The sequence below is a fragment of the Amblyraja radiata genome, chromosome 8 (genome assembly GCF_010909765.2).
Source record: "Amblyraja radiata isolate CabotCenter1 chromosome 8, sAmbRad1.1.pri, whole genome shotgun sequence".
Taxonomy (NCBI): domain Eukaryota; kingdom Metazoa; phylum Chordata; class Chondrichthyes; order Rajiformes; family Rajidae; genus Amblyraja; species Amblyraja radiata.
The window spans coordinates 28886861-29031039 of NC_045963.1; positions in this window are offsets into that span (position 1 = coordinate 28886861).

Below are 144179 nucleotides of genomic sequence, written 5' to 3' on the forward strand. Positions count from 1 at the left end.
TGACACATAGGGTCACAGTGCTGGTGACACATAGGGTCACAGTGATGGTGACACATACACTCACAGTGATGGTGACACATACAGTCACAGTGATGGTGACACATAGATTCACGGTCTTGTTGGGCTGGGGTGAGCTGGCCAAATTCTAGCTGCAAGTTTGAGATGTGTTGAGCTGTAAATGGTCGATAACCAGACAGCCAGGTATTCTCTCTGAAACTAAGAGCTGCCTACATGTTTGAACTTTGCCCTTATCAGAGGATCAATGTTTTTTTTAAAGGCTTGTCCTTGCAGAACAAAATATTGATTGAGGAATTTGTGCAGATCAAGTATTGCAGCAATTAGACTGCTGTGGGAGATGATGTGATGTCATTGAGAGTTAGGAAAAGTAATAGAGTAGAGGAAATAAATCATGAGGAACGCTGCAGGTTGTGGAAGATTGGAAACAAGGAACTGCAGGTGCCGGTTTATACCAAAGATAGGCACAAAGTGCTGGTGTAACTCAGCGGGTTCGGCAACATCTCCGCAGAAAATGGGTGGGTGATGGTTCAGGTCGGGATCCTTCCTCAGAAGGCCCTGACCTGAAACATCACCCACCCTTTTACTCCAGAGATGCTGACTAACCCGCTGAGCTACTCCAGCACTTTGTGCCTGAGCTGTGGAAGAGATTGGACAAAGTGAAACAGTGCAAAATCTGGTTAAGTCCCTTCAGTTATAGAACATAGAACAGTACAGCACAGGAATGAGCCTTTTAGCCCACAATGTCCGTGCAGAACAGGATGCCTAGTTTAACTTAATTTCCGTGCCTGCACATGATGGGGGCAGATATACGCTGCTGGCATTTAAGAGGCTTTTAGATACGCACATTGATATACAAGGAATGGAGGGATGTGGATCACAAGAGGGTAGTACAGTTTACCTTAGCATTATGTTTGGCACGGACATTGTGGGCCGAAGGGCCATTTGCTTTGTCGTACTGTTCGATATTCTATGGTCTATGATCCATATTCCCCCCCCCCCCCCCATTCCCTGCATATCCATGTGCCTATCTAAAAGCCTCGTAAACACCGCTATCTTATCTGCCTCTACAATCATCCCCATCTGCATATTCCAGGCATCCACCACCCTCTGTGTAAAAAACATGCCTAGCACATCTCCTCTAAACTTTGCCTCTCTCACCTTAAAGCTACAAAGTTATACGGCAGAAAATTAATTGGGAGAAACTGATGTGAACAAAAAAATACATGATATTAACCCTAACGACTGAGCAAAAATAATGCAGTGAGGTGATTAAGATGATAGTTGGGCCAATGTTCAGCAATGTTATATATACCATCCACAGGCGGCAGGGAACTCACTCATCAATATTTCAATGTTGATTCATGTGAAGAAACTTACAATGCTAATTAGAGTATTTCCACAATTGATATCGAGTGAAGATCAGGAGCTGACTCGAGGGACCCAGGAATGTCAGCATTTAGAGTCATAGAGGCACACAGCAAGGAATGAGGACCTTTGGTCCAACTCGCCTATGCCAAACAAGATGCCACCATCTATGCTAGTCCCATTTTCCTGTGCATGGCTCATGACATTTCCTTTCGTACCTGTCCAAGTGTCTTTTAAATGCTGCCTGACCTGCAGAGTCCCCCCAGCACTATGAGACTTGGAGCCATATAGCACAGAAAAAGTATTTTCAGCCCAACTTGTCCATCCCAACCAAGATGCCCCATCTGTGCCAGCCTCACCTGCCTGCGTTTGGCTCCTATCCATGAACCTGTCCAAGTGTCTTTTAAATGCTGTTACAGTGCTTGTCTCAACCAGCTCCTCTGGCAGCTTATTCTATATACCCACCACCCTGTTTGTGAAAATGTTGCCCCTCAGGTTCCTATTGAAGCTTCCCCCACACTCCTATGCCCTCTAGATTTATTTATTTCCCTTCCCTGGGACAAAGACTGTGGACGGCTCGATTGTAATCATGTATAGTCTTTCCGGTGACTGGTTTGGATGCAAGACAACGCTTTTCTCTCTACCTCGGTACATGTGACAATGAACTAAACTAAACTAAACTAAATTGAAAGTGTGCAATCTATTCACCTTATGATTTTATACACCTTTATAAGATCAGTGTAAAAAGATGTGGGGGAGAGGGTGGGGAAAGAGCTGGTAAGCAATAATATGTTGAAATTGTTTTGTTGTTTTAGATGACGAAGGTCATCTTTATCAGCGGAGTACATGGTCCAGTCATGACAACACGTTGATGTCCTCAATATTGGATTGTCCCATGGTCCTAAGTGGACCGAGATACGGCAATGAGCAGGCCATGAAAATATAATCAGCGCCTCTGAACTACCTTCGCAACTTGAGACATTTTAAATCCTTAATGAGTCCTGGTGAAAAATTGTATCTGAGCTTTTCCTATTATTCCTTTCCTGATCCCGGCACCACGAGTCATTACTGCCATGTGAGCAATCCTCCGCAAAGGTCAGAGCTGACTTGTACAAATCCCTTGGAGAAAGTTATTCATGCTTCCCTGCCACATTACCATGTTTTATCATATAAAATGAGAAGGCTTTCACTTAATATTAGAAACCACTCAGTCAATGAGCGGCAAGGCTGTCTGGAGCCATTCATTTAATACGTCAGTTACATTTTAATAACCTGTCGAATGCAGCCTTCAAACAGATTGCCGATTGGTAGTGTTGAAAGCTGTGAAAGAACTACAAATGCCATTGCATACGCAAAATTCGCACTTCCAAATGGAAATTAATGGTATCCATGGTGTTTAAATTAGTGATTTTGTTTTAAATTCAATCTTTTATGGAGCATTTTACTTACTTTAACAAAGCACCACTTCTTGTGAAACCCCTACTTTGCTTTGTCATAACTGCCTGAAGCTATTTTCTTTAAATTAATAGAATTACAGGACGTGCTAATTGGTTATAGATGGGAGCAGAAGGGATATGTCCTTAAACTAATCCCTTAAAATAATAAATTGCAGCCGGCACCAGGTTCAGATATCTGGGACATTTAATCAAAGCTGGAACTTTTTCTTTCCTCCTGACAAATAATTGCAGTTTAGAGCACTCAATACTTTCCATTCATACTGAGATGATGGCTCTGCTCAAATGAATCCATTTGTAAGCAGCACCGTCAGAAAAGTAAATGGTCTCACAATAACTTTGGCTTTGACGACATCCTTCATTGTAGACTCTCCTTTACCTTACAAAAGCTGAAAGACTTGGATAGAGTGGATGCGAGAGGTCATAGCGTCAGAATTAAAGGACATTCTTTTAGGAAGGAGTTAAGGAGACATTTCTTCAGTCAGAGGGTGGTGAATCTGTGGAATTCTTTGCAACAGAAGGCTGTGGAGGTCAAGTCAGTGGATATTTTTAAGGCATAGATAGATAGATTCTTGGTTAGTACAGGTGTCAGAGGTTATGGGGAGAAGGCAGGAGAATGGGGTTTAGGAGGGTGAGATAGATCAGCCAGGATTGAATCACAAATGTGATTGCGTTTGTTGAAGGTGTGACCTAAAAGGTTGCTGAAGGCAGAGCTCTAGACGTATAGATGGATTTCAGCAAGGCATTTGATAACGTTCCATGTGGTAGGCTGCTCTGGAATGTTTGATCACATGGAATCCAAGGAGAGATAGCTGAATGAATAGAAATTGGCTTGATGGAAGGAAGCAGAGCATGATTGCATGGATAGCATAGCATACGATACAATGGTTTTCCACGCTCTCTCGGTACACGTCACAACAATAAATCAATGTCTTTTTTTCAATTTCCTCCTGCAATAGGTCATGAGTTTTTTGTCAATACAGTATTGAAATATTGTAAATGCAAAGACGAGGGTGTAGATTCTGATAAATGTTCTGAATCATTAATTCAGACATACTTGTGATAAAAATGGTGATTGAGACGATTCTTTCATTTTATAATAATAAAAATAATGGATGGGATTTATATAGCGCCTTTCTAGAATACTCAAGGCGCTTTACATCACATTATTCATACGTTCCTCAGCCACACTCGGTGGTGGTGAGCTACTTCTGTAGCCACAGCTGCCCTGGGGCAGACTGACGGAAGCGTGGCTTCTAATCTGCGCCTACGGCCCCTCCGACCACCACCAATCACTCACACACATTCACACACAGGCAAAGGTGGGTGAAGTGTCTTGCCCAAGGACACAATGACATTATTCAAAGTAGTTATTGGATCTAATCTAACATTTCAACCCCTTGGTAATTAGGAGATCAGGTACTCATCCAGGTACTTTCAATGGTTCAATGGTGCTTTTGTATCACGTGTGCATTGCACAGTGAAATTCTTTTGCATATATCACACATGCTCGAGTGGCCAATTTTTTGCGACATTTACAAAAAGTCCAAAGTGCTCGATGTACTGGAGTGGCTCCCAATCCATGTAAGCCCCAAGCTGCTGCAGAACCACCTCCATCACCCTCAACCAGCTCCGCCCTTGAATCCACGCCACTCTCCTCACCTGATCACCTTTAGTGACTCCTGCAGCCAGTGGCGGAACTCGCTATCAAAATATGGAGGGGACTGGGGGACAGAATTTCCTTGTGGCCGCACGCGCATGCGCACACTCACACACACACACAAGGCTTCGGGGGCTCAACCCAACGCTAAATACAGCTCAACTCTGCCTGTCTCGCCGGGTTAACCTACAGCCCTGCCTGGACTGACGGGACACCAGTCCGGAGCCGTGGAGCTAGTGCTGCTTCTCCGCACTGGCTGTAAGCCTGGGCCACATTTCCCTTAAGTCCAGGCAGGGAGGGACAGAGAGAGTTGAGCTGGGTTTAGCGCTGCTTCTCTGCGCTGGCTGTGGGCACCACTCCCGTCTGATTCCCGACATCTCTTGCCACCCCCGGGCGTGGGGGGGGGGGGTGGCAGTCGGGTGGGGACAGGGATGGTCCAGTGGAGGTTCAGCAGCGATTGCAGCGCCGGAGAGCCGGCCGGGATCGATCCTGGCAGCGGATGAGGCACAGGTCTGTTTCCAGCAAAGATCCTATAGGGTTTCCAGCAAAGATCCAGGGCTGCCGTTGTGATCCTCTGACCTGGGCACGTCTCCCTCCTCCAATTACCGCGCTCTATCCTCAGTCTCACCCCCCTACTTCCGCCTCTGACCGACACCTCCCTCCTCCAATGATCGCACTGAATCATAAAGTCCCGCCCCAATTGCCTGCTGACCGACGTCTCTCTCGTCCAATCCCTCGATCAGCAGTCCCACCCCCAGTCTCGTGGAAAGCGGAGATTTCTCCGGGTTTTAATATCCAGATTACAAAATATTTTGGGGGGGGATGTCCCCCACCTCTCAAAGCATGGGGGGGGACGTGTCCCCCTCTGGCCCCCCCCCCCCCGGGTTTTCCACCACTGCCTGCAGCCGACCTTGAAGGAGCTGGAGGCAATACCTCAGTCCCTCTCCAACCAGCCCACTCCTTGTGTCCATCATCTCCAGCGGCACCCTCCTCCACGGCTCCTTGGAGCCGAGCTCGGTGACTTCCCCCCCCCCCCCCCCCCTGCAGGTCGTGGCCCGCCGGGTCTCCTGGGTGGGTTGTGGCTCCGCAGTGCATCCTGGGATGAGGCGCCAGTCTGCCTTCATCACCCTTTCAGTCTGTCTACCAGACCTCCCTCTGTCCCCAGTGTGTGTAGGATAGTCACAGAATGCTGGAGTAACTCAACGGGGCAGGTAGCATTTCTGGAGAGAAGGAATGGGTGACGTTTCAGGTCAAAACCCTTCTTCTTCAGAAGGGACTCGACACAAAACGTCACCCAATTCTTCTCTCCAGAGATGCTGCCTGTCCTGTTGAGTTACCCCAGCATTTTGTGTCTACCTGCGATTTAAGCCAGCATCTGCAGTTCTTTCCAACACATTGTGTAGGATAGTGTTAGTGTACGGGGATTGCTGGTTGGCGTGGGCCGCAGGGCCCATTTCCGCACTGTATCGCTAAACTAAACTAAATTAATGTGCAGTCTTACCGTTAATTTTCTTGTTATGTCTGATTTATTTCCTTCAATATATACCCTTGCTGCGGTTTCATTGTTGGCTTCTGCTTGCTTTTCATATTATTGAGTGAAATAATCCTGCTTCGTTGTGATTGGCCACTGTTTTATGAACGTGAACATTGTCAGTCAGATGCAAGATACCCGGTCTATTGTTCTGCAATGTAATTTGTGGCAGGTCAGAAAAAAACACGTGTTCACTCGACTTTACTTTTAGACTTTAGAAATACAGTGCGGAAACATGCCCTTTGACCCACCAAGTCCACACCGACCAGCAATTACTCCTTACACTAGCACAATTTAATTTTCAAGCAACTGAACGGTCCTGCCATCAGATAGAGTGCTGCCCTGACCTCCCATCTACCTCATTGGAGACCTTTGAACTATATTTAATCGGACTTTATAAGACTCCAATGTTGAATCTCTGCACTAAATGTTGTGCCCTTTATCCTCTATCTGTGCACTGTGAATGGTTTGATTGTATTCATGTATAGCCTTTTATGTGACCAGATAGCACACAGCAAAAGCATTTTACTATACCTTGGTACACGCGGCAATGATAATCTAAACTAAAATAAACTAAATATAGATTAGATTAGATTAAACTTTATTAATCCCCTTATTCAGGGGAAATTCAGATGTCCTTGCAGCACACTAATAAAAATACAACATAGTATTCAAAAAGAAGTTCAACACAAAAACATCCCCCCACAGTGATTCCCACTGTGGGGGAAGGCACAAAGTCCAGTCCCCATCCTCTTGTCCACCCAAAGTCGGGTCTATTGAGGCCTCCACAGTCGCCGCCACGGCGCCCGATGTTCTCGCCGGGTGATGGTACTCCGGCGTCGGTTGAACCCCAGCGGCTTGGGGTGCCAGGAACGGCCGCCTTCCCACCGGAGACCGCAGCTTCCAAGCCAACAGACCGCGCCGGACAGAGCTCCACACACTGGCAATCTCAACGAGAGATCCCAGGCTCCGAGATGTAACGTTCAGCGTCGCAGCTGGCCGCTCCACAGAATCGCGGCTCCACAATGTTCTTATCGGCGGTCCCAGCATACTGGAGTTCCAGCGCGGCGACCCAGGAAAGGCATCGCCCGCTCCGCAATAGCGCTCCAGCGCTATAGGGACTAGCATTAATTTTTTGGTGTCATAGCGTTCCAATATCTTAGTTTTTTCAAAAGTCATGAGAGCAGAATTAGGGCATTCGGCCCATCGAGTTTACTCCGCCATTCCATCATGGCTGATCTATCTTTCCCTGTCAACCTCATTCTTCTGCCTTCTCCAACCACCTATTTTTTCTCATTTTACAATTTTTGTAAGTTTATTCTTAAAGAACAACAAGTATTTCAAAAATTTGTTTTCTAGAGACTCAACGTTGATTTTGTTACAAGCATTTTAGAAATAGTCTTAAGAAGTAGCGCTAAACACATTAACTAAACCTCAAGCGATCAATATGTATGGATGTACTCCTTTCAGTATGATCATAAACAGTGTTATTCAGTTTAGTTTAGTTTGTCTGAAAAAGGGTCCTGGCCCAAAAAGTCACCCATCCTTTTTCTTCAGAGATGCTGCCTGACCCATTGAGTTACTCCAGCACTTTGTGTCTCTGTTTAGTTTAGTTTAGTATTACGACATGGAAACAGGCCCTTTGGCCCATCGAGTCCACACCGACCATCAATCGCCCATTCACACTAATTCCATGTTATCCCACTTCCCCATTCACTCCCTACACATTATGGGGCAATCTACAGAGGGTGATTAACCTACAAACCCACACATCTTTGGGATGTGAGAGGAAACCAGAGCACCCGGAGGAAACTCACACGGTCACAGGGAGAATGTGCAAACCCCACACAGACAGCGCCCGAGGTCGGGATCGAACCCGCATCTCTGGCATCGTAAGGCAGCAGCTCTACCAGCTGCGCCACTGTGCCACCATTCGTTGAATTATTGAATTGAACTATGTAACTTCCTTTTCCATCATTTGTGCTTAATGTGAAACTCTTTACTGCCCTGACTCCTATTTCACTTATTGCTTATCACTATTGTGTTATAAAAAGGCCTCTAGGAAATAGATTTTTATGTACTGCAGAAGAAATTAGATTTTTAAATGAATTATTAGCAACAGGAAATGAAAACTAAGTGGAAGGTGCATATTTATTTCAAACTCCATTACAAATTACCCCACAGTATAGCAGCACAGTCTCAATATTAATATTGATCAATAAATCATTAAATAATCCAGAACTTTTTAAAGGTGTGACATCAACGCAATATCTTTCTATCTTTCTCTACAGTGCGCATAGTATCACCGAGTCAGCCACTATATTGAAGGTGGAGTGAGGATTGGATGAGAACTTGCAGCAAAAAAGTTTGTTTAGTTTTATTTTTAGGTTTAGGGTTATTACTGTCACGAGTACAGAGGTACAGTGAAAAGCTTTCTCTTTGCATGCGATCCAATCACATCAGAAAATACTAGAATCATAGAGTCAGAAAGTCATACAGTATGCAAGCATGCCCCCACCATACTTTGCACAGCATATATGAAAAGAGCTGGAAAGGGTGCAGAGAGAATTTACGAGGATGTTACCATGACTTGAGGGTCTGAGCTAAAGGGAGAGGTTGAGCAGACTGGGACTCTAATCCTTGGAGTGCAGGAGGATGGATGAGGAATCATGTACAAAATCATGAGAGGAATAGATCGAGTAGACACACAGTCTCGTGCCCAGAGGAGGGAAATCAAGATCCAGATGACATGAGTTTAAGGGGGGGGTGGGGGGGGGGGGGGGGGGGGGAAGATTTAATAGGAACCTGAGGGGTAACTTCCTTTACTCAAAGGGCAGTGATTGTATGGAATGAACTGCTGGAGGAGTTGTTGAAGCAGGTACTATCACAATGTTTAAGAAACATTTAGACAGGTACATGGATAGAATAGATTTAGAGGAATATAGAACAAATGCAGGCGAGGGGGGGCTCGCGTAGATGGGACATGTTGTTCGGAGTGGGTAAGTTGGGCTGAAGGGCTTGCTTCTACATAGTATGACTCCATAACTTGATGACTCTATATAATAAACAGAAGTTCAATCAATAAAAATGACCCAATATCGTGCAAAAAAAAACAAAGCCCAAAGCCCAAAGTCCTCTGTACAACGCAGGCAGTTTGTAATTTGGAGTTTAGTTGTTTTATTTAATTATTTTGAATTATTTAATAGTGTGCTGTTTGTTGGGATGATGCTGTTCCTGAAATAGATGTTACAGTTTACAGGCTCCGATACCTTCTTCCCGATGAGAGGACTGGAATTAGAACGTGGCCAGGGTGGTATGGGTCCTTGATGATGCTGGCTGTCTTTTGTACATCCCTTTGATGATGGGGAGGTCAGTACCCGTCATGGACTGGGCAGTGTTCACCACCTTTTGAAACAATGCCTCCATCAAATGTCATTACTTAGGCTCACACATGGCAGGGAGCAATTCCGTTGATTCCAGTAGATGTGTCATACCCAAATCATGGTATGTTCAAGGGAGTCATAGAGTCTTATAGTGTGGGGACCAGGACAATTCAGCCTAACTTGCCGACCAACATGTCCCATCTACACTAGTTCCACGTGCCTGCATTTGGCCCCTATCCCTCAAAACCTGTCCTATCTATGTAACTGTCTAATTGTTTCTTAAATGTTGCAATAGTCCCTGCCTTAACTACCTCCTCTGGCAGCACGGTCCATACAACTACCACTCTTGTGAAAAAATTACCCCTCAGATTCATATTGAATCTTTCCCCCCTTCACCTTAAACCTATGCCATCTGCCTCTCGCTTCCCTTGGTCAAAGGGCTGAAGTGCTTGTTTCCACGCTGTATGACTCTATGACTCTGTAGTCAATTAGAGTAAGCTGACCAGTACCCTAAAGAGACTCTGTGCATCCACCCAACCCATTCCTCTCATGATTTGATACAGAGGTGGAGCAGGAATGTGAAATTGATATGTACATGATAGTAACAGACTTTTAATGATGCCTGTTCCAAGAAACCAGATTTAGCAACAGTAAGCAACAGTTCCGTAAGATTGTTTTATTTTTTGAATGATTTGCTTTTGGATGGGAATAAATCCGCAAACTACTTTTCGGATTTGCAGCCAGAACAAAACTGTTAAAATGCAATTCCTCACTTTTAATTGGTGTCATAGATTGGTCTGTTGCTGGCACGTCCCGCTGTGTCGTGTGTTATTATTTACTTTGCGCTTTGGCAAAGCTGTGTATTGGCAAAGGGCACAGTTCCAGTTTTAAAGAGCTAGTAGTTATATTGTTGATTCAACCTGACCGTCGAATAAAAATCTTGGCAGCCAGCTGCAGAGGAATTTGTCTTCTTTCATTTCTTTCCCCTTTCCCTCAAGGCAAGCATATTTTATTTTAATGTAACTTTACTTGATATTTGCCTTTAGAAATGTGAATGAATTGGAACAGAAATAGATAATGACTCCTTAAGTGATATGTGAAATCTCTCATGCGATCTCTCTATCTGTCTCTCTTATTTTTTGTCACTTTGCTCTTTGGTAATGTTCTTCCCATAGGCACGCCAACATGCAAGGACTGTTACAATGTTTAAGAAACAATAGACAATAGATAATAGACAATAGACAATAGATGCAGAAGTAATAATTGGCAGGTGCATGGATTGGACAGGTGTAGAGCGAAATGGGCCAAAAGGAGGCAGGTGGGACTAGTGTAGATGGGGCATGTTGGTTAGCATGGGCAAGTTGGGCCGAAGGACCTGTCTCCATACTGTATGACTCAGTGACTCTATAACACAGTCAATTAAAGTAAGCTGACCAGTACTCTAAAATGTTAATGGAAGCACAAAGAACTGCAGATGCTGCACTCTTGAGTAAAACATGGAGTGTTGGAGTAACTCAGTAGGTCAGGCAACATCTGTGGAGACTCAGCCTGAAGAAAGGTACCAATCCTTAGGGTGGCACAGCCGGAGAGTTGCTGCCTTACAGCACCAGAGACTAGGCTTTGATCCTGACTACCGGTATTGTCTGTATGGAGTTTGTACGCTCTTTCCATGACCTGCATGGGTTTTCCCCGAGAGGTCCGGTTTCCTCCCACACTCCACAAAGACATACAGGTTTGTAGTTTAATAGTAAGATTAAACGAGAACTTAGCAGTTTGAAGTTTGATCTTTATTTTATGAGGAGTAACGTTGAGGGATTACGTGAAGACCCCGTCCAGTACGCATGCGAGTCAATGTTCAAAGCAGCGGTGTGAAATCACAGAAAACAGTTGTTGAACTGAACATAGTAAGGTAAGAGAACCATAATACCAGTTGAACTTTATGATAGAGGGCTGGGAGCGGAGGGTATGTAATCCCTCAACGTTACTCCTCATAAAATAAAGATCAAACTTTAAACGGTAAGTTCTCGTTTAATCTTACTATTTTACTTCGGAGTCACGTGAGGACTATGTGAAGATTTTAAAGCTCTGTGATTTCATGCCGTGGAACCGAGTCCAGGCGTCATATACTGCATCAGTAGGCCAATGATGAGTGAACATTAAGAATGCATTCAGACATGACATAGATATAGACATGTTGATGCTATTAATGAATAATAGTGGCAATAGTAACCTCCCTCAACCTGGAGGAAGTATAAACCATACCTAACATAGAGTTGGCAAATACCCCTGATCTGGCAATAGGTTTATTCTGAATATTTGGACAGATCAATAGTTTGACCATCCTGCAACCGCTAGGATGTGATCCATCCCTGCTGCTGAGGTATAGCGGTCCTGGTGGAGTGAAACTCAATGTCAATGTTCACTCCTGTATATGCCAGACCCATATAACCATCTGGAGAAGGTTCGTAGTGATTCCTTCTAACAAGATTTTATGTAACTAATAATATTGCTGTCAGTCTATAAGGTTCTTAGGAACCTTGACATACTGGTGTAAATACGTGATCACATGCAACCCAAGGTCCATGGGATATGCAACATCCAGTTTGGTCTTGTGTCCCTGTATAATCTGCTTGATTAATCATAAACAAAACATGTTATTATAGCCCGCAGATATGATCATCCTATCCAGTGTTGCAATGATTGGACCCATAGCGCTGTACTCAGTGCCATGGCGTAATCACTAGTACGTGAGTATGACCATGGACAGGGATGTTGCTGGTGCCCATCGGTGAAGTGACGTAGTACAATGTTAACAACCCATATCTCTGCGTCCCTAAGCCTGGGAGGTTTTAAGCTGACGATACCTTCATATTCTGGGTATCAGAGGGTGAGACCGGACAGAGTGGTTTATGTACTCCTCAGCCAAATGATGAGGAGGTACTTAAGGCACAGTAATGGAATAGTAACTTAATGTTATAATCCCATAAAACTGAATTTTAATGTGTCAGTCATCCGTGCCGAGTTAAACGTAAGGAAGCATAAACAATGCTTCCCATCTCCTATGCAGATTGCTGCTATTTGGTGCTATCCCTGCAATCTGTTATGAGCACTCTTAACGCTTATGGTTTGACAACCCGAGCCGCAGAAACGATCTCTCAGAGTCTGTAAGTCTATGAATTGATTATATCATGCAGAGGATGGTTTCAACATCACAACTGAACCAGCATCTTTTTATCCGGAATTAACCATGTAAGGTTTTATGTTCATTCTTCGCCTCAGCAGGAGCCATAGGTATATAACCCAGGCAGGCACTATGAAAACCCGGAAGCGGGAATCTTGCTGAATTTTGCAAGACCCGTCTATTGAGGCCAAATGGAGGAAGACATAAAAGAACATTCCTTCCTAGTGTAGCGAGAATGCACCCTTCGTCACTGTATGCCTCGTTCACTGTTGATTGAAACTGGATACAAGCAACTCAATAGTTAGTGTTCTATCAATCCACATTGTCATTAAATACTTTGTGATCACACATTCATTCTGTGTTGTCATTGATTTTGCATAATAATACAACGCGGTTTGGTAAAACTATCACCGGATAATTTGATTTGATTGTACCTTTGTGATTAACATATACCACCACCAAAGTGTATCACCTCGGACTTGTGCATGCCGTATATGCATATCCACACACCCTTTAATGCACAGAATGCACCTGGTGTCCATTGGCAGTTGATACCATGACTGAACACTTGATAACTCATGCTAATCCCATCTGCCTCCGTAACTAGAGATGGTATTAGTAAATTACCTTTGGGCAATAGCATCAGTTTGGAAATGACTGAAGATTTACAGATAAGAGGTTTTAGTGGAGCAAAGCTGTCCATCATTGTGACTTTGATTGTTTCAGTTAAAAATAGCAGAGGTCTAATTTTTTGTCTCAGAGCTGATCCCAGACCAATAAATGGATGATTGTATCCCAATAATCAATAGTTTCAGTTGGTATCAACTTAATTTAAATTTAACTGGACGGGTGAGAACCAATTCCTCAAATATAGCTATGTGGCTGATAAGGCTAATTTAGTGAAATACAGTATGTTCAATATCATCCAGATTGGCCATGCTACTTATTTGTTAGCTCTGTGCAGCCGAAGCACTGATAGTAGTGATTTGGTAAATAATCTGGAAACTGGAGTTAGCCCATTTTGCAACGCTACTGAGTGTATCGTTGCCTCATCCAGTTAAATTTCAAATATCTTCAACCCTGTGAGCGGAAATGATCACATGAAAGTTATTCAGAAAAGTCTATACTACACATGCGGGTTGAGGCTGTTGACAATGATCAGTCCACATCCCATTATTGTGAGCCTTGTCTTGAAAGGCAACTCCAACCATACCTGTGTGCAGTATAAACTAATCTAGTGGTATCCCAAACCAGTGTAAATATTCAAACCAGTTTAATATTACCAACTTGTATCCGTGACAGGAGACAATATCGATGAGGTTCCATACCTTTATCCGAATGGGAGGACTTATGCAACCCGACCCAGGAACTGCCTCAAACATGTGTGCATGATTTTACATCTGCTCCTGGGAGGTAGAGGAGCTCGAGTACGAGGTTGGCGCATCTTCCAGGACGGCCGTTCTGGGCTGTGGCCTAAAAAAGACCTTTGTCCTGGTTGTACGGCCTTCAAGCTTTCACCAGCTTCAGTTCATTGTGGTTTGCTGGTGGGTGCGTAGGGGTGCTGAGGTCTTGCGTGATGATGTGGCCTTCCTGAACCCGACGGCCACTCGTCGAGCTCCTGCTGCTGGTAGTGTTGTTCCTGCGCCCCCTGCACACTTGTGGTTTCTTCAGCCAAACCCCTGTCTTCAGGGTCAGCCCAGAAGTGACTCCTAATGCTCCCCTCTGTCGAGGGAGATGCATTATGCAGCCCTCAATAAGGTGCTGCCATGGGCGTACCAGGACCCCCTGGTGACTAGGCTCCATATACCGGAGCATGTCACATTGGAGCTTCTGCTCCATCAACCGCTCCATGCGGGATATGCGATGACAGTTGCTCCCGCCGGCGGTGAGTCTTCACAGCCCGACTCGTCCGAGTCTTCGGCCTGTCCGACTTCTGCTTGGCTTTCCCACCAGTCTGAGGTGTCGATTCTGACTGTGCAGGTGCCAGGTCGGAGACTGCTGATCAATAGCGATCCAGGTGCAGTCTACAGCTGCTGACTGCCCGCAATTCCGCGGTCCTCCGCAGTCAGTCTGGATGCGATCCATTCCTGTAACATATTCTTACAAAATAGCACATAACGACCTTCGAGTAAGGAATTTACCTGCATGTCCTTTTTAAACCTTCTGCTGCGGGGCAACGCTCCTCCCGAGCCTGGTCTCGTGGTCGTGGTTTGTTACAGCTGGGGTTCCTCTGTGGTCCTTGTAGAAACACTTCCATTGCGGGTTATTTCTCCCCCGAGCTTTTTCTCCGCAGTCCCTTATAACAGGGCTTCTCCACGGTGTTCTCCAGTCGGGGCTTTCTTCCCCCTCCTCCCCCGATCTGGGTATCCCCGCAGTAACTGCAGCCAGGATATCCCCGCGGTCCCTATCAAAGGGATAGCCGCGATTTACAAAGTCGGGGGGGGGGGTATCCTGCTTCGTGGGGGGGGGGGGGTGGTATATGAAGCCGCTGGTCTAACTGCCAGCGGCACAGTAGGTGACTTACTGCCATCCGCTCCTCGCATCCCGCAGTCTACGGAGCGGGTTCTCAGGTACCAATATGAAGCCGCTGGCTCCACCGCCAGCGGCTCGAAGGTGAATCCACCGCCGTCCGCTCCCCGTATAGGGTGATTTCACTAAAGGTCACTGGAGCGTAGATCCGCACCCACGTGACCGAAAATTTTAACTGGAGTACATGCGTCACTTCCGGTACATGTTAGTGAATGGGAAAACACGCACTTTCACACCCGTTAAAAACATCGAAAACGGCCCGGTTTTGAGCTGCAATTAACTGTACCAGTCGGGGTGACCGTGAGGAACAGCTACCTAAATTTACAGTCCAAAAAAAAGATAGAAACTAAGGTACATTCAAGAGGGAGCTGAAGGTGTCAAAACGGCGGAAGTTGTTATCGGACATTTGCCGTGGAGATTTAAAGATCGAAAATATCGGGAATTATCGCGTTTGCTCGCTGCATTTCATCAAAAGTAAGGCATTATTGACTTTTTATCTTTATTCATTTGTTATATGAAAAGTATTAAAAGTTAAAAATCCGTCAGTAAAATTGCAAAATCGCCCATGGTTCTCAGGTGGGTTTTAACATGCAAAATGAAAATGCTTCTGAAGCTTCTGATAAATAAATAAATAAGTAGTTTGGGTGATTGTGCAGGCTTTAACCAAGAAACATTGAGAAATATATTTTGGCAAATAATAAAATGTCCTGCTTTAGTCCAACAGCTGACAATTATCCCATTCCTTAGCTTGCATCTCAGTAAAATTTATTTCAAAACGCATTGATAGTTTACGATTATTTAAATGGTAAATGGAGCTTCAGAAGCATTTTCATTTTGCATGTTAAAACCCACCTGAGAACCATGGGCGATTTTGCAATTTTACTGACGGATTTTTAACTTTTAATACTTTTCATATAACAAATGAATAAAGATAAAAAGTCAATGATGCCTTACTTTTGATGAAATGCAGCGAGCAAACGCGATAATTCCCGATATTTTCGATATTTAAATCTCCACGGCAAATGTCCGATAACAACTTCCGCCGTTTTGACACCTTCAGCTCCCTCTTGAATTTACCTTAGTTTCTATCTTTTTTTTGGACTGTAAATTTAGGTAGCTGTTCTTCACGGTCACCTCGACTGGTACAGTTAATTGCAGCTCAAAAACTGGCCGTTTTCGATGTTTTTAACGGGTGTGAAAGTGCGTGTTTTCCCATTCACTAACATGTACCGGAAGTGACGCATGTACTCCAGTTAAAATTTTCGGTCACGTGGGTGCGGACCTTTAGTGAAATCACCCTATTCCACGGTCTCCGGAGCAGCTGTCCAGGTGCCCCCGGCACCAATATGAAGCCGCTGGCTCCACCGTCAGCGGCTCGAAGGCGAATTCACCGCCGTCCGCTCCCCGCTTCCCGCGGTCTCCCGAGCGGGTTCTCCCCCAATATGAAGCCACTGGCTCCACCACCAGCAGCTCAAAGGTGAATCCACCGTCGCTCGCTACCCGCATTCCGCGGTCTTCCGAGCGCCTAGGTCCGTGGGCGGGATTCCCCGTGACCGAGGTTCCCTGGAAGTTCGAGACTGGGGTTTCCCCTCCGTCCCGACTTTGCCCCGGACTTTTAGCAGGACCTCTAAGTAGAGGTTCCTGCAAGAAGATTTAAACCTGAAAATTAAAAAAAAAACGTACCTCAGGTCTGTTGCTGGCAGGAGAATCACGTTCACCCTGCCAGTCGTCACGCAATGCAATAAACGATATGACACGCATGCGTACTGGACGGGGTCTTCACGTAGTCACACTCACGTGACTCCGAAGTAAAATTGGCTTGGTAAAATGGTAACATTTTGTGTAGGATGGTGTTAGTGTGTGGAGATTGCTGGTCGGCATGGACTCGGTGGGCCGAAGGGCCTGTTTCCGCGCTGTATCTCTGAACTAAACTAAACTAGACCCAAAAGTGAAAAGTGAAAAGCTATCCATAGAAACATAGAAACATAGAAAACTCTCTGAGTGGAAAGGTTTCCCCATTGGGTTCCTGTTAGACCTTGCCTCCTCTCACCTTACATAGAAACATAGAAAATAGGTGCAGGAGTAGGCCATTCGGCCCTTCGAGCCTGCACCGCCATTCAATATGATCATGGCTGATCATCCAATTCAGTATCCTGTACCTGCCTTCTCCTCCATACCCCCGGTCCCTTTAGCCACAAGGGCCACATCTAACTCCCTCTTAAATATAGCCAATGAACTGGCCTCTACTCCCTCTGTGGCAGAGAATTCCAGAGATTCATCACTCTCTGTGTGAAAAATGTTTTTCTCATCTCGGTCCTAAAAGATTTCCCTTTTATGTTTAAACTGTGACCCCTTGTTCTGGACTTCCCCAACATCGGGAACAATCTTCCTGCATCTAGCCTGTCCAACCCCTTAAGAATTTTGTAAGTTTCTATAAGATCCCCCCTCAATCTTCTAAACCTCCAGTCAGAGAAAAGATTATACACGAATACAATTAAGTCGTCCACAATGCACAGATCGAGGATAATGTGTACAACATTTAGTGCAAGCTATAACATTGAAGTCTGATAAAGTCTGATTAAAGATAGTTCAAAGATCTCCAATGTGGTGGATGGGAGGTCAAGACTGCACTCCAGCTGATGAGAGGACTGTTCAGTTGCCTGATAACAGTTGGGAAGAAAGTCACCTGTCCATTCCAGATGCTGCCTGACCCACTGAGTTACTCCAGCCCTTTGTGTTTATGGAGACAGATGCCAGGATTACTCAAGAAAGGGTGGGAGAATATCACTTACAAGTTATGCTCACTGCCCCCCACAAGCTGGCGGTGGGGAATGGTGAGAGTATTGCAGGTTCTGGGACCCTCTAGGACTTCCACAGACCCCCTGCTAATGGTGAATGACACAGTTGCACAGGGGGCAGAGCCACTGCCTCACAGCACCAGAGTCCCAGGTTTGATCCTGACCTCGGGTGCTGCCTGCGTGAACTTTGCACGTTCTCCTTGTGACTCCTTGGGTTTTCTCCGGGTGCAGCGGTTTCCTCCCACATCCCAAAGACATGCGGGTTTGAGGATTAATTGGCCATCTGCAAAATGGATTCGCATAGGGAGTGGAGGCAACAATGGGATAACATAGAACTGGTGTGAATGTGTGATCAATGGTCAGCGCAGACTTGGTGGGCTGAAGGGCTTGTTTCCACGCTGTATTTGGATAGCAGAAAAAAAGCCTTCTCTGCTATCCAATGCCATCCAGAGCTGGCAAAGAGTTAGATTCCTCATCCTTTTGAAAGAGTTTAGTTTGAGTGTAGGGATACAGCATGGAAACAGGCCCTTCAGCCAACTGATCCATGGCGACCATCGATCACCAGCAGTTCCTACCCTATATTATCCCACTTTCTCACCCACTCTCGACAAGCATTAGAGACAGTGTACAGAGGCCAATTAAACGACAAACCCATGCGTCAGAGGACAACGGAGCACAAGAAGAAACCCATGTGGTCACAGGGAGAACGAGCAAACTCCACAAGTTCAGCACCGAGGTCAGGATTGCACCTGGGTCTCTGGCGCTGTGAGGCTGCGGCTCTACCAGCTACGCAACTGTGCTTCCCGAGGATTCCCACCTAAAAATTAGGAAGAAAATGAAAAGTTCATTTTAATTTTACTGTTAGAATTGTTTGAAAACTACAGAATTTGTACTTGTTTTAATGTATTTTTAATAAATTTTCATATATTTATTAAAGTTGGTGGCGCAGCAATAGAGTTGCTGCCTTACAGCGGCAGACACCCGTGTTCAATCCTGACTATGGGTGCTGTCTGTATGGAGTTTGTACCTTCTCCCCGTGACCTGCGTGGGTTTTCTCCGAGTGCTCTGGTCTCCTCCCACACTCCAAAGACATACAGGTTGGTAGGCTGATTGGCTTGGTAAAAATTGTAAATTGTCCGTAGTGTGTGTAGGATAGTGTTAGTGTGCAGTGTCAATGGTCGGTGCGGACACGGTGGGCCGAAGGGCCTGTTTCCGTGATGTATCTCTAAACCAGCGATCACCCCATACACTAGCACTATCCTACACACTAGGGACAATGGAGTCAATTAACCTACAAACCTGCACATCTTTGAAGTGTGGAAGGAACCCGGAGCACCGAGAGAAAACCCACGCGGTCACAGGGAGAATGTAGAAACTCTGTACAGACAGCACCCATAGTCAGGTTCGAACCAGGGTCTCTGGCGCTGCAAAGCAACTACTCTACCACTGCGCCACTGTACCACCCAAGGTCTTCCACCTTAACCTAGTCCACCCAACACTTACTATAGGGACCCTCAGTCACAGGGCAGATAGGGGCTACTTCCCCTCCATACCCTATAAAAAATCTCTGTGTAAGACAGTGTCTCATGCTAATATATTACCATTCACATGAATGGTTTTATGGTGTAATGCATCTGAGACTACAGGTCCATTGTGTCTGAAATGGTTGGTACACAGAGCTTTCATTCGCTTGCAATAATGAAATAAAAAGTGTAAATGCATTCAAGCACGTAAAATAAATCTAAAAGTTGAAAGCATCATTTCAGCGCTGCATTGACGAGGGGAATCCCTGGGTTTGCCCCCAAAGAAACACTTAACTTATTTGAGTAGCATTACTAACTTAAGTACAAGCACACAAAAGTAACATTACATTTGCAGAAATAACTGACCAGTACTGAATGCACACTTTAGTCAAAAAAACCTGCTAAACCCTGTGAATACCTGTGACCCCACTGTAGCTTGATTCTGACTGGAGTTTAGTTTAGATTAGAGATAAAGCACAGAAACAGACAGCACCCGTAGTCGGGATCGAACCCAGAACTCTGGCCCTGCAAGCGCTATAAGGCAGCAACTCTACCGCTGCGCCACAGTGCCGCCCGTGTATACCCTGTATACACCGGGTCTGTATTCCACCCTGCGGATGGAATCATGGCATGATTATTTTGGAAGGCAAGGGCATTTTCAAGGTCCGTGGCTCAGTAAGGTAGTGCAGAGGGCTTGTAATGACATTAGAGTTTTTTTATAAAAATGTATTTATCCAAATGTTGCTGCCAATCTCAGCATTTAGTGCCCATTCCTAATTGCCCTTGAGAATGTGGATGTTAGCCAGAGGCATGAATCACTGAAGTTTTGTTTAATTTAGGAATGCAGCTCGGAAGCAAGCCCTTCATCTCACCGAGTCCATGCCGACCAACAATAACTCCAAACACTAGTTCTATCTTAAACACTAGGGACAATTTTTACAGAAGTCAATTAACCTACAAACCTGAGATAGACACAAAAAGCCTGAGTCACTGTGGGACAGACAGCAATTCTGGAGAGAAGGAATGGGTGACGTTTCGGGTCGAGATCCTTCTTCGGACTGGTTAGGGATAAGGGAAACGAGAGATATAGCCGGTGATGCGGAGAGATAAAGAACAATGATTGACAGATATGCAAAAAAGTAAAGATGATAAAGGAAACAAGCCATTATAAGCTGTTTGTAGGGTGAAAATGAGAGGCTAGTGTGACCTGAGTGGGGGAGGGATTGAGAGAGAGGGAATGCCGGGGCTACTTGAAGTGAGAGAAATCAACATTCATACCACTGGGCTGTAAGCTGCCCAAACGAAATGTGAGATGCTGTTCCTCCAATTTGCATTTAGCCTCATCTGACAATGGAGGGGACCTAGGACAGAAAGGTCTGTGTAGGAATGGGAAGGAAAATTAAAGTGTCCAGCAACCGGGAGTTCAGGTTAGTTCACATGGGCTGAGCGAAGGTGTTCTGCGAAATAATCACCCAGTCTGCGTTTGGACTCGCCGATGCATAAGAGACAACATCTTGAACAACGAATACAGTAGATGAGGTTGGAGGAGGTACAAGTGAACCCTGCCTAACCTGAAAGGACTGATGGGGTCCCTGGACATAGTTGAGAGAGGAGGTATAGGCTGTCTGTGTGGAGTTTACACGTTCTCCCTGTGATGCGTGGGTTTTGTCTGGGTGTTCCGATTTCCGCCCACATCCCAAAGATGTGCAGGTTTGTAGGTTAATTGGCCTCTGTAAAATGGGGGTGGATGAGAAACTGGGATAACAGAGAACTAGTGTGAACAGGCGATCAGTGGTCCGTGTGGACTCATTGGGCCGAAGAGCTTGATTCCATACTGTATCTCAAAACTAAACTAAACTAATTCCCCAAATCATTCGGTATTTAAAAATCCTAAGAGCAATGTAGCTGGTCAAGGTCAAGCAAGCACCGTCAAACATCATCTGAAGATTAAAAGAATAGATGTAGCAATACATATGGCTTGCAACGGCAGAGATCCAGGTTAGAATCTGACCTTGGGTGCTGTCTATGTGGAGTTTGCACGTTTTCCCTGTGTCCACGTGGGTTTTCTCCAAGTATTCTGATTTCTGTCCACATCCCAAACATGTGCAGGTTTTGCAGGTGTACCTACATTGGTCCCACTTGCCCATGTTTGGCCCATATCCCTTTAAATCTTTCCTATCCATGTACCTGTCCAAATGTCATTTTAAATGTTGTTATAGTACCTACCTCAATACCTCCTCCGGCAGCTCGTTTCATATATCCACCACCATCTGTGAATAAGTTGCCCCTCAGTTTCCTGTTAAATCTTGATTCTTCTACCCTGAGTAAAAGACTGTGAAGTTAACCCTATCTCTTTCCCTCATGATCTTATACAACTCCATAAGATCACCCCTCATCCTCCATTTATATCCTTCAACTAGTTAACGTTTTCTAGTTGCAAGTCTCCCATCGGGACTTTTATCAGAACTCTGTTCCTCTTTTCACAGTTGTCAGCTAACCTGATGAATGTTTTTGCATTTTTATAAAATTTATGTTATCCGCGGTATTTTGTTTTACTTCGAAACACGCAATTGACTTGTGGATGATCAGCCATGATCACATTGAATGGCGGTGCTGGCTCGAAGGGCCGAATGGCCTACTCCTGCCTATTGTCAAATACAAAAAAAAAATTTGGGGTGTTATAGAATCCAATTTCTCCTTTAAATGAAAGGTACAGGTCAGGTCTTCGTCCTTTGCATTGGCCTGAAGGAGCTGATTCTTTCACCTTGTGTAAATTCATTGCTATAAATCCAGCTGCTGCGGTTCTGCAGGCCATGTATTGCAATTACACAGACCTGCTCCACTTCTAATAATCTTCAATCAATCTTCTCATGCTTAGCACTCCTCTAATATCTGTATTGCAGCACTAATTATTTATCATGTGGAGCTGCACAGTACTTGCCCCGAACATCTTCATCTGATCAAGTGAAAGCTAATCGCGGCTAGCACATTTTAAGAAGGGACAGCCATCCAGATTAATGGGTAGTTGTCTACTTTGGCAGGTGAAGCAGAGAGGCAGAGCGTTATATATCACAGTCATATAGTGTGGAAAATACCTTTCAGCTCAACTTGCCCACACAACATGCCCCAGCTAGATTATTCCCACCTGCCTGCATTTGGCCCATATCCCTCCAAACCTATCCTATCCATGTGCCTGTCTAAATGTTTCTTAAATGTTTAAATAGTCCCTGCATATACTACCTCCTCCTTCCTATTAAATCTTCCCCCTCACCCCCCACGCTCACAAACCAATGTCCTCTGGTTCTCGATTCCCCTATTCTGGGCAAGAGACTCTGTGCGTCTACCCAATCTATTCCTCTCATGATTTTATACACCTGCCAAAGTATACAGGTCTCTCCAGAGAATAGAGTCCCAGCCTACTCAACCTCTCCCTATAGCTCAGTCACATGAGTCGTGGCAAGATTCTCGTAAAGCTTCCCTGCACCCTTTCTAGCTTGAATTTAAATGGTGATTGATAAAGAAATTTTATATACAAACAGTTGAGGCACTAAAAGCATGTAAGCATGACAAGTGTCTACTGTGGAAAGCTGTAGAGGTCAGTAGTTAGAAAAACAAACTGTGTATTAACTGCAGATGCAGGTTAATACACAAAAGTGCACAAAGTGCTGGAGTAACTCAGCAGGCTAGGCAGCATCTCTGGAGGTCATGGATAGGTTTCAAAGATATCAATGGTCTCAAGGTTTCAAGTTGGGGTTCAGACCCTTCTTCAGACTGATTGTAAGGGGGGGGGGGAGAAAGCTGGGAGAGGGGAGAAGCAGGACACACGTGGCAGGTAATGTGTCGACACAGGCGAGGGGGGGGGTCAGTAGTTGTCTTCATTGAAAACAATAGATTTCTAGATAATATGGGAACAGGGTGAATGGTTACACAGAGACGCAAGGTGCTGGAATCCTGCAGAGAACACAAAATGCTGGAGTAACTCAGCGGGTCAGTCAGCATCCCTGGAGGACATGGATAGCTGATGTTTTGGGTAAGGACTCTTCTTCAGACTCAGATTTGAGGGCAGGGTGGAAGTTAGTGGTAAAACTGATGGAATCGAGTTCTGCACAGTGCAGGAGGCAGCCCCGTGCAGTCGTCGATGTTGTGGAGAGAGAATTGGGGGATTGTGATAGTGTTGTCTGAAACAAGGACTGTTCAACGTAACTGACAATAAGGCCGGCATAGCTGGTGGGGGTGGCTGCGGTTCTCTTGCATGAAGGTGTCTGAGGCAAGTAGGTCTCTTGCATTGGGATGTCTGATACTGCGGGCCACACGCAGCTGCAGTGTATCTAAGGGTTCTAGCACCCAGCGATCCATAGCTCCTCGATAGGTCCCCGCTGCAAACTGCTCGTTCAGTCACGAAGGTCTAGCCGGACTGGCAGCGTAAAGCCATCCAGAGCAATCCAATATAAAATCATGAGAGGAATAAATCGGGTAGATGCACAGAGTCTCTTACCCAGAGGTGGGGAATCGATAACCAGAGGACATAGGTTCAAGGTGAAGAGGAAAAGATTTAATAGGAATCTGAGGGGTAGCTTTTTCACACAAAGGTGGGTGTATGGAACAAGCTGCCAGAGGAGGTAGTTGAGGCTGGGACTATCCCATCGTTTAAGAAAACAGTTAGACAGGTACATAGATAGGGCAGGTTTGGAGGGATATGGACCAAACGCAGGCAGGTGGGACTAGTGTAGCTGGGACATGTTGGCCAGTGTGGGCAAGTTGGACCGAAGGACTTGTTTCCACACTGTATCACCCTATGACTCTATGAGAGCAGAGAACATGAGTGTCCATGGCCACACCTTCAACATGAAGAAAGTGAGAGGAGTCAAGAGAGAAGTTGTTGAGAAGTGAGGCCAAGTTCTGCTAGGGAACGGTTGATTGTGATGGAAATAGCACTGAGGTCGAAAATCAGCCATGATTTGACTTGGAGCACGCCATGCTCAAAGGTCTGCAAGGCTTACTCTGTACCTGTTTATTGTGTTTCTATCTCAGCATAGTAAATCCTCGCTATTGCGGAACTCATTATAACGGATTTTGGTTATAGTGGACTGTCTCTTTAGGAACACAGGCTATTGAAATTGACAAGACATTAGCATTGAAAAGGCATTGATATTGACAAGGCAATCGCTTCAATCGACACTTAACTCTGTTAAACAATGTAACAAACAGCCTTTAGTATTTTTAGCTTACAGTAACAAAAATACATTTTTAGCTGTTAAGAACGCTGTACACTCAGCAGATTGGCAGGTATGTGTCTTTGGAAGGAATGTCCTTTCACCCTGATGAGTAGTTGGTTGTGGGAATCTCACATAAAGAGGGGCAGGGTGGCCTCGCTGCCACACTGCCGGCCCAATTCGCCATTCCTCCCGTTTTGCTCTTGATCTGTGAATATGGGAGTCGGCAGCAGGGGCAGTGATTGCTGCCGTTCCCCAGGTATGCTGGACAAGGTGATGCCGGGCAACCATCTTCGTTCCAGAATTCTGATCCGGCGCGCTGGTAGTGGTGTCAATGGGGGACAAATCCTTACCCGGTTATAGCAGACGATTCCCAATAATGAACACCATCACTCCCTCTTCCCCTCCCCCTCTCCCCACCCCCCCCAATGGTCCATTATAACTTTTATTGTATCCTTAAATGACTAGACTTTAGCGATACAACATGGAAACAGACCCATCAACCAATCGAGTCCGCACCAACCAGTCATCACCCCGTGCACTAGCACTATCTAACACACGAGGGACAAGTTACAATTTACAGTAGCCAATTAAACTACAAACCTGCTCGTTTTTGGAGTGTGGGAGAAAACTGCAGCACCCGGAGAAAACCCACGTGGTCACAGAGAGAACATACAAACTCCGCACAGACAGGATGGAGCCTGGGTCTCTGGTGCTGAGGCAGCAACTCTACCGCTGCGCTTTTGTGCCTTCCCATGAGATCATGGAAGTTGTTGCTTGGACTCTTGCGCCGGCCATTAATGGGCTGTGTTCAAAAACGTTTCAAGAGGTGAGGAACTTCTTGGGCTGAAACCTCCCTCCATGTTCCCCAAGCATCAAGCTCATACGAATGACTATACTGAAGCCAGAAACCCAGGGTATGGAACGTTCGCATAATCTCAAGGAGTCACCATGACTTCTTTGAAATTTCACATCCCTAATTAATGGTTGACATAAATCCAAAACCCATTATTCCACTTGACATGAAATCAGTGATACATCTGAATCAGGTTTATAGCTGAATTTAAGAAATGAGTGCCTACACAGAATTAAAGTTCATCTCTCTAAACTTTCATATCAGACAGTCTCCCAATTCCTTAAGGGTTAGACTCTTAGTATCACACAGCACAGAAACAGGCCCTTCAGCCCAATGAGTCTGTCCCATCAGTCAATTGCACATTTGGGACAATTTACAATGACCAGTTAACTCACCATTAGCCTCTGAGTGGGAGTGGAGATGGGCAATACATTCTGGCTTTCCCAACTTAGAAGGGGGAGGGCTCCAGTGATGGGATGTTTAATAAATCAAGAAGACATTTTTCTTGATTTAAGAAGAATATCAAGAATCTTGCATAATGATGACACTGGATGGTGATGGGAAAATTGACAATCAAGGAGAAAGGAGCAGGAAATACAGAAAATAGTATGCAGCAGAAAGTGAATTTGGGAAAGAAATTACTGTTCAAACTGCTATGCTTAAAGCTCTTTATCTCAATACTTGTCCTATTTGCACCTATGCCTCTATTTCCTTCGAAGGCTTAGGAAGTTAGGCATGTCCCCAACAACCCTCACCAGCTTCTACAGAAGCGCCATAGAAAGCATTTTATTGGGATACATCACAGCATGGTTTAGGAACAGCTCCATACAAGACCATGGGAAATCGCAGAGAATTGTGGACGCAGCCCAGATCATCACACAAATCAACTTCCCTTCCATTGCTTCCATTTACAGTTCATGCTGCCCCGGCAAGGCCACCAGCATAATCAAAGATGAGTCACATCCCATTCACTCCCTCTTCTCCCCTCTCCCATCAGGCAATAGGTATAGAAGTGTGGAAAACACACACCTCCAGATGCTACACGCCTCTAGATGCTACCGCATGAAATGCTACACTTGTCACTTTACCTCCCCTCTTTACTCCATTCAAGGACCCAAGCAGTCTTTTTAGGAGCGGCAGTGGTTCACCTGCACCTCCTCCAACCTCATCTATTGCATCCGCTGCTCTAGATGTCAGCTGCTCTACATCGGTGAGACCAAGCGTAGGCTTGGCGATCGCTTCGCCGAACACCTCCGCTCGTTTCGCAATAACCAACCTGATCTCCCGGTGGATCAGCACTTTAACTCCCCATTCCAAATCCGACCTTTCTGTCCTGGGCCTCCTCTATGGACAGAGTGAGGACCACCGTAAATTGGAGGAGCAGCACCTCATATTTTGCTTGGGCAGTTTACACCCCAGCGGTATGAACATTGACTTCTCTAATTTTAAGTAGTCCTTACTTTCTCCTCCCCTTCTCAGCTCTCCCTCAGCCCACTGGCTCCACCTCTTCCTTTCTTCTTCACGCCCCCCCCCCCCCCCCCCCCACCACCACTCTCACATCAGTCTGAAGAAGGGTTTTGGCCCGAAACATTGCCTATTTCCTTCGCTCCATAGATGCTGCCTCTCCCGCTGAGTTTCTCCAGCATTTTTGTCTACCTTCGATTTTCCAGCATCTGCAGTTCCTTCTTAAACCTCCAGATTCAGGGACAGTTTCTCCCCCGCTGTTATCAGGAAACTGAACCATTCTACCAACAACTAGAGAGCAGTCCTGAGCTACTATCCACCTCATTGGAGACCCTCGGACTATCTTTAATCGGTCTTTAGTCTGATCAAGTGGCTGTAATGGAGACATGGTCGTAGGGTGACTCAGACTGGGCACTCAGTCGTCCAGGTCACACAATGTTCCATAAAACTAAAGGGTGGTATATCAGGTAGTGGATAGTGATGTGAGAGCAGTTTGATTGGAACAGAGGAATGGAGACTTAAATGAGAGTAACCTACAGGCCAAATTTGTGGGATGAAGGACAAATCCAAGCACCTGTAGATGAGTCACAGGGAGAACAGGCAAACACCTCTCAGAATGCTTTAGAGGTTAGGATTCAGAGTTACAACTCGGAAACGCTGGATTGAACACAGATCACACAACAGACAAGAGCACAGGAAAGCAGGACCACCTGGTCCTCCAAGCCTGCCCTCCTATTCAATATAATTATGGCTGATCTATCTCAGACCTCAACACATCCAGTGCAAATTCCCCATGACTCTCAATCCCTGATCTATCAATAATTTACCTATCTCCACTTTATATACTTCCATAACTCCATGGGTGGAGAATTCTGGAGATTCATGCACAAACTCTACACAGTCAGCACACTGTGCAAGAGACCAGGGTACAATCCTGCCCTCGGCTGCCGTCTGTGTGGAGTTTGCAAGTTCTCCTTACGGCTACGTAGGTTTTACTTCGGGTGCTCTAGTTTCCACCCACATCCCATAGACGTGCAGGGTAGCAGATTAACTATCCTCTGTACATTGTCCGCAGTGTGTAGGGAGTGGATGACAAAGTGGGATAAGATAGAACTTGAGGACGGCATGGTGGCGCAGCTGTAGAGTTGCTGCCTTACAGCGCTTGCAGTGCTGGAGACCCGGGTTCGATCCCGACTACGGGTGCTGTCTGTACGGAGTTTGTACATTCTCCCTGTGACCACGTGGGTTTTCTCTGAGATCTTCGGTTTCCTCCCACACTCCAAAGACTTGCAGGTATGTATGTAAATTGGCTTGGTAAATGTAAAAATTGTCCTAAGTGTGTGTAGGATAGTGTTAATGTGCGTAAATCGGCTCGGGCTCGGTGGGCCAAAGGGTTTGTTTCTCTAAACTAAACTAAACCAGACCAAACTAGTGTGAGTGGGTGATCGATGGTCAACATGGACTCGGTGAGCTGAAGGGTTTCTTGCCATGCTGTATCTTTCAAACAATCAATTCAATCACCGGAGGTGATGTTCGAACCCGCGTCTCTGGCGCTGTGAGGCAGCAACTCTACTGCTGCGCCAGTGTGCTGTCCCGATTTGCTGAGCCATTTCTTCATTGTCAGCCACACTGGTGTGAGATTGGACTTGGCACTGGGCCAAAGACTCTCTGGACAACTTGCTTTCATCCAGAAAGAACCGTTGTGAAACAGTTGGGTTTTTAATGACAGTCTGACAGTTTTATGATCGTTTTAAATTTCACCAGCTTTTTAATTTTCAGTTTTTTTTTTTTAAACATATTTCACACCTTCAATCTGGCGTAGCAGGATCTGAAATGATGTTCTCTGAATTACAAGCTCAGTAACATAATCACCACATTACTGTGCTCACATCAATTACAATGTAACTCTGGTCGAGAATTAAAATTTTAGGACCAATGCAAGTTGATCACCTTGCACAAAATAAAGCCTTCGATGGAACTTTATTTTTTTCTTGAAATTGAATGTATAAGTCTGTGATAAAGCGTTCTAATCAAAGACTGTAATTGAAGACAGCAACAGTATGGAGATTTGTGGGACACTTCTCACGGTTACTCTGCACTAATGAATTGATTAAAATCAGTACTAAGGCCGCATAGTGGTGCAGCGGTAGAGTTGCTGCCTCACAGCGCCAGAGACCCGGGTTCGATCCTGACTATGGGGGCTGTCTGCACGGAGTTTGTTCTTTCTCCCTATGGCCTTGTAGGTTTTTTCCGGGTGCTCTGGTTTCCTCCCACACTCCAAAGACGTGCCCAAAACTGAACACAGTATTCTAAATGTGGCCTCGCCAACATACGATAAGATACCATATGATAGAACTTTATTTATCCCAGGAGGGAAATTGATCCGCCAACAGTCATTACAAACACAAAATGCATGAAACATGAAATTAAAGTGATGAGTGGAAAGGATTGGGGATGTGCAAAGATTGGGGGGGGGGGGGGGGGGTTGGTGAGTCTCATTCTCAGTCTTTCCCACGACAGAAGGCGGAAGAGTTGTAAAGTTTGATAGCCACAGGGAAGAAGGATCTTCTGTGGCGTTCTGTACTGCATCTTGGTTGAATCAATCTGTCGCTTAGGTACTTCTGAGGTTGACCAGCGAGCTGTATAGTCCAGGATGCTCCGCAGTTTGAGGATCATCCTCCCCTCCAAGACCACCATATATCTTACTGTATATAACTGCAACATGACCTCCCAACTTCTATACTCAATACTCTGACTGTTGAAGGCCGATGTGCTGAAAGCCTTTTTGACCACCGTATCTACTTGTGGCTTAATGAGGGGCATGGTTCATTGAGTTGGGGGGGGGGGGGTTGGAAAAGGAAAGTGGCATTGTTGGTTAAATAAATAATCACAACAGCGAGAAGGGATAATACGTTAGAAAATCCATCAAATTAGCTTGTACAGATTTAACTAAAGAACAAAAGAAAGAGTCAGTGCACTGTTGGGAGGGTAGTATAGATTTCTGTAAGGCAAATTTGCATACAAATTTCTCGTGGATAAACAGTGGAACAATAATAGTGAGATATTAACCCAAATATTAACTGACATACAGTTTGCATGTAAAGGGCAGAGTTCCTGAACCACAATGGATAGAACTTTGGAGATAAAAGGAACTGCAGATGTTGGAATCTTGCATAGAACACCGAGTGATGGAGTAACTCAATGGGTCAGGCAGCATCTCTGGAAGACCTGTACAGATATTGGTTTGGCATGGGACCCATCTTCTGTACCGACCCATACCGACCCGACATGTTGCTGCACAGTGGCACAATTATATATTTGCTGCCTTCCACTGTCAGAGACCCGGGTTCGATCTGACTATGGGTGCAGTACAGAGGTTATACATTCACCCTGTGACCGCATGGGTATTCTCCGGGTGTTCTGGTTTCCTCTCACACTCCAAAGACGTATAGGCTTGTAGGTTAATTGGATTTGTTATGTTGTAAAATTGTCCCTAGTGTGTGAGGGTTAATGTATGGTGTGATCACTGATCGGCATGGACTCGGTGGACTGAAGGGGCTGTTTCCATGCTTTATCTCTGAAATCTAATCTCTACAGTCTAAAGTTTAAAATGAACTGCTAGTGTATAGAACACAAAGTAACAGAATAACTCCATGGGTCTCGAAGACCCGTGCAGACAGCACTTTGGGATGGAACTCTTCTTCAGGACCGACCCATCTCCATGATAAATGTTGCCTGACCACATCCTCCAGAGAAGTTGTCTGATCTGCTGAATTACTCCAGAACCTTTTGTCTATCTCGAGGAGAGCTGTGTTAGCCAATACGTAACAAGACCAAAAATAAGAGGAGTTCTGCATTTGGTTTTGTAGAACAAGGCTGGGGAGTTGGAAGCAACATCTGTGGGACAGTACTTTAGTGCTGCTGATCGTGATTCAAGTAGACTTGGCATTGTTATGGCAAAGTGCAATGATAAAAGAACATCTACGAATATCTAAATTGTAGGGTTTTATTGAAAGGGAAAATAAGGAGAGCAAAGTGAGGGCATCGAGAATATTGTCATAGTCACTTATGCTGAATTATTTCTCAGCCTCGGCTGAGAAATAATTTACTAGGCTGAGAAATAATTCAGCATAAGTGAACAGAAAGCCGTGACTTGATGGTAAATCAACCACAGAGCAATGGGGGAAGGAGATTCAAGAGGATGATAACAGACACACGTCCACAAACAATAAGTGTGTAACTACCACATCTTGAGGTCCTGGAAGACAATGCCCATTGAGGGTCAAAGGAGGCAAAGAAAGAAGTAGCTTATGTCGGACATCAAGAAGTTCATAGGTTTTAGTTTTAGGTTTATTATTGTCAAGGGTATCAAGGTGCAATGAAAAGCAAGCTATCCAAACAAATCAGATAATACCATACATAAATATGACCAACTCAAACTCAAGTACAATAGGTAAAGTCAAGGCAAAGGTACAGTACCTGAGACCAGAAGATATTTCTCAGCATTGTAGTGCACCAGTTCCATACACAATGTCCAATGTCCACAATGGAGTAGTAGATGTGATTTGGACAGCACCCTAGCTTATGGAAGGATGGTTCAGAAGCCTGATAACAGAGAAAAAGAAGAAGTGGGGAAGAGTTAGTGCTGCTAAAGACTCAAAGAATATATAAAATGTAGGGTTTTATTGAAAGGGATTATAAGGATAACAAGATGACCCATCTAATCTAGTCCCATTTGCCTGCGTTTGGCCCATATTCCGCTAAACATTTCTTATCAATGGATCTGATCAGGTAAAGCGAATGATAAACCAAATACATAAGGAGCAAAGGTTAACCAAGGAATTGGAATCAATTCTGTGGAAATTGAACCTTAATTTAGAAAGAAATCCATCAAGAGAGTTAGCGTGGATCTGTAAAGAGAAGGACTAAATTGACTGAATTATTCTGAGGAGTGAAAAGGAAAATCGATGAGGGCAGTGCAGTTGATGTGGTCTCCATGGAATTTGGCAAAGCATTTGACAAGACCTCATATGCCAGGCTGATCAAAAAGTATTTGTTCATGAGATTCAAGGGAGGGTGCCAAATTAGGTCCTAAAGTGATCAATGGCAGGAAGCAGAAGGCAATGATTGTTTTTGTTCTCTGACTGGAAGGATTTTTCAATGTGGCTCCACAAGACTCTGCACTCAGTCCCATGCAGTTTGTTTATGTATTTGTGTATGTCAATTTAATTACGTATGTATGTATTTGTATATATTGTGTGTATCTATCTATCTATCTATCTATCTATCTATCTATCTATCTATCTATCTATCTATCTATCTATCTATCTATCTATCTATCTATCTATCTATCTATCTTTCTATTTTTCTATCTTTCTATCTTTCTATCTTTCTATCTTTCTATCTATCTTTCTATCTTTCTATCTTTCTATCTTTCTATCTATCTTTCTATCTATCTATAACTCTTATTCACCATTGCCCTGTGCTGTAAATGAAGCAAATTTTGTTCAGATGGATGGTATATTTTAAAAGTTATTCATGTTTAAAAAAAATTAACTTAACACAGCGCCCCTACTCGCGCATGCGCAGTTGGGGGAGAGTTCCCATGTGCATCTTTACTGGCATCACAAAGAGCAAAGATCCTCAGATGTGCCTGCGCAGTTGGGGTTTTTCCAGAATTTTTCTCGCCTTCTTTTTCTTCACGACGGCGAAACAGGTAAGATTTAAAAAACAGCATTTAACTGCTACTCCGCCACCTTGGTGCTGAGACTGAGACTGCGAGAGGCCGGGTGGGGGGAGGCCGCACCGATCCAAGGCCTGGGCGCTGAGCCTTTCTCTGAGGCCGACGGCACTGCTGGCTCCGGGCACGTAAGAGGGAAAGGAGCGGCAGCCTCGGGATCCTGGGGAGGTGAGGAGGGAGTGTGGGGGATTGAGGGAGAGGAGGGGGTAGGGAGGGAGAGGGGGGAAAGTGGGGGAGTTGAGGAGGGAGAGTCGGGCAGGAGGGGGAATAGAGGGAGAGGAGGTGGGAGTGGGGGAGGTAGGGAGTGGGGAATAGAGGGAGAGCAGGGCAGTGGGGGAGGTGAGGAGGGATAGTGGGTGGTGGGGGTAGGGGGAGGTGAGGAGTGGAAGAGGTGGGGGATAGAGGGATAGGAGGAAGATAAGGAGGGGAGAGGAGTTATGGTGGAAGGGAGGGAGGGAGGGAGGGAGTGACTGAGGGTGGGGGAAAGGAGAGGTGAGGAAGTGATTGGGGGTGGGGAGTAGAGGGGAAAGACGAGGAGTGAAGTAGAGCGGGAGGGCGTGCTGGAGGATGAGGGGAAATAAGCCGCGCCTGCGCAGTTGGGGGCTATGTGTGAGTGGTGGAATATTGCTTTGGGGGAACGGGTTGCGTTGTGGTAACGGGTGAGTGGTAGAATATTGCGTTGGGGAACGGGTTGCGTTGGGGGACCAGGCCTCCCGTGTGACAGGGACCCACATATATATGTGTGTGTGTGTGTGTGTGTGTGTGTGTGTGTGTGTGTGTGTGTGTGTGTGTGTGTGTGTGTGTGTGTGTGTGTGTGTGTGTGTGTGTGTGTGTGTGTGTGTATGTACTAGACTAAGTGGGACCCGTTGGGTCCCATGTTCACACGGGAGGGCAAGTCCCCCGACGCAATATTCCACCTCTCCACCAATTTCAATATTGGTGGCCAGTAGGGGGGCTTTCTGGAGTGCTGGTATGGGTTCTTGGGGTGGCAGCTCAGTCCCTCAAGCCTGATCTGCTGGCAGCTCACTCACGGCTGGTGGGCTGGCAGTTGACTCATGACTATTCCTTGAAATTCCTTTTCAAGCAGGGTGCAAGGCCACCAAATTCAAATCCATGTTCCTACCATTTCAAGCAGGGTGCAAGGCCACCAAATTCAAGTGCAATTTCTTACCACTTTGAGCAGGGTGCAAGGTCACCGAATTCAAGTGCAGTTTCCAACCACTTCAAGCAGGGTGCAAGGCCACCGAATTCAAGTGCAGTTTCATACCACTTCAAGCTGGATCCAAGGCCACCAAATTCAAGTGCAGTTTCATACCACTTTCAGCAGGGTGCAAGGCCACCAAATTCAGTGCAGTTTCATACCACTTCAAGCAGGATGCAATGCCGCCTAATTCAAGTGCAGTTTCATTCCACTTCAAGCAGGGTGCAAGGCCACCAAATTCAAGTTCAGTTTTATTCCATTTTTCAAGCAGGCAAGGCCACCAAATTCAAATGCAGCTTCATACCATTTCATGCAGGGTGAAACCACCATAAAACCACACAAAACACCAAACTCACACTTCAGTAGACATTCAGTGTTTTCAGTTGATTCACAGCTTAGACAGAGTCGTGACCTCTCCCTCCCCCATCACGCAGAGACTGAGCCACACCCACACATCTGGGTTTTATAACCCCCCCCCCCCCCCCCCCCCCACCGGAAAAGATGTGGCTTTCATGGAGTGATTGACAGGAGAGAGATTCTCAACATTTAAAAAAAAACTAATAACACTTTAATTTTTCATTGATGGGAAGAATTATCTGCACCTGCTCAGCGGAGGGGGACTGAGTAAGATGGCCAAAAATCACAGCCGTAAGTGGTAGCGTTTTATCTAAAATCAATATATAGTGCAAACAGGAAGTAAGTGCATTTGCAGTAGTGCCTTTTAACTTCAAGCCAAAGCACCCAAGCCGCCATTTGCAGTAAGTAGTGCCTTTCAACTTCATGCCACCATTTGCAGTAAGTAATGCCTTTTAACTTCGCCATTGCATCCAAGCCACCATTTGCAGTAAGTAGTGCCTTTCAACTTCAATCCACACCCAAGCCACACACAAGCCACCATTAGCAGTAAGAGGTGCCTTTCAACTTCAAGTCAAAGCTCCCAAGCCACCATTTGCAGTAAGTAGTGGCTTTCAACTTCAAGCCAAAGCAACCAAGCCACCATTTTCAGTAATAGTGCCTTTCAACTTCATGCTACCATTAGCAGTAAATAGTGCCTTTCAACTTCAAGCCAATGCACCCAAGCCACCATTTGCAGTAAGTAGTGCCTGTCAACCTCATGCCACCATATGCAGTAAGTAGTGCCTTTCAACTTCAAGCCAAAGCACCCAAGCCACCATTTGCAGTAAGTAGTGCATTTTCTACTTCAAGCCACTCCCAATCCACCATTTGCAGTAAGTAGTGCCTTTCAACTTCAAGCCAATGCTCTCAAGCCACCATTTACAGTAAGTAGTGCCTTTCAACTTTAAACCAAATCTCCCAAGCCACCACTTGCAGTAAGTAGTGCCTTTCAACTTCATGCCACCATTTGCAGTGCGTTTCAACTTAATGCCAAAGCACACAAGCTACAATTTGCAGTAAGTAGTGCCTTTCAACTTAAAGCCAAAGCACCCAAACCACCATTTGCAGTAAGTAGTACCTGTCAACCTCATGCCACCATTTGCAGTAAGTAGTGCCTTTCAACTTCAAGCCAAAGCACCCAAGCCACCATTTGCAGTAAGTAGTGCCTTTTCTACTTCAAGCCAAAGCTCCCAAGCCACCATTTGCAATAAGTAGTGCCTTTCAACTTCAAGCAAAGCAACCAAGCCACCATTTGCAGTAAGTAGTGCTTTTCAACTTCAAGCCAAAGCTCCCAAGCCACCATTTGCAGTAAGTAGTGCCTTTCAACTTCAAACCAAAGCTCCCAAGCCACCATTTGCAGTAAGTAGTGCCTTTCAACTTCATGCCACCATTTGCAGTAAGTGGTGTCTTTCAACTTCAAGCCACACTCAAGCCACCATTTGCAGTAAGTGGTGTCTTTCAACTTCAAGCCAATGCACCCATGTCCCCATTTGCAGTAAGTAGTGCCTTTCAACTTCAAGCCAATGCACCCATGTCCCCATTTGCAGTAAGTAATGCCTTTTAACTTCAATCCATTGCACCCAAGCCACCATTTGCAGTAAGTAGTGCCTTTCATCTTCAAGCCACACCCACGCCATCATTTGCAGGAAGTAGTGCCTTTCAACTTCAACTCAAAGCTCCCAAGCCACCATTTGCAGTAAGTAGTGCCTTTCAACTTCAAGCCAAAGCAACCAAGCCACCATTTGCAGTAATAGTGCCTTTCAACTTCAAGCCAAAGCTCCCAAGCCTCCATTTGCAGTAAGTAGTGCCTTTCAACTTCATGCCACCATTTGCAGTAAGTGGTGTCTTTCAACTTCAAGCCACACTCAAGCCACCATTTGCAGTAAGTAGTGCCTTTCAACTTCAAGCCAAAGCAACCAAGCCATCATTTGCAGTAATAGTGCCTTTCAACTTCAAGCCAAAGCTCCCAAGCCACCATTTGCAGTAAGTAGTGCTTTCAACTTCAAGCCAAAGCACCCAAGCCACCATTTGCAGTAAGTAGTGCCTTTCAACTTCAAGCCACCATTTGCAGTAAGTACTGCCTTTCAACTTCAAGCCATTGCACCCAAGCCATCATTTGCAGTAAGTACTGCCTTTCAACTGCAAGCCAAAGCATCCAAGCCACCATTTGCAGTAAGTAGTGCCTTTCAACTTCAAGCCAATGCACCCACGCTCCCATTTGCAGTAAGTAATGCCTTTTAACTTCAAGCCATTGCATCCAAGCCACCATTTGCAGTAAGTGGTACCTTTCAATTTCAAGCCACACCCAAGCCATCATTTGCAGGAAGTAGTGCCTTTCAACTTCGTCAAATCTCCCAAGCCACCATTTGCAGTAAGTAGTGCCTTTCAACTTCATGCCACCATTTGCAGTAAGTGGTGTCTTTCAACTTCAAGCCACACCCAAGCCACACCCAAGCCACCATTTGCAGTAAGTAGTGCCTTTCAACTTCAAGCCAAAGCAACCAAGCCACCATTTGCAGTAATAGTGCCTTTCAACTTCAAGTCAAAGCTCCCAAGCCACCATTTTCAGTAAGTAGTGCCTTTCAACTTCAAGCCAAAGCAACCAAGCCACCATTTGTAGTAATAGTGCCTTTCAACTTCAAGCCAAAGCTCCCAAGCCACCATTTGCAGTAAGTAGTGCCTTTCAACTTCATGCCACCATTTGCAGTAAGTAGTGCCTTTCAATTTCAAGCCACACCCAAGCCACCATTTGCAGTAAGAAGTGCCTTTCAACTTCAAGCCAAAGCTCCCAAGCCACCATTTGCAGTAAGTAGTGCATTTCAATTTCAAGCCATAGCACCCAAGCCACCATTTGTAGTAAGTAATGCCTTTTAACTTCAAGCCAAAGCACCCAAACAACCATTTGCAGGCAGTGCCTTTTTACTTCAAACAAACCATATTTTCATTTTCAAACCACATTAAGGGGACTCACAGTTATGTAGACATTTGTTCAGTGTTATTCAGAGCTCAGAGAGACGTGACCCTTAGCTTCATCCATATTGAAGAGACTGAGTGAGGCACACCACTTCCTGGTTTTATAGTCCCTCCCCCTTCCTCCAGCAGGGGCAGCAGAGAGAATGGTGAATTTTCTTTAAACATTAATATCTCTCTGATTTGTCATCGTTGGGAAAAATCCTCTGCTCCTTTAAGGCGGAGGGGGGCTCTGAGCGAGGTGGCCAAAAATGACGGCCGTAGGTGGCGGCGTTCTGTTGGAAATCGCAGCACAGTGGGCCAAAAGCGGTCAAGATCAGAGTTTTAGTAATATAGATGTATATGATACGATATGATATGATAAAATATTTATCCCAGGAGGGAAATTGATCAGTCATAAAAACACAAAATACATGGAATAATATACAGTATGTGTATTTATATATGTGTGTATATATAACAGATGTGTGTGTGTGTGTGTGTGTGTGTGTGTGTGTGTGTGTGTGTGTGTGTGTGTGTGTGTGTGTGTGTGTGCTTGCGTGCGTGTGTGTGTTGCTGATTTAGATTCAAGTGTTGAGAGACAAATAAAGAAGCTTGCAGATGATACAAAAATTGTCCATATGGTCGACAGAGAGGAGGAAAGCTTTTGACCTAAGGATATAGTTAGTCTTGTCAATTGAGGAAAAAAAGAAGCAAATGAATGTAATTAAAAGAAATGTGAGGTAATTCCATCGGAGAGCCAGATAACAATTAATGGGAGGATATTGAGAAGCGCGGTGCAACAGGCAGTTTGTGCACAGAATATTAAAGTTTGCAGGAGAGGTACCAGTTTAAAAAGCATTAGGGATGCTTTCCTTTATTGTCCGAGGCACCGGACACAAGGGCAAGAAAGATATGGTGGAATAACCTCAGTTTAAGTATCTATATTACTAAAAGTCTGATCTTGACCGCTTTTGGCCCACTGTGGTGCGATTTCCGAGAGAACGCCACCACCTACGGCCGTCATTTTTGGCCACCTCGCTCAATGAATTTTGGTTGTCAGGTGGCTGCTGCACAATTGTTTGCCTCGCCTTTTTTAAAAGGTTTGTGTTCACAAAATGAATTTTGGTTGTCGGGTGGCTGCTGCCCAATTGTTTGCCTCGCCTTTTAAATGTTTATGTTCACAAAATGAATTTTGGTTGTCGGGTGGCTGCAGCCAAATTGTTTGCCTTGGCTTGGCTTTTAAAATCATTGCAACAGTTGGCTGCCAGCCCAAGAATCCATTCGGCCCACAATGTTTATACTAGCCCTCTGGAAACCAGTACCTTCAGCCCGCAACACCCATACTAGGGCAACAGAAAGCCCACCCCCCACTGGCGAGTAATATTGGAATTGGTGGAGAGGTGGAATATTGCGTTGGTGACCAGCCCTCCCGTGTGATACTGGGACCCAATGGGTCCCACTTAGTCTGGTTGTATATATACCTGGTCATCACGTTACATGAAACTGAGAGGATACAGAGGAAAATTGCAAGATTGTGCTCAGAACTTGAAAGAATTAGCTGTGAGGTAAAACTGGATCATGTGGGATCATACAGGGGAGGGTGGAGGAGATGTTATTGAGGAACATATTAGGACTGGATAAATAGGAAAGGCGTATATCCCTCAACCAGTGATTCGGAAAGCGGCAGCTGGACTGAATGTGGATACACGTAACTGGTAGAAGGAGCAGAGGGGAGATGTTTTTCCACTCAGAGGATGGTAGATGTTTGGAACCATCTGGTGGGAGATACAAAAACCCTTGGCCCTTTTACAGTACTGAGATTACCTTGAAATCATCTGCAAATGTAGTAAAAAACAGCATTTAAAAAAAAAGAATTTGCATCTTTTGGCACCAGCTAACACTTATTATTAAGTTTTAATTTGAAGAGCCATGGCCTAGTCTGGATGGTGGGATTTGGCCGGGCAACCTTTAAGTTTAGAGGGACAGCGTGGAAACAGGCCCTTCAGCCTACCGAGTCTACACTGACCATTGATCACCCATGAACTAGTTGTATGTGCTACACATTAGGGGTAATTTACCAAAGCCAATTAATGTACACACCGGCATGTCTTTGGAATGTATGAGGAAACCAGAGTACCCGGGAAAAACTCATGCGGTCAAAGTGAGAATGTACAAACTCCGTACAGACAGCACCCACAGTCAGGATCGAACTCGGGTCTCTGGCGTTGAGAAGGCAGCAGCTCTATCGATGCGTCTCCGTACCACTTTAAGAGTGCAACACTTTAACTTCTGGCACTGCTGTGATGGGGTGAATGATTTCACCTCATCTTTCCTTTGATGCAAAGCCTGATTATAAATCACACTGGCTTTTTGTTTTCAAAGATATATTTCACACAAGTTTTTAAAAGTAGAAAACCCATTCATTATGGGGGGGGGAAAAGAAGAAAATTTGTATTTGATTTTACAATCAACTGTATATCAATTTATTTAATGTGTGAAGTATTTCAGTGAGACTTTGCAGATTGGTTTCCAGTAATTAAAGATCCCAGCAATCCATTCTCTGGCTCTGTTAACTTTCATGTGGTCTACTGAATGTATTTCTTTGAAGTAGCATCGAAAGAGGAAATACTGAAACTACTCAGCAGGTTAGATAGCAGCCGACCAAATTAAGACGGTTCAACTCGAAACGTCAATGCTGTTTGTTTTTCCGCAGATACACCTTGACCTTCCGAATGTTCCTGGCAATTTCTGTTTTTATTTTGGATTTTCAGCATCTGCAGTTATTAGATTCCCGAGTATGGTAGCCTGTAGCCTTTAGAGATACAGTGTGGAAACAGGCCCACTGAGTGTGCCTGGATCTCTGACACTGTAAAGCGGCAACTCAACAGCTGCGCTGCTGTGCCGCACAAGGGAATGGACAGATGATGCTTTGTGCCGGGACCCTTCTTCAGACTGTGAAAAAGGGAGTTCTTATTGGATCTCACTCATGTTGATTGAAGAATAAACAACGCAAATTTCTGCTTGGAAACAGAAATGGAAAAGTATTCCAAAACTTTGTTTTTTTTAGTTCCATCAGGAGTTAATTTGAGTAATAATAATTAGAGTTGGTGATGCTGTAGATTTGACAATCAGAGCGTTTAAGTGTTTAGAGATAGAGTCATGCAGCGTGTAAACAGGCCGCTCGGCCCAACTTGCCCACACTGACCAACATATCCCATCTACACTTGTCCCTCCTGCCTGAGTTTGGCCCATATCCCTCTAAATCTATCCTATCCATGTACATGTCTAAATGTTTCTTCAACATTGAAGTTGTAGTTTTTAAAGTGTAATATGTCCGATTGAAAAAAAAACACTTAGTTTGGTTATATAAGCCATAGGCCAAAGACCAGGCTGCTGAAAGCCAGTTGAAATGGATGTCTTTCCTCATCCTGCATGGATGCAGGGAGCTCTTGGTCCGCTGAGGGCAGTTGCAATTAGGGGCACTTAGTGTGCAGGGAGCTGCACTAACGGAAGTCTTGGTACAAAAGATGACCACGGTGGGTTGGTCACAACCCATGGAGATGGGAGGAATATTCTTGCACTAATATAAAATTAAAATTAAAAATGCCTGCCAGACAGCACCGGTGAAAAGAGAAACCGGAGATAACATTCCGGACCTGGAAAAGAGAGAAAACAGATCAGTTACTGACTTCTGCTGGCTCCATATCAAACATTAAAATGGGAGAGTCTGAAGAAGGGTCCTGACCCGCAACGTCACCCACCCATGTTCTCCAGAAATGCTGCCTGATCTGCTGAGTTCTCCAGCATTTTGTGTCTTTTTTTGTTGGTGTAAAGTAAAAGCTGTTGATGCTCTCCCAAGTTTTCCTTAAAGTGCAATTCTTTTAAGAACAGCTGGTTAGGGTCATGATTAGACAGGAGGTATCAGGAGGATCGGGCCTGGGAGCTTAATATTCAGGGTTATACATCCTGTAGAAAGGACAGGCAGGTGGGCAGAGGAGGGGGGGTAGCTCTGCTGGTGAGGGATGGAATTCAGTCCCTTGCGAGGAAAGATATAGGGACTGACGAGGTAGAGTCACTGTGGATTGAGTTGAGGAATTGTAAAGGCAAGAAGACACTAATTGGTGTTATTTACAGACCCCCAAATAGTAATGCCACTGTGGTGATGGGGGATTTCAATATGCAGGTAGACTGGGAAAATCAGGTTGGTTCAGGACCCCAAGAAAGAGAGTTTGTAGAATGCCTCCGAGATGGATTCTTAGAGCAGCTTGTAATGGAGCCAACCAGAGAAAAGGCAATTCTGGATTTAGTGTTGTCCAATGAACCAGATATGATAAGAGAACTCGAGGTAAAGGAACCGCTTGGAGGTAGTGATCATAATTTGATTAGTTTTAATCTGCAATTTGAGAAGGAGAACGTTAAATTGGAAGTGGCAGTGATGCAATTGAACAAAGGGGACTATGAAGGCATGAGAGGGGAGCTGGCCAAAGTAGACTGGGAAGGGATCCTAGCAGGAATGACGGTGGAACAGCAATGGCAGGAATTTCTGGGCATAATCCAGGAGACGCAGGATCATTTCATTCCAAAAAGGAAGAAAGATTCAAAAGGGAGTAGAAGGCAACCGTGGCTGACAAGAGAAGTTAGGGATAGAATAAAACTAAAAGAAAAGATGTATAACACAGCAAAGAGTAGCTGGAAGCCAGACGATTGGGAAACTTTCATAGGACAACAGAAGGAAACAAAACGGGCAATACGGGCTGAAAAGATGAAGTACGAGGGGAAGCTGGCCAGGAATATAAAGAAGGGCAGTAAAAGCTTATTTAGATATGTTAAGGGAAAAAGAGTAGCAAAGTCAAATGTGGGTCCCTTGAAGGCAGACACGGGTGAAATTATTATGGGCAACAAGGAAATGGCAGAAGTGTTGAATAGGTACTTCGGATCTGTCTTCACTAAGGAAGACACAAACAATCTCCCAGATGTACTGGAGGACAGAGGATCGAAGGGGGTAGAGGAACTGAAAGAAATTTTCATTAAGCGAGAAATAGTATTGGGTAGGCTAATGGGACTGAAGGATGATAAATCCCCTGGGCCTGATGATCTGCATCCCAGGGTCCTTGGGGAGGTGGCTCTAGAAATAGTGGACGCATTGGTGATCATTTTCCAATGTTCAATAGATTCAGGATCAGTTCCTGTGGATTGGAGGATAGCTAATGTTATCCCACTTTTCAAGAAAGGAGCTAGAGAAAAAACGGGGAATTACAGACCAGTTAGCCTGACTTCGGTGATGGGAAAGATGCTAGAGTCAATTATTAAAGAGGTAATAATGGGGCATTTGGATAGCAGTAAAAGGATTAGTCCAAGTCAACATGGATTTATGAAAGGGAAATCATGCTTGACTAATCTTCTGGAATTTTTTGAGGATGTGACAAGTAAAATGGATGAAGGGGTGCCAGTGGATGTAGTGTATCTAGACTTTCAGAAAGCCTTTGATAAGGTCCCGCACGGGAGACCGGTGACTAAAATTAGAGCACATGGTATTGGGGTTAGGGTGTTGACATGGATAGAAAATTGGTTGGCAGACCGGAAGCAAAGAGTAGGAGTGAACGGGTCCTTTTCAGAATGGCAGGCAGTGGCGAATGGAGTGCCGCAAGGCTCGGTGTTGGGGCCGCAACTGTTTACCATATATATTAATGATTTGGAAAAGGGAATTAGGAGCAACACTAGCAAGTTTGCGGATGACACAAAGCTGAGTGCCAGTGTGAACTGTGAAGGGGATGTTAGGAGGTTTGCAGAATGACCTGGACAGGTTGAGTGAGTGGGCAGATGAGTGGCAGATGCAGTATAATATAGATAAATGTGAGGTTATCCACTTTGGTGGCAAAAACAAGGGGGCAGATTATTATCTCAATGGGGTTAGGTTAGGTAAGGGGGAGGTACAGCAAGACCTGGGTGTCCTTGTACACCGGATATTGAAAGTTGGCGTGCAGGTACAGCAGGCAGTGCAGAAAGCTAATGGAATGTTGGCCTTCATAACAAGAGGATTTCAGTATAGGAGTAACAAGGTTCTTCTGCAGTTGTATAGGGCTCTGGTGAGACCACATCTGGAGTATTGTGTACAGTTTTGGTCTCCTAATTTGAGGAAGGACATCCTTGTGATTGAGGCAGTGCAGCGTAGGTTCACGAGATTGATCCCTGGGATGGCGGGAGTTTCATATGAGGAAAGATTGAAAAGACTAGGCTTGTATTCACTGGAGTTTAGAAGGCTGAGGGGATATCTTATAGAAACATGTAAAATTATAAAAGGACTGGACAAGCTTGATGCAGGAAAAATGTTCCCAATGGTGGGCGAGTCCAGAAACAAGGGGCCACAGTCTTAGAATAAAGGGGAGGTCATTTAAGACTGAGGTGAGAAAAAACTTTTTCACCCAGAGAGTTGTGAATTTATGGAATTCCCTGCCACAGAGGGCAGTGGAGGCCAAATCACTGGATGGATTTAAGAGAGTTAGAGCTCTAGGGGCTAGTGGAGTCAAGGGATCTGGGGAGAAGGCAGGCACAGGTTATTGATAGGGGACGATCAGCCATGATCACAACGAATGGCGGTGCTGGCTCGAAGGGCCGAATGGCCTCCTCCTGCACCTATTTTCTATGGTTCTATGTAATGGAGACACAAATATCCATGGTGTAACTCAGCAAGTCAGGCAGCATCCATGGAGGGAATGTATAGGCAACATTTTGGATCAGGACACTTCTTGCACCTCCTTGTACGCTACTTGAAGAAGGATCCCAATTCTAAGCTCGACCTTTCCATTGCCTCCACGGATGTTGTCTGACCCGCTAAATGACTCTAGCAATTTGTGTTTTATTATAGAAAGGGTCAGGCCCTTCAGCCCATAATGCCTCTGCTGTGGACGCAGGATTTGGGGGTAGGTTTCTATTCAGTGAGGGAGGAGGGGGAGTATCATGTAGTGCTCTTCGTTGGCCATTAGTTTTTCTTGCCATGAGGCTCAACCATTTAAGATTGAGTGTGCAGATACAAAAAAACACACGGTGTCTTGTTTTATTCTTATATTGGAAACCTATACCCTTTCAATTGTAGATGTTCATTAAATGTAGGATTGTCGGCAACTTGAGTTACGGACAGTTTAGGAACTCGTGGAGTCAATAAGCAAGTTCTGTATTCTGAAAAACACAAGGAATCATGGGATTTGTCAAAGGTCAATCAAAAAAATAAAAGTGGGGGTGCCAGGTAGCGGGAGAGAGGGGTGTAACGGTGAGAGAGAGGGGACAGATGCGAGTGGAAGTCGGAGAAAGATTGGACCAGCGGAGAGACGGTGAGAGGTGGGGGAGAGAGAAGGGGGGGGGGGTGAAAGACATGCGTGTTTGTATTCTGCTCACAGATATGTTTAGTTTAACATTCCGCGGGGCGTGCCAGGGTTTGCACATTGGTTGCAGAAGCGGGCAATGTCCCCCAGTCCCTCCCTCCAGTCCGGGGCGGGGGGAGGGGGTGGAGGGATTGTCTTAGCGTCGGGCAATTCTTGCAGAGACGGGGAGTCCGGGACCTGCAGTGAAGCCTTGATAGCGAGTTCATCTCACCCCATCTCTCTTCCCATCTGTCTCCCCATCTCTGTCCCCATTCCTCTCCCTATCTGTCCCCATCCGTCTCCCCAACACTCTCCACATTTTTCTCCCCATCTCTCTCCCCATCTCTCTCCCCATCTCTCTCCCAATCCCTCTCCCCATCCGTCCCCCTATTTCTCTCCCCATCTCTCTCCCCGCCGCCTCACCTTTACCCGCGGACAGGCGTCGCTCTGTAGGGGGGAACTGCAGATGCTGGTTTACACCGAAGGTAGACACAACGTGCTGGAGTAACTCAGCAGGACAGGCTGCATCTTTGGTGAAAAGGAATAGGTGACGTTTCGGGTCGAGACTCTTCTCCCGCTGAGGTACTGCAGCATTTTGTGTGTATCCCTGTTGATGACTGATGCTCGGCTTTCACCGGCACCGAGGGGGTTAACCGACAGACACTGGGTAAAGCGCGAGGTGCTGCTGACGGTTCCCGACCCATCGGGGAACGGGTTCCTTGGAAGTTGGAGCAGAGTTGTGCTGGAGTGAGCGCTTCTTCTCCGCGCTGGCTGTAGTGACAGGGACGGTAGTGAGACTCCGCTCACAACTCTGCATCCTGGGGTTATGCAGGAGAGGGCTGCGTGGTTCACCACTGTATAATAACCCTGTATAACCTGGGAGGGCAGCCCGAGTGAGAATGGAACCCATACACCCAGGCTGAGGGGGACTGGACCGTGATTCATTAGATTGTCACTGCTGAGATTTCTGCATGGACCAGTGGAGAAGGGAGAAATAGTGTCGCGAACTCCAGTAGCAATTCAACAGCGCTTGCAGCACCAGAGATCCGGTTCGATCCTGACTACGAATGAAACGCAGGTCTTTATACAAGCAGCAGCTCAGCTGCCGAGAATGTTTATCTCCAGTGATCTATGACCTGGGCATGCGCAGTCAGAATACCGATCTCGATTATAAAAAATGAACAAAATTGGAAAGAAGTAAATTGCACTAATTTTCAACGCTTAGGAATTAACGAAGGGGATTACCAGACATTAATTCAATTTCCTCTTTTAGCCGATGGCTGTTCACCATTCTATTTTCGCTTTTGGTCATGAAGTGAGATTATAGCTTTGCCATATCTATAATACATGCACAATTGCATATATGAAAAGGTTATTTTAATTAACCCGGGCCTCAGAAGTTAATCTGCATTTGCAAACCCTCAACAAGTTCTGTGTTGTTAGAGAACAGGATCATGCATGTCCCATCTATATCTAATTTCCATAAAGCTAATTGTGCTGCATCAAGTTGATGAGATGAAGTTGCTAAGTAAACCATTTAAACATGATAGAAATGAACAGAGTAATGAAGCTATAATCATCTGCGTTATATTTTGATTATTTAGAATATCGCTTTTAAAACCTCTCTTTATATTAAGCAACATTTGAAAAGTGTGTACACAGCATACATTTTACAGGCAAAGATGTTTGAAATATTTGTATATAATGACCATTTTGCAATGAGGAGGTGTTGAGTCAACACTGTGCAGAAACACTGCAATAATGATCGTTCACTGCAGAGATAACAATCCGAATGGAAGGAGATGAATTAAGGTTAACTGAACGAGTGGGAAGGAGCAGTGTTTCTCAGAAGCTGCTGTATATTTCCCAAGGACTAACATCAATGAAGTCATGGGTGAAGGTTGTCCACTAACATTTTTGATTGCTGTATCCACATTCCCATAAGGAACCATTATATTTTGTTTGCAGTGCAATATATTTCCTTAAGAAATATATAGTCTTCAGAGATACAGCGCGGAAACAGGCCCTTCGGCCCACCGAGCCCGCGCCAGCCGACCAACGATAAACCCGTATAGTAACACTATCCTACGCACGAGGGACAATTTACAATTTTACCAAAGCCAATTAACCTACCGTCAAGCCTGTGCAACTTTGGACTGTCGGAGGAAACCAGAGATCCTGGAAGAAAACCCTGCGGTCGCAGAGAGAATGTACAGACTCCGTACAGACAGCGGCAATGGTTAGATGCGAACCCGGGTCTCTGGCACTGTACATACATTACAATCCCCGATTTAGTAATGGAATGCATAGAAATAGCCCAGTGAGACCATATGCAAGAGGCACCAGGTTTTGGCGTCATTTTCAAAGTCCCAGCTGCAGCTGGCCATCAAGGCCCATTGCTGCCGTTGCCTCCATCCAGATCATCCTGTGAACCGTTGTCCCTCTCCTCGCCCGGCCACTGAGAGTCTTCGTGCTCTGGGGGCGCCTCCAGCAGCCGGCCTTGAGGGAGCAAAATGTAAGACCCTCCATCATGAGAGGTACAGGCAGGGGTTTCTGCGGCAACAGGCGGGATTCAAGGATGGTGTATTGCCTCCCTGTTGCCAAGGTCCAGGACATCACGGACCGATTACAGGTCATCTTCAAGGGTGAAGGTGAGCAGCCAGAAGTGGCAACCTGGTGGGAATTCTAGCATGTCATAGCCATACAGTATGGCATAATGGTCTTTCAGCCCAATTAGTCCATGCCAACCAAGATTCCTATTTATGTTAGTCCCAATTTCCCTCATTTGGCCATGGGAATAAGGAGAGATCACTAGAATAATGGGAATGGCCTTTGGGGATAAGACCTAATGAGCTGGATGAGACCATCAGCAAGAGGTTTGAAGGATCCCGTTGAAGATTTGGAAACAAGGAACTGCAGATGCTGGTTTACACAAAAGGATACACATTGCTGGAGTAACTCAGTGGGTCAGGCAGCTTCTCTGGAGGATATGGATGGGTGATTTTGGGCGGATCCTTTCTTTAGGTCCCGACCCAAAACGTCGTGTATCCATGTTCTCCAGAGATACTGCCTCAGAAGTTTGCTTCTTCTTTGAAGGAACTACCTTGACATTGGTTGCTTCTGAGACCTGGTGACTCTTGACCAGTTTGCCCCTGGTTTAATTGATGATGATGTTTAATCATTAAGCGCATGATACATTGCATGCAAAATGTGATGTCGATAGAAATGGCATTGAGAATTGCTGAAGCATTTTGTACAATACGAGGTGCAAATAAAATGTTTACCGTGAAAGAGCAACAGTGAAGACAAGCGTTCCAAAGCTGAATCCAAAGCATATGGTTACTGATAGCTACCACAGATGTTAATGGAAATCATCCAACACCACAAAAAGCAGCTAAATATTTTAATCATCAGAAACAAAAAGGAAGTCCAAAGCCAAGGCTGAGGCAGTCCTGGCTGATTTTGTCACTGTTGTGATATTTTCACAGCGAGATAAAAATGGAGAGGAAGTCTGTATTGTATCGAAGTCAGTGAAGAATTGGGCTTATAGAGTATACGTGCAACTGGAAAACAAAGATGGTTAAATGGTAATTTCATCAACTGAAGCATCAACACAGCAGCACATTGCTCAATCATGGGCAGAGACACATATCTGAGTCCACTGATCCTAGTCCATCGATGGAAAGCATGAAAACATATTTGGGTGAAGTGTAGTTTAGTTTAGTTAAGTTTAGTTCAGTATTGAGATACATCCCAAAGACGTGCGAGTTGGTAGGTTAATTGGTGCGTGTTGACCGTGGATGAGAAAGTGGGATAACATGAACAGATGGGCATGGACTCAGTGGGATGAAGGACCTATTTCCATGATGAATAGGATCATAAAGAGTCATAGTCGTACAACTTGGAAAAAGGCCCTGCAGCCCAACTTGCCCACACCAACCAACATGCCCCATTTACAATCGTCCCACCTCCCTGCGTTTGGCCCATATCCCTCAAAACCTATCCTATCCATGTACTTGTCAAAATGTTTCTTCAACATTGCAATAGTACCTGCCCCAACTTCCTCCTCTGGAAGCTTGTTCCATGCACCCACCACCCTTTGGGTAAAATAATGACCCTTCAGGTTCCTATCTTTCCCCTCTCACCTTAAAAATCTCTAGGCCCAAAGGCTAAACTAAACTCTTTCAAAAGAATGGGGATTCCAATCCTTTGCCAGCTCCAGGTCACAATGGATGGCAGAGAAAACTTGTGTTGTTTGATTGATTGAAAAACACAGCATGGAAACAGGTCCTTCGGCCCACCAAGTCCACGCTGACCATCGATCACCTATTCACATTAGTTCTATGTTATCCTACTTTTTCATGCTCTCCCTGTAAGTATACGGATGTTCCTGTATACTAGTTTCTCAAGATCTCTACCTAACTTGGTCAAAAGCAAATCCTCTAGCAATTACCTTCATCAATATCTGTGGATATCTGGGGGGGAAGATTTCATCAGAATCTGAAGGGTAACTTTTTTACACAAATGATGCTGGGTGTATGGAACGAGCTGACGAAGGGGGTAGTTGAGGCAAGTACTATCGCAACGTTTAAGAAACATTTGGACAGGTACATGGGTAGGATAGGGTGAGAGGGATATGGGCCAAATGCAGGCAGGTGGGACTATTGTAGATGGGACATGTTGGTCGGTGTGGGCAAGTTGGGCCGCTGGGCCTATTCCCACGCTATGGCTCTACCTAGGCTGCAGAACCAAACCAGAAATGGACCTGCACAGAGTTGGAACCAGACAATGTAACCTTTCCAAAGAGTGCACGTTAATTATTGTGGGAATGTTGCTGTGGAAAAAAAATCTTAATGCACTCTGTAAAGCCATATGATAAAACAAAGCGCAGAATGCCTGGTGTTCATGTAAATCATTTGAATCTTGTAAGAGATATACATGAAAATATTGAGGTATTATATGAAGGTGTTCCAGTTGATTCACTGACATTTTTGGAATAAATGACACCAGATTCTACTCAAGTGATGGTAGACACAAATGCTGGAGTAACTCAGCGGGACAGGCAGCATCTCTGGAGAGTAGGAATGGGTGACGTTTCGGGTCGAGACCTTTCTTCAGACTCTACTGAAGTGATGACAGTTTCCTTAAATCTAGAAGAGGACACAATGGCAATTATTTCAGTTATTTTTTGAAAGTCAAATAGCCTTAGTTTAGTGAATATGAGATGTTCTTGTATAAAATGTGATCATAAGACATAGGAGCAGAATTAAGCCATTCAGCCCATCGGATCTGCTCTGCCATTCAATTTTGGCTGATCTATTTTTTCCTCTTAACCTCATTCTCCTACCTTCTTCCTTCACCTTTGATGCCTTTACTAATCAAGAGCCTATGCACGAACACACAGTGGTTAGAGAATGAATAAGCGAGATGCACATTTAGCAGCGATTCTGTACTTTCCTTGTGCCACACACACTTAAATAAAATCTAGATTAAGAATTGTAATATGTTGGATATTTAAAAAAATCTTTATTTAAAGATATGAAACATTTAAAAAGTAAAAACTCCAAAATATAGCTCCGTAGTCACAACCACAATGTAGCTCTGTAGTTCCACACACAGTGAGATACATCCAAACTAACTGCAGAGAATAGTAAGTTATCTTTAACTTGCTCCGCTCCTTCACAGCCATTCCTCTCCATCCCTCCATTGACGAAATAGAGTCACTGATTTGCATTGGGTCTAAGAGTTTAGTTTATTGTTGTCACATGTACTGAGGTACAGTGAAAAGCTTTTTATTGCTTATATTTCTAGTTAGCGCAAGACTATTCAAGCTGTCCACAGTGTTTAAATGCAGCATAATGGGTATAACGTATAGTGCAAGATAAAGTCCAGTAAAGTAGTTGGCAAGTCTCCAATGAGGTAGATAGGAGATCAGGACCGCTCTCTAATTAGTGAGACAATAGTTCAGTTGCCTGATAACCGCTGGGAAGAAACTACCTCTGAAGCTGGAGATAAGAGTCCAAAGACCTGCAACGTCATCTATCCATGTTCTCCAGGGATGCTGCCTGACCCACTGAGTTACTCCAGCACTTTGGGTCCTTTTGCATTGGGTCTATCCTGGTGCAGTTCCTTTGGGTGGATTTCCCAGCACAACTGCTAGGAAATTGGATAGTCCATGCTGTATTGCTGCACTGCTGTGCTGGATAATGTAGACATAACGGGTTGCAGGTCTTTTGCTGAAATATTAACATGGTTTCACAAAGAGAAAACATTAATTTTTTTTAAATCATTCCTTCATTCAATACTTCAATCCATTCCTGTTCAGAAATGCTTCAGTTGTTCTGTAAATTCCTTTTTCGCACCAGCTTCAAAAAATCTTCCCTCTGATAGTTTCTGAGCACCTGACATGGATCCCCTGACAACCTACCCGACTTTCATAGCTGAAGGCAAAGTAGTGTTCAGCATGCCTCCTGGTCTTTGTTGTTTTGTCTAAAGTAACATTCAAAGTGCTTGGTACAGATCAATGAATGCTCAATAAATCATAGACTCACAGACTTATATAGTGTGGATACAGGCCCTTTGGCCCAATTCATCCATGCCCCTTTTAAGTTAGTCCCATTTGCCTGCGTTTGGACCATATCCCACTAAACATTAGAAACAAGGAACTGCAGATGCTGGTTAGAGAGGTGGAGAACTTCCTCAAAGAAGACATGCTGTATCTTGACGAGATAACGAGGAGGGTCGTAAGAAGGGTGTAGGAAGGACCTTCAGGTTTAAACTGAAGATAGACACAAAAAGCTGGGGTAACTCAGTGGGACAGGCAACATCTGTGATTGAAGGAATGTGTGACATTTCAGGTCGGGACACTTCTTCAGACTAGTCAGGAGAAAGGGAACCGAGAATTATAAACGATGATATAGAGAGTTAAAATGGACCACTAGACCAAGTGGGACCCGTTGGGTCCCGTTCCCTCAACGCACGGGGGGGGGGGGGGGGGGGGGGGGGGGGGGGCTTTCGGCGGCACACGCACACTAACCACCCCACACACACTAACCCCCCCCCCACCTTGATATTATATCAATATTATTCATTCACTCCTTTTACCCCATCCCCCACCCGATCCACTCACGCATAACCCCCAACAGCGGCAAGAGAGGGGGGTTAGAGGGTGATGGGGGTAGAGATGAAGGGGATAGAGAGGGAAAGGGAGGGGGGTAGTGATTGAGGGGTGAGGCGGGGCGTGCGGCGTCACAGGAGAGGGCTGGTTCCCGAACGCAATACTCCACCAGAGAGGGAGGGGGGGGCAGAGAGGGAGGGGGGGGCAGAGATGGAGGGAGGGGGGCCGAGAGGGAGGGGGGCAGAGAGGGGGTATGAAAGGTAGGGGGGGCAGAAAGGAAGGGGGCATAGAGGGAGTGGGAGAGGGAGAGGGAGGGGGTAGAGAGGGAGCAGGAGATAGTGAGGAAGGCAGTAGAGAGGGAAGGGGTAGAGAAGGAGAGCGAGGGGGAGGGAATAGAGGGAGGGGGAGAGGGTAGAGAGGGAGTGCGAGGGGGAGGGAATAGAGGGAGGGGGAGGGGATAGAGAGGGAGTGCGAGGGGGTAGAGAGGGAGGCGGAGGGGTTAGAGGCAGCACCTACCCAGGTCATAGAGCAGCAGCCTCCCCACCAGATGCCGGGCCTGAGCGAGGCTGCGGGCGGGCGGGCGTCGAGCCGAGGACCCCGAGCGAGGTGGCGGGCGATCGTCTACCCGAGGGAGTCGGCGGGCAGACGTGGACTCAGGGGAGACCGGGGGCAGGCGGGCGTCGAGCTGGACTCGGCCCGCGGCAGCAGCCTCCCCACCAGGCGCACGGACGCTGAGCGGGCGCAACCACTCTCCATGCAGCGGAGGGCCAGCCGATCGTGGCTTCCGCGTGGGGAAGACCACCTACCCGCATGACAGACGATCGGGCGGGGGAGACAGAGAGGAGGTCATTCCTCGTGACGGCCAGAGATCGCCAGATGTGATTGGGATCACCAGTGAGTCCCCGTGATCGACGGAAGAATCGCAGGTCTCCATAATTGGCCTCTCCCAGAGGGAGTAATGACCGCTCGAGCCACCTTCCTTTTGCGCTGCCCTGCAAGTTACAATGATAAAGGAAACAGGCCATTGTTAGCTGTTTGTTGGGTGAAAATGAGAAGCTGGTGCGACTCACCCATTCCTTCTCTCCAGAGATGCTGCCTGGCCCACTGAATTACTCCAGCTTTTTTGTGTCTCACTTCGTCTTATGAAGAGTCCTGACCCGAAACGTCAGCTATCCATGTTCTCCAGGGATGCTGCCTGACCCATTGAGTTACTCCAGCACTTTGTGTCTTTCCCTCTAAATCTTTCTTATCTGGGCACCAGTCCTTAAAATGCTCTTATAGTACCTGCCTCAACTACCTCCTCTGGCGGCTTACTCCATATACCTACCACCCTCTGTGTGAAAAGGTTGCCTCTAAGGTTACTATTAAATCTTTCCCCTTTCACCTTAAATCATTGTCCTCTGGTTCTTGATTCCCCTATACAGGTGCACAACCTTTTATCCGAAAGCCTTGGGACCAGACACTTTTCGTAATTCAGAATTTGTCGGTCTTCGGAATGGAATTTTTTTAGCGTAGATTTTAATGGCTGGCTCAGTGGTAGGGTGCTCGGCTCATATCCGCAAGGTCGCGAGTTTGCGCCTTGATCCTGGCAGTTACTCGATCGCGAGTTTGAGTCTTCAATGTCGTTTTTTCTTGCAGAATAAATGTTTGTATGAAATACAGTGTAGGAGAAGTGTACTGACTGTGTGGGCAGAACTTTGGTAGTGATTGCCCACCAGTCTAAACAGTCGCTGTGTCTCCCTGTCCCTGGGATAGCAGGGGGCGATCAAACAGCACAATACCCCCCTCCCCCTCCAACTCCAGAGGAATCCGCTCCCCGATGGGCCGCTACCAAAGATCATAGAGGAGCTCCTCTATGATCTTTGGCCGCTACAGCGACAAGTGGCAGTTCGCCCACAGCCCGAGCTGCGCCCCCTCATCCGCCACCCCAAGAACAAGACGTACCTTGCACACCATCAGCTTCTGCCCCTACGTGTTCCTCTGGAGTTGGAGCGGGGCTGGGCTGGAGTTGCTGCTGGCTGTGGGTATCTGGGATCTCCGTGCTTGCAGTGGGCCTGGGGGTCGGTAGGAGCTGTGGACCTACGGACCTACCTCCGTGGAGCTAGCCAGCTTCGGAGCGTGGAGAGCTGCGGGGGCGAGCTGCTGCGACCCGACTCCGGTGGATGGTGACACGGGGAGCTCGCGGGTCTCCGGTGGGAGACTGCTTTGCGGGGCACCGGCAGCGGCGACTTCTCCCGCCCGAATTACGGGGTTGAGAGCAAAGATCATAGAGGTTGAGAGTGACCTGGAGGGGGGCCTTACAACGCCCGGCGCGGCTGTAAATTGCCGCGGACTTTCTAGCGCCCGCCGGGGGCTCCAACATCAAGACCGGGGCAGGGCCCTACATCTCCCGGCGTGGCTTTGAGTGGCCGCTCCCCGATGGGCCCCTACGACGCCCCGAGCTGCGCCTCGTCATCCGCAACCCAGGTTCCTCTGTAGTTGGAGTGGGGCTAGGCTGGGCTGCTGTTGGCTGTGGGTCTCTGGGATCTCCGTGCTTGCGGTGGGCCTGGTGGTCGGTGTCCAATTGGTCCTGACGTCTCCGGTGACTGGCACGGTCCTGCTGCAAACGCCGACGTGAAGACAATGCAAAGCCCCCGCGCCGGTGCAATGGGCGGGGAGCTGGAGAGGGGAGGGAAGGGGTCACACACATGGCCGGGAAGCAGAGGGGTGTAGGTGGGGTGATACTGAAGCGAGCGACAATCTGCTGCTGCCTGCCCCGCTGAGTTAAAAAGTTCCCACGCAAGACTCACGAAAGACTGTGTATCGTGAGTCTACCGTGGGAACTTTTTAACTCAGCGGACAGGCAGCAGCATATTGTCAGTTATTAACCCTCCCGCGCAATATACCCTCATCTTCTCTTTTATGAATGGGGATTTAGTTCCCCTTTCTTCGAGGACCGACCGGAGGTTCCGCTGTCACCTCTGCAGGCCGCCCTCGGTGAACGTTTTCAAGGACCTTTCTTCAAGGACCGAAAAAATGGCCGCTATTCGGAGGTTTTCGTTATTTGGATCTTCGGATAAAAGGTTGTGCACCTGTACTGGGTAAAAGACTCTGCACATTCACCCTCTCTATTCCCCAATGAAACCATTCTGATCAATCATTCTGCATGATTGGCGCTGTGGTAGAGTTGCAGGTAGAGTTACAGCGCCAGTGATCCGGTTTCAATTCTGACTAAGGGTGCTGTCTGTATGGAGTTTGTACGTTCTCCCCGTGATCAACGTGGGTTTTCTCCAGGAGCTCTGGTTTCCTCCCACACTCCAAAGACAGGTACAGGTTTGTAGGTTAATTGGCTTGGTTAAATTGTAAATTATCCCGAGTGTATGTAGGATTGTGTTAGTGTGCGGGGATCGCAGGTCGGCACAGACTCAGTGGGCCGAAGGGCCTGCTTCCACGCTCTATCTCTAAACTAAACTAAACTAAACTAAAAATTACTAACCATGAATGAAATATTGTTTTAATATTTAATATTGTTTGCATATTCAACATGATGTTCAATGGTATCTGAGCAGTTAATTCCCTCCCACTTACAATCTGCCTGACACAGGGAGACAATGTCAGAGCTTGTTGATCTGAGTTTGTAGGCACTATGGCTAATAGCTCGTAACAGTCATTTATCTTTGCAAAATACCTGGGCCGGGATACCAGCGATCTTTGCCAATCAGGTTTTAATAAATTGGAATAAAAAGGTACAAAGACAGTATTTTGAATCCTCAATTGCAATTAAACTTCAATGAATTCCCCAGGCTGCAAAGAGTTGTAAAGGAACATAATTTAAGCCCAATCAATTTGGGGCAGCATAGTGGCGCAGCGGTAGAGTTCCTGCCTTACAGCACCCGTGACCTGGGTTTGATCCTGACTACAGGTGCTGTCTGGGTGGAGTTTGTACAATGTCCCTGTGACCGCGTGGGTTGCCTCCAGGTGCCCTGGTTTCCTCCCACATTCTAAAGTTGTGCAGTTTTATAGGTAAATTGGCTTCTGTAAATTGACCCTAATGTGTAGGATAGAAGTAGTGTATGGAGTGATCGCTGGTCAGCTCGGACTCGGTGTGCCAAAGGGCCTGTTTCCACGCTGTATCTCTGAAACTAAAAACTAAAACTAATAGAATAATGCACAATGCATTTCTTGCCTGTGTAACTCATGATCAATGATCACCACCAGAGAAACACTTGTGCAAATCAAACATGCAATGTGAGATGCATAATTTAGATGACACTTATAAATTTCTATCCCATGCTTAAGAATATAAAAGTTAATTATTTCCAATTTTGGAAGAAAACCAGATTGGGAAGTGTAAGGTGTGAAAACATGATCCTCCGACATTTTCTCATTCCCTTTGATGTCATATCTGACTCCTCCCTCAACTCTGTCCAAGGACCCCAGACAGTCTTTACAGGTGAGGCAGAGGTTCACTTGCACTTCCTTCAACCTCATCTACTGTATCCGCTGTTGCAGGTGTGCATATCGGCGAGATCAAGCACGGGCTCAGCAATCGTTTCGCTGACCACCTCCGTTCAGTTCCCCACTACCTGATCTCTGGATTGCTAAACACTTTAACTCCCCCACCCATTCCCACACTGACCTTTCTGTCCTGGGACTCCTCCACTGTCAGAGTGAGGCCCAGCATAACTTGGAGGAACAGCACCTCATATTTCACTTAGGAAGCTTATAACCCAGCGGTATGAATATTGACTTTCCTAACTCCAAGTAACCCTTGCTTTCCCTCTCTCTCCATCCCTCCCACTTCCTAGTCCTCCAACCAGTCTGACTGTCCCCTTGATTAAATGTTATCTCTGTTTGCTTCACCTTCTCCAAGCTAACAATGATCTATTCTCCATTTTCCTTGAGCTACATCCCCTTTGATGTATTTTTTTCACACCTTCACACTTCTCACAGTTTTCACACTTCCTTATCTGTGTCTCTCTCACGCCTGACTCTCATTCTGAAGAAGGGTCTCGACCCGAAACGTCACCCATTCCTTTTATCCAGATATGCTGCCTGTTTTGCTGAGTTACTCCAGCATTTTGTCTCTATCTTTGGTGTAAACCAGCATCTGCAGTTCCTTCCTACACAGGAAGATACAGAGTGCAAAATGTAGTTCTCAGTATTGTAGCACAGCAGTTACATAGACAAAGTCCATTGACCACAATGGTATGAAGGTGAATCAGACAGTGCCCTAGCTTCTGGAAGGACTGTTCAGTAGCCAGACAACAGAGGGGAAGAAGCTGTTCCTGAGCCTGGTGGTGCGTGCCTTCAAGCTTCTGTATCTTCTGCCGGATGGGAGCAGAGAGAAGAAGGAATTAACAGTGGCGACATTGTCTCTTCCCACTGCACTGGACCACTTGGACAACAAGAACATATATGTCAGGCCGCTGATTATTGACTACAACTCGTTCAACACCATCATCCCATCTAAACTTGTTGTCATGGTCGGGGAACTTGGTCTACTTATCCCTGTGCAATTTGATCCTAAACTTCCTCATTGGCAGGCTTCAATCAGTATGTTACTTTTGGTAGCAATTAGCTGCAGAAATTAGCGGGCATAACTTGGCCCGTCAAGGGTGTACTGACCTCCAAACATCAAAGGCATCTCCTGGAAGTGTTGCCTCAAAAAAGCACTTAACATCATCAAAGACCCTCACCGCCCTGGCAACTCTGTCATCTCGCTGCTACCATGGAGACAAAGAGCCGAAGAACCGTGAAGAACCTTCCAGAACAGTTTCTTCCCATCAACCATCAGGCTCGTGAACCACATCTCACAACCCCAACCATAACCTTACACCAGTAATGATCTTACTCTACTCTTTGTCTGGATTACACTACATACTTCATTTTGCATTTTTATGGCCTGATTAGCTAGTACTATAGATAATATATTGTGTTCCTGACTATTGTACATGTGTTTGTTGTGTTGTTGCATTAATATTGCCTGTAAAGCAGCAACAAGTAAGAATTTCATTGCCGCAAGGCTGTGGAGGCCAAGCAACTGGGCATTTTGAAGGCAGAGATTGACAGATTATTGATTAGTACGGGTGTCAGGGGTTGTGGGGAGAAGGCAGGAGAATGGTGTTGAGAGGGAAAGATAGATCAGCCATGGTTGAATGGTGGAGTAGACTTGTTGGGCCGAATGGTCTAATTCTGCTCCTATAACTTATGAATTTATAAATGTTATAGTTCCATTCCTGGTGCAAATGACAATTAAATACTTTTGACATTTGCCTTGGGATGAGCCTAGTCATTGGAGCTCAGCAAGTACATTACAATTATGTTCAACATTTTCATTTATAAACATGGACACTGTAAATCAGGTAATCTTGTCTTTATTAAAAAGCTTTGTGAGAGGTGAACATTTCCTGTCTACAACTGTTACCAATGTTAATGGGTTTTTATGTTAACTCCTCCTGTCAACATTTACCTTCATAAATTGTGTAGCAAATTCACTTTCACATTCAATATCCAGTCAACTGTTGGATGTTCTTAGAAAAACAAGGAACAGCCAATGCTAGATCCTTGAGCAAAACACAAAGCACTGGAGGAACTCAGTGGGCCAGGGAGCATCTGTAGAGGGAATGGACAGGTGACATTTTGCATTGGGAACCTCCATCAGACTGCAAATTGTCTTTCAGGCTCTAACTCTTGAATACCCCTGGCACAAAGCTTATGGCGTAGGAAGGAACTGCAGATGCTGGTTTAAACCGAAGATAGACACAAAATGCTGGAGCAACTCAGTGGGACAGGCAGCATCTCTGGATAGAAGGAATGGGTGAAGTTTCAGACTCTGAAGAAGGGTCTCGACCCAAAACATCACCCATTCCTTCTATCCACAAAGCTTATGGATATCTCCAAGTTCATCCATCTATATATATTTCAAGAGAAAACTGAATATTAATTGACTTGGGAAATGTATTCATAATAAATAACCCTTACATTTATAGGGCAAGTTTTTTTATACAGAGGGTGGTAGGTGCCAGGGGTGGTGGTTTTGGAGACAGGTATAATAGTGGGATTGAAGAGGCTTTCACTTCGGCACGGACCTACAGAGAATGGAGGAATATGGATCAACTACAGGTGGATGAGATTAGTTTATCTTGGCATCATGTTTAGCACAGATATTTTGGCCCAAAGGGCCTGTTCATGTGCTGTATTTTTAATGTTCTATAATTAGCTTAGTTTAGTTTATTGTCATGTGTACTGAGGTACAGTGAAAAGCTTTGGGTGTGAGCTAACCAGTCAATGGAAAGACTATACACAGTGTACAGATACAGGATAAAGGGTATAACGTTTAGTCATGTCATAAGGTCATAAGTGATAGGAGCAGTATTAGGCCATTCGGCCCATTAAGTCCACTCCGCCATTCAATCATGGCTAATCTATCTCTCCCTGCTATCCCCATTCTCCTGCTTTCTCCCCATAACCCTTGACATCTGTACGAATCAAGAGTGCAAGGTAAAGTCTAGTGAAGTCCAATTAAAGATAGTTCAAGGGTCTCCAATGAGGTAGATGGTAGCTCAGGAGCACTCTCTAGTTGTTGATAGGATGGTTCAGTTGCCTGAAAACAGCTGGGAAGAAACTGTCCCTGAATTTGGAGGTGTGCGTTATCACACTTCTACACCTCTTGCTTGATGGTAGAGGGGGTTCTCTGTTTACAAAGTGATTTGCCATAACAACACTTTTAACTTTTATTTAATGGGTAAATAAAACAGTGATACATCAGCACTGCCTGCAAATATAGCAAAAGGGTCACTCTAATTAATCTGCTTTGCTGGTGTCAGTTGACAAAATAGTTTTTGCAAGAATTGTGAAAGGGCTCCGTGCTTTTATCTACATTGGGATTTTTCAACTTTTCAGTTTACTTGATCTATCTAAGCTATTTAATATTTATTTTATTTTGAAAGCGATGGCATTCAATTTTTCCAAAAAATATAAATGAGATAACTTACTCCCATAATCATTAATAAAGCATTTTTTAATTACATTTTGTACATTTGAATAATATTCAGTTGTAAAAAGTGAAGCTTTGTTTAAAGAAAATGTGCCTCCTAAATTGTTTTTAGATTTGTTTGGATCTTATTCAATTTCTTGACAAATAACATGTTCCCAAGTCACTTCATAAAACTCAGTGGCTTTGCACAAGTTCTTGATGAATAATGAACATATTTCCTTTTTCTTGGGAATAAATATGTTCAATCTTTTCACAAATTGGAGGAATAAATGATCCGACTAGGTTTAGTTGCAAGATAATTGTTTTCTGAAAACAAAGCTGAGAGCAAATGATATTTTGTTGTGGTTAATGACTACCATAAATCAAACAATTTCTAAATTAATTTATTTTTAAAGTGGCCCACATGTCAACACTGCCTTATAAATTATCAATAATCCTACTGCTTTCCTTCCCTTTTCCTAAGAAACATAATTTTTATAATGCGATCTATCTCTTCCACTGAGTCTCAATTGGATGTTGATTAGTGTGGGTGACGGGGGTTATGGGGAGAAGGCAGGAGAATGGTGTTGAGAGGGGAAAATAGATCAGCCATGATTGAATGGCGGAGTAGACTTGACAGGCCAAATGGCCTAATTCACCTCCTAGATCTTATGAATTTATGTTCAATTTTATTCTTCATCTGGCAATTCATTTCTAGATGTGAAAACACACTTCAAATCATCAAAAATGAGTGCTTCGCGTGTTTTTGTTTTCCACTCAGCCTTTCTTACCCGGCAACTCCATATTCTCTCTAACAGACTAATGAAACCACTTGGAAAGAACGTTTTTCTGAATCAATCTATAAAAAGGTTGCTCTCGTTTGTGAAAAGAGCACGCTTTGTAATTTCTGCTGGAATTATAGTAAATAACCCTGTTAAAACGTGCTAAATACCTCCTCACCCATGATATTACCATTGGCGTTACTCCCTTATAGTATCTTTAGACTTTTTAGACTTTGGAGATATAGCGCGGAAACAGGCCCTTCGGCTCACCGAGTCCGCACCGACCGCCTACACTAACACTATCCTACACACTAGGGACAATTTACAATTTTGCCAAAGCCAATTAACCTACAAACCTGTACGTCTTTGGAGTGTGGGACGAAACTGGAGCACCTGAAGAAAACTCATGAGGAGAACGTACAAACTCCACACAGACAGCACCCTTGGGCAGGATCGAACCTGGGTCTCTGGCACTTTAAGGCAGCAGCTCTACTACCACTACGCCACTGAGCCATCCTAGTATCGCGTTGTTCGCTAGTTATTTTCTCGCCCCCAGCAAATTGTCAGGGTCAAATTCATGAGATATCTGTCATTGCTGGAGGTGTCACGGGTCCAACGTAGGTGAGTATCGAATCTAAATATCTAAATGAGTGTTGTCATAAATATCTCCCTTTAAATCCAATCACCCCGTTACCTCTGAACATCAATTACTTTATGACAGTGTGTGCGGATGACTGAAGAAGTCAATTTACTTATATTACTAATGTGACATTTTTATAATCCGAGTGCCTTTGATTTACAGCAGCACATAATTCTGCATGAATAATTTAGAAACCTGTTGGTTTTACTGTGCTTCAAAGTGAACATTAGTCTGCCACAGTGAGGCCAGTATACTTAGAAATACTGTGCTTTGAAAATCTTCTAGGGTGCCAGGAAACCCATTTCCACACCAATTTGCATCCATCTTTATGGCCTAAAAAAAACATTAGAGTTGACATATATATAAACTACCAAGCACTGCTTAGAAATATTTATGACAACTGCAAAGGTTTCATTATTCCCTCTGTCTTGTATCTGTAGACTGTGAATATAGACACCAAGTGCTGGAGTATCTCAGTGGGTCAGGCAGCATCTCTGGAGAAAAAGGATGGGTGACGTTTCAGGTCTTCTTCAGACCTTCGCAGTTTGAAGAAGGGTTCCGACCTGAAATATCACACATCCATTTTCTGCAGAGATGCTGCGAGATCTGCATAGTTACTCTAGCACCTTGTGCCTATCTTCAGTATAAATCAGCATGTGCAGCTCCTTTCTACACACGTAACGGTAGATGGCGATTGTAATCATGTAACAGTGTTTCTACTAACTGGATAGAACACAGCAAAAAAAGCTTTTCGCTGTACCTCGGTAAATGTGACCATGAACTAAACCTATTCAAGACCTCTTTAGATTGGCTACCTCCTCTCTCTCCACTTTTACCCCCGAGGCAGCACCTCATGTCTACCATTCCACTGCCTCTACAGATGCTGACTGACCCACTGTTTTCCTCCAGCAGTACGTCTTTTATTCAAAAGCTTGAATTTGTTCGGTAAATAATGAAAATCTGCATGGATTTAGAAATGGCATTTCAGATCACACAGGTATGATCTTTTTTGGATGAAGACACAAAGTGCTGGAGTACTTCAACGGGTCAGAGGGCATCTTTGGACAACATGGGTAGGTCATGTTTCAGGTCGGGACCCTTCTTTAGACTGATTGTAGTGGAGGGGGGGGGGGGATCTGGAGTATGGGAGATGCAGGACAAAGCATGGTGAGTGACAGGTGGTTACAGGTGAAGTGCTTTTTGATAGGCAGATGTTTAGACAAATCCTAGATATGAAAGAACAAGAGGTGTGAAATAATGATAGAAGAGATGCAAATTGTGAAGTCAGAGGAAGGAATATGGGTGGAAGGGAACTGTGGAAAGAGAAAAATGGATGCGAGTCCAGGTGGGCCACTGGAAAGAGATTCCACCAGTATTCCACCGGGTGGCGTCGCGATGGCAGCCTCGCCAACAGTCTGTCTGTCTTTTCTGCTTTTTAAAATTATTTTTAGTGTATTGTAAAAGTATGTGTTAATGTTCTCTGGTTTGTTTTATGTGGGGGGTGGGGGGGGGGGGTTGGTCAAGGAAACTTTTTAAAATCTCTTACCTTGCCGGAGATGCGATTGTTTTCTGGATCGTATCTCCGGTCGCTCTGCGGCCTAACATCATGGAGCTGGCAACCTTGCTCGGGACTGACTTTGAGCCCAACCGCGGGGACGTGGACTTACCATCGGAGCCGATCCCTTGCCTGGGATCGACGCCAAAACCGCGACCTGCAGATTTCACCATCGAGAAGCTCGCTGTCTCATCGTAGAGACCGATGTCGGGAGCTCTAAACGACACAGAAGGTTTGGACCAGCCATGATCCGGGGTCAGATTGCCGGGCGCGGGGGAGCTGAGATTGACCCCCGATGCGGGAACTTGATCGCCCCGATGCGAAAGGCCCGGTCGCCGGCTACGGGAACCAAGTTCGCCCCATCAACAGAAGGCTCAAGGCCCCCGACCGCGGGTGAACAAAGAATAGAAGAGATTGAACCTTTTTTCGCCTTCCATCACAGTGAGGAATGTGGAGGAGTCACGGTGGTGGATGTTTATGTTAATATGTATTTTGTGTGTTCTGTTGCTTTTTATTGATATGACTGTGGCAAATCAAATTCTTCGTATGTTGCAAAACATACTTGGCTAATAAAGTATGCGGAACCTTGATCAAAAGCCTCTGCTGGTCAAAGGAAACCAGGGGATGTGATAGAAGCAAATATGATTATGTTAGAAATGGATTTTGAGTGGTGCTTAGATAGCGAAAGAGCTGAGGGGAATGGATCGACTGGACATATATTCACTGGCATTTAGAAGAATGAGAGGGGATCTTATAGAAACATGTAAAATTGATGCAGGAAAAATGTTCCCGATGTTGGGGGCGTCCAGAACCAGGGATCACAGTGTAAGAATAAGGGGTAGGTCATTTAGGACTTTTTCCACCCAGAGAATAGTGAATCTGTGGCTCTTAGGGCAAATGGAATCAAGGGATATGGGGAGAAAACAGGAACAGGGTACTGATTCTGGATGATCAGCCATGATCATATTGAATGGTGGTGCTGGCTCGAAGGGCCGAATGGCCTACTCCTGCACCTATTTTGAATGTCTATGGAAGCAGCCCACATGCAGGCTGGGATCAGTATAGATAAGCGTCACATCTGCCAAAGGGCCCACTTCTGTGCTGAATGGCTCCATGACTAAAATCTGAAAGCATGACAGAAAAAATGTTCAGTACATCTCGTTCCTGATATTTCCTATGCTGAGAAAGTGTACACCCAAGGTCCATCAGTGGCCCAATGTTGCAGCTCTCCACTTTAAAGTAGTCAGAAGCTCAGGGAAGCACTTATCAATCACTTTGTCCATTTGGAAACCTGAAGCCAAAAGCAGAATGAGCACCGTTCAGATTAATGGAAATGTCGGGGCACCACTTTATTATTTATTCATTGTACTCTTCCCCTTAAATCTGGACTGCGCAAGCAGTATAAGAATCCCTTTTATTTAAAATGACAACTCCATCAAAATCAATGACTCCGTTCAATTGTCAGTTGAGTAATAGCTCAGACAAATGCTCAGTCTCGAATTTAGAAACAAAATAATACTGCAGCGTATAGGAAGGAACTGTCGATACTGGTTCACACCCAAGATAGACACAAAATACTGGAGTAACTCAGTGGGTCAGGCAGCATCTCTGGAGAAAAGGGATAGGTGATGACGTTTCGGGTCGAGACCCTTCATCAGACTGAGAGTCAGGGAGGGGGAAATTAGATCTAAGGGAAGGTACAGAACAAAGCAGAGCCTGCATTGATGACTCAGGAAAGGTGGAGCCCACAATGCTCCGTTGATGGCTGGGGATGAGGTGATTAAGAAGGAATACAAACAGTAAAATTAGTAAAAGTATTGTGAGGAAGGGACAGAGAGAAAGGGAATGCAAGGGTTACTTAAAGTTAGAGAAATCAATGTTCATGCTGTTGAGTTGTAAGCTGCCCAAGCAAAATATTAGGTGTGTGGTGTTACATCTCACAGATCACCCTTCTTGCACAAACTGAATTAAGCTTTATTTTAGACTGTTGAAGAGTTTTAAGTTAAAACGATGGGATCGGATTTCCATAGGAATTTTACTGATCAATGTTTAGATCTTGGGGAGTAGGTTCATGAAATTCATGAAGAGATGGTTCCACCACAGTTTTACCCATTTTTGCAAATATGTTCTGCCAGGATTTAGGATCATTAAAATGATCAGCTTTGAGGAGGCTGTGCACCCCTTTACTTTTGTACTGGCAGACGAAAAGCCATTAATTTTTCTCCGGTTTCTTGGTCTATGGTCAGTAGCTCTGCAAATGCAGGAGGGCGGACAAATGCAATAACGTCTGTCAATGTTAATGGCATTATTCCTTTTGTTGCAATGTAATAACAGCATTAGAGGGTATGGTTCCGCGCTTGACTCCAGGGCCTTCTGGGTTATCTGTTTTGCCAGACCAGCAGAGGTCACGGCCTCCGAGAGGAGTCCAACGGTGAGAGAACGGTTCATCCAGGCCACCAAGAAGCTGAGATACCGGCCCGCAAAGCAACTGCAGGTCGGCTATGGGAACGGATCTGCCAGCTCTGGCCGGGCCAGAGTTCCAGAGTCCCGGCCGCAGGGGGCAAATTCGACCCACCAATTGGCGGGGATGTCCCGATTAGGTCGAGATCGGTTGCCTTAAGGGCCTGTCCCACTTGGGCGATGTTTCAGCGGACTGCCAGCGACTGTCAAGTTCCCGGCAGTCGCCTGAAAAAACGAGAACTGGAACGGCTACAAACACATTGGAACACACACACACACACACACACAAACACATCGCAAAGGCGGGGGCCAGGGAAAGTGGGGGGAGCGCTGTCTGAAATTCACACGGTGCAAAGTCAAGGTGCACAGTGTACGGTAAGTCCTTAAAAAGAGTGGGTGGGGAGGGGAGAAGGGGGGAGAAGTGGGGGAGAAGGGGGGAAAAGGAGTGGAGACACTTTTAGGAAGCCAGACAACTTTTAATAAGCCAGAGATACATAGCTGTGAAGTTTGGCGGGCATTTAACTTTGCCGGTCGGTTATCCTTGGTTCTGAAAACTCATGCTTACGTTTTTTTTTTCTCCCAATGAGCCAATGAAAATGCCCGGTCAGCAAAGGCTATTAACTAAAACTACCTACGACTACCCATAACTACATGGCGACCCCACTACAACTGCACCTACGACTACAGGATTATCGATTATTTCCATGGCGACCAATTTTTGGTCGCAGAAAATATTTCAACATGTTGAAAAATTTGCGGCGACCATACTGAGGCCGCAACTAGTTTCCAGAATGCGGGAACTCCTCGCGACCATGAAGAAGACTCACCAGAGACCATCAGCGACCATGTGGCGACCATGTGGCGAGCGCAGAGTCTCCTGCACTCGTCTAAAAAGTCGCTTAAGTGGGACAGGCCCTTTACCCGGCCAAGGCGCAACATTTTTGGGTAGACTTCCAGGGGGGATTTCTAGTGCACTCTCGTAAAAAAGGAGGTGCTGGACCTGTATTAGCTATAAGAAGAACTTGGACAAAGGTGGATTAGTTGCAGGTTGCGGGGAAACCTGATCGAGGCATATAAAATTACGAGAGGCATAGATAGTGTAGAAAGTCAGAGTCAATTGCCTTAGTTGAGGGGAGACCTGATAGAAGTTTATAAAATGATGTTGCCTAGATAGGGTGGACAATCAGAACTTTTTCTCCAGAGTGGAAAGGTCAAAGACTAATGGACATAAAGTGAAAGGGGCAAAGTTTAAAAATATGCAGGGCAAGTATTTTACACTGGGTGGTAGGTGCCTGGTAAAGGTTGATAACGTTGAAGTTTAAGAGGTTTTTAGATAGGCATGTCGATATGCAGGAAATGGAGGGATAGGAATCACGTGTAGGTAGATGAGATTAGTTTATTGGCTTTATGTTTGGCATGAGCATTGTGGACCAAAAGACCTGTTCCTGTGCTGTACTGTTCACTGTGTAGGAAGGAACTGCTGATGCTTGTTTACACTGAAGATATACACAAAATACTGGAGTAACTCAGCAGGTCAGGCAACATCTCTGGAGAAAAAGAATAGGCGACATTTCTGAACATCTCTGAAGAAGGGTCTCGACCCGAAACATAATCTATTCCTTTTCCCCAGTGATGCTGCCTGACCTGCGGAGTTACTCTGGCATTGTTTTGTATCTTCTGTACCGTTCAATGTTCTATGTAACAGGTTTAGCTCTTCAGATTGCTCCATTCATGTGGAACAGAAGAATGGAGACTAGACGTTTGTTGTGTTCAATTCTTAATCACTGCTGAACTGTCTGATCTCTGCTTTGGCCTCAGCAGCACTGAGCTCGTAGAAATAGTCAGAAAGCCTGAGATTTTATACTGCTGCTCATGACAATGGGGCTTCTCAACTCACTGCCCAACTAAGGCAACACCAAAAAGGGGAATTACTGCCAAGGGCTGCGAATAATCAATCTCAGATGCTGTTTCTAAGAGGGTGTGTTAGAATAGACATTGGGTGAAGTCAGAGACAGATTTAATCATAATATGCCCTGATTGTTAAAAGAAAATCCATTTAAGGCATTACTTAGTGAGGATCTGATCCCATGGTTGGCTTGGGTGAGAAGATGTGAAGAGAGATATAACAGCATAGAAATGTTTTTGGACCCCACTGCAATTCTGTGATAAAGAGTCTGCTAGTTAGTACTGACAGGAGGGTTAGAAATAAGAAACTGTAGATGCGGGTTTGCAAAAGTGCTGGGGGAACTCAGTGGGCTAGGCAGCATCTCTAGAGAACATGTGTAGCTGACGTTTCAGGTCGGGACCCATCTTCAGACTGGACGAGGGTCCTGATCCGAAATTTCACCTATCCATGTTCCCTTGCGATGTTGCCCGACCCGCTGAGTTACTCCAGCACTTTGTGTCTGACATGAGGGGTTCTTCACCTCAGGGATTCGTTCTTCCAGAGGCTGTGAATATCCAGTCATGAGGACATTCAAATGTAAGATCAATAAACTTCAGTGCAAAGTAAATGGAAGGTGGGCTGGAAAGTGGATGTTGTCCAGCATTGGTGGTGGTGGTGGTGGTGGTGGAAGGGGAGCTTACTAATTAGCAGAGCTGGCTGAAAGACCGTATGGCTTTCTTATATCTCTCCTTTCCCTTTCCCGTTACTTTCAGTCTGAAGAAGGGTCTCAACCTGAAACATCACCCATTCCTTCTCTCCAGAGATGCTGCCTGTCCTGCTGAGTTACTCCAGCATTTGGTGTCTATGTACAGTTTCCTTCTATTGATTGATTGAAAGATACAGCACGGAAAGAGGCACTTCAGACCTCCGAGTCCACGCCGACCATGAATCACCTGTTCACACTAGTTCTATTTATCCCACTTTCTCATCCATTCCCTACACACTGGGAGCAATGTACAGAGGGCCAATTCCTTCAGCACGTTGATAACACGACTAAAGACACAAAGTGCTGGAATAACTCAGTGGGTCAGGCAGTATCACATGTATAGGCAATATTTTGGGTTGGTAAGAAGTGTCATGACCCGAAACATGTTCTCCAGAGATGCTGCCTGACCAGCTGAGCTACTCCAGCACTTTCTATCTTTTTTTTGTAAACCAGTATCTGCAGTTCATTGTTTCTACGTGATCTCACAACTGACCTTTGCTGACCAGCGAATGAATATGTGAGAAGAAAGGTTCTCAAGCCAATGCAAATGCTCTGGGGGGGCGGGGGGGGGGGGGAGGGAATGTAACGGAGAGTCCTGGTGCCATTATCACATCACTACATATAGGAAACAGGCCCACTGAGTCCATGCTGACCATCGATCACCCGTTTGTACTAGTTTAGTTTAGTTTATTGTCACGTCTATCGAGGTACAGTGAAAAGCTTTTTGTTGCACGCTAACCAGTCAGCGGAAAGACATGGTTACAGTTGAGCCATTCACAGTGTACAGATACACGATAAAGGAAATAATATTTAGTGCAAGGTAAAGTCTAGTAAAGTCCGATTAAAGATAGTCCGAGGCTCTGCAATGAGTTAGATAGTAGCTCAGGATCCCTCTCTAGTTGTTGAGAGGATGATTTGGTTGCCAGTAACAACCTGCCTCCATCCCTTTCATCTATCTGACAGTTTTGATGGTAGGATATGACTCGGGTTTATAACCTCTCCATGTAAATTAAGTGAAATCATCTATTCCCATGGGGGGAAATGGATAGTTTAGTTTCGGGCCAACCAACACCATGCCAACCATTGATCGCCCGTACACTAGTTATCTCACTTTCGCATCTGATACAAAAGGGGGAATTTACAGAAACCAATTCAACTGCAAACCTGCACATCTTTGGGATGTGGGAGAAAACCTGAGAAACCCCATACAGTCAGAGTGAGAACGTATAAACTCCACACAGACAGCACCTGTAGCCAGGATTGAAGCAGGATCTCAGGCTCTGTGAGGCAGCAGTTCCACTGCTGCCTCACTATGCCACCCCTAGGTTGAATGCAAGTCTTTCAACCAAAGTAGGGGAATGAAGAACCAGAGGCCTAGGTGAGAGGGGAAATGTTTGCTAGGAACCTGAAGGACAACTTTTCTACACAGAGGGTGGTGGATATATGGAACAAGCTGCCAGTGGAGGTAGTTGAGGCAAGGACTATAACAACAGTTAAAAGACCCTTGGATAGGTACATGGATAGGAAAAAATTACAATAGTCAATAGGCAATAGGTGCAGGAGTAGGCCATTTGGCCCTTTGAGCCAGCACCGCCATTCAATGTGATCATGGCTGATCATCCACAATCTCCCCTACCCCGTTCCTGCCTTCTCCCCATACCCCCTGACTGCTATCTTTAAGAGCCCTATCTAGCTCTCTCTTGAAAATATCCAGAGAGCCGGCCTCCACCGCCCTCTGAGGCAGAGAATTCCACAGACTCACAACTCACTGTGAAAAGGTGTTTCCTCATCTCCGTTTTAAATGGCTTACCCCTTATTCTATGGCCCATAGAGGCATATGGACGAAACGTGGGCAGGTGGGACCAGCATAGATGGGGCATCTTGGTCAGCATGGGCCTGTTTCTACACGGTATGACTCTCTGTGACTCTAGCGGAAGGCTTTGCTGCAGAAAATGCAAAACGGGCCACAAAATGATACGGTGGAAGCAGAAGTGATGAATAATATGCCGTCAACTATTTGCAGCATGAACCTCATTAGTGGACAAACTTCCACGTGAAGTTATCTCAATGTAAATCCAATGTAGTCTGTGCCAGGTTTCTGCTATTTGCTCAGTGTGCCCATTTGTAACAGAAGCTGAGAGTACTCCTCTGGGTCCCTGACGTATAAATACTTTTTTTGTTTAAGATTCTGTTTTACAGGGCCTCTATACTTCTAGAGTGCCCCTCCCCCAATTCCTGACAAACATTCACTTTTTATTTAAAAGTGAACTTTTCCCCCCAAAAAAGTGTCACAGTTGCAAGAAAGTAAAATTATTTATTAACATTTATTATTTATTAACACAGTATTTTATGGATAAGGTTTAGTTTAGTTTTTGGTTTAGTTTAGTTTAGAAGTATATTGGCCAAATAGGACTGGCTTAGCTTAGAGATACCGATACAGTGCGGAAACAGGCCCTTCGGCCCACCGAGTCTGCGCTGACCAGCGATCCCCAAACACTAGTTCTATCCTACACACTAGGGAAAATTTACACTTACACCAAGCCAATTAACCTACAAACCTGTACGTCTTTGGAGTGTGGGAGAAAGCCGAAGATCTCGGAGAAAACCCACGCGGTCACAGGGAGGACGTACAAACTCCGTGCAGACAGCACCTGTTGTCGGGATCAAAGTGCTGTAAGGCTACAACTCTACCGCTGCGCCACCCCATGAGGGATGAGAGATTTTAGCCAGCATAGACGAAGGGCTTGTGTCCGCAATGTATGGATCTGTGTATTGCACTTGTATAATCGCGGACAGTCCGGGATATTTTTCATTTCGAAGAACATCCGAAGAATTAGAGTTAATTCAAAATGTCGCAGGCACAGGCGTAAAGATGGATGGACAGTGAGCTGCATTTTTCAACAGCTCGACTGACAAGAGAAGAGACACAATCCAAAACAACCACAGAAAAGCAGCAAATTGCTGGGAGGTGATGAAGCATTTTAGATCAAAATTGATCAAACGAATGGTGATTCTATGAGCTTCACACTGCACCAGAACCTGCAGAAGCAACCATCTGGTTTATCAATTAACTGCTGCAGCTATATTAGAATCAATGAAATTAAAATCTCAAGTACTTGAGCACCAATAAATACTAATTTATTTAAAACAATAATTTATTGTGCTGGCACTTTAATCAGCCAATAACTTTGCAGATTCACCAAAGGCCTTGATTATCATAAATGGCTTTAAATGTTTTGAGTCCTTTTAGACCTTAGAGATCTGCCCCTCTGCCCCTCTGCCCTTCCCCCCCCCCCCCGCCTCGGCCTACCGAGTTCACGCTGACCAGCGATCACCCCGCACATCTGTTGAGGTTTAGTTTAAGTTTAGTTTAGTTTAGGGATACAACGTGGATACAGGCTCTTTGGACCACCAAGTCCATGCCAATTCATACACTAGTTCTATGTTATCCCAGTTTCACATCTTACACACTAGGGGCAATTTACAGAAGCCAATTAACCTACAAACCCGCACTTCTTTGGAAAGTGGGAGGAAACTGGAGCACCCGGGAAAAACCCATGCGGTCACGGGGAGAAGGTACAAACTCTGTACAGACAGCACCCGTAGTCAGGATCGAACCCGGGTCTCTGGTGCTGTAAGGCAGCAACTCTACCGCTGAGCCACTGTGACTGATACAGAGCCCTTAAAGATGGTTGTCTCTGATCTAGCCGTCTGTGATAAATTCAGTTGTCCGGTTAATTAATCGGACCTTCAGGGCAAAACCTAAACTCGTAGACGTATGAAGTCAAACATCATATGTTGTTCGAAGGGTCTTCGTGAAACATGTTGGTCTTCTGATGTAATGAGATCTCTGCAAGTGAATATTGCTACCTGGTACATTTCAGCATGCAGGAATGCACGGGGGCTTTGTGCAGCTAATGTGCTGAGGGATGTACTGGTGCCTGGGGCAACATAGTGGCACAGCTGGTGAAGCTGCTGCCTCACAGCACCAAAGACCCGGGTTCTATCCTGGCCTTGGGTGCTGTGTGTGTGGAGTTTCCATGTAGTCCTTGTGAACCTATGGGTTTCCTCTGGATGTTCCAGTTTCCTTCCACATCCTAAAGATGTGCGGGTTTGTAGGTTAATTGGCCCTCTGTAAATTGCCCCCTATTGTGTAGGGAGTGGATGCGAAAGTGGGATAGCATAAAATTGGTGTGAACAGGTAATCGATGGTCGATGTGGAATCGGTGGGCCGAAAGGCCTGTTTCCCTGCTGCATCTTTCAATCAATTCAATCGACAAATGGCCGATTTATTTCTCCCTCCTAACCCCATTCTCCTGCCCATAACAGATAGTGGAGTCAGGGGATATGGGGAGAAGGCAGGCTGATTGGGGATGACCAGCCATGATCACATTGAATAGTGGTGCTGGCTCGAAGGGCCGAATGGCCTACTCCTGCACCTATTGTCTATTGCCTTCTCCCCATAATCTCTGACGCCCGTACTAATCAAAAAATCTATAATTCTCTGCCCTAAATATATCCACTAACTTGGCCTCCACAGCCTTCTGAGGGAAAGATTTCCACAGTTTCACCACCATCTGACTAAAGAGGTTGTTGGGGAGAAGCTATTCTTGAACCTTGTGATGATGGTTTACAGGATGCTGAGGGGCAAGTTACTGTGTAACGGCCCGCAAATACTCAAAGGCATGTTATTCTCAGAAGTCACGTGAGGGAAACCGGTGCTTTCAACAGAGGGTGCAATAACTCGACGATACTGTGAATGTATAAGATGGATGCCACTGTGAATGTAAAGATAGCCACATACGCTTTTATAAATAAAAGCTAATTTTTTGAATATTAAAAAGCTGACAAATCTGCAGATCCAGCAGCAGAGTCTATCCTTGAGACTTTTGGCAGCTCTTGGATTAATGAGATACGGGTTGGTGACTTACCTATTTGGTTGTGGTGATTAGGGTAGATACAGGTCGATAGTGTGGTCAAGAATTGTCCTTCATCAGTCAGAGTATTGAGTATAGAAAGGCCTGAGCTATAGGGAGAGGCTGGGCAGGTTAAGACTGTATTTCTTTGAGTGCAGGGGGATGAGGGGTGATCTTACAGAGTTGTGTAAAATTATGAGGGGATCAGCTAAAGTAAATGCACAGAGTCTTTTATCCAGGGTGGCGGAATCAAGAATGAGATTTAGGACTGAGATGAGGAAAAACCTTTCACCCTGAGAGTTGTGAATCTGTGGAATTCTCTGCCACAGAAGGCAGTGGAGGCCAATTCACTGGAATGTGTTCAAGAGAGAGTTAGATTTAGCTCTTAGGGCTAACGGAATCAAGGGATATGGCAAGAAAGCAGGAACGGGGTCCTGATTTTGGATGATCAGCTATGATCATATTGAATGGCGATGGTGGCTCGAAGGGACGAATGGCCTATTCCTGCACCTATTTTCTATGTTTCTAACATTTAAAATAAATTTGGAAAGGAACCTGGATAGGAATGGTTTAGAGGGATATGTGCCAAACATGGTGGGATAAGTGTATAAGGGGCACCTTGGTCCATATGTACATGTTGGGCTGAAGGGCCTGTTTCTGTGTTGTATGACTATGTCATCCATTGTCCCCTCCATAGTTTCTTAAGCATGGGCATCTTTAGAAATGTTAGAGTATTAACTTTAGGGTGTTCAGATAAAAAGAATTGCTTCAAAGCTTTCTGATCTATTAACTTGTCTAGAACGTAATTACCATGGAGATTGGACATGGTATTTATGGATGATTAAGAAAAACAGACTCAAAACAGTTGTGGAGGAGATGTGACACTAATCATGTTGACAAAGCAGTTCAGAAGATGTGACTACACTTCTGAGGCAGTGTCTTGTCACCAATCGGTTCTTACAGTTAAGGCCTCATGTGCAATTTACATATCTTTCCTCCACCGTATGCATAAAATAATACATATAAAAATGTTCAAAGTGACTTTGAATGGCATGGATATGTTCTTGTTGCTGGAGTGATCTGAATATCTCCCAGGTCAATTCTTCCCTTCTCACCCAAACCACCCCCTCCCCTGGTACTTTCCCTTGCAACCCCAGGAAATACTACACTTGTCGCTTTACCTCCCCCCCTTGTCTCCATCCAAGGACCTAAGCAGTCTTTCCAGGTGCGGCAGAGGTTCACCTGCACCTCCTCCAACCTCATCTATTGCATCCACTGCTCTAGGTGTCAGCTGCTCTACCTCGGTGAGACCAAGCATAGGCTTGGCGATCGCTTCGCCCAACACCTCCGCTCAGTTCGCAATAACCAACCTGATCTCCTGATAACTCAGCACTTCAACTCCCCCTCCCATTCCAAATACGACCTTTCTGTCCTGGGCCTCCTCCATGGCCAGAGTGAGCCCCACCGTAAATTGGAGGAGCAGCACCTCATATTTCGCTTGGGTAGTTTACATCCCAGCAGTATGAACATTGACTTCTCCAATTTCAGGTAATCCTTGCTTTCTCCCTCTTTCCCCTCCCCTTCCCAGCTCTACCACAGCCCACAGTCTCCGCCTCTTCCTTTCTTCTTCCCGCCCCCCCGCATCAGTCTGACTTGGCCTCCACAGCTGTCCGTGGTAATAAATTCCACAGATTCACCACCCTCTGACTAAACATAGAAACATAGAAAATAGGTACAGGAGTAGGCCATTTGGCCCTTCGATATGATCATGGCCGATCATCCAAAATCAGTACCCCGTTCCGGCTTTTTTCCCGTATCCCTTGATTCCCTTAGTCCGAAGAGCTAAACCTAACTCCCTCTCCATCCAGTGAATTGGCCTCCACTGCCTCCTGTGGCAGAGAATTCCACAGATTCACAACTCTCTGGGTGATTCCTCCTCTCCGTCCTAAATGACCTACCCCTTATTCTGAAACTGTGACCCCTGGTTCTGGACTCTCCCAACATCGGGAACATTTTTCCTACATCTACCCTGTCCAATCCTCTAAGAATTTTATGTTAATATAAGATCCCCTCTCATCTTAAATTGCAGCTAATACAAGCCCAGTTGACCCATTCTTTCATCATACGTCATTCCCGCCATCCCGGGAATTAATCTGGTGAACCTACGCTGCACTCCCTCAATAGCAATAACGTCCTTCCTCAAATTAGGAGACCAAAATTGCACCCAATACTCCAAGTGCGGTCTCACCAGGGGCCAGTACAACTGCAGTAGGACCTCCTTGCTCCTAAACTCAAATCCTCTCGCAATGAAGGCAAACATGCCATTAGCTGTCTTCACTGCCTGCTGTACCTGCATGCTTACTTTCAGTGACAGTACAAGCACACCCAGGTGTCGTTGCACCTCCCCATCTCCTAATCTGGCACCATTCAGATAATAATCTGCCTTCCTGTTCTTGCCATCAAAGTGGATAACCTCATCACCTTTCTAAAGGTACATCCTTTTATTCTGAGGCTATGGTCTCTGGTCCTAGACTCTCCCACTAGTGGAAACATCCTCCCACATTCACTCTATCCAGGCCTTTCACTATTTGGTAAGTTCAATGAGGACCCCTTCATCCTTTAAAATGTCAGTGAGTGCAGGCCCAGTGCCATCAAACGCTCATCATAGGTTAACCCAATTCACACTAAGTTACTCCTGCATTTTGTGTCTATCCTGTAGTTTGGCTTAGTTTAGTCCACACCGACCAACGATCAACTGAACACCAGTTCTATCCTACGTCCTAGGAACAATTTCCAGAAGCCAATTAACTTACAAACCTGCTTTCTTTGAATGTGAGAGGAAACCGGAGCACCCGGAGAAAACCCATGGGAGAACGTGCTAAATGTACAGAAAGCCTCCCCTAGTTAGCATCGAACCTTGACTTCTCGTGCATTAAGGCAGCAACTCTACCGCCGCTTTGAACTGAATCTCTGACGGATAGCCTTGCATGTTGTGTCCCTTCATTTTGATTCCTCAAGTATCAGTCTTTTGCTACTGTAGTATGGATCAGCAGCAAATACCTGTGATAGAACGAGCTAAAAGGGATGAATGCCATATAGCTGCTGCTGTTTTAGAAAAGTCCGAAGCACTTGAGCAAATTTTACAGCTCTGTTCATGTGGTATCTTTGAATGCCATCATACAACATTAACAAAAAAGTACATTACAATTTGAAAATCTCATCTGATTGCATTTTCTAGTATGTGCTATGCCTAATATGCATCAAAGATGGTGATTTTAAGCTTTAGTTTTCATACTTAAGAAGCAAAACATGAAATAATGCAAGTTTCATGCTTTCCATTGGGCCTAATTATTTAAGCTCACTTCAGCTTGTTAGTGTGTTGTATTCATAGCCACAAGGTAGCTACAGATGCTGGAATCTTGAGCAAAACATTAAGCGCGGGAGGAAATCAGTGGATCAGGCAGCATCTGTAGAGGGAATGGACAGACGATGTTTCGGATCAGAGCTCTTATTCAATTGGAACGGAGTCTGAAAGGTCCCAATTCAAAACGTTGTTGGTCTGTTCCCTCCAGAGATCCCTCCACCGAGCAACATGGTGGTGCAGCAGTAGAGTTGCTGCCTTACAGCACCAGAAACCCGGGTTCGATCCTGTCTACGGGTACTGTTTGCGCGGAGTTTGTACGTTCTCCCTGTGACCGCATGGGTTTTCTCCGGTTGCTCCAGTTTCCTCCCACACTCTGGAGATGTACAGGTTTGTAGGTTAATTAGCTTCGGTAAAGATTGTAAATTATCTCTGGTGTGTAGGATAGTACTTGTGTACGGGGATCGCTGGTCGGCGCGGGCCTATATTTCTAAACTAAACTAAACTAAAAGATGCTGCCTGCACTCCTCCAGCACTTTATGTTTTGCTGTGTTTCATTTTTCTTCCCCAGTTTGACAGAATTTTTCAGCATATAATGTTAGCAGCTATTCTGTCACTGAAATTTCTTGCCCTCATTCTGCAATTTTGTCTGACTATCACTGATACTGTGAAGGTTGCAGAAAATGGCATCTACAAATTCCTAGATTTTGACAATTTGAAGCAAAGACATGATTTAATTAGTATGAATCAACAAGAGGAACACCCAAAAAAATAATTAATCAAATTCTTAATAATATCAATCACGTGCCATGAGATAACTATCTTTAGCAGAGCAGAATGAATGCTGAAAGTTGAAATTCATAGGAATAGACTGATTAATTAAACAAGGGAGGCAGAGTTCTGAAAATCAGTGGCCATTTCAGTCATAAAACCTCACACACGACACTGTGAGTGAGCATTTGACCAAATATATTTGTTAGCTAGGGCAGCACAGTGGTGGAGTTGCTGCCTTACAGCAGCAGAGACCCGGGTTCAAACCTGACTACGGGTGCTGTCTGTACAGAGTTTGCATGTTCTCACTGCGACTGCATAGATTTTTTCCGGGTACTCCGGTTTCCTCCCACATTTCATTGAGACGTGCAGGTTTGTAGGTTCATTGTCTTCTGTAAATTGACCCTGGTGTGTAGGATAGAACTAGTGTATAGGTGATTGATGGTTGGCGTGGAGTCGGTGTACCTTTAAGCTAAACTAAATTAGTCAGCAAATCATCTCCCTCCTCTCCACCACTCTAACTTCAGGAAGAATGAAATGGATGGAAAAGAATCAAATACCTGATGACATACCTTTAAGGTGAGAGGGGAAAAGTTTAAAGGAGATGTGCGGGGCAAGCCTTTTTCACAGAAGGTAGTGAGTTTCCTCTACGTGCTGCCAGAGTTAATGGTTGAAGCTGGTAAGTTAGTGGCATTTAAAAGACTTTTGGATCGGCACATGGATATATGCAGGGAAAGGAGGGATATGGATTAACCAGGTTGATAAGTGGTGGTCTCGGCACCATGTTTGGCACAGACATTATGGGCCGAATGGCCTATTCCTGTGTTGTACTATTCTATGTTCTGGGAATGGGGGGATTTCAGCTTTAAAGTTAGAGTGTGGTTGTTCTCTCTTGAGTAAAAAAAGTTGAAGGAGATTTAATGAAAAGTTAAATAGGGTAGAGAGAGAGAGAGAAGCTGTTACCATTTGTGGATGGCTCAAGGTCAGGAAGATGCCGATTAAAAACTTTGGGCAAATGCTACAAAGAGGATGTGAAATTCTTTACCATCGGAGCGGAATTCACTAGCACGGGGAAGGTAGAAACAAAATCAATCAGTACCATCGAAAATACAGAGCGAATAATTTTCAGGTTTGCAGGGAATAAAAACAAGGAATTAGGATTTGCATTTAGTTTAGTTTAGTTTGTTTTCACTTTAAATATACAGCACAGAAACAGGCCCTTCGGCCCACCAAGTCCGTGCTGACTAGCAATCGCCCCGTACACTATTTTTAATTTCCCTTGAAATCATTGAGTCAGCCTGAAACATCTGTGGTTCACACAGTGGCACAGCTGGTAGAGCTGCTGCTTCATAGCACCAGAGACCGAGTTTGATCCTGACCTTGGGAACTGTCTGTATGCAGTTTGCACTTTCTCCCTGCGACCGTGTGGGTTTCCTCTGGGTGTGATTTTCTCCCACATCCCAAAGATGTGTGGGTTTAGAGGTTAATTGTCCCTCTGTAAAAATTACCCCTAGAGCGTAGAAAAATGGAAGAGAAAGTGGGATAACATAGAAGTAATGTGAACTGATGATAAATGGTTGACAAGGGCACGGTAGGCCGAAGGGCCTGTTTTGAGTTTAATTTTTTTTGTTTTGTTCATTTTGGTGCATGTTCCATCGTAGGATTTACACCTAGAAAAATGTTAAAAAGAGAAATTTACCTTTACAATTCGATTAGGGTGATTTCTCCTCCTCATTGCTGAGTTAATACGTAATGCCCAGCAGATGCTCCATTCACAGATCACCACTGCAGTGTCTTTGCTCCTAGAGTCATGGGAAGTGGGTTACAGTCTTAAAGACAATTCTCCAATGCAGCTGCAGCACTGAGTATAAAAGGCTCACATGCTGCAGAAATGGCAGCATGAACCTCTTCTGTGTACAATACATGTGCTGTGAATATTAAATCCTGTCAGACCAAGCAACAGTGTGTAAAATAGCCAGAGCATTAAAAGTTCAAGCAAGTTGATGCAATTAGCTTCACAAATTTGTTCAGGTTAGGGCCCTTTAAAAAGCTTAATAGGGGCAGGAGTTGACCACCTGGCCTTTTGAGCCTGTTCCACCATTCATCAATGAGGGAGAGCACATGGTGTCATAGTCATTAGTTCCTCGGTCACAGTAGTTGGTTCCCCTGCCTCACAGCTCCAGGGATTGGTGTTCGATTCTTGTTCTCCTTGTGACCACATGCTCCGATGTCCACATTTGTCCTGAAGAATGAATTTGTCAATTAACTGGCTACTGTTAATTACCCCCGGTACAGGTAAGTGGCAAAATAATTTAACAGTATTTGATGGTCTTGTCAGCAGCAATAATTGTGAGAAGCAAAACGGTGGCACAATGGTGGGACACTGGTGCAGTGGTAGAGTTGCTGCATTACCGTGCCAGAGACCCGACTTCCATCCTGACTATGGGTGCTGTTTATATGTTCTCCTTGTGACTGTGTGGGTTTTCTTTGGCTGCTCCTGTTTACTCCCACATTCTGAAGACACATGGCTTTGTAGTTTGATTAGCTTCTGTAAATTGTCCCTAGTGTGCAGGAGAGAACTAGTGTACGTGGTTGGTGTGTTGTTGGTCAGTGTGGACTTAGTGGGCTGAAGGGCCTGTTTCCATGCTGTATCTCTAAACTATAATAAACCATGGGAAATAAGAGGAGGGGGAATGCGACCATTGTAATTACATTGCTGGGAGCTGCCATGAGATGAACGGCCTTGTTATACTTATTAGTCAGTAGGTTGTGGTCAAACATCTATCTTAATATAATTTTCCTCTACTACCCCTATATCCCATGATATGTTTTGTATCCTTAAATTTATTGGTCTCTAATTTTAGTGGTGATGGAGTCTGCATAAGTGGCTGGGGTAGAGGACTAACAAGAATCACCACCCTTTACATACAGAAATTTCACTTTATCTGAATCATAAATGGCCAATCCCTCCTACTGAAACTGCGATCCCTGGTTCTGGACTCTTCAGCCAGTGGTACTTCAATGTTTCTTTATTGTCAAATCTGTTCCGCGCAGTCATATTCCTGCACCCGTCCCCATATTTGGCACCATTTACGAAAGAAAAAGAAAAAATCCAAAGTTTGCTCCGCGTACTCGATGTACTGGAGCAGCCCCAATCCAGGTAAGCCCCAGGTTGCTGCAGGGACTCCTTTGTCACCTGCCCACCGATGACCATCTCCTCGCCCAGCCGCCTCTGTGTCCCGAGGGACATCTCCTGCAGCTGACCTTGCAGGCACACTGTGCACCCAGCATGTTGAGCCCCAGGTCTTTTTAATGAGTTCCCCTCTCATTGTTCAAAACTCTAGAGAGTACAGGCCTGGTCTACTTGTTCTTACTTTGTGTATCAAACCAAACTATCCTTGAACAAGTCAACTAAACGTTTGCTGTACTCCATCCTTTCTTTGCCAAGGAGACCCACACCGTGTCCAGTAGTCTCACCAAGGCACTCTATAATTGCAGTTCCAGATACAGATACAGAAATGTAGCAGGAAACAGGCCCTTCGGCCCACCGAATCCGAGCAGACCAGTGATCACCGTACACCAACACTATTCTACAGACTTGGGACAATTTACAATTTTATCAAAGCCAATTAACCTACAAACCTGCACATCTTTGGGACATGGGAGGAAACCGGCACACCTGGAGAAAACCCACACGGGAGAACTGACCAACTCCATACAGACAGCACTTGTAGTCAGGATTGAACCCGGGTCTCTGGCGCTTGAAGGATGCTGCACCACCTTGCCGCCCACCTGTTGGGCACCTTTCACTCGTGTGCTCCAATCCTTTCCTGACATTTGATTTTGTTTTCTTGATCTAGCTTCAGTGACTTGTATGAAATAAACCTGGTTCCACTTGAAGCTCAACATTAACCATTCCTCCACCATTGAAAATAAAAAGTCCTTCGTTTTACTGTTTTGTGCACGGTATCAGAGGTTGTTGGCTGAAAGTAATGCTAATGGGTACAGACGATGCCAATGGAGCTGTCTTTTAAGATACAGTAGACACGAAAAGCTGACTCAACCGATCAGGCAGCATTTTGGGTTGGGACCCTTCTTCAGACTCACCAGCATAGAGATGTGCATTATACCTGTTGTTAATATGTTCACCTGGCTCAATGACATTGAAACATTGCTTTGCTAAGGTGAATTTTGCCCAAAAGTATCTCATATAAGCGTGGAAACAAATAAATGCAGATGCTGGTTAATACGCAACAGGATACAAAGTGCTGAAGTAACTCAGCAGGTCAGGCAGCATCTCTGGAGATTTATTTGGGGAGGCTCGGTGGCGCAGCGGTAGAGTTGCTGCCTTACAGCGCCAGGGACCCCGGGTTTGATCCTGACTACGGTTCCTGTATGTATGGAGTTTGTACGGTCTCCTCGTGACTGTGTGGGTTTTCTCCGGGTGCTCTGGTTTCCTCCCACATTCCAAAGCCGTACAGGTTTGTAAGTTAATTGGCTTTGGTAAATTTGTAAATTGTCCCTAGTATGTAGGATGGTGTTGGCGTGCGGGAATCGCTGGTCGGCGCGAACTCGGTGGGCCGAAGGCCCTGTTTCTGTATCACTAAACTAAACTAAACCTGGAAAGGCGATGTTTCGGGTCAAGTTCTCCAGAGATGCTGCCTGACCTGCTGAGTTACTCCAGCACGTTGTGTCATTTTGAGTATCTGAGCCACCTCGCCAGATTTTAAAAGCGAATGGTGAATATGATGTTAAAACCTGATGCGATTTATGCCATTTGACAGGTGTAAATGGGTGTAATGTTTTGGTTGGTCAGTCATCACCTTGGGTGCTGAGGATTTACATTCTGTTAATATGTTTCTTTGTAGCTGATGTGAACAATGATTTCCTTTTACTGTTCTCCTTGTATTTGTTGTTGAAGAACAGTTGTATATAGTATAGTGGCTGCAAAAATATCTGTGTTCACACTTTGCAGTGCAGCCCAAAGGAAAAGCTTTATGTCTGCCTCCAGTGTCGAAGTCAGTGTTCAAAACACATTGTGCAGAGTTTGCTTTGTTTCATGGTTTCACCAACTATTGCAGCGTTTGCTAAGATACCAATGAGCCATTTTATCTTTCTTCCCTAGCCACAATAAAATTTGAACAATTTAATAATCAGTTTCATTATTCACTGTCAATGTTATCTGTTTGTCTTTGCGTGCCAAAAAGCCATTTCGGTCAGACTGATTTTTCTCTGCCTTTCGTGGATTATGAATGAACATATTTTATTTTATTCATCTGAGATATGTCAGAAAAGCTGAGGCATAACAATAAATAATGGATAGTTGAGGGATGCATTAGATCACAGGGTGCTTGTAATCTTGCTCTCAGAAATAGCAAGCCAGCTACTGAGAAACATCCATTATTAAAATCCATCTCAATTGTCTCTTAATTCTCGTGCAAAATTTGGAGAAGCATCAATGGGATGTAATTGATTTACTGAGGCGTTGTCGTGAGTGTCAACAGAAATTATGAGTGTACTGTTTGTTGGGCATATACTTTAGACAATTGACAATGGGTGCAGGAGTAGGCCATTCGGCCCTTCGAGTCATCTACAATCAGTATCCCATTCCTGCCTTCTCCCTTGACTCCGCTGTAAGAGCTCTATCTAACTCTCTTGAAAGCATCCAGTGAATCGGCCTCCACTGGGCGCTTTCCACAGATTCACAACATTCTGAATGAAGAAGTTTTTCCTCATCTCTGTTCTAAATGTCCTACCCCTTATTCTTAAAATGTAGCCCCTGTTCCAGTGTATACAAGCCTAGCCGCTCCATTATTTCAACATGACAGTTCGGCCATCCCGAGAATTAACCTCATGAACCTACGCAGCACTCCCTCAATAGCAATAATGTCTCTCCTCAAATTTGGAGACCAAAACTGCACACAATACTCCAGGTGTGGTCTCACCATAGACCTGTACAACTGCAGAAGGACCTATTTGCTCCTATACTCAACTCCTCTTGTTATGAAGGCCAACATGCCATTAGCTTTCTTCACTGCCTGCTGTACCTGCATGCTTACTTTCAGTGACTGATGTACAAGGACACCCAGATCTTGTTGTACTTCCCCTTTAAACTTTGTAGTTATAGCGCGGGAACAGGTCCTCCGGCCCACCGGGTCCACGGCGAGCAGTGCACTAGCACTATCCTACACGCTCGGGGCGATTTTTACAACCTTACCAAAGTTAATTAACCTACAAACCTGTACGTCTTTGATGTGTGTGAGAGGAAACTGGAACACACAGTGAAAACCCATGCAGTCACAGGTAGAACGTACAAACTCTGTACAGACAGCACCCGTTGTCGGCATCAAACCTGCGTCTCGGGTGCTGTAAGGTAGCAACTCTACCACTGCACCACTGTGCTGCCCCTTTAGGAGCGAATTGAATGGAAAGCACATTAATATCACTCTGGTACAGAAACTGACCTTTGTATCAGAGAATCAAAGTTTGCCTTCAGCCCATAAAAATAGCATTACAGTTACAACTGTGTGTTTTTATTTGACAGCTAGGAAATGAAACATCTCTAGAAAGATGCAATCCACCTCCCAGTAGATATTTTCTCCGTGTGCTGATTTGTGCTGATTTATAATTTTGCCTCAAAAGATTCAAAGCAAAAGTTGGCAAAGAAATGGCTCACTAGTTGAGCAAGTGGGTTTAGTCATAGTCTTCCAGTGTGGAAACGGGCACTTTGGCCCATCTTGCCCACACCAGGCAACATGTCCCATCTACACTAGTCCCACCTGCCTGCATTTTGCCCATATCCCTCTATAACTTTCCTATCCAAACACCTGTCTAAATGTTTCTTAATTGTTGCGATAGTGTCTGCCTGAACTACCTCCTCTGGCAGCTCGTTCCATACAGGTCTCACACTTTGCACAAAAAAGTTACCCCTTCGGTTCCTATTAAATGTTTTCCCCCCTCACCTTAAACCTAAGTCCTCTGGTTCTCATTTCTCTTATTCTGGGCAAGAGACTGTGTCTACCTGATCGATTCCTCATGATTTTGTACACTTCTAAGATCACCCCTCATCCTCCTGCGCATCAAGGAATAGTCCTAGCCTGATCAACCTCTCTCTATAGCTCAGGCCCTCGTGTCCTGGCAACATCCTCGTAAATCTTCTCTGCACCCTTTCCAGCTTGACAACATATTTCCTATAACATGGTACACAAAACTGGACACAACACTCTAAATGTGCCTCGTCAATGTCTTTTACAATTGCAACATGACCTCCCAACTTCTATACTCAATGTGTTGACTGATGAAGGCCAATTCCCCAAATGCCTTTTGACCACTTTATCCACCAGTGACGCCAGCTTCAATGTACTATGTACCTGTACTCCTAGATCTCTCTGCTCAACAGCATCCCCAGAACCCTACCATTCACTGTGCAGGTTCTGTCCATGTTAAGGGCCTGTCCCACCAGCATGCGACTGCATGCGGCCAGCGCGACCAAACGTGGTGGCTTGAGGCATGCGGCCTCGCGGGGCCGGTCCCACTTCCAACCGCGGAGCCGTCTGGAGTTGTGCGGGGCTGGTCCCGACATCATACTCACCAATCAGCTGGGCATGAGGCGGGCCGACTGAATTTGGACGTCGCACGGAGTGGGCGGTCATGTCATCACGTAACGGCACGCCGGGCTGTGACATCATCACGCAACGCCACACATTAGGCGTACGCCGTTAAGACGCTGCGTTTAGCGTCAAGACGCTGCGTACGGTGTCGAGACGCTGCTTACACCTGTCGAGGCGCTGCGTATGGCCTCAATGCGGCTGTGGGCCGACAGGCAGTTGTCGCGCAGAATTTTTGGACAGTGTCAGTTTTTCGGAGCCCCGCGCGATGTCGGGACCAGCCCGCACAACTCTATGCGCCTCCGGCGATCGTAGTGGGACCGACCCCGTGAGGCCTTATGACTCAAGCGACCACGTTAGGTCACGCTAGCCGCATGCGAGCATGCTGGTGGAATAGGCCCTTTAGTGCCCCTAAATGCAACACCTCGCATTTAAAATTGTAAATTGTTCTTCGTGTTCAGGATAGTGCTGGTGTATGGGGATCGTTAGCCGGCGTGCACTCTATTAACTGTAGGGCATATTTCCACGCTGTATCACTAAAGCTCAACAATGCAGACTGAGGAAGCTTGACACCATGTGGAGATTTGAAAGCACGAATGAGAATGTTTAAATCGTTAGCACAGCAGGGTGCGAGCCAATCTCTTAGCGGGGGGAGGGGATACAGAAACAGGTGACGGTTACGGTCGTTCTGTGTAATGTCTAATTATTTAGTGCCAATTCATAACGAGTGTGGGTCGGAATAAGAAGTGGTGTTTATTCTAATAGAACATAGAACATTACAGCACATGAACAGGCCCTTCAGTCCATGATGTCTGTGCTAAACATGATGCTAAGTTGAACTAATGTCATCTGCCTGGGCATAATCCATATCCCTCCTTTCCCTGCACACCCATGTGCCTAACTAATTAAGACTGAAGAAGAGTCTCGACCTGAAATGTCACCAATTCCTTCTCTCCACAGATACTGCCTGTCCCACTGAGTTACTCCAGTGGGACACAGCCATTTTGTATCTGTCTTTGATTTAAACCAGCATCTACAGTTCTTTCCTACACTATTTTGATTAAACCTTGGTATTAATTCCTGACCTGTTAAAATATTTATACTGAAACCCTTATCACATCTCAAATTATCTATTGCATAAAATTGTGATCTTGTTTTAACAGTTTCTTCACATAATCCATAAAATCGATACGGCAGGGTGGCACAGAGGATAGAGCTGATGCCTTGTGGCACTGGAGACCTAGGTTCAATCCTGACATCGGGTGTTGTTTGTATGCTCTCCCTGTAACTGCGTGGGTTTCTTTCGGGTGCTCCGGTTTCTTTGCACAACCCAAAGATGTTCAGGTTTACAGAGTACTATGTTTACTTAACTGTTGTGCAGCGGCAAGTAAGGATTTAATTGTTCTGTGGTGGGATATATGACAATAAAACACTCTTGACTCTTGGGGTTGCAGGTTAATTGATCTCTGTAAATTGCCCACAGTGTGCAATGAGTGGATGAGGAAGTTGGGTAACATAGAACTAGTGTGCGTGGGTGATCGATGGTTGGCGGTGGAGTGGGTGGGCCGAAGGACCTGTTGCATGATGTATCTTTCAATCAATGAAACATTCTTACACTCCATTGCAAATTGGGGAAAAGCCATTGATATTAATGTATTCTCCATCCTCTGATTTGGCCAATCAGTGGGCTTCCTTTATCCTGTATCTGTACACTGTAGACAGCTTGATTGTAATCATATGTAGTATTTTCGCTGACTCGATAGCATACTGTGTATGCATATGGTACACCAGCTGCACAGCGGCTCAGAGGAAAGCGCTCCAGAGGGCCATTGACAACGCCCAGAGGATTGTCGGCTGCCCTCTCCTTACCTTGGAGGACACTCCCTGTTTAAACTGTTGCCGTCAGGCAGACGGTACAGATCTACAAGGACAAACAGACTTAAAAACAGTTTTTACCCCACTGCTATAAAGGCACTAAATATAGCCGCCAAGGAACGCAGGGGCGATACATACTAAGGGACTGTGGTACACTGTGAAATCGACAGAAGGATGTAGGGTTGGGTGTTTATGCGTGCTATTTTCATGATATTTATTTTAGTTGTTTATCTTTTTTAATATTTTACCTTGTATGTATCGTTAGCTTTTAGAAATGTTTGAATGGTGCACTGACTGGCTGACATTTTTTAATTTTGTTGTACATGGTTCATGTTACAATGGCAATAAAGAAACTATTCTACTATTCTATTCTATGCAACAAAAAGTTTTTCACTGTACCTATGTACATGGTCAACTATGCAGCCCAGAATCAAAGCTCTTGGTGCTGCAGGAGGTTGTGGAGGACAAGTCAATGGATAATTTTAAGGCGAAGATTGACAGATTCTTGATTAATGTGGGTTTTGTGAGTTATTGGGGGGGGGAAACAGGAGAAAGGGGTTGGGGGGAGGAGAAATATAGATCAACCATAATTGAATAGTGATGGGCTGAATGGCCTAATTCTATGCCTGTAGCTTATGAACATTCAGGATCAGCATGAATTGCAAGTGGCTTGGATAAGTCATAATCTATTGTGGCGAGGCTTACACATGTGTTTTACAGAGAGAAGCCCCTAAATATCACCAACACTGTTCCCAGATGCAGTTTGCGCAGGAATTGCCATTTCAGCTCCAAGGACATGACCACAGAGCAACATTGGGTCTGAAGTATGCTCCCAACCCAAAACATCACTTATCCTTGTTCTTCAGAGATGCTGCCTGACCTGCAGAGTTACTCCAGTCATAGAGTGGAAAAGGCCCTTCAGCCCAACTTGGCCATGCCGACCAACATGCCCCATCTGCACTAGTCCCGCCTACCTGCATCTGGCCTGTATCCCTTTAAACCTGTCCAATTCATGTACTTGTCCACATGTGTTTTTAAACATTGTGATTTTTATTTTTATGTAAACCAGCATCTGCACTTATCAACATTGTTCTGCATTTGATTTTGTTTTTTCTTCCTTTGTTGGTCATCCTGAGACTTCATTCAGTCTACTTTATCATCTCCTTCACACCATCTCCAAGCTGATTCAGCCCACCAGATCAATACTTTGTACTCCTTCCTCAGGAATTCCAAAGAGTGCCAAGTCCTCTCATCCTTTGTAATTGGAGAGTGTACTGGACCTTCAAAATATATAAGAAGGAACTGCAGGTGCTGGTTTAAACCAGCCTGAAGAAGGGTCTCAGCCCGAAACGTCACCCGTTCCTTCTCTAGAGATGCTGCCTGTCCCGCTGGGTTACTCCAACTTTTTGTGTCGATCTTTAAAATGTATAATTATGCTATAGATGTGGGTACTGCATTCATAGCATTGGTCTTGTTTTAACGTAGCTCTGTAATTTTGGTAAAATTGTGCAGAATAAACAAAAGCAATCTAAAATGCAACCACTGCAATAAAATTGATGAACACATAAAGTTGTGGCGACAATTTGTGCAACAATTTGTGAAATACGCCTCGGAGGCACAGAGGCATGGAAATGAAATGGAATTTAAAAAAATAGAATACAGTTACAAAAAACTACTGATCATAGATGTCTGGTGTAAAAACAGAACCCTCTCATGTTAAGATAATTTTTCTGCCACAAGTGAATATTTAAGATTGCCAAATTATTATCTGCTCTTCCTGAGCCATTTTATCAGATATTTTTGAATAATAATTTTCCAAACAGTGCATTTGAATGCAATAGGTGGTAAGTGAGAGTTGTCAGAGGGTTTTTTTGGGCTGGAAGCTTTGATACATGATTGTGCTCATGATTTTGTTTTCTGTAACTCCACAGATCTTTGAGTCACTGCATAGAAATGGGTCCTTTGGCCCAAATCTTCCATGCCAACCATGACATCTATCTACGCCCATCACATTTGACCACATTGAATCTGTCTCGCTTTAGTCCTTTCCTGTCTTAGTACCTTTTATCAGCTAGTGTGGTCCTGACATTCCATCTACCTCATTGGGCTTCAATGTTATATCTTGCACTAAATAATGTACCCGTTACCTGTGCACTGTGGACAGCGTAATTACAGTATATCCGTATAACCACCACAGTCTGTGTAAAAAGTCGCCTCTCGGGTCCCCTTTAAACATCCCCTCCCCTCATCTTAAATCTTTGCCCTGTAGTTTTGGACTTCCCGACACCAGGATGAAAAATTATGACCATTCACCTAGCCTATGCCCCTCGTTATTATATTACCCTCTAAGGTCACGCGTCTTCCTCCGACATTCCTTTGAGAATGATCCAGACTATTCATTCTCTCCTTTATAAATAAAACCTACAGTTCGAGGCCACACTCAAAGCTAGCATTTATTTTTAGAGGGCTTGTATACAAAAATAGGGATGCAATGTTGAGGCTCTATAAGGCCACATATGGAATATTGTGGGCACCATATCCGAGGAAGGATATGCTGGCTCTGGAGTCAAAGTCAAATTTATTCGTCGCATGCACCAATGAAGGCACAGTGAAATGAATTTGCCATGCAGCGATACACTTAAAAAAAGAACACACAATACACAATAGAGCTCAACAGAAACATCCACCACAGCATTCCTCACTGTGGTGGAAGGCAACAAAGTTCAGCCAGTCCTCCTCCCCCGTTCATCCGTGGTTGGGGCCATAAACCCTCTGTAGTCACCGCCACAGATGGCCGGATGTACAGGCCCTCTCGTCGGAATGATGAAACCCCCGACGTCGGGACGGTCAAACACACTCCGTGGCTTAGAACGCCCGAATCGGCCACTTTCCTACTGGAGACCGCGGCTTCAGGATGTTATAGGCCGGCGGTCGGAGCCCTTCTCCGGTGATCCCCGGCAAGGGGACTCCGGATGGTAATTCCACGCCACGCCCACGGCTAGAAGCTCCGCAGACTACAACCCATGATGCCAAAGTCACCAAGCCAGCGATCGGGGCACTCCTTTCTGGTGACCCCCGGCAAGGGTTCGCTCGCTCTGCGATGCAAAAGTCCACGCTGCGTCCGCTGCTGAAGCTCTGGGCCCGACTCGGGGAAAGGCCGCTCGAATCCAAGCTGTTAGGTCCGTGAGGGAGGCGGCAAAGCGACATGAAAAAATCGCCTCCGTCAAGGAAGTGACGGAAGAACGGTTTCCACACACAAGACATACCGAGAGACACTAAAACAGACATTTGGACACACCAAAAATAATAGAAATAACGAACACGCTGCTGGCAGGGCAGCCGACTTGCAGCGCCCCCAACCGTCCAGAGGAGGTTTACAAGAATGATCCCAGGAATTAGTAGGTTAACCTATGATGAGTGTTTGTCGGCACTGGGCCTGTACTTCTAGAATGAGGGGGGACTTCTTCGAAATGTACAGAATAGTGAAAGGCTTGAATAGAGTGGATGTGGAGAGGATGTTTCCACTAGTGGGAGAGTCTAGGACTAGAGGTCATAGCCTTAGAATTAAAGGATGTTCTTTTCGGAAGGTGATGATGAAAATGCTGAGAATGAAAGAGGGACCAACATGACTCTAATGAATACTTTTGTAACTTAATCTGCACCAGATACGTGGTGACTCTTTGTGTATTTTGTGTGTTGTATGCACTGAGAATTTCACTGGACCCTGGTACATGTGACAATAAAGTATAATTGAATTGATGTTCGGTACAGACATTGTGGGCCGGAGGGCCTGTTCCTGTGCTGCACTGTTCTATGTTGAAAAGCAAACATGAAAAGCTTTTAATTGTTTCTGTGGCCTCTAAATCCATAAAAGACAAAGAGTTCAGCAGAATGTAGCCGGGGCATCAATAAAATGATCATACTATGTACTTCATTGCAACCTTCTGCCCTCTTCTCAACTTTAATGGTGACATTACCAGAATTAACTCCCTCTCCTTAAACCTATAAAAGACACTAGTGAGGGCCTTCTTGATTAGTAAGGCATCACAGATTATGGGGAGAAGACAGGAGAATGAGGTTTAAAGTGAAAAGCAGAGATCAGCCATAATCGAATTGTGGAGCAAACTCGATGGGCCAAATGTCCTAATTCTGCTCGTATGTCTCATGGTCCTGTAGCATCACAATTGCTCTCATCCTGTCCTCGTCCATTATCCATTTTGTTTTAATGGTCAATTGTTCTTTATTGTCACTTATACCAAGGTGTGGTGAAATTCTCTTTACATACAGTTCAGCAAAACAGAATAACCTAACCCTTCCCCCTCCACCCCCACCCCAGTGCTGCCTGTGCAGAGTTTGTATGTTCTCCACGTGATCACGTTGGTTTTCTACATACGTTCCAGTTTCCCCCCCAAACTCTAAAGACGTACAGTTCCCCCCCCCCCCCCCCCCCCCCCCCCCCCAAACTCTAAAGAGGTTTATAGTTTAATTGCCTTCTATCAAAAAAATTGTAAATAGTTACAAATGTGTAGAATAGCGCTAGTGTACAGGGTGATTGCTGGTTGGCATGGACGTGGTGGGCTGAAGAGCCTGTTTCAATGCTGTGTCACTAAACTGTAAGTCCAAAGCTTACAAAGCACAAGCCAGGAGTATGCTGGGATAATGTCTAATGCATGAATAATTACAGCTCCAACATCACTCAGAAAGGTCAATGTCACTTAGTTCAAAGCAGCCCACTTGATTGGCATCCCAGTAACCAGCTTAAGTATGTTTCACCCCAAGTCAATGGCACATGATGCAGCGGTAGAGTTGCTGCCACACAGAGCCAGAGACCTGGGTTTGATCCTGACAAATGGGTGCTGTCTGTGCAGAGTTTGCACGTTCTCCCTGTGACTGTGTCGGTTTTCTCCGGGTACTCTGGTGATCTCCCACACTCCAAAGTCATGCAGGTTTGTTGGTTAATTGGGTTCTGTAAATTGCCTCTAGTGTGCAGGATGCGAAGGTGAGGTGACATGGAATTAGTGTACGGCTCATCGCTGGGATAGGTGGGCAGAAGTACCTATTTCCACATCGCATCTCTAAACTAAACAATCTCACTTTAGACTTTGGAGATGCAGAAACAGTCCAATCAGCCCACCCAGTCTGTGCTAACTAATGATCATCCCGCACACTAGCACTATCCCACAGTCTAGGGGCAATTTACAATTAGTCCGAAGCCAATTAACCTGCGAATCTGTACATTTATGGAGTGTTGGAGGAAATGTACAAACTCCGTACCAGCAGCACCCGTAGTCCAGATCAAACCTGGGTCTCTGGTGCCGTATGGCAGCATCTCCACCGCTTCGCCACCGTGCCACCTCATGCATGGGCACAGGCAAAAAAATGTGCCATTGGCAGCTTTGTTCAATCCTACCAATGAATTTTTAAAAATCCCCTGTATTGCTTTTTCTTAAGTTGGTGGGGCTTTGAAGGGATTTGGAGCCCTCCAGTCTCGAGTCTGAGATTGACTAACTGGACACGGATGGGTAAGTGAAGTCTGTGATCAATTTTGACCTATCATTTTTTTTCTCTCGCTGGTACTGATATGGTTTGGCTTCACATGCAGTGTTGTTAATTATCCATTTGGATCCACATCGGGGCTCGGGGAGTTCTTTCACTGTCAACTGTTTAGAAGTCGCATAAAACATGTTACTTGTAACTCAATACTTCGAGAATAATTGGACCATGCCAGACTGTGGACACTACTAGTAACTTCCACTTTGCCTGTGTTTGGTTATTAGTAAAATGGTTCACTTGCCTTAATTACATTTCCCTGACAGAAGCAAGCAGTTTACTTTTCATAAAGATCATGTCTGACTCTTGAAGCAAATAACTTTGGAAAGGCCAACAATAGTTTAGTTTATTATTGTCACGTGTACTGAGGTACAGTGAAAAGCATTTGTTGCGTCCTATCCAGTCAACGGAATGACTATACATGATTACAATCAAGCTGTCCACAGTGTGCAATAGACAATAGGTGCAGGAGTAGGCCATTTGGCCCTTCGAGCCAGCATAGCCATTCAATATGATCATGGTTGATCCTATGCAGATATAGGATAAAGGGAATAACGTTTAGTGCAAGATAAAGTCTGGGTAAAGATAGTTTAATGGTCTCCAATGAGATAGATGGGCGGTGAAGACTGTTCTCTAGCTCGTGAGAGGATGGTTCAGTTGCCTGATAACAGCTGGGAAGAAACTGTCTCTGATGAATCAAAGTGTGGTTCTGAATCTGCACAAAATGACACAGTTTCCCTGTTAAATAAGTTCTAGGAGTGGAATTGGACCTATCAAGTCTACTGCGCCATTCAATCATGGCTGATCTATCTTTCTCTCTCTGCCCCCTACTCCTGCCGTTGCCTCAATAGACAATAGGTGCAGGAGTAGGTCATCCGGCCCTACGAGCCAGCACCGCCATTCAATGTGATCATGGCTGATCATCCCCAATCAGTACCCCATTCCTGCCTTCTCCCCATATCCCCTGACTCCGCTATCTTTCAGAGCCCTATCTAGCTCTCTCTTGAAAGTATCCAGAGAACCTCCCTCCACCGCCCTCTGAGGCAGAGAATTCCACAGACTCACAACTCTCTGTGAGAAAAAGTGTTTCCTCGCCTCCGCTCTAAATGGCTTACTCCTTATTCTTAAACTGTGGCTCCTGGTTCTGGAAGCCCCCAAAATCGGGAACATGTCTCCTGCCTTGAGCGTGTCCAAGCCCTTAATAAAATAAGATATCCTCTCATCCTTCTAAACTCCAGAGTATACAAGCCCAGCCACTCTATTCTCTCAGCATATGACAGTCCCGCCATCCCAGGAATTAACCTTGTCAACCTACGCTGCACTACCTCAATAGCAAGAATGTCCTTCCTCAAATTAGGGGACCAAAACTGCACACACTACTCTAGGTGTGGTCTCACTAGGGCCCTATACAACTGCAGAAGGACCTCTTTGCTCCTATACTCAACTCCTCTTGTTATGAAGGCCAACATGCTGTTCACTTTCTTCACTGCCTGCTGTACCTGCATGCTTACTTTCATTGACTGATGAACAAGGACCCCCCAGATCCCATTGTACTTCCCCTTTTACCAACTTGACACTATTTAGATAATAATCTGCCTTCCTGTTTTTGCTACCAAAGTGGATAACCTCACATTTATCTACATTAAACTGCATCTGCCATGCATCTTCCCACTCACCCAACCTGTCCAAGTCACCCTGCATCCTCATAGCATCCTCCTCACAGTTCACACTGCTACCCAGCTTTCTGTCATCTGCAAATTTGCTAATGTTACTTTGAATCCCTTCATCTAAATCATTGATAAATATTGTAAATAGCTGCAGTCCCGGCACTGAGCCTTGCGGTACCCCACTAGTCACTACCAGGCATTCTGAAAGGGACCTGTTAATCCTGACTCTTTGTTTCCTGTTTGCCAACCAATTTTCTCTCCATGTCAGCACTCTACCCCCAATACCATGTGCTGTAATTTTGCCCACTAACCTCCTATGTGGGGCCTTATCAAATGCTTTTTGAAAGTCCAGGTACGCTACATCCACTGGCTCTCCCTTGTCCATTTTCCTTGTTACATCTTCAAAAAATTCCAGAAGATTAGTCAAGCATGATTTTCCCTTCTAAATCCACGCTGACTCGGACCGATCCTGTTACTGCTATCCAAATGTGCCGCTATTTCATCTTTTATAATTGACTCCAGCAACTTCACCACCACCGATGTCAGGCTAACTGGTCTCAAACTCTGACACCCTTACAAAGTTAGAATTAGTCACTCTCTGCCTTAATAAATATCCATTCACTGTTAAACCTTCACCAAATGCGTTAGCATCCCATTTGTGATGTAAAACCTACCAAAAGTGAAGGTGAAATGATTGGAAGGATGCAGATCTGAGAAATCAATAAATGACAATTGTTCAACACTCAGCTTTTTTATTCAATTTGTTTGCCTTGAACTATTGTTTATTTTTAAATTCCCGGAAGGACTGCTGTGATGCCTGACAAATTCAAGGCAGGAGAAGATCTGTCCCAGTGGAGTAAATGTTCAGATATCTGTGATGGGGATATAATTCAAAGCATTCCAAACACTGCTGCAGACTTCCATACAATGACGGCGCATACAGTATCCGCCTTCTTTCTGCTCCCTTTTGCAATTCCCGGTTGCCAAACAATCATCCCAGGAGCAGCGGTATTTGTTTTTACTACTTTCCATTTGGCATCCTTCATCTACTGCTGATAATGGCTTCCTGTTGACAGTAGGAAGACTAAATGGAGATAGAGTCAAACAGCACATAAACCGACCCTTCTACCACATGTCCCATCTACACTAGTCCTACCTGCCTGCATTTGGCCCATATCCATTTAACCTATTCATGTATCTGTCCAAATGCTTCTTTAATGTTGCGATAGTCCCTGCCTCAACTACCTCCTCTCCTCTACCTCTACCTCCTCTTCTGTTTAAAAGAAAAAATACCTCTCTGGTTCCCATTAAATCTTTCCCCCCCCCCCCCCCCACAATAAAACTATATCCTCTGGTTCTCAATTCCCCTACTCTGGGCAAAATACTCTGTTTACCCAAAATATTCCTTGTGATTTTGTACACATCTAAGATCAATATGACTGCTCTGTGGTTTGCTGAGCACCCTCTGAGTGGAGCAACTGGACTTGTCCTTCAGCTGAGGACGGGCCTGTGGTGGGTGCCGGAGGTCAGTCGAGGACTCGTCGCCGAGAGAAGGGACCTGGGATGGGGTTGCTGACGAGAGAACAAAGAGGGATCCGGTATACGGGGGCCACCAAGAGTACAGAGGGACGCGGCATGAGGGAGGGCTTCTGAGAGAACAGAGAGACCATTGGAGACTACATTGAACACGTATCTTTGTCGGTGCCCTATACGTGGCGAACCTTTGCATTCCTTGTGTATGGTATGCAGAACAAAGAATTTCACCGTGACGTGTCACATGTGATGGTAAAGTATCAATCAATCATGGCCAGAGAGGATTCATTTGAATAAATGCTAAAATCTGTTGTGTTGAGAGCCACAAATGAAATGTGGCTCTCAACACATGGACAATTATAACCAGGAACAATCCATAATGTGGCCAGCTATTGATTTTCCCAGCGCACTTCAGGCTATTTACCGCTGATAATGAAACGTCTCCAATAGTAACAATATTATTCTGCAACATTCTTTTTCAATATTTATACGCTCAACGCAATTGAAACAATTTTTGTGGAGTGTTTCATTTTTCCAGTAAATCGCACAGGAGAGAGACATGTTGTGAAGGCATTTCTCAAGATTGCTGCATCAGTTTATATTTATCGTCAGAGGAATAAAGTTACGTTCCCTGTGATGCTTTTTAACTTGGGTGCAAATTACTACATTGGGCTGTGCAAACGTCATTGTACAGAATTAGCTCTCGCGTATTAAATTTGTAAACTTGAGAAAATTGAAGAATCACAAATACTTTAGAATGTATCCAGTCTTTCAAATATAATTATTAAAATAAATGACATTTATGTAATGGAAAACTGTTTTCAAACCTTTTTTTAATAGGAGGTTGTTATATTTATGGTGGGCTTTATGTTTGGAGAATTAGTGGGTGGCACAGTGGCTCAGTGGTAGAGTTGCTGTCTTGCAGCGTCAGAGACCCAGGTTCGATCCTGATTGCAGGCGCTTTCTGTATGGACTTTGTACGTTCTCCCCGTGACCTGCGTGGGTTTTCCCTGGCATCTCCGGTTTCCTCACACACTCCAAAGACCTGCAGGCTTGTAGACAAATTGGCTTGGTAAAATTGTAAATTGTCCCAAGTGTGTGTAGGATGGTGCTAGTGTGCAGGGTGATCATTGGTCGGCACAGACTCGGTGAGCCGAAGGGCCTGTTTCCGCACTGTATCTCTAAACTAAATTAAACATTTTGACAGGATCTTCAAGTACAACCAAAACCAAAAGCTTCCTCAGTCTCTTGGCTCACAAGCAGCAGGCAAAGGTCATCTATCCAATTCACTGCAAGCTGAATGACAATTAGCCTGGTTTTCCAAAGCTTGGACATTTTAGAACATAGGGGTCAGCCACCTCACAGCACCAGAGACTTGGTTTTGATCTTGTTTGCATGTTCTCCATGTGGACGCATGGGTTTTCTCTGGGTGCTCTGTTTTCCTCCCACATTCCAAAGACACACAAGTTTGTAGGTTAATTGGACTCTGTGTCTATCCGATCTATTCCACTAATGGCTTTGTACACCTCTATTAGATCATCCCTCATCCTCCTGTGCTCCATGAATAGAGTCCTAGCCTGCCCATCCTTTCTCTAGAGCTCCTTTCTCAGGCTCTCGACTCCTGGCAATATTCTTGTAAATCGTCTCCGCACCCTTTCCAGCTTGGAAGACAGAGAGGCGGGTACTTAAGGATAGGGTTTCCGAGCTATGGGGTTAAAATATCTTAATTTTATTATTCATGAAGTTACAGAATTTTTCCTCCCTGTTTCTCTCGTCGCCCACTGACCTGCAGCTCACAGAGATCTCTGTACTTTCCTAATTGTTTTCATCTTTGTATTATAGGTTCAATACGTGCAGAAACCTTTCCTTGTACTTCACAACCTTTTTCACTTCTATGTAAACTTAAACCTGCCTCTTGGACCAAGCATATGAACAAAGATACAAAGTACTGGAGTTACTCAGTGGGTCAGGCTGCAACTCTGGAAAATATTTGAGATGTGTGATTGTTTTGGGTTGGGATCCAAGAGTCAAGACGAGTCAAGGGAGTTTTATTGTCATGTTTCCCAGATAGGACAATTAAATCCTTACTTGCTGCAGCACAACAGAATATGTAAACATAATACAGAATGGGAGGTAGAAGTTCAGTGTGTCTATACTGCCCTAATTTGACAAAAGGAAGCAACTGCCAATGTTGTCAAAATTGAGTTATTGCTTGTTTTAGGGTATTTGAGATATGCTCTACACAATGGTGAACAAAATAAGTCTTCTCTGAGTACAATTTTAAATATTTATACCAGAGAAGAAATTCCATCACAGAGAGCTGAAAGAAAAACACGTTTTCCTCATTTACAAGAAAACGCATTTCTGTCAGTTGCTTCCTTTTGCAAAGTAGGGCAGTATAGACCATAGACCATATATGCACAATAAATAAACAGATAAAGTGCAATAGTAATAATAGACTGTTATTGTTCTGAGCTTATTTGATGTTGTGTTTAATAGCCTGATGGCTGTGGGGAAGTAGCTGTTCCAGAACCTGGATTTCAGGCTCTTGTACCTTCTTTCCGATGGCAATGGAGAGATGAATGTGTGACCAGGATGGTGTGGGTCTTTGATTATGTTGGCAGCCTTTTTAATGCAGCGACTGTGATAGATCCCTTCGATGGTGGGGAGGTCAGAGCTGGTGTTGGACTGGGCAGTGGTCACAACTTTCTGCAGTCTTTTCTGCTTCTGGATGTTCAAGTTGCCGAACCAGGCCACGATGCAGCAAGTCAGCATGCTCTCGACTGTGCACCTGTAGAAGTTCGAGAAAGTCCTCCTTGACATGCCGACTCGCCGTAATCTTCTTAGGAAGTAGAGGCACTGATGTGCCTTCTTTATAATTGCATCAGTGTGCGAACTGCAGTGAGTCGAGGTTCGTGTCGAGACAGGAGTTGATATGAGCAATAATCAACCTCTCAAAGCACTTAATCACCACAGATGTTAGTGCCACTGGTCGATAGTCGTTGAGGCCCGTCACCTTGCTCTTCTTGGGCACCGGTTAATATTGATGCCCTTTTAAAATAGGTGGGAACCTCAGACCTCAGAAATGAAAATGTCCGCAAAAACTCCAGCCAGTTGGTCTGCACAGGTTTTGAGAACACGACCGGGTATACCATCAGGTCCAGGCGCTTTCCGAGGTCAAATTCCAGTGGTAAAACAACAGATTGATGGTGCCTTATTAATGCAAGTTGTTATTTGTGTTGCATTGAGGGAGCGTAACTAGCATGTTCAAAGGTTGGAGTTGAGGGAAAGCAGAGCTCTGTGGTGATGGAGATGTACGACAGGGCAAGGCCATGGGGCATCAGTTGGAGAATCAGATTAGAGTCATACAAAATGGAAATGGGCCCTTCGGCCCAGCTTACCCGCACTGACCAACGTGTCCCATCTACACTATTCCCACCTGCCTGTATTTGGCCCATATCCCTCTAAACCTGTCCTATCCAGGTCTAAATGTTTCTTAAATGTTGCAATTAGATGTTATAGATATGGAGAGGTAGTCAAATGTTTGGTTTGATCCAAGACTTTGTCTGTAGAACACGGAACAAAGAACAGCACGGAAAAAGTCTCTTCGGCCCACAATGTCTGTGCTGAACGTGAGGCCAAGTTCAAGCCGTGAGATTAGTTTAATCTCCTTTGCCTCCTCGTGATCCATATCCTGGCATTCCCGATATCCAAAGACAGAATTTGTGGTTGGATTCCAAGGTGTCCTTGAGTGCAGCTCGAAGGCAGTGACTGCAGGCAGGAAATGCTGGAGCTCCTATAGTGCGGCACAGTGGTGCAGCGGTAGAGTTGCTGCCTCACAGCGTGAGACACGTGTTCGACCCTGACTACGGGTGCTGTCTGTATGGAGTTTGTACATTCTCCCTTTGACCGCGTGGGTTTCCTCCTGGTGGTCCGGTATAGAAACATAGAAAATAGGTGCAGGAGTAGGCCATTCGGCCCTTCGAGCCTGCATCGCCATTCAATATGATCATGGCTGATCATCCAACTCAGTATCCTGTACCTGCCTTCTCTCCATACCCCCTGATCCCTTTAGCCACAAGGGCCACATCTAACTCCCTCTTAAATATAGCCAATGAACTGGCCTCAACTACCTTCTGTGGCAGAGAGTTCCAAAGATTCACTATTATCTGTGTGAAAAATGTTTTTCTCATCTTGGTCCTAAAGGATTTCCCCTTTATCCTTAAACTGTGACCCCTTGTCCTGGACTTCCCCAACATCGGGAACAATCTTCCTGCATCTAGCCTGTCCAACCCCTTAAGAATTTTGTAAGTTTCTATGAGATCCCCCCTCAATCTTCTAAATTCTAGCGAGTACAAGCCGAGTCTATCCAGTCTTTCTTCATATGAAAGTCCTGACATTCCAGGAATCAGTCTGGTGAACCTTCTCTGTACTCCCTCTATGGCAAGAATGTCTTTCCTCAGATTTGGAGACCAAAACTGTATGCAATACTCCAGATGTGGTCTCACCAAGACCCTGTACAACTGCAGTAGAACCTCCCTGCTCCTATACTCAAATAATTTTGCTATGAATGCTAACATACCATTCGCTTTCTTCACTGCCTGCTGCACCTGCATGCCTCCTTTCAATGACTGGTGCACCATGACACCCAAGTCTCGTTGCATCTCCCCTTTTCCCAATCGGCCACCATTTAGATAATAGTCTACTTTCCTGTTTTTGCCTCCAAAGTGGATAACCTCACATTTATCCACATTATACTGCATTTGCCCACTCACCCAGCCTATCCAAGTCACCCTGCCGCCTCCTAGCATCCTTCTCACAACTAACACTGCCCCCCAGCTTCGTGTCATCCGCAAACTTGGAGATGTTGCATTCAACTCCCTCGTCCAAATCATTAATATATATTGTAAATAGCTGGGGTCCCAGCACTGAGCCTTGCGGTACCCCACTAGACACTGCCTGCCATTGTGAAAAGGCCCCGTTTACTCCTACTCTTTGCTTCCTGTTTGCCAGCCAGTTCTCTATCCACATCAATACTGAACCCCCAATACCATGTGCTTTAAGTTTGTATACTAATCTCTTATGTGGGACCTTGTCGAAAGCCTTCTGAAAGTATCCTACCGCACTCCAAAGACGTGAAGGTTTGTAGATTAATAGACTCCAGTAAAATTGTAAATTGTCCCTAGTGTGCGGGATAGTGCTTGTGTACGGGGTGATTGCTGGTTGGTGTGGATTCGGTGGGCTGAAGAGTCTGTTTCCACACTATCTCCAAAGTCTAACAGTATAAAGCCCTGAAATCTGACACCTGAAGATTGGTCTAATACTGTGCTATCTAGCAGAAAGGTGCTTGTCCAAACTTGGGAATAGGTGATGCCAATACTTGGCAAGTAAGGCAGCATCTATGGAGAAATAAAATTGGGGTTAATAACCCTAATCTTAACAAAGCATAGTTTTTGTGATGGGGCGAAGGTTCCCTAGTATGGTTCTCTCATGTATGGTTTAATTAATGGAACACCATAATGGCCCCCTTTCTGATATTTTCCTCCATGGTTTAGTTTTAGTTTGGAGATACAGCGTGGCGACGAGCCCTTCGGCCCACGCCAACTATCGATCAACCGTTCACATAGATTCTATGTTACCCCTACACATTAGGGACAAATTTGCAGAGTCCACTAACCTACAAACTCTCACGTCTTTGGGATGTGGGATGAACCCAGAGGAAACCCACAAGGTCACAGAAAGAACATGCAACTTCCACAAGGACAGCACCCGAGGTCAGGATCGAACTCGGGTCTCTGGCGTTGTGAGGCAGTAGCTCTTCCAGCTGCACCACCGTGCCGTCCTTGTAGGCCTATTTATTTTCAACAGGGAAACCAAATTAGTTTGTGAAGGACTAGATTGCTGGTGTGCACTAATTCATCCACCACAGCAGTTTAAATGGGTCTGCCACTTATTACTGGAACTCTATCCACTCAGTTCAGAAGTATAATTTCTTTCTTTGAAATAATGTTTCTACAGGCCTCTTAACTTGGCTTCCTTGGCAAATTATACAACGATTCCTTTCCCTTTTATGCCCAGTTTAACATGACAGTATTAGTTCTACATTGCGTCCCCAGCTATTTTATTCCTTTGCTGACTTGAACAATCGCCCAGAAAGAGCTTTTCCAATCTTCATATCATCAAATAAACTTCTGTTTGGCTGCCTTGAAGTCATTTTTGATTAAGTATGCTGGCCCATTGTTTTCATAGCTTGCTTGTAGTGAGTTTAATATACATACTGAAACAGCACGCTGAATATTGATTGTGGAAACATCCCCCTTTTTTAAATGTAAATTCCTTTTCTATTTGTTTTCCTGTGTGCTGTATCAGATGCTGTCAAGGTAGGTGATTTGGTGAGAATCCAGTAAGTTAACCTTCTGGGTTAAAGACCTTAATTATAACCCGTGCCCTTTTTTTTCCCAAAGTAAGGGATAGTGCCATCCAATTTCAAAAGGTATATTTTATTCTCTCAAGTGAAACAAAAGCATCAGGCTACTTCTTGATTATTTTTCTGGAGGCGATACACAAGAAACGTGCCAAGAGCATAAAACAACAGACATTCTGCATGTTAATGTATGTTTTCATCTGCATTCTGCAGCGGTTCGGGAAGCTGACAATTTATCAGGTGTATTTAGGGATTGCCATTAAATGCTGTCCTTGCCATTGGTGCCTGTGCATCCTCAAAAGAACACATGCTTATAAATATTTTACTCATTCTCCTTGTCCCTTCTTTTAACTTGCACCTCGACACTTCAGCTGTTGGCAACAATCCTGTTTTTGCCATCTATAGTTTGCGTTCATGAGGCATCTAGGGCAGCACGGCACAGTGGTAGAGTTGCTGCCTTACAGCGTTTGTAGCAACTGGGTTTGATCCCGACTGTGTACTGTCTGTATGGAGTTTGTACGTTCTCCCCATGACTGCGTGGATTTTCTCCGACATCTTCGGTTTCCTCCAACGCTCCAAAGATGTACAGATTTGTAGGTACAGGACTTAGTATAAGTGTAAATTGTTCCAATTGTGTCTAGAATAGTGTTAGTGAGCGGGGATCGCTGGTCGGTGCGGACTCGGTGGGCCGAGCTGTATCTCTAAACTAAACAGTCTGAAGTCCCGACCGGAAACAACACCTATCCATGTTCTCCAGAGATGCTGCCTGAACCGCTGAGTTACTACAGCACTTGGTGTCTTTAAATGTGTTGATCAATGGCTGGACTCCCCCTAATTTTAAAGCCAATGTCACATGCAGCTTGTATGTGATTCTTGGTTATTCGGTGTTGTGTTAATTGCTTTAGTTCAGAGATACAACTTTGAAACAGGCCCTTCGGCCCACCGAGTACTTGTCGACCAGCGATCACCCCGTACACTAGTTCTACACACTGGGGACAGTTTACAGAGGCCAATTAACCTATAAACCCCACAGTTTTAGAATGTGTGAGGAAGCTGGCGCATCCGGCGAAAACTCATGTGCTCACAGGGAGAAAGTGCAGACTGCACCCATGGTCAGAATCGAACCTGGATCTCTAAACTGAGCGAAACTAAAAGTCAATTGTCTCACTCGTATGTCAGAGAAAATAATTTGTTATATTAATGTAACTTGGTCTTTAAATCACCCCAGTTCCACATGTTGTTCCTCACACGGCAAACAGATATTAATATTAACTACACCTCATTCTAAGGGAAACTACAAACAAAAAACACAAATGTAATTTAATGCAGAGAAGTGTGAAATAAGTTTCGACGGAAAAATGAGGTGAGACAAAATAAATTGACATGTAGCATTAGTTCTCTGATTCCTTCCTTTTCTTTTTAAAATCTTTTTATTGTTTTTTTTTTTCTCCAAAAAAACAAAAATAAAACATAAAAAACAGAGCAAAAAAGAATAATGATAAATATTGATACATAGGGATCAGGATTACATTCCTCAGGATTACAATCAGAATTCCTTCTTGGGCTCTCGGATTTTATGAATTCAATTACGGGCCCTTCTAATATCTCCTCTTCCTCTTTTTAACCAATCAACTTCATACCACAAAAAGACACTCAGAGGGTCAGGCAACATTTCTGGAGAACACAGATGGGTGACGTTTCGGGTCGGGGCCCTCTATTCCGGCTCTTCGATTACTTTTCTAAAAAGATCCCGACTCAAAACATTGTCTGTCCATGTTCTCCAGAGATACTGCCTGACTCGCTGAGTAACTCCAGTAACCCCACCACCATCACACCTTTGACTTATTTAAGCCTCTGGCTGCCTTCTCTAACCTACCCAGCCACACTTGTCGATCTCTTTGGTTTCTTTCCACTCTTCCAGATGCAGCCATGGCCGATGGTTGGAGCTGCTAGCAGGGAAATATTATTTCATGTTTCCTTGTCATAGTTTCCTTGTGGAAACGGGCCTTTTGGCCCAACTTGCCCACTCCGATCAACATGTCCCATCTACACTAGTTCTACATGCCTGTGTTTGGCCCATATCCCTCTAAATCTGTCCTATCTATGTACCTGTCTAAATGTTTCCTAAATCTTCTTTATAGCACACAAGGCAGCCTTTTGTCCCATTGTGCCTGCACTAGCTCTCAGAACAATCCCAATCCTCTATTTATTCCCCTGTGAAATATTCTCTCCAACATCTGGGCACAGTGGCGCAGCGGTAGAGCTGCTGCCTCACGGCGCCAGAGACCCTGCTTTAATCCTGATCTCGGGTGCTGTTTGTGTGGAGTTTGCATGTTCTCCCTGTGACCGCGTGGGATTCCTCCGGGTGCTCTGAATTCCTCCCATGTCCCAAAGATGTGTGGGTTTGTAAGTTAATTGCCCTCTGTAAATTTCCCTCAAGTGAGTAGCATGTGGATTAGAAAGTTGGATAACAAGGAACTAGTGTGAACTGGTGATTGATGGTCGCTGTGGGCTCGGTGGGCCAAAGGGCGCGTTTCTATGCTGCGTCTAGTAATCAATCAAACATGCCCATCAACTTCATCCAGAAACTTTTGCCCAGTCTCCTACACCAGAAGTAATTTACAGTAGCATTTAATTCACCAGATTTTTGGATGTTTAGTTTAATTTCATTTAGTTTAGCTTATTGTCACATGTACAAAGGTACAGTGGAAATCTTTTGTTTCGTGCTAACCAGTCAGCAGAATGTATACTTAATTACAATGTAGTCATCCACAGTGTACAGATTCATGAAAAAGGTGAATAATGTTTAGTTCATGATAAAGTCCAATCGAAGATAGTCTGAGGGTCTTCAATTAGGCAGATAGTAGCTAAGAACTGTTTTCTAGTTTTTGATAGGATGGTTCAATTGCCTGATAACACCAATACCCAACACCAATGCTGAGACGTTATATTAACAATGTGGATGAAGGGTTGTTCTCAAGACCAAATGGGAAGAATCTGCCCCTGAATCTGGAGGTGTGCGTTTTCACACTTCTGTACCATTTGCCTGGTGGGAGAGGGGAGAAGACAGAGTGACCGGGGTGTGACTTGTCCTTGATTGCACAGGTGGCTTTGCCGAGGCAGCGTGGAATCAATGGAAGGGAGGTTGGTTTGTGTGATGATCTGGGCTACGTTCACAATTGTGGGAGGAAAGTGGAGCATCTAGAGGAAAATACACATGGTTGCCGGGAGACAATACCAGGATCGAATCTGGGTAGCAGGTGCTGTAGCAGTATCGTTCTCTGCAGTGCCATTGTGCCATCGTCTGTGCCAGAACATGCCAGAGCCTTTTCACGATATTCTGCTATTATATTCAGCTGAGCCACTGGAAAGATGATAGATAATAACATTATAATTAATTATGATCTGCTTGTCAATCGCTCAACTTTATTGCACAAAAGCAGAACATTTATGTTAAAACTGTGTGAAGCACTAGTTAGTCTTTTATCTTGGTTTAGGGTACAAAGTGGAAACTGGCCCTTCGGCCACATAAACACTATCCTGCGCACACTAGGGACAATTTACAATTGAGGCCAATTAGCTAATTAATCAATTGAAGCCAATTAGCTAATTAATCAATTGAAGCCAATTAACCTAGAAACCTATACATCTTTGGAGTTTGGGAGGAAACCAGAGACCTGGAGGAAACCCATGCAGATAACAGGGAGAACGTACAAACTCCTCACAGACAACACCCGTGGTCAGGATTGAATGTGGGTTTCTGGCGCTGTAAGGCAACAACTCTACTGCTGCGCCACCGAAATGATGTACAGTCAAACAGCATGGAAACGGGGTCTTCAGCCCAACTTACCCTTGACGACCAAGATGTTCCATCTACACAGAATTAAATGTAATATTTGCATTTGATGTCTCATGGAAGAAGACATTTGGTCTCGACAACAACCCTTCACCCACATTGTTTATATAACATCCATGTAGTGTTTTTGGGGGCATTAAGAATTCCTTTCAGAAAAATACAAGTAAGATTTAATTTCTATTTCATACTACATGGGTCCATTCATCTATTGTTTCGTGTGCAAAGGACATAAAGTGGAAATTTTATATTAACAAGTGCACAAACCTGCTTGTATCAAATTTCCCTTAGGAGGTTAGATAACAATCCTTGATATGCTAAATATTTCACAGTTTGTACTAGCTTTGAAAGGTTTTGTTCCTTGCTTTTATATGCCTTTCTTCGATTTCATATCCCGTGGGAAGTAAAATCATGAACGTGTTCTTTTAAAAGGAATTTTTGATATTACTCAATCTGCTGGGTTTGTTAAAAAAGATTTTTAAATTGTAAGCATTGTCTATAATAAGTATTGTGCAGTTTATTGTTAATGCAGATCGGAGGGGGGCGCTGCACTGCAGCAGCCTCTACCTACAGCCTGTCTGTTATTTCAATCTTTTTTTTATTTTTAGTTAGTCTAAAGTTTTGTGTTGGGGGAAACTTTAACTTTTCTATGTGGGGGAGGGGGGCAGGGTAAGGGGGAAACCGTTTCCCAGTCTCTTCCTGGCGGGGACGCGATTATTTCTCCGAGTCGCGTCCTCGCCCCCCACCTCGCGGCCTACCAGCTGGATCGGAGCGGCCTTTCCTGCCGGGGACCGAGCACCGGACCAGGGCTGCTACAGCGGCGGCGCAGCGCTGGAGTCACCGCGGAGCGGGCGATGCCTACCTGGGTCGCCGTTTGGAGCTCCGGAGCGTTGGGCCGCTGCTCCAACATCGTGGAGCTCTGGTACGGAGAGCTTCCAACGCGGGCGGCGCTGAACAACATCGTGGAGTCCTGGGGCGCCTTGCAGAGGGTCTACAGCAGGTCTCCACCCGGCGCGGACTTTGGAAGCCGCCGACTCCGGTAGGAGGGGGCCGACTCTGGTGTCCACGCCGCTGAGGACGTCCCGCAGCCCCGACGTCGGACTTGTATCACCCCGGCGAGCGGTCCTGGATCTCAGGCCGCCCGTAGCTGCAACTGCGGAGGGCTTGGGGAGGCCCTGACCACAAGGAACAGTGGAGGAAGAGACTGACTTTGGTGCCTTCCCACACAGTGGGAAACTTTAATTCTGCTGTGTGGGGATGTTTTATGTTAAATTCTGTAGTGTGTGTTCTTTATACCCTTTCTGGCTTAATCCCTCCCTTCACCACCTCCAGTTTAAATTCCAGTTGGAATATTTTGGAAGAACCAAGAACCAACAATACAATTGCAAAAGCATGCATACCTCAATGGTAGATTGAAGTCATTGCAAGGGAAGCTATGGAAGTTGCTGCCTTACAGCACCGGAGACCAGAGTTCAATCCTGACTATGGGTGCCGTCTGTCCAGAGTCCGTATATTCTCCCTGTGACCATGTGTGGTTTCACCAGATGCTCTGGTTCTATCCCGCACTCCAAGGACGTACAGGTTTGTAGGTTAATTGGCTTTGGTCAAATTGTAAAAGTGTCCCTAGTGTGTAGGATATTGCTGGTTGGCGCAGACTCGGTGGGCCTAAGGACCTGTTTCTGCGCTGTATCTCTAAACTCGCCTATCCATGTTCTCCAGAGATGCTGCCTGACCGGCTGAATTATTCCTGCACTTTGTGTTTTACCAGCATCTGCAGTTCTTTGTTTCTACATTCTAGGTTTGCCAGTTTATCCGTCTCTGTAAATTGCGTAGTGCAAGTAAAAAGTGAAACTACTAGAGTAGCGTAGTAAGATGCAAAAGTGAAATAACATGGAACTAATATGAACAATGGTCAGCATGTTTTCTTGTATCTTTCAATCAATAGACAATAGGTGCAGGAATAGGCCGTTCGGCCCTTCGAGCCAGCACTGACATTCAATGTGATCATGGCTGATCATCCACAATCAGTACCCTGTTCCAGCCTTCTCCCCATATCCCTTGACTCTGCTCTCTTTATATAATAAAGTCTATCAATCAATCAATCAATCTTTAAGATCTCTATCTAATTCTCTCTTGAAAGCATCCAGAGAAGTGGCCTCCACTGCCTTCTGAGGCAGAGAATTCCACAGATTCACAACTCTCTGGGTGAAAAAGTTTTTCCTTGTCTCTTGTTCTAAATGGCCTACCCCTTATTCTTAAACTGTGGCCCCTGGTTCTGGACTCCTCCAACATCGGGAACATGTTTCCTGCCTCTAGCGTGTCCAATCCCTTAATAATTTGATAAGGGAACTCCAAGGGAACTGGATTTGATAAGGGAACTCGAGGTAAAGGAGCCATTAGGAGGCAGTGACCATAATATGATAAGTTTTAATCTACAATTTGAGAGGGATAAGGGTAAATCGGAGGTGTCAGTATTACAGTTGAACAGAGGGGATTATTGAGCCATGAGGGGTTGACAAGGGAAGTCAGGGACAGTATAAAAATAAAAGAGAAGACATAAAACATAGCAAAGATGAGCGGGAAGCCAGAGGATTGGGTAACTTTTAAAGAGCAACATAAGATAACTAAAAAGTAAATAAGGGGAGAAAAGATGAGGTACGAAGGTAAGCTAGCCAATAATATAAAAGAGGATAGTAAAAGCTTCTTCAGGTAAGTGAAGAGGCAAAAATTAGTTAAGACCAAAATTGGACCCTTGAAGACTGGGCAAATTTATTATGGGGAACAAGGAAATGTGTTGAACAGGTACTTTGTTTGTGTCCTCCTTAGTGAAGACGGATCCAATCTCCCTGGTGTACTTGTGACCAGAGGATCTAGGGTGACGGAGGAATGGAAGGAAATTCACATTTGGCAGGAAATGGTGTTGGGTAGGCTGATGGGACTGAAGGCTGATAAATCCCCAGGGCTTGATGGTTTGCATGCCAGGGTACTTAAGGAAGTGGCTCTAGAAATCGTGGATGCATTGGTGATCATTTTCTAATGTTCTATAGATTCAGGATCAGTTCCTGTGGATTGGAGGGTAGCTAATGTTATCCCACTTTTTAAGAAAGGTGGGAAAGTGAAAATAGTGAATTATAGACCTGTTAGCCTGACATCGGTGGTGGGGAAGCTGCTGGAGTCAATTATATAAGATGAAATAGCGGCACATTTGGATAGCAGTAGCAGGATCGGTCCGAGTCAGCGTGGATTTACGAAGGGGAAATCATGCTTGACTAATCTCCTGGAATTTTTTGAGGACGTATCTGGGAAAATGGACAAGGGAGAGCCAGTGGATGTAGTGCACCTGGACTTTTAGAAAGCATTTGATAAGGTCCCACATAGGAGATTAGTGGGCAAAATTAGAGCACATGGTAGAGGGTGCTGACATGGATAGAAAATTGGTTGAAAGACAGGAAACAAAGAGTAGGGATTAACGGGTCCCTTTCAGAATGGCAGGCAGTGTCTAGTGGGGTACCGCAAGGCTCAGTGCTGGGACCACAGCTATTTACAATATATATCACTGATTTAGATGAAGGGATTAAAAGTAATATTAGCAAATTTGCAGGTGACACAAAGCTGGGTGGCAGTGTGAACTGTGAGGAGGATGCTATGAGGATGCAGGGTGACTTGGACAGATTGGGTTAGTGGGCATGGCAGATTCAGCTTAATATGGATAAATGTGAGGTTATTCACTTTGGTGGCAAAAACAGGAAGGCAGATTATATAAATGGTATCAAGCTGGGAAAAAGGGAAGTACAATGGGATCTGGGGGTCCTTGTTCATCAGTCAATGAAAGTAAGCATGCAGGTACAGCAGGCAATGAAGAAAGCGAATGGCATGTTGGCCTTCATAACAAGAGGAGTTGAGTGTAGGAGCAAAGAGGTCGTCCGGCAGTTGTACGGGGCCCTAGTTGGATCATACCTGGAATATCGAGTACAGTTTTGGTCTCCAAATTTGAGGAAGACATTCTTGCTATTGAGGGAGTGCAGCGTAGGTTCACAAGGTTAATTCCCGGCATGGCGGTACTGTCATATGTTAATAGAATGGAGCGGCTGGGCATGTATACGCTGGATGAGAGGGAATCTTATTGAAACATAAGATTATTGAAGGTGTGGACACGCTACAGGCAGGAAACATGTGGCCGATATTAGGGCCACATATCCATGAATGTATATTGTAAATAGCTGCGGTCCTAGCACCGAGCCTTGCGGTGCCCCACTGGTCACTGCCTGCCATTCTGAAAGGGACCTGTTAATCCCTACTTTGTTTCCTGTCTGCCAACCAATTTTCGATCCATGTGCCCCAATGCCATGTGCTCTAATTTTACCCACTAATGTCCTATGTGGGACCTTATCAAAGGCTTTCTGAAAGTCCGGGTACACTACATCCACTGGCTCTCCCTTGTCCATTTTCCCAGTTACATCCTCAAAAAAAATTCGAGAAGATTAGACAAACATGATTTCCCTTCATAAATCCGTGCTGACTTGGACTGATCCTGTTACTGCTCTCCAAATGTGCCGCTATTTCATCTTTTATAATTGACTCCAGCATCATCCCCACCACTGATGTCAGGCTAACTGGTCTATAATTCCCTGTTTTCCCTCTCCCTCCTTTCTTAAAACATGGGATAACATTAACTGCCTTCCAATCCACAGGAACTGATCCTGAATCTATAGAACATTGGAAAATGATCACCAATACGTCCACGATTTCTAGAGCCACTTCCTTTAAGTACCCTGGGATGCAGACCATCAGGCCCTGGGGATTTATCAGTCTTCAGTCCCATAAGTCTACCCAACACCATTTCCTGATTAATGTGAATTTCCTTCAATTCCTCTGTCACACTTGGTCCTCTGGCCACTAGTACATCTGGGAGATTGTTTGTGTCTTCCTTAGTGAAGACAGATCCAAAGTACCTGTTCAACTCCTCTGCCATTTCCCTGTTCCCCATAATAAATTCACCTGTTTCTGTCTCCAAGGGACCCACATTTGTCTTGACAAATGTTTTCCTCTTTACATACCTAAAGCAATGCAATCAACCAAAATTGTCAGACACAACCTTCCCTTGAGTCTCTGTAGACTGCTCTTGATTAAACTGTGCCGAAGTAAATGGTTTGCATCATTCCTCAAAATTGACTCCATATATTCACACACCATCTATACTGATTGCAATTACTCACTTTATTCCTTCTTCCCTTTTCAATATCATAATTATGATTACATTCAAGAAGTACTTCATTAGCTGTAAGTGTTTTGGAATATCCTGGAAAGGATATGCAGGCTGCTTTATGAATCTCTTTTTTTCAAAGATGTGCTCAGAGTTCTCATTCTTCCAAGCTTTTGAGTTTTGTCGCTGCTTTACTTTTCCCATTCCTTCATAATTTGAAATATATCTTTACCAGCTGGTAATAAAAAGTTTGCAATAGTTATCCATATTTAGTGCAGCATATTACTCTGTCTCTGCCTTCCTGTTTGGAAATAAATGTGCCCATTAATGCAATAGATCTCAGTGATGAGAGATGGAATGCTGGCATTCGCAGTTCCATGTCAGCACCAGGTTTTATATAATACAGTTAGTTGGAGAATAAAACTCTCTTGATACTGCGGCATCACTGTGACAGAAATATATGATGTCGGTAATTTAAACCTTTCAAAGCTTACATGCTTACAGTCTAATGTGAAAACTTGATAACTGGATATGGAATATGAAGTTCTCCCTTACCACCAGCTGTGCATTTTCCACAATGTTTGCCATCACGTGACATTGCATCTTAACTATAAAATCATAAATCATAGGAGCAGAATCAGGCTATTCAGCCCATCGAGTCTACTCCTCCATTCCATCAGAGCTGATCTATCTTTCCCACTCAACTCCATTCTCCCGCCTTCTTCCCTGTAATACTTTGACTAATCAAGAATCTGTCTATCTCCACTTTAAAAATAACCATTGACTTATCTTCCAAAGACATATGTGGCATTAATACACTAATATTTTGCTGATGTAGCCGACTTGTTTATTTCGACAACTTAATACGTACGTTTTGTTATGCGTCCCATGATTAATTATGTTTGTGATGTCTAGTGGGTACTGTCATTTGGGTAAAAAGAGCAATCAGTTGACATAGCTGGGTCCTATAGACAGCAAATGGGATGAATAACAAATATTTTGCTAATGTAGCCAAGCAGATAAAGTGGAGGAACGGAAGATCAAAGTGAAACTCCTAGGGTTGGGTAAATGGGAAAAGAAATCTCTGTCCGCCAAGGCCTGCTGGTCCCTACCCATTTTAACTCTTCTTCCCATTTCCATGTAACCTTTCTGTCCTGGGCTGCCTCCATTGCCAGAGTGAAGCCACATGCAAACTGGAGGAACAGCACCTCGTATTCCTCATAAATTGGGTCGCTTACAACCCAACGGTCGGAACATTGAATCTTCCAATTTCAACTAATCTCTCATTAACATCCCTCCCCTATCCCTCTCCTGGACACCCACCTATATCTCCCCTCTCTTCCCCCCCCCCCCCCCCCCCCCCCCCCCCCCCCCCCCCCCCCCCCTGTTGTTTGGCTGCTGTGACGGGGCCTGAATGCAATCACCTCCTACAAGGTGAAATCAGGAGGCAGCACACATGTCAACGAAACATCACTTCCTGACGAGCTCAAGGCGTTTTACGCACACTTTGATAGGGAGAACACTGATGTGCCTTCTCGAGCCCCCATTCGCTGTGATGGTAGTTCTGTCACGGTCACAGAGGTCGACGTCAGAAAATCCTTCAGAGGAGTTAACCCTCGGAAAGCGCGTGGACCTGATGGTATACGCGGTTGTGTTGTAAAAACCTGTGCGGCCCAACTGGCTGGAGTTTTTACAGACATTTTCAACCTCTCACTTCTGAGTTCTGAGGTTCCCACCTGCTTTAAAAGGGCATCAATTATACCGGTGCCCAAGAAGAGCAAGGTGACGTGCCTCAATGACTATCGACCAGTGGCACTAACGTCGGTGGTGATGAAGTGCTTTGAGAGGTTGATCATGGCGCAAATCAACTACTACCTCGACAAAAACCTGGACCCACTGCAGTTCGCTTACCGCCACAGATCAACGGTGGATGCGATCTCGCTGGCTCTCCACTCCATTCTGGACCACTTGGACAACAAAAACTCATGTCAGGCTGTTATTCGTTGACTACAGCTCGGTATTTAACACAATCATACCCTCCAAGCTGGTTACCAAACTCTCAGAACTGGGTCTCTGCGCATCTCTCTGCCATTGGGTCCTCGACTTCCTCATTCACAGACCACAGTCTGTTCGTATTGGTGGAAATTAGTCAACGTCGATAACAATCAGCACGTGAGCACCTCAAGGCTGCTCAGCCCCCAGCTATACTCACTCTACACTCATGACTGCATAGCCGGTCAAAGTGCGAACTCCATCATCAATTTTGCTGACGACACCACTGTTGTGGGACGTATCACTGATGGAGATGAGTCAGAGTATAGACGGGAGATCGACCATTTGACCAAATGGTGCCAGCACAATAACCTGGCTCTCAACACCAGCAAAAACAAGGAACTGATTGTGGACTTTGGAAGTGGTAGGATGGGGACCCATAGTCCCGTTTATATCAACGGGTTGATGGTGAAGAGGGTCAAGAGCTTCAAATTCCTGGGCGTGCACATCTCTGAAGATTTCTCCTGGTCCGAGAACACTGATGCAATTATAAAGAAAGCTCATCAGCACCTGTACTTCCTGAGAAGATTACGGAGAGTCGGTATGTCAAGGAGGACTCTCTCGAACCTCTACAGGTGCACAGTAGAGAGCATGCTGACCGGTTGCATCGTGGCTTGTTTCGGCAACTTGAGCGCCCAGGAGCGGAAAAGGCTGCAAAAAGTTGTCAACACTACCCAGTCCATCATCGGCTCTGACCTCCCTACCATCGAGGGGATCCATCGCAGTCGCTGCCTCAAAAAGGCTGCCAGCATCAAGGATCCACACCATCCTGGTCACTCACTCATCTCCCCACTGCCTCCAGGTAGAAGGTACAGGAGCCTGAAATCTGCAACATCCAGGTTCAGGAATAGCTACTTCCCCACAGCCATCAGACTATTAAACTCAACTCAAACAAAACTGACCGTTAATAGCCCATTGCACTTTATCTGTTTATTTATGTGTGTGTGTATATATATATATATATACAGAATTTTAATGTACCTAAGTATATGTGACAAAAGGTACCGAAGATAGATACAGAATGCTGGAGCGGGTCAAGCAGCATCTCTGGAGAAAAGGACGAGATGACTTTGGGTCGGAGGGAAGACAGCTTCATTCTTCAGCTGAAATCTTTCAGCAAGACAGCTCTAAATGCTGCTTGCCTTCCTAGTTGCTTGCACCAAAGTGTTAGCCTTCAGTGACTGGTGAAAAGGGACGGCCTCTTTTGAATGTCAATGCCTCTATATGTATATCCTATTCTAAATAAATATGAATTGATATGTGTTGGGTTGCTAATAAGGCTAGGACGTACTGCATGAAGGATAGCGTTTGAGAAAGTATTGAAGAATCTCTTTCCCAAGTTCTTGGCAAGGAAAGTTTGTGTATTTTATTATGTTCCTCTCAACGTCAGGACTTGCCAAGCATTTGTACAACCTCTCCTGTAACACTGCACACTCTCACAAACAGTCAAGTCCCATCACTGCAGGGAGCATTTTAGTTCTAATGTCACAATGGTGCAGCTGTTAGAGATCTGGGTTCGACCCTGACTTCGGGTGCTGTCTGTGTGGAGTTTGCACGTTCTCCCTGTGACACTGGGTTTTTCTCTGGGTGCTCTGGTTTCCTCCCACACTCCAAAGACGTGTGGGTCTGTAGGTGAATTAGCCTCGGTAAATTACCCCTAATGTGTAGGGAGTGGAAGAGAATGTAGGATAACACAGAACCAGTGTGAAGATGGACACAAAATGCCGGAGTAACTCAGTGGGATAGGCAGCATATCTGGAGTGAAGGAATGGGTGACGTTTCGGGTCAAGACCCTTTTTTGGAAAGATTGTGAATGGGTGATCGATGGACCTTGTGGATTTGATTGGCCTTAAGGCCTTTTTGCATGGTGTATCTCAACTAAACTAGGAACAGATATGGATAGGATAGGTTTGGAGGGTTATGGGTCAAGCGCATGGAGGTGGGACTAGTGCAAATGGGGCATGTTGGTTGGGACATGTTGGGCAGAAGGGCCTGCTTCCACTTCAGAGATACAGTGCGGAAACAGGCCCTTCGGGCCACTGATCACCCCGTATGCTAGCACGATCATAGTGATGGTGTATATGTACAAGCACATGCCAACACTTGTGTGTTCTGTGTGGGTGTATATATATATATATATATTTTGTTTGTGTATGTGTGTGTGTGTATGTATAAGTGGGCAAAATATGTGGACACTCGTGTGCAAATGCACGTACACACAGGTGCACGTAATGTAATTCTGAGCCTTTTTGGAGCTGGAGTTTATAATGTGCTTGGGTCTAGGAATGAGACTTGAACATGGTACTTTTCAATACTCAAGTGAGGCATGGCAAATGAGCTGTCAATTCACTTCATAGAATTGGCAATATGTTGTTGATGAGCGATGCTGGTCTCAATGATAGACCAAAGTTGGCGTCTGAAGTCAACTACAGAGCCAAGAGAACATTGAGATGTCCTCAGAGGTTCGGTGTTGGCCTGCAATAGGCAGTCCTGTAATCTCCTGCGTGAAAATGTTCACATGTAAAAGAATTGCATCAAATGAGGCCACACAGAATCCATCCAACCATATGCGAAATGTGTAAAGAGTTCAATGCATTCATTTAATTACGAGTCCTCCATAGTATGTACCTTATCCAAATGTAAATAACCAGTATGTCATGAAAATATATGCTGATGTGATATGGTAAAGTAAAACAGGAAGTTCAGTAGATCTATTGAAACATTTCCTACGTCATTTTTGAAGAATATGTTGTAATCTGAGTCAGAAAATTGTGTGGTTCAAAGGTTTTCCTGAAAACTGTTTCAATGGTCACATTTTCGTGCAGTACAGAAAAAGTGCTACATTATGGACTGTCGGTTTTGGGGTTTTTTTGCACTTGTATTACAGTCATTGTTATTGAATTTTTTTGATTATTGTATTTATCATTGTGGATTGCGTTTATGGGCCTGTTAAGCTGCTGCAAGTACGAATTTCATTGTTCTGTTGTCGGTGCATTTGACAATTAAACACTCTTGACTCTTGACATTGTCAGACGTGCCACTTTTTCAATGAAACAATAAAACCAAGCAATGGTATCATTTACTTCCACTCGTTTTCAAGTTGATGTAAATGATACCGAAGCATCATTCATTGAAAAAAAGGGAAGGTATTTCCCTGGTGCCTTAGAAATATTTCTCCACTGCTGGTACCAAATACAAAAGCAGCTTTCTGGTTATGGCCCCATTGTTGATGTGTGGGACTAGGCTGTTCAAAATCTAACTACACCTCATAGATTATTGCCATAGTCTCAAACAGCACATAAACAGGCCCTTTGGTCCAACTTTCCCATGCTGAAAAAGATGCCTCAGTTTGCTAGTCCCACCTGCCTATGTTTGTTTGGCCCATCTTTTCTATCCATGTACCTGTCCAAATATCTTTTAAATGATGTTATAACACCTGCCTCCTCTGGCAGCTCGTTCCATATACCCACCACCTTTTTAAATATCTGGGAGTCCACATCTCTGAGGATATGACATGGACATCACACGCCACAGCACTCGTGAGTAAGGCAAGGCAGCGCCTTTACCACCTCAGGCAATTGAGGAAATTCAGAGTGTCTCCGAGGATCCTCCATTGCTTCTACTCAGCGGCTGTGGAAAACATCTTGTCCGGAAATATTACCATCTGGTTTGGGAATTGCTCTGCCCAGGACAAGAAGGCTCTGCAGAGAGTAGTGCGTTCGGCCGAACGCACTATGGGAACTACACTCGCCCCCCTGCAGGAACTATACATCAGGAGGTGCAACTCCAGAGCCAATAAAATCATGGGAGACTCCTTCCACCCATGCAATGGACTGTTCCAGCTGCTACGGTCAGGCAAACGCCTCCGTTGCCATGCTGTGAGAACGGAGAGGTTGAGTAGGAGTTTCTTCCCAGAGGCCATTCGGACTGTAAACTCCCATCTCACCAGGGACTAACTTTACTGAACGTTTTTCCTTCCGCCCACAATATTTAATATGTAAAAGAATATGTGATTCTGTTTGTAGTTTGTTTGGTTGTTTGTTTGTTTGTCTTTTTGCACAAAGTCCGCGAGCATTGCCACTTTTCATTTCACTGCACATCTCGTATGTGTATGTGACGAATAAACTGACTTGACTTGACTTGCTGCAGTAAATTACCCCTCAAGTTCCTATTAAATCTTTCCCCTCTCTCCTTAAGCCTATGTCCTCTGGTTCTTGATTTCCCCAACTCTGAGTAAAATACTCTGTATTCACCCAATTTGTTCCCCTCATGATCTTTTCCTCGGATTCTTCGTTAATTATAAACACTTCATGTCCAATGGTTATAATCCTTGAATATGCTGCCAATTTATGAGGATGTTGCCAGGACTTGAGGGCCTGAGCCAAAATGAGAGGTTGGGCAGGCGAAGACTTTATTCCGCTGAGCACAAGAGTATGATGGCTGATCGTAAAGAGGTGTATAAGATCATGAGGAGAATAGAAAGAGTAAATGCACCATCTTTTTCCAAAGGTAGGGGAATCAAGAACCTAGGTTTAAGGTGAGAGGGGAAATATTTAATAGGTATCTGATTTTTTCAGAGTGGTGGGTATACCAGGGTCACCGCACGATTGGCAGCCTTGCCACCAGTCTGTCTGTTTTTTTGTGTCTTTATTTTTAGTGTGTGTTAAAAGTTTGTGTAAATGTTCTCCGGTTTGTTTTATGTGGGGGGAGGGGGTCGGGGGAAACATTTTTTTTCAGCTTCTTACCTTGCCGGAGATGCGATTAATTTTCGGGTCGCATCTCCGGTTGCTCTGCGGCCTCCCATCGATGGAGCTGGAAGTCTCCTCGGACTGACTTGAGCCCCACCGCAGAGCGTAGACTTAACATTGGAGCTGCTCCCTTGCCTGGGATCTCTCCAACCGCGGCCTGCGGACCTACCATCAAGAGCTTGCAGTCTCGGGAGAGGTCAAGTCGGGAAGCTCCAACGACATAGAGGTTCGACCAGCCCAGACCTTGGGTCCAGTCGCTGGCGCGTGGGAGCTGACATCCTCCCAATGCAGGAGCTGATCGCCCGGATGCGGAGTGCCCAAATGCCGCTGGCTATGGGAGTCAAGATCGTCCTGTCAATGGAAGGCTGGAGGCCCCCGACCATGGGAGAACAGAGAAGGGAAAAGATTTGAACTGTTTTTCGCCTTCCATCACAGTGAGGAATGTGGACGAGTCACTGTGGTGGATGGTTGTTAAAATGTATTTTGTGTGTTCCGTTGTTTTTTATTTGTGTGACAGACTTGGCAAATTAAATTCCTCGTATGTTGCAAAATATACTTGGCTAATAAAGTATTATTGTGATTGTGATATAGAATGAGCTGCCAGAGGAGGTAGTTGAGGCTGACACTATAACGACATTTAATTGACATTTGAACAGGTATATGGACAGGCAAGATTTAGAGGGACGGGGGCCAAATGCAAGCAGGTGGGACCAGTGTTGAGAGAGCAGCTTGGCTGGCATGGGCAAGTTGGGCTGCAGGATCTGTATCCATGGGCTCTGACTCTCACTCTATGCTATATGCTTGAATATTCCTCTGTTCCTTGATACACCTGGTCACAGTGTTAAAGGCAGGTACCACACAGGAACAGGGTCTGAATATATGACAAACACGATGCCAAAGTAAATTGATCTCATCTGTGTGCACGTGTTCCATATCCTTCTATTCCCTGCAGTTTCACGTGCCTATCTAAAAGCCTCCTAAATGCCCCTATTATATCTGCCTCCACCACCACCGGTGACAGTGCATTCCAGGCACCAAACATTGGTGTAAAAAAAAAAACTTTCCCCGGACATCTCCACTACATTTTTGCCCTCTCACCTTATATTTATGCTCTCTATGGGGAGAAATGATCCGACTGTCTACTCTATCTATGTCTCTCAAAATTTATATACTTCCAACGTCTCCTATCAACCTGCAATGTCCCAGAGAAGCAAACCAAGTCTGTCAGAAGGGTCTTGACCCGAAACATCACCTATCAGTGTTCTCCAGAGATGCCGCCTGATCCTGCTGAGTTACTCCAGCACTTTGCATCCTTTGAAGTCTGTCCAATCACTCTTTATAGTGTCGGCCTCGGAGCTGTGGCGGCAGCAACCAGTCAAATTATCAGCTTTTGCATTCTTCTTGCCTATAGGTGTATTGCATTGAGAGATGATGCTGGAGATATTTAGCAGGATATACAGCAACTGTGGAGAGAAAAAAAAGTGCTAACATTTCAGGACCATGGTCCATTGTGTATTTGTAACATTTTTTTGTTATTCAAATTCCTAATATTTAGCTTTTTGAGAATCTAGCACCAGGAAACAATCTCCAATCTAGTGGTCAACCATGTAGGATGGAGATGAGGAGAAATATCTTTGCTCTAAGGCCTGTAAATCTCTGAAGTTCATGGGGGGGGGGGAGGTTCTGAATGCTCATTTCTTGAGACTGAGGCCGAGATGAAGTGAATTTTAAATGTGAATGAAATACAAGGATTATGTGAATTGGACAGGAGAGTGAGTGAAACTTGGGATTGAACAATGGGAGCAACCTCCTGGGACACTTTGGGGCCGCCTCCAGCTTTCGTTCCCACTGCTCCTTATTCTTGTGATGAATTTCAGTGTTGCTGACTGGCTGCCGGATTGTGGAAGGATTTGTTGCCTTGGTGTGGCAGATCTGATTTGAACTTAGGCCAGAGCATCCACTGTCTTCTAAGAAGGTAAGATCTGAAGACAGATCTGAAAACCTGGAATTGGGGTGGCACGGTGGGTTGGCACGGTGGGGCAGCTGGTAGAGCTGCTGCCTTGCAGCGCCAACGACCCGGGTTTGATCTTGGCCCTAGCTGCTGTCTGTGCGGAGTTTGCACGTTCTCCCCGTGACCCCATGGGTTTCCTCTGGGTTTTCTGCTTTCCTCTCACATCCCAAAGACGTACGTGTTTGTTGATTAAATGGCCTCGAATAGAATTGCTCCTAGTGTGTAGAAGTGTCTGAAGAAGGTTCTTGACCCGAAACGTCACCTATTCCTTTTCCTCGGAGATGCTGCCTGACCCGCCGAGTTGCTCCATCAATTTGTGTCTATCTTCAGTGTAAACCAGCATCTACAGTTCCTTCCGACACACCTAGTGTGTTGGGAGCTGATGTGAACGTAGGATAACAGAGAGCTAGTGTGAAGGGGATGATCGATGGTCGGCGTGGACGCAGTGGGCCAAAGGCCCCGTTTCAGTGCTGTATCTCTAAACTGAAAATTATCTGCATGACTGGCATCTTCCAAAATAATTAGTTCTGCTGAGGTTTTAGTTTCTCTGCTGGGTTTTATGAACAGGTGTTGAAAAATTCTCACTCCAACCCTCTCTAAGTGGACTGACCCCTAGAGGACAAGTGAATGCAGATGCTGTAGCTTTGCGATCACTCCTAACATGTGAACCCTGAATTTAACACTCCCGTGAGAGACCTTCGAGAAACAGCGTGGAAACAGGCCTTTCGGTCCACGGAGTTCGCACGGACTACCGATCACCCCTACATTAGCACTGTCCTACATACTAGGGACAATATACAATTTTACCGAGGCCAATTAACCTACAAACCTGCACGTCTTTGGAGTGTGGGAGGAAGCCGGAGCACCCAGAAAAACCCCATATGGTCACAGGGTGAACGTACAAACTCCGCACAGGCAGCACCCGTGGTCAGAATCTAACACGGGGGTCACTGGCGCTGTGAGGCAGCAACTCTACCACTGTGTCGGTCCCATTCTCTGCATTCACTCACTCACAGATGCATTAGGAATGGAAACTATGAGGACTGCCGATCGGATGTGAAGCTCATGCGAATTATCCTTCGATAGAAAGCCACTTTATTAAATGTCAAATAAATTGATTTGTTTTGTATTTGTGTGTGCTGGAAATGCGTTTCCTCAGAGACCAAAATACGTTTTTCTTTGAGTCGGCATTAGTATTCAGTATTGATAGTGTAGTAGCAACAGTGAGATAGGTATAAAGTTTGAATGTAAGTGATACGAAGAGACAAGCACTGCCAATTCATCCTCTGAGTAGCAGACTGTCCTTTGACAGACTGCTTCATCCCCGAGCTTACATGAAGTAAATTATCCAGTTTCTTTAAATAAAAAATATATGTGTGCTGGTTAACCAATGCTGCTGGGGACTATGCAGTGAGACATTATCTATCCAAACTACTGCCTTTAATGTGGTACCGTGTAGGAATGGAGAGCTTTTTGGTTGATGCACCAGTATGCTTCTTTGGGGCTATTAAATAAAATATTATCCACTAATCTGGAAACTGATGCACTGTCTTGTACTTTCGAAATTGAATCGCTGCATGAGAAATGGGTGCAATCACTGCAAGAATTGGCCCGATATGGACCATTTTAAGCTAGACAACACTGACTTTTCATTATGGCTGGGTAGGAAGAGACTGTGGGTGCAGGTTTACACCGAAGACAGGCACAAAATGCTGGGACCCGCAACGTCACCTATTTCTTTTCTCTAGAGATGCTGCCCGACTTGCTGAGTTACCCTAGCATTTTGTGTCTGTTTTCCCTATGATGCTCTCTAGTTTTAGTTTTAGAGATATAGTGCGAAAACAGGCCCTTCGGCCCACTGAGTCTGCGCCGACCAGCGATCACACATTCACTGGTTCTATCTTGTGCACTAAGAACAATTTACAGAAGGCAATTAACCTACTAACCTGCATGCCTTTGGAATGTGGAAGGAAAGTGGAGGAAAACCACACAGTCACAGGGAAAACATACAAACTCCGTACGGACAGCATCCATAGTCCGCGTTGAACCCAGATCTCTGACATTGATTCCATGATCAGCCAGTCAAGATTTAAGGATCAAAATTAATGTTCTTTCATTATTCTGTTTTTGCCCATACTAATAGAGGAATTAAATGTTTAAATCAATTTGTTGAGTCAAACAACAAATTACCAACGGACCTTAATGCAAATTTTCACAGAAGTGGAAGCTTCTATCCTTTATTTTGTTCATCCACAAGGTACAGGGGGTGACCTTAAATTAAATGAGGTGTCAAAAAAGTTTATTCCAGAGTTATGCATTCCATGTTTCTATGTAAAAGCCTGTGGACAGAACAGGGTATGACATATACCTGAGGAAGGTTGATTTCTTGACTGTGAAATGCTTTAGATCCTTTAGTTTTAATGGGCATCTTAAAACGTTTAAGAGACTTTTGGATAGGCACATGGATAAGCAGGAAATGGAAGGGATATGGATCATGTGTGCTTTTTGTTACGTGCTATTCAGTCAGCGAAAAGACTATACATGATTACAATCAAGGCATCCGCAGTGTGCGGATACAGGATAGATGTTATGATGTTTAGTGCAAAGTAAAGTCCAAAGAAAGATAGTTCGAAGGTCTCCAGTTCGAAGGTCTCCAGTGAGTAAATGGGAGGTCAGGACCATTCTCTTGACGCTCTCCTGATGGTTCAACATCATTTGACAGTTTCATGAGGAAATTTTCATTGCTGAATGATTATGGACATGGATAGTTTAGTTTAGATATACAGTACGGAATCACGCCCTTCGGCCCACTGCGTCTGCGCTGACCAGCGATCCCACAAACTAACACTACCCTACACACACCAGGGACAATTTACAATTTTACCATGCCAATTAGCGTACAAACCTGTATGTCTTTTGAGTGTGGGAGGAAACCAGTGCATCCTGAGAAAACCCATGGGGGAAAAAGTACAAACACCATACAGACAGCATCCGTAGTCAGGATCGAACCTGGGTCTTTAGCGCTGTAAAGCAGTAATTCTACCACCGTGCCGCCCTGTCTATGAAAGGTTTAGAGTGATGTGGGCAGTGTTTTGTACTTTTCTTTGGTTAAGAGAGTGTGTTAGAGCTAAAAAGGAACAGGAAGGATGCAAGAACCTGGTCTCTCCTGATCATTGCAATCATGGTTGATTTGCCCAAGGCTCACCTCCTCCTATGCACCAGATCCCCACAGCTCTCAATTTCCTGATCTTGCAGAAAAAAAATACCTACTTCCTCAAAGTGCCTCAATGTTCTTTCCTTGTGTGGAGCAGAACAATTCCAGAGACCACCCTCTGTTAGAAGAAGTCCCAAATGCAGGTTTAAATGATTACCCCCTTACAAGTAAATTAACTCATATAGCACTAAAACAGGCCCTTCAGACTAACTCATCTATGCCGTCACGACGCGGCATCTTAGCTAGTCCCATTTGCCTGCGTTTACCATATACCTCTAAACCTTTCCTATCCCTGTACCTGTCCAAGTGTCGCATTAGAGGTTTATGCATAAACCCATATACCTCTAAACCTTTCCTATCCCTGTACCTGTCCAAGTGTCTCTTAAACACTGTTACAGTATCTGCCTCCGCTACATCCTCCGGCAGCTCATTCCATATACCCACCAAGTATGAGCAGCATAACAGGTCTGTAAACGCAGTGGTCAAAAGGTAAGATAATAAAACAAACAAAAAAAAGTTCAATAAATTAATAAATAACCATTTTTGTGCAGGGCAAAACAGAAGCCCACAGAAACAGTGTAGAGTTGCTGCCTTCCAGTGCCAGAGACCACGGTTCGATCCTGACTAAGGTGCTGTCTGCACGGAGTTTGCACGTCCACCCATAGCATGACCCATACTGCAGCTGTATGATATTCTCTTGGTTGGATTGTGACCCTTCAATAGTTTTAATAGACACTTGGTGCTCATCTGACATTGTTAAAGCATCGCATGCACTAATGTGAATAGCGATTAAGAATGTTTACTCCAATTTATTGACTGATGCTACGGCATATTCACACAGGAATGAGTGCTCGCACAATCTACTCCACTGTGAAGCTAGTTATGTCTGTTTTGTGTATAACATCGGTGATAAATGGTCCAATTTCAAGCCATGAATTATCCTACAAAGAGTGTTAAGATTACCCACAACATTGTATTCACACCAACTAAATTTTGTAAGGAACATTCCAGGTCGAGCTATATAATATTGAAGAATGTTCAACTTCTTGTTAATAAGAATTGCTTTGTATTTAATGCTGTTTTCTGGATGGTGCAGAACTGTTAATATATTAACATGTTCATTGGTGGTTGGGTGTTTGTTGTGGCTGGAGCCTGCACAACGTTTGACAAAACCAGGATAGGGACAAAGGACCTGCAGATGCTGCTTTACAACCAAAAATCAGGCAAAGTGACTTTTAGAGATACATATTGAACAGCCCTTTGGCTCACCGAGTCCACGATCACTTGTACACTAGCACTATCCTACACACAAGAGACAATTTACTATTTTACCAAAGCCAATTAACCTACAAACCTGTACATTTTTGGAGCTTGAGAGGAAACCCAGGCGGTTACAGGGAGAACATACAAACTCCGTACAGAGCACCTGTAGTCAGGATTGAACCCAGGTCCCTGGCGCTGTGAGGCAGCAACTCTACTACTGTGCCGCTGTGCTGCCCCCAATTCAGTAACGCAGCAGTATTTCTGGAGGATATGGAAAGGCAACATTTCGGGTTGGGACCCTTCTTTGGACTGTTTGTCAGAGGGGGGAGAAAGCTGGAAAAGGGAGGCAGGTTAGGGCAAAACCTGTCAAGTGATAGGTGGATACAGGTGAGGGGGGATATTTGATAGGCAGAAGGGTGGACCTAGGAACCTAGATCAGAGCATTAGATGATCCTACATTTAATCCATAATCAGTGTTAAATCGCAGTCCTGCAGGATACACTAGGTTATTGTAATAAGCCCTGCATAGGTTTAAACCCGGAGGCGAGAGGGGAAAGGTAGGTTTGGAAACTGAGGGGCAAACTTTTTCACACAGAGGGTGGTGAGTAGATGGAACGAGCTGCCAGAGGAGGCAGTTCAGGAAGTTGTTATAACAATATTCATAAGACATTTATCCAAGTATATGGTTAGGAAAAGTTGCGATCTCTAACAACCCCCCCAATTCTCTCCATCCCATCCCCCTCCACCCATTCATTCGTTTAAACTTTAGAGATACAGCGCGGAAACAAGCCACGCTGACCAGTGATCAGCACGAGCACGATCCTACACACTAGGGACAATTATTACCGAAGTCAATTAACCTACAAACCTGTAAGTCTTTGGAGTGTTGGAAGAAACCGCAGCTCCTGGAGAAAACCCATGCAGTCCCAGGGAGAGCGTACAAACTCCGTACAGTTAGCACTCCTAGTCAGTATCGAACCCAGGTCTCTGGTGCCATATGGCAGCAACTCTACCGCTGTGCCACCAATTCCTCTGGCTTCACAATTCGTAACTCATCAATCCTTATGTCTCACAACTATTTTAATCACTGGCCTTTGTTCCAACCGTCTGCCTATCAAACAACATTCTCGCCTGTGTCCACAGTTACATGTTACATTTTGTTTTGCCACTACTCTCTCCCAGTTATCTTCCCACGACCCCCCCCCCCCCCGGAAAATCAGCTTTAAGAAGGGTATCGACCCGGAACATCACCTATCCATATTCTCCAGAGATGCTGCCTGACCTGTTGAGTTGCTCCAGCACTGTCTCCTTTAAGTTGAGAGGGATATGGGCCAAACATGGGCAGGTGTGACAAGTATAGATGGGGCATCTTGGTCAGCATGGGCAATTTGGGCCAAAGGGTCTATTTCCGTGCTGAACGACTCTAAGGGGGTTAGGAAAAAAAGGACTACAGTTCCCATTTCTGATCACGACTCTAAAATGTAGTATTAGAAAATGGGTGCTCATGTTGTTTTGTTGAGGCCAGGGGGTCAGATAATCTGCTGATCGTCGTGGATTACCAATCAAGCTGTGAAGCACCTACAGTTTCTGTGTGAAATAGTATGTCATAAATCAGAAAGCAGGGAATAAATCTGGAGGAAAGGGGAATTACTAGAAACGGAACAAAACAGATTAAAAGTAAATGACTGATTGGAAACTCCCAAGAGAAGAATGAGAGCCAGCAGATCAGCAATCTATTGGACTCCCCTAATGAAATTTGGTTCATTGACGAGTCATGACCAATCTTCAGAGTTAGATGAATTATTCTTGAATTGAATTACAGGCTTTAAACTGTTGATGCACTGTCATCGCCTTTTATTTAACCCTGAAGAGGGGGTGTTTTTGGGGCCTGACTGATGGCAGCTGCAGATGGAAAGGCCTCTAGGCGAGAGACTGGAGATGTGAAAGTGGCTCCATTGTTAAAGGGGTCACTGCTCCATTCACCGTGGACCACAGCCGTTGAAAGTGGAGAAGACAAAATGCTTTCACTGTGTGACGTACGATGATTTAATAAAATGCCATGCATCCAACAGATGGAAATTGCTCCGAGGAAATTTGATCAGCTTGTTCTAGGAAGCAGGTGGAACACAGAAGGCGTGTGTAAATTCAGAAATGTTGCAGTCTTTGGCTTGAGAGAAATGCAAATCCTGTAGGATTAATGAATTCTAACAAAATAATGATTTCCAGTCTTATTCATGTTTTTCAAGACAAACCTGGATTATTTTGGCCGCCAAAGCCAGGTGACTCTTTGTGTGTGGGTCACGGCAGTGGATCTGCAATCACTCTTTTAAACCTTCACTCCCACAGCAGCATTTCTTACTTTTACTACGCTCTTCTTAATGTCCTCTCCATTTATCATGTAGCTGTACACCGTGGCTTGATTGTAATCATGTATAGTCTTACCGTTGACTGGATATCAGCAAAAAAGCTTTTCACAGTACCTCAGTACATGTGACAATAAACTGAACTAAAATTAAACTAAACTATTTTCTCTAGAATGGCAGAGTTTAAAGCAGGGGTCGGCAACCTACGGCCCCCGGGCCGAATGTAGCCCGTATCCAAGTCATCCGGCCCGCAGGCGTATTTATTTTTCCGTAGTCATCCGGCCCATAGACTTCCTTCATCTCCTGTACCTTCCGGGCCCGGTGCGCAGTGATACAATTGCGGAGCCACCGAGCGGGGCCGACCGCCCGAGCGGGACCGAGCTCTGGCTGTACCTCATCCTGCGCAAAACCTTCTGTGTCTGGGCTTCACTGTCGGGATCGGGGTTATCAATAGGCCGGGGATGAGTGAGTGTGAGTATTGGAGCCACCACCTTCAGGACAGAGCCAAGGCAATGGTCCGTAGGTTTGCCATATTCGTGAGCGCCCGTAACTAGGGGCCAGTGCTCTGGGTGGCGTCCTCGAAGGGGCGGGATCAATTTGAACACGTGATTTGATGCCTGCCATCCGGGGCGGGATCTATGTGAACATGTGGTAGATGTGGCCCACCATCCACTCAGTCATGCGTCCTGGCCCCTATGCAGAGCAAGGTTGCCGACCCCTGGTTTAAAGGGAGACCTGATGGAAGTAAATAAAATTGGGAGGCATGGATTGGGTTGACAAAGATTGGGTGAAAAGGAACTGCAGATGCTGGTTTATACCGAAGATAGACACAAAGTGCTGGAGTAACGTAGAGGTCCAAGTGCATACCTCCCTGAAAGTCAGTCTGGAGAAAAAGGATGGGTGACGTTTCGGGTTGGAACCCTTCCTCAGACTATCTATGTCTATCTAAACGTAGATTGGGTTCACTTTGGCTATTTACAAATATGGTACCAACCTCCATATGCAGCCGAGCAAGTCTTTTCATCTCTGGCCTTGGTCCAACCATCTGCTAATCAAACCTCCCCACCCCCCTCCCTCCCCTTCACCTCACCAGTATTCACCAATCACTTGCTGTGCTTTATCCTATCCCCACTTTCCTTCTAACCTCCCTCCCCCCCCTACCCCAAAACAATCAATTGGAAGAAAGGTCTCAACCTGAAATGTCATCTATTCATGTGTAGAAACAAATGCAGATGCTGGTTTTACTTGAAGTTAGACACAAAATGCTGGAGTGATTTAGCCGGTCAGGCAGCATCTCTGGAGAAAAAGAAAGGAGCATGTAAGGGAGACCGCTGAGTTACTCCAGCTTTTTGTGTCTCCTATTTGAGTTCTCCACAAATGTTGCCTGACCCACTGAGTTACTTCAGCACTTTGTGTCTTTCTTTGTAAACCGGTATCTGCAGTCCCTTGTGTCACCTTCTTTACCACCCTGTCTAGTTGTGTTGCCACTTTCAGGGAGGTATGTACTTGGTCCTCTACGTTCCTCAGCAATTTTTGCTTCTTCCACTCTGGTACTGGAGTTTTCATGTAATGGCAAGGTGAAGCTCAGGGATATAGCACAAGGAAGATGGCTAAGATGGGAAGATTATCTAAATGGTGGCCGATTAGGAAAAGGGGAGATGCAGCGAGACCTGGGTGTCATGGTACACCAGTCATTGAAAGTAGGCATGCAGGTGCAGCAGGCAGTGAAGAAAGCGAATGGTATGTTAGCTTTCATAGCAAAAGGATTTGAGTATAGGAGCAGGGAGGTTCTACTGCAGTTGTACAGGGTCTTGGTGAGACCACACCTGGAGTATTGCGTACAGTTTTGGTCTCCAAATCTGAGGAAGAACATTATTGCCATAGAGGGAGTGCGGAGAAGGTTCACCAGACTGATTCCTGGGATGTCAGGACTTTCATATGAAGAAAGACTGGATAGACTCGGCTTATACTCGCTAGAATTTAGGAGGTTGAGGGGGGATCTCATAGAACCTTACAAAATTCTTAAGGGGTTGGACAGGCTAGATGCAGGAAGATTGTTCCCGATGTTGGGGAAGTCCAGAACAAGGGGTCACAGCTTAAGGATGAGGGGGAGATTCCTTTAAGACCGAGATGAGAAGAACATTTTTCACACAGAGAGTGGTGAATCTCTGGAACTCTCTGCCACAGAGGGTAGTTGAGGCCAGTTCATTGGCTATATTTAAGAGGGAGTTGGATGTGGCCCTTGTGGCTGGGGTGATCAGGGGGTACGGAGAGAAGGCAGGTACGGGATACTGAGTTGGATGATCAGCCATGATCTATTGAATGGCGGTGCAGGCTCGAAGGGCCGAATGGCCTACTCCTGCACCTATTTTCTATGTTTCTAAGATGGGCGTTGCTCAGTTGCAAAAGCTGCACCGCACCCATAGCAATTGCATCTATTCCTGAAGCAACAGTAATTCATAAAGTAGTGTAATTATACTCTTTGGATAATTGATTTAATTATCTTGTGACTTCTAAAATCAAAGATCAGAATGTAATAAACTATTCCAACATTGATTAAGCTGCTAGCGTCTAGGATGTGATATGTAATCAAACTCCTTGGTTTAGGTTTATACCCGCTATCTTGCAAGTAGATAGCTTTACACGTCATTGAGTCATACAGCATGGAAACAGGCTCTTCGGACCAACTTGTCCACACTGACCAACATGCCCCATCAACACGAGTCTCACCTGCCTGCCCATGGCCCCTATGTCTCCAAACCTACCCCATCCATGTACCTGTTTAAATGTCTCTTAAATATTGCGACAGTACCTTCTCCACCAGCTCATTCCATGCGTCCACCACCCTTTGTGTTAACCCCTCAGGTTCCGATTAAATCTTTCTTTCCCCCCCCCCCCCCCCCCCCCCCTTACCTCACCTTAAACCTATGCGCCAGACAGTCTGGTTCGATCCTGACTACAGGTGCTGTCTGTACAGTGTTTGTATGTTCTCCCTGTGATCTGCGTGGGCTTTCTCTGGGAGTACCAGTTATTTCCCCACACGCCAAATATGTACATGTTTGTAGGCTAATTGGTTTGTTACATTTTAAATTGTCCCTAGTGTGTGTAGGATTGTGTTGATGCTGGTCAGTGCAGACTCGGTGGGCCAAAGGGCTTGTTTCTGGGCTGTAACTCTAAACTAAACTAAAACTTTCAGATAGGCACATGTATACAAGTGTGTGGAGATCGCTGGTCAGCACAGACACGGTAGGCCAAGGATCCAGTTTCTGTGCTGTACTTCTAAACTAAACTATGTCCTTTGGTTCTTGATTCCCTGACTCTGGGCAAAAGATTCTGTGCATTTACCCGTTCTATTCCTCTCATGATTTTGTACACCACTATAAAAGCTTGTCTTTGGTGTTATGTAATGTTTGCAAGTTAAGCCAAGAATATCTCTGGAGAAAGGAAGCAAAGTTTGCAAAGGAAATTGTCACTGACAGATCTTTGCACTTCCTACTATTTGTTGTCAGGTGTCTGGCAGCAATATTCTGCCCGATTGTGAATGGTGGTGAGAACACCTGATGTCAGCACAAGGATAGGGAATAAGAAGTTATTTGTCAAAATGAGTAACCACTGTGCTCCCTCATTTAACGTGTTGACTTGCTTGCCCAAACTTCAAATGGATCTGTTGCGGACATAATCCATTTTTCTTTTCAGACCGCTGTAACTATCTCAGGAAGTAATCATAAACTATCTTGGCACAGCCAATTTCCCTCACTGTATCTCACCGGGAAGCTTTCAAACTTCATTATGTTGGGGAGAAATACTGTTGAAGACCCTGTAATATTCTCATAAAACCAAAACCAATAATGAGAATATTGTCAGATTGCAAACTGCTTGGGGTGCAATGACCCTTGTATGAACTTTTATTGAGTTGTCCACTGACATAATGGTGACCCCTTGTCAGGCTTGAAAAGTTTCAATACAATTACGTTTCTTCGTCCTCTATCAGTTAATTACTCTTTATCCACTAATGATATAAATACATAGTTAATATTATTTCCCAGTCCCGGCTTACATTCTTTTATAATGTGTTCTTGAAGTGCCGCAGATGGAGAGGTTTCAGATCTACAGACCTTTGTGTTAATCGACAGTGTTCCTTCATAACTCTAAGTGTCCTTTTGCAGAGTAGGTCTTTAGAAATTCAAGTCTTTTTTTTCTGTACCATGTCATACCACTTTTAAACAGTTGGTGTTGCTAGTGGAGGCTTTAAAATTAATTTATTGGAATATTTTTTGGCTGAATTTTTTAAATTAGAATTTAATTTTTTGTTTGGATTTCATTTGAAAGACTTGATTTATTTAAATAAAGAAAGCTAATGGAAGAAGGGAATGAAAATATTAATGCCGCGCCATAAAAGGCAACATTTTAGGGCAGCAAATAGATAATCGTCATTAATAACAGGATGATGAAGTAATCTTAAGTAAAAATAAGTAAATGATAAGTAATCTTATCATTATTTATTGATGAAGTAAGCTTATAAGTAAATTCTTCTTTGAATTATGCCATATGTGGTAATATAATATAATAGATTACAGTTCAACTCGGCACAGAGAGAATGTACAAACTCCGTACAGACAACACCCATAGTCAGGATTGAACTCTGATGCTGTGAGGCAGCAACTCTACCGTTGCGCAACTGTGCTGCTCCTATTTTGAATTCAATTACATTTGACTTCAATTGAATTCAATTCAATATTCATGTACACCAACTGGATATTTAAGGTCAATTAATTTAAGAAAAAATCTGAAATGATGATTCATCTGCTGCATCCATTAAAAAAAATAGTTTCTTGGTATTCTGGAAGGAGAAGATGCTCTCCTTCCACAAGATACACACAAAATGGTGGAGTAACTCAACGGGTCAGGCAGCACCCCTGGAGAAAAGGAGTCAGTGACGTCTCGTGTCGAGACCCTTCTTCAGACTAAGAGACTGCTTCCACAATCTGGCCTTTATGTACCACTAAACGCACAACAGTACTGTCCCTGAACGGTCCTTTGACAAGGCTCAACAAGACCAAGGGCAGTTGGGGATGGCCACTAAACACTGACCTTGTCTCTGATACCTGCAATCAGTCAATGGACTAATTAGGTTAAATAGGTTACAAATGATTATACAAACTTTCCATGATTGCTTCTTTTATCATCGTGTTATCTCGCCAAACTGAAACATTTAATTTGACAATTTTATTCATTGAATTTATCAGAGTTATTTTTTTCACCTCAGTAGTGACTGCAATAATAACACAGCAATTATATTCTGCAGTGTTTCTTATGGTTTTGGCTGTAGCATTTTCTCTTTTAAACATGAATGTTGGCATTTTAAGAATTGGGGAAGACCCAAACATGTCAGCATACCTAAAGAAAACAAGATGTCACCACGAGACACTGTTACTGTGAGACACAGTGCATAGAGTGGCACAGCACGGAAATGCACAGGCTCTTCAACCCAACTTGCCCACGCCAAGTACGATGCCCCATCTATGCTATTCCCTCCTGTTTGCGTTTAGCCTGTATCTCTCTCAACCTTTCCTATCCATGTTCCTATCTGAATGTCTTTTCATGTTCCAAAGGAATCTGAAGTTGGCATGGAATACAAGCATATCCATTCACAACTTTACTGAGGAAATTGAGCAAAGAACATTGGAGTACAGGAGGGAGAGGGGTGATCGTACAGAGGTGTACAAAATCATGAGAGGATAGATCGGGTAGATGCACTGAATATCTTGTCCAGAGTTGGGCAATCGAGAACCAGAGGACATTGGTTTAAGGTGAGGGGGGAAAGATTTAATAGAAACCTGAGGCGTAACATTTTCACCCAAAGGGAGTTGGGTGCATGGAACGAGCTGCCAGAGGAGGTAGTTGAGGCAGGTACTATCGTAACATTTAAGAACCATTTAGACAGGTACATGGATTGGACAGGTTTAGAAAGAAATGGGCCAAACGCAGGCAGGTGGGATTGGTATAGATGTGACATGTTGGTCGGTGTGGGCAAGTGAGGCTGTAGGGTCTGTTTCCAGGCTGTATGATTCTATGACTCTATATAACATGGCGATAATTACCATTATAGTTTTACAAAGCCAATGCACACCCCTTGTGTAAACAGATGTTTGTGGTTAAACAGCAGCAGACAGGCTGTATTGATCCAAGTTGATTAAAAGATTTATCATGTGAAAGAGATGAGCAATACATTCAAGTAAGCGAGGGATGAAATCAAAGATACTCCTGTCTCTCCCCTTAGCATAATCTGTGTTAAATGGATTTTCACCAAAGTGCACATGATCTATTGAAGAGCAGTGCTTAACTACAGAATTGGCAGCAAAATATTAAATGCAAATTGGTTCTCCACAACATGGTTTGCAATAGCTAAAGAAATGGACTTAGCGTGGAACATTGACTGTAAGCATAAAGCAACATTGGCTTCCTTGCAGAATTGGCTTACAGTAATTAACCAAGGCAACCAACAGATGCCTTGCAATATTGATTTCAATAATTAATATACTGCAGTGGATCTAAGGGTTACATTTAAATTTTGCAGCCAATTGTGCAGGTAATCGCTGCTCTTCAACAGTTCATGAACACTTTATGCAGTAGATTCCCTGCAGTATTAACTGCACCAGTTGAGCAGCAGATTTTCCATGCGGCATTGGCTGCAATAATTAAAGGGCAGCAGGAGGAACAGCTGCAATAAAATAGCAACAAACTCCCTGGTACATTATCTGAGTTTAAACTGCAGTACTTTCCTTGCAACACTGACTGCAACAAAATAAAGAGCAGCTGATTGCTTGCACTAATTAAAGGAATAGATTGGGTAGACGCACTGTCTTTTCGTCCAGAGTAGGGGAGTCGAGAACCAGATGACATGGGTTTAAGGTGAGGGGGGAAAGATTTGATAGGAACCCGAGGGATGACCTTTTTACATAAAGGATGGAGGGTGTATGGAATGAGCTGTCGGAGGACGTAGTTGAGTCAGGCACTATCGTGACGTTTAAGAAGTATTTAGACATGTCCATGCATAGGATAGGTTTAAAGGGATATGGGCCAAGCCCAAGCAGGTGGGACTAGTGTAGATGGGACATTTTGGGCCAAAGGGCCTGTTTCTACGCTGTACGACTCGAAAAACAACTGTGGTATTGCTACACTATGAAACATCAATAACTCTACTGCAATTTTGATTGCAATGAACAGGAGGTTCTCTGCAATATTGACTGCAGCAATTTAACAGCAGCTGTTTTCCTCCAGCATTGACTTAAACAAATTACCAGCTGCAGATTGTTGCAGACTGCAAGAATTAATCAGCAGCTGTTCCCTGCAGCATTAAATATGACAAAACTACAGCTGCAGATTCCTTACAATAAATACAGACCAAGTGTACATTGGCTGCAATCGTTAGGCACCAGCAGGTTCCCAATGGTGTTGACTGCAATATTTAAGGAACAGTTGTTGTTCTGTGGCATTGAAGACAATAAATAAACAGCAATTCCCCTGCATTCTCAACTGCATCATTAAACGACATCAGATTCTCTGCAGTATTGATGGAAGGACTAAAAAGCACCTATTTCTCTGCAGCATTGATTATAATAAATGTCTAGCAGCCACTTCCATATTGGCAACAATTAATGGCAGATTTACTGTAAAATTTTCTTTAATTAGCAGCAGTTTTCCCACAGTATTGGCTGTAACAGTTGAACAGCTGCAGAATCCCTCGCATGGTGTTTGTAGTTGCTAAACAGCAGCAGGCATTCGGCAGTATTTACTGCATTGCTCGATCGCTTGCATTTATGGGCAAAGATATTAATTGGCTGCAGATTCCCTGTGGTATTGAGAGCAATATTTAAACAGTAGCAGATTAATTGCAGTATCGATGCACTAATTAAACTGCAGTATGTTCCATGTAGCTTTGCCTGAAATAATTAAAGATCGATTTTCCTGCAGCATTGACTGCAATGATTCAATAGTACCAGGCTTCTTGAAGCATTTTTAACGTAATTAAACAGCAGTATATTTCCTCTTGTGTTTATTGTTAGTACTAAGCAGCAATAGATGAACCACGGCATACCTGCAAAAATTAAGCCACAGCAGTAATTATGGCAATATTTACTAAGCCTGTTTTATTTCAACCATAAACAGTTTTCCTGCAGTGTTGACTGCAATAGTGAACAGTGTCAGATTCTCTGCAGTATTGATGCCAGTAATTAACCAGCAACAGGTTACTTGTTGTGATCATTCTAGAAGGTAATGGGTAGCGCATTGGCGCAGCGGCAGAGTTGCTGCTTACAGCGACAGAGATCTGGGTTCGATCCTGACTATGAGTACTGTGCGTACGGAGTTTGTCCGTTCTTCCTGCGACCGTGTGGGTTTTCTCCGGGTGCCCTGGTTTCCACCCACACTACAAAGACGTACAGGTTTGTTGGTTAATTGGCTTTGGTACAAATTGTAAATTGCCCCTACTGTGTAGGATAGTTCTCCTGTACAGGGTGATAGCTAGTCGGCGCAAATTTGACAGGCCTGTTTCCCCGCTGTATCTCTAAAATCTAACTAACTGCTATATTAAGAGAGCAGTAATTTTCACTTGAATTTCCTTGCATCAATTAAATATAACAATATTCCTATCCCATTGTTTGATAGAATTAAACAGTACACTACTGTAGCTGTTTCATGCAATTAGCTATAGAGTTATACAGCATTGAAAGTGGCCCTTGGGACCAACTTGCTGATGCCGACCAACATGCCTCATCAACACTTGTCACATCTGCCTGCATTTGTTCCATATCCCTCCAAGCCTTTCCTATTAACTGTTTCTTAAACGTTGGGATTGTCCTTGCCTCAATGACCTTGGCAGCTTGTTCCATACACCCATCACACTTACTGTTAAAATGTTACCCCTCCAATTCCTATTAAATCTTTTTCCCTTCACCTTAAATCTATGATCTACATACTTTTCCCATGGCATTGAATGAAATAAAATATCAGGTACAGTTTCCTTGCACCATTGACTGCTGTAATTTAAAGACAATATTTCCAATGAGCTTTGGTAGCAATCATTAAAGATCAGTGGGCTTTCTATAGGGTTGACAACAGTATCGAGTGGCACAGTTGTGCAGCCATTGGTGCGGTGGCCTTCTGTCCTGAATTTGGGTGCTTCCATTGTAGAGTTCGCATGCTATCTCCCCCCCCCCCACCCCCCCCCCCCCCCCCCCCCCCCCCCCATATCCCAAAGATGCTCTAGTAGGTTAAATGAGCTGTTGTAGAGTACTTCTAATGTTGACAATTTGAGCGCTGGTAGAGCTGCTGACTCACTGGGCCAAAAACCTGGGTTTGAACCTGACCTCAGCCTGTGTGCAGCTTGCACGTTCTCCCTGAGACCATGTGGGTTTCCTTCGGGTGCTCCGGTTTCCTCCCGCATCCCAAAGACATTGGGGTTTGGCGGCTAATGGGCCTCTTCAAAATTGCCCCGAGTGGGTGAGAAAGTGGGATAACATAGAACTAGCACTATCCTACACACTAGGGCCATTTACAATTTTTACCGAAGCCAATTAACCTACAAACCTGTACGTTTTGGAGTGCGGCTGGAAAACGGAGCACCCAGAGAAAAGCCATGTAGTTGCAGGGAGAGCGTACAGACGGGATACTTAATCAGGGTTGAACCCAGGTCTCTGCCGCTGTAAAGCAGCAAGTCTACCTTTGTGCCACCCCGTCACTAAACTAAACTATATTGTGGCAAGAGAGCATTTTGTGTCTATCTTCGGTATAGACCAGCATCTGCAGTTCCTTCCTACACAGAGAGTGGAAAAAGTCACAGGACTAAGGGGATAAGAGGGGGATTGGAGCTGAAGGGATTGCTTTGCTGGAAGCCAGCATAGAGTCAATGGGGCGAGTAGCCTCCTCCTGTGCTGTAATGTATAAATCAAAGGCAAGTGACTCTTCTGTAAATTTGGGAGTAATAAATAAATAACGGCAATTTCCACACGTGTTGGAACCATCACTACACGGGATTATATGCCCTGAGGTATTGATGGATAATTAAAAAGCAGTAGTTTTGCTGCAGCATTGACTGCACTAATTCTACAGCATCAACCCCCGGCATATTGGCAATAATTACACAGTGGCAGATTTGACTGCAGTAATTAACCAATGGCCATTAAACAGCAGTAGATTCTGTGCAACATTGGAGTTCTTAATCTTCGGTTGAATTCTTGCGATAATTAGTGAAGAATCAATTAGCCGCAGATTCTCTGCACTGTTGAGAGCAATAATTAAACAGCAGCAGATTCCTTGCTTTGTTGGCAGCAATAATTAAAGAGGAACAATTACTCTGCAGTATTGTCAGCACCAATGAAGCTACTGCAGTTTCTCTGTAGCATTCATTGCAATAATAAAAGAGGAACAATTACTCTGCAGTATTGCCAGCACCAGTGAAACTACTGCAGTTTCTCTGCAGCATTCACTGTGATAATTAATTCCAAGTAGAACAGATGAAAATAATCAAAGAGTAGCCGATTTCCTATGGCGTTGGCGAATTAGTGTAAATAGCTTGTTCTATCCAATCTCGTTTCAGTCAAAAATCACTGTCAAGCACTTGCGCATTGCTAAACTTTATTTTGACAAATCATAATTACAGTTCCCACTACTGTACCTAACCACCGCGGTTTCAATCCTCGTATCTGCCTGGTCAAGCCCACTTTAGCCTCGCTCAAGCAGAGACACTATAGAAGATCACGCAGTCCTAAGCGTTCTCCCACAAGATTGACACAGGACCTCGTGGGAGTGGTCTTTTATAGGTCCCTGAACCATGAGGGGCCGAAACACATATCGGTGGTCTCTTTACAGTCCAATAACAGATATCGATTAACCCACTACATGATAGACATTTCCCTAACCCAATAATACAGTAACTAATACATTGTATTCAAATGGTGCTTCTGAAAAGAAGCAAACATAGCAACAATCCAGATATTCAAGAAACCCAGACAAGGCTCAATACTTAATCCAATCAACATCTATCAAAGTAAAGCTTTGCAACATTATATACAATGTGTATGTCTGGTCTGCATTCATCCAATCCATTCCATGCGATTTGCACCTAAATGTCAGCATCTGCAGATGTTTAATTCTCTTCCTGCAGCTCTTATCTAAGCTCTAGACAAACTGGCATAATTCTGCAGCTTGTCATATTTCTGCAGAAGGCACATTTAAATTGACCAAATGGCCCAGCAGCCCAGAAGCCTTTACTCAATCTTAGTGTCCTGGCCTCTCCAATTTGGCCATAATTAACAACAGCAGTGGACTCGATGCATTGCTGAACACAATAATTTGACAAAGAAAAATTTGCTGCAGCATTGTTTAAATAGCAGCAGAAGTTCTATTGCATTGACTGCAGTAATTAAGCAGTAGCATTGATTATAGGATTTAAATATTAAAATGCTACAGTGGTTATGGGAGATTTCATTTTTCAGGTAGACTGGGAAAATCAGGTTGGTACTGCACCCCAAGAAAGGGAGTTTGTAGAGTGCCTCCGAGATGGATTCTTAGAGCAGCTTGTACTGGAGCCTACCAGGGAGAAGGCAGTTCTGGAATTAGTGTTGTGCAATTAATCACATTTGATAAGGGAACTCGAGGTAAAGGAGCCATTAAGAGGTAGTGACCATAATATAATAAGTTTTAATTTGCAATTTGAGAGGGAGAAGGTAAAATCAGAAGTGTCAGTATTGCAGTTGAACAAATGGGACTATGGAGGCATGAGGGAGGAGCTGGCCAAAGTTGAATGGAAAGGGACCCTAGCAGGGATGACTTTGGAACAGCAATGGCAAGAATTTCTGGGAATAAACCAGAAGATGCAGGATAATTTCATTCCAAAGAGGAGGAAAGATTCTAAGGGGAGTAAGAGGCAAACATGGCTGACAATGGAAGTCAAGGACAGTATAAAACTAAAAGAGAAGACGTATAACATAGCAAAGATGAGCGGGAAGCCAGAGGATTGGGAAATGTTTAAAGAACAACATGAGGTAACTAAAAAGGCAACATGGGGAGAAAAGATGAAGTAAGCTAGCCAGGAATATAAAGGAGGATAGTAAAAGCATCTTTAGGTAGGTGAAAAGGAAATGGTAGGACAAATGTGGGTCCCTTGACGGCAGAAACAGGTGGATTTATTGTGGGGAACAAGGAAATGGCAGATAGGTTGAACAGGTACTTTGGTTCTGTCTTCCATAGTGAAGACAGAGCCAATCTCCCAGAGGTATAAGGGGACAGAGGAACTGAGGGTGACTGAGGAACTGAGGGAAATTCACATTAGTCAGGAAATGGTGTTGGGCAGACTGATGGTACTGAAGGCTGATAAATCCCCAGGGCCTGATGGTTTGCATCCCAGGGTACTCGAAGAGGTTGCTCTAGAAATTGTGAATGCATTGGCGATCATTTTCCAATGTTCTATAGATTCTGGATCAGTTCCTGGGGATTGGAGGGTAGCTAATGTTATCCCACTTTTTAAGAAAGGAGGGAGAGAGAAAGCAAGGAATTATAGAACAGTTGGCCTGATATCGTGGTGGGGAAGATGCTGGAGTCGATTATTAAAGATGTAATAGCGGCGCATTTGGAGAGCAGTAACAGGATCAGTTCAAGTCAGCATGGATTTACAAAGGGGAAATCTTGCTTGACTAATCTTGAATTTTTTGAGGATGTAACAAGTGAAATGGACAAGGGCGAGGCAGTGGATGTAGAGTACCTGGACTTACAGAAAGCCTTTGATAAGGTTCCACACAGGAGGACAGTGGGCAAAATTAGAGCACATGGTATTGGGGGTAGAATGCTGACATGGATAGAGAAGTGGTTGGCAGACAGGAAACTAAGAGTAGGAATTAACGGGTCCCTTTCAGAATGGCAGGCAGTGACTAGTGGCGTGCCGCAAGGCTCGGTGCTGGGGCCGCAGCTATTTACAATATATATTAATGATTTAGATGAAGGAATTAAAAGTAACATAAGCAAATTTGCAGATGACACAGAGCTGGGTGACAGTGTGAACTGTGAAGGGGATACTATGAGGATGCAGTGACTTGGATAGGTTGGGTGAGTGCGCAGATGCATGGCAGATGCAGTATTATGCGGTTAAATGTGAGGTTACCCACTTTGGTGGCAAGAATAAGAAGGCAGATTATTATCTGAATGGTGTCAGATTAGGAAAAGGGGAAGTGCAACAAGACCTGGGTGCCCTTGTGCATCAGTCACTGAAAGTTAGCATGTAGGTACAGCAAGCAGTGAAGAAAGCTAATGGCATGTTGGCTTTCATGACAAGAGGATTTGAGTATAGGAGTAAAGAGGTCCTTCTGCAATTGTACAGGGCCCTGGTGCGACCACACCTGGGGTATTGTGTGCAGTTTTGGTCTCGTAATTTGAGTAAGGTCATTCTTGCTACTGAGGAAGTGCAGAAGTTTATTCCTGGGATGGTGGGATTGTCATATGATGAAAGAATGGAACGACTGGGCTTGTATTAAAATGATCGACATAACAGTTATACAATTTTCGTACTGCTTCAGTTTTAACATTTTATGAACTAATAACTAGATAGGAAAAAAGAGAAAAAAGGGAAAGAAAGAAGAAAAGAAAAAGAAGAACATTTTTTGAAGAAAAACAAGAAAACAAAACCCTGGAGCTAACAAAGGTTTAAAAGATGCGGAGATATATCCAATTACCCTTCCATACGCCCGCTCACCCAACCCTACCATCGGTTTTGAGTTTGTGTTCACCCATGATGTTGTTGAAGAAATTCAGTAAAATTGATCTGGTTTGTCAGTCAAGACAAACCTTATTTATTTTAGATGTAGTGTCTCGGTCATTTCTGTGATCCACATCTTCACTTATCTTTTTCCAGAATTTAAGTATAAGTTTTTTTTGCAGTTATTAAACCGTAGTCAAGGAAGCGTCTTTGAGATATCGTTAGATTAGGGCAGCCCTCTGACATTCCTAATATTATTAGTTTTGGATCTGGCTCCAATTGAGTTTGAGTGTTTTAGAAATAATATTGAATATTTCCATCCAGAAGTTTTGTATTTTTATACAGGATACAAAAGTATGAGTTAGGGTGGCTTCTTGAAAGTGACATTTATCACAAAGACACAGTTAAGAAGATCTTGTTCAATTTGGCCTTTGAATAGTATAACCTATGCCATACTTTAAATTGTATCAGGCAGTGCCTGGCATTTAAAGAACAGTAGTGTATGTATTGTAGGCTTTCATCCCATATCTTTCGAAATGGGTAAACCCAACTCGTCCTCCCATGCTCGCCTATAAATCTCAGAAGGTGGAGTGTCAATATTTAGAAGAGTGTTATAAATGTAAGATATCAACTTGCTTGTATTGGCATGTCTATTCAAACAATCGTTTAATATATCTGGACCCATAAGAGAACAGTCTTGTGTATATGTTTTCACGTAATCTCGGAGTTGGAGGTATCTAAAAAAATTATTGCCATTCAAGTCATATTACTCCTGCAGTTCTTGAAAAGAGGAGAGATAGAGGTCTCCCACAGTATTGATTCCCTGATTATTCCATTGAGCAAAGGCCACATCTAAAATAGACGGTTTAAACTAGGGATTATTTGCAATAGGGTGATTTCACGAAAGGTCACTGAAGCGTAGATCTGCACCCACGTGACCGAAAATTTTAACTGGAGTACATGCGTCACTTCCGGTACATGTTAGTGAATGGGAAAACACGCACTTTCACACCCGTTAAAAACATCGAAAACGGCCCGTTTTTGAGCTGCAATTAACTGTACCAGTCGGGGTGACCGTGAGGCACAGCTACCTAAATTTACAGTCCAAAAAAAAGATAGAAACTAAGGTAAATTCAAGAGGGAGCTGAAGGTGTCAAAACAGCGGAAGTGCTAGCGGACATTTGCCGTGGAGATTTAAAGATCCAAAATATAGGGAATTATCGCGTTTGCTCGCTGCATTTCATCAAAAGTGGCATTATTGACGTTTTATCTTTATTCATTTGTTATATGAAAAGTATTAAAAGTTAAAAATCCGTCAGTAAAATTGCAGAATCGCCCATGGTTCTCAGGTGGGTTTTAACATGCAAAATGAAAACGCTTCTGAAGCTCCATTTACCATTTAAATAATCGTAAACTATCAATGTGTTTTGAAATAAATTTTACTGAGATGCAAGCTAAGGAATGGGTACGCCATGCACGTGCAACAAGAAGAGAGTATTAAAGCAGATTTGGTTGCAGCTCAAGCATCTATAGCTCTGCAAGTTGATGGCGTTCTTGTGCACATTGTCTATCCTGCTCACAGTGGGTGCCCAAGCAGGATTGTTGACATCATTCCATGCTGCAGGCTTGTCTATTATTAGATGATAAATAAATAAATAAGTAGTTTGGGTGATTGTGCAGGCTTTAAACAAGAAACATTGAGAAATATATTTTGGCAAATAATAAAATGTCCTGCTTTTGTTCAACTAACAGCTGACAATTATCCCATTTATCAATTTATTTCAAAACGCATTGATAGTTTACGATTATTTAAATGGTAAATGGAGCTTCAGAAGCGTTTTCATTTTGCATGTTAAAACCCACTTGAGAACCATGGGCGATTTTGCAATTTTTCTGACGGATTTTTAACTTTTAATACTTTTCATATAACAAATGAATAAAGATAAAACATCAATAATGCCTTACCTTTGATGAAATGCAGCGAGCAAACGCGATAATTCCCGATATTTTCGATCTTTAAATCTCCACGGCAAATGTCCGCTAACAACTTCCGCCGTTTTGACACCTTCAGCTCCCTCTTGAATATACCTTACTTTCTATCTTTTTTTTGGACTGTAAATTTAGGTAGCTGTTCCTCACGGTCACCCCGACTGGCATAGTAAATTGCAGCTCAAAAACGGGCCGTTTTCGATGTTTTTAACGGGTGTGAAAGTGCGTGTTTTCCCATTCACTAACATGTACCGGAAGTGACGCGTGTACTCCAGTTAAAATTTTCGGTCACGTGGGTGCGAATTTATGCTCCAGTGACCTTTCGTGAAATCACCCTATAGGAAGAGGGAGAGACATGTTTCTCAATTTAAGACTGAGTTTCAGCTGTTTCAGGGAAAACCTTTTCACCCAGAGAGTTGGGAATTTGTGGAATTCTCTGCCTCAGAAGGCAGTGGAAGCTGATTCACTGGATGCATTCAAAAGAAAGTTAGATGGAGCTCTGAGGGCTAGCGGAATCAAGGGATATGGGAAGAAGGCAGGAACGGGGTACTGATTGTGGATGATCCACGATCACATTGAATGGCGGTGTGCTAGCTTGAAGGGCCGAATGGCCTACTCCTGCACCTATTTTCTATGTATGTCTATATTGACATAAAGGAGTATTGAGTGCAATAATTAAAAGTCTGCAGTTTACATACACTATTGACCTCTGATTAAACAATAGCAATTTCCCTGCAGTAAAGTTGGTTGTTAATATAATATAAAGCATCATTTTCCATGTCTGCTGAGAGTAAATAGCAGCAGGTTCCTTCTGCAATGACCACAGTAATTAAAGAGCAGCATTTTCATGTAATACTAATAGCAATACTTAAAGAGTAACCAATTACCTACAATGTTGGCTGCACTCACTAAACAGCAGCAGTCAATTTGCACTGTTGACTGCAAATAGAAAAATATAAATAATTTATCTGCCATATTCAGTAGAATAATTAAATATCCAGATTATATTAGGGTATCAACTTCGGTTCCTAAATAACAGCAATTATTCTGCAATATTGATTGCAACAATTAAACATTTGCTGATTCTTTGCACAATGAACTGCAGTAATCAGATAGCACTACATTCACTGTAGGACTGTCTTCAATAATTAGGCTTCAGTGACAACTAGTCATTAAACAGAATGAGTTTAGTTTAGAGATACACCTCGGAAACAGGCCCTTTGGCCATCCAGTTGACGCCGACCAGCGATCCCCATACACTGGCAGTATCCCACACACTAGGGACACTTTACAATTTTTACTGAAGTCAATTAACCTACCAACCTGTACGTCTTTGGAGTGCGGGGAGGAAACCGGAGCCCCCGGGGAAAAACCATGTGGTCAATGGTACAAATCCCGTACAAACTGCACCCAAAATCAGGATGAAACCCGAGTCTCTGGCGCTGTCGGGCAGCAACACTACTGTTGCGCCACTGTGCCGTCTGTGCAGTTTTCCTGCATTATGAATCATATCCACGAAAGAACGGATCATTTTCCATGCCAAAATTACTGATCAATATCGGGTACCTTGTAGTATTCATTTTAATGACTGTACAGCAGAAGATTACCTTAAGTATTGACAGCTATAATTAAACAGCTACAGATTCCCTGCAGCATTACTGGATGAATTTATCAGCAGCAATTCTCCAGCAGTGATGATTGCAATAACTTCACAGCAACTTGTTCCCTGTAGAGTTGTTTGCAGTGATTAAACAGCTGCTGTTTCTTCAAAGTATAATTTTTCAGAATCTGGATGTCACTGGCAAGCACAATGTGTATTGTCCATCTCTTAATTGTCCTTCAGAAGGAGACAATGAGCTAGGCTTAGGAAGTTCGGCATGTCCCCAACAAAAATCACCAACCACGAAACACAAAGCGCCATAGAAAACATCTTATCCGGATGCATTACAGCATGGATTGGGAATAGCATGGTTTGGGACCGCAGGAAATTGCAGAGATTTGTGGACATACCCCAGACCATCACGCAACCAATCTCCCTTCCATTGACTCCATCTACACTTCCTGCTGCCTCGGCAAGGCCACCAGCATTATTAAGGAATAGTCTCACCCTTGTCACCCCCTCCTCAACTCTCCCATCAGGCAAGAGGTACAGAAGTTTGAAAACGCACACCTCCAGATTCAGGGACAGCTCCTTCCCAGCTGTTATCAAACAACTGAAGGGTCTTCTCATCAGCTAGAGTGTGTTCCT